The sequence below is a fragment of the Mesoplodon bidens genome, assembly GCF_964165515.1.
Source record: "Mesoplodon bidens genome assembly, chromosome: 2".
Taxonomy (NCBI): domain Eukaryota; kingdom Metazoa; phylum Chordata; class Mammalia; order Artiodactyla; family Ziphiidae; genus Mesoplodon; species Mesoplodon bidens.
Genome location: NC_138177.1, coordinates 164409160 through 164521777, shown reverse-complemented (window position 1 = coordinate 164521777; position 112618 = coordinate 164409160). Strand labels below are relative to the sequence as shown.

General features: G+C 42.9%; 2 protein-coding genes and 1 pseudogene across 10 annotated transcripts; 2 read left to right on the top strand and 1 right to left on the bottom strand.

Annotated features, from left to right (window-relative positions):
* Positions 1-11358: 11358 nt before the first annotated feature.
* On the top strand, positions 11359-41842 carry GMEB1 (glucocorticoid modulatory element binding protein 1). 8 transcript variants are annotated; one of them, XM_081224772.1, is made up of 11 exons: positions 11425-11440; positions 17623-17765; positions 17955-18112; positions 25444-25556; positions 26366-26490; positions 27554-27657; positions 29786-29943; positions 31572-31703; positions 33058-33195; positions 36497-36619; positions 39535-41842. In XM_081224772.1, exons 3-11 carry the CDS (start codon positions 17985-17987, stop codon positions 40233-40235), a joined length of 1722 nt encoding a protein of 573 aa, XP_081080898.1. In that variant the 5' UTR covers positions 11425-11440; positions 17623-17765; positions 17955-17984; the 3' UTR covers positions 40236-41842. The 8 variants fall into 8 exon arrangements, with proteins under 8 accessions (XP_081080900.1, XP_081080902.1, XP_081080896.1 ...); XM_081224774.1 differs by lacking the exon at positions 17623-17765 and having other exon boundaries at positions 11359-11440; positions 17958-18112; XM_081224776.1 differs by lacking the exon at positions 17623-17765 and having other exon boundaries at positions 11394-11440; positions 25474-25556.
* A 12049-nt stretch (positions 41843-53891) lies between these two features.
* Positions 53892-86154, top strand: YTHDF2 (YTH N6-methyladenosine RNA binding protein F2). The gene is made up of 5 exons (XM_081226039.1): positions 53892-54233; positions 54729-54753; positions 55325-55404; positions 58283-59869; positions 85306-86154. Exons 1-5 carry the CDS (start codon positions 54207-54209, stop codon positions 85327-85329), a joined length of 1743 nt encoding a protein of 580 aa, XP_081082165.1. The 5' UTR covers positions 53892-54206; the 3' UTR covers positions 85330-86154.
* LOC308613077 (large ribosomal subunit protein eL6-like) lies at positions 64555-65459 on the bottom strand (annotated as a pseudogene). The gene has a single exon. The product of its transcript is annotated as a large ribosomal subunit protein eL6-like (transcript).
* Positions 86155-112618: the final 26464 nt, after the last annotated feature.

Sequence of the window (112618 nt, the reverse complement as noted above, 5' to 3'; positions counted from 1 at the left end):
GAAGATTTCACCACTTCAAGAAAGTAGCAGACCCTTCTGAAATTAAAATAGAATTACTTCAAATAATATCAGAGACTCCCAACTGGATAGATTTACTGCAGGCGGGTGGAGGAAGGGGAGGTGGTTCAGGGAGATGGATTTTGAGAAGCTATGAAGCTTTGGTATTTTGAAGGATGGAGGGGAAGAGGGTGTCAATTTGTCAGAAGAGAAGAGGAAGTTTCCATCCTTCAGATGGGCAGATGCCAGCATGGCTCCTCTCTTGAAACCAACCAAATCTGGTTCCTGAGATCCCCTATCGGTCCATATCTCGGATGTTGGGATCAGCGACCACTGATAAGAAATGAAGGTCACACAAAAATTGTAGTCTATACACTAACTGAAAAGGAAATTAAGAAAATAATTCCATTTACAATAATATCAAAAAGAATAAAATACTTAGGAATAAATTTAACCAAGGAGGTGAAATGTAGCCAAGGAGGAGTGTAACTTGTACATTAAAACTACAAAACATTGCTGAAAGAAATTCAAGGAGGCAGAAACAAATGGAAAGACATTCCATGTTCACAGGTTGAAAGACTTAATCTTGTTAAGATGCCATTACTAGCCAAGACAAACTGTGGATTCAATGCAATCCCTATAAAAATCCCAATGACATTTTTTACAGAAATATTTAGAAAAACCCATCCTAAAATTCATTTGGATTCTCAAGGGACCCTGAATACCCAAAACACTCTTAAAAAAGAACAAAGTTGGAGGACTAAACTTCCCGATTTCAAAACTTACTACAAAGCAAACTAAGTAAAAATTTTGTGGTATTGGTATAAAAACAGACACAAGACCAATGGAATACAATAGAGAGTCCAGAAATAAATTGTGGCATCAAATGATTTTTGATAAAAGTGCCAAGACCATTCAATGGGGAAAGGACAGTTTTTTCAGCAAATAGTGTTGGGAAAACTGGATATCCACATGCAAAAGAATGAAGTTGAAATTTTACCTTAAACCACATACAAAAAATAACTCAGGGCTTCCCTGGTGGCGCAGTGGTTGAGAGTCTGCCTGCCAATGCAGGGGACACAGGTTCGAGCCTTTGTCTGGGAAGATCCCACATGCCGCGGAGCAACTAGCCCCGTGAGCCACAATTACTGAGCCTGCGCGTCTGGAGCCTGTGCTCCGCAACAAGAGAGGCCGCGATAGTGAGAGGCCGGCGCACCGCGATGAGGAGTGGCCCCCGCTTGCCGCAACTACAGAAAGCCTTGGCACAGAAACGAAGAGCCAACACAGCCATAAATAAATAAATAAATAAATAAATAAAATTTAAAAAAATAATAATAATAAATAAATAACTCAGATCAAAGATCTAAACTTAAGAGCTAAAACTATAAGGTGCTTAGAAGAAAACAGGGGGAAAGTTTTATGACATTGGGTTTCATTATGATTTCTTAAATAAGACACCAAAAGCACAGGCAACAAAAGAAAACATAAGTAAATTGGACTTCATCAGAATTTACAACTTTTGTGTATCAATAACTGCTAACAATAACCACTACAGAATGGGAGAAATTATTTTTTCTGTCCCAGACCAACTTTTTCCTCTTCTATGGTATCACCTCCTGCCCATGGCAGAGGATGAAACTCTAGGGCTGCCAGGACCAGGCTTTGAGTGGAATCTGCAGCAGGCCTGCTGTGGTGGGACCAACTGAAGAATTCATGCCTGATCTGGAGGAGCAGTGGGCTCCCCTACCAGCATGCTGTGGCCTTCCCAGTACGTGGGCCCAGGGCCCAGTGTGACCAGAACAGCCAATTTGGAAGAGGAGGCAGAAATCCTTTTGTTTGATATCTCTGGAGTTGTAAATGTTGATAACCAATTAAAAACAAAAACAAATAAAACAACAACAACAAAAACTTCAGGCATCCTCTGGACTCTACATTATCCATCTGTGAAGAGGTATGGCCTATGGGTCCCCAGAGTGGGCAGCCTCTGGTCTCTCTTCCCAGGTATCTACTTCCAGCCCGGAACACTGTCTCTAGCTGCCTGGCCAGCTACTAACTATGCAATTTCAACATGTCCACAACTGAATTCATAATTTTTATCCCTACTTCCCCTTAGATTCCCATCCCCCCATCAAACCTGCTTCCCCTCTTGTTTCCTCCACCTCAGTGAATGGCACCTCCATCACTTAGCCACCTCCAAAAGACCCCTCTAAGACCACCTCCTGAATCCCCACCGTCATCACCTGTTCTGTTATATTACAGCCAGAACCTCCTACTTGGCCTTTTGACTTTCTGTCATGCTGCCTTCTTCTTTTTTTTTTTTTTTAATATTTATTTATTTTGGCTGCGCCAGGTCTTAGTTGCGGCATGCGGGATCTTCGTTGCAGCATGCGGGGTCTTTTAGTTGCAGCATGTGGGCTTTCTTAGTTGTGGCATTCAGACTCCTAGTTGCAGCATGCATGCAGGATCTAGTTCCCCGACCAGGGATCGAACCCTGGCCCCCTGCATTGGGAGCGCAGACTCTTACCCACTGGACCACCGGGGAAGTCCCCTGTCATGATGCCTTCTCGTCTTCATTCTTTATTTATTTATTTATTTTATTTTTATTTTTGGCTGCGTTGGGTCTTTGTTGCTGCGTGGGCTTTCTCTAGTTGCGGCGAGCGGGGGTTACTCTTCGTTGCGGTGCGCGGGCTTCTCACTGCGGTGGCTTCTCTTGTTGCGGAGCATGGGCTCTAGGTGAGCGGGCTTCAGTAGTTGTGGCACGTGGGCTCAGTAGTTGTGGCTCGCAGGGTCTAGAGCTCAGGCTCAGTAGTTGTGGCGCATGGGCTTAGTTGCTCCAAGGCATGTGGGAATCTTCCTGAACCAGGGTTCGAACCCATGTCCCCTTCATTGGCAGGCAGATTCTTAACTGCTGCACCACCAGGGAAGCCCTCATCTTCATTCTTAACTCCTCCAATGGCCTTCCTTTCCCTTAGAATTAACCTTGTGCTCCTCATCGTGGTCTACAAGACCCTGTATGAGCTGGCACTGGGATCTTCTTTTTACTCCTTTTCTTTCTGTCACTCTGCTCCAGCCTGACTGGCCTTCTCCAAGTTTCTCCAACACATAGATTTCACAGCCTTTGCCTGTGCTGTTTCCCCATAGAATCCTGGAATGTTCTACTTCCAGATCTTCAGCTGGCTCCTTCTCATCCTCCATGCCTTAGCTCCTGAGCCAGGCCTTTCCTGTTCTCACTGTGTCTAGTTAGGTCCCCTTCCCAGTCACTGTCTCTCTTGCATCTCCTTTATAGCCCTTACAGACACCTGGCATATCCTGTCCTTGTCTACATCCACTCCCCTCCTCTCTCCCCCACTTCCCCTCTCTTTCTACCCACCCTCCCAATGTATACACTCTGCAATAGAATTTCTATGAGAACAGAGACAAAATCTATTTTATTCACACAGGACTCCCAGCCCCTGGAACATTGCCTGGTACATAGAGAGCACTCAAAAATCTGTGTTTACTAAAAACTGCCTGCACTTTTGTGTCTACCTCCCCACCCCTCACAGCTCACCCCACCCTCTGTATCACATTCTCGGAAGCCAGAAGCCACTAATAGATGGGGACTGAATCTGGAAAGGAGGAAGTTCCACCCGTGGGTGCAAAAAAAAAAAAATCTGGGATGAATCCAGATACAGTCAAGTGAATCACCTCCTCCGCACACCAGCCCCACCCACCCCTACTGTCCTCCACCACCACCAAAGCAAAAGGCTGACTTGCTGGTTTTGGAGCCAGAGAGGATAAGATTCAAGTCCTGCTGGCTCTGTGACCATGAATCAGTCTCTGTCTTGGCCTCAGTTTCCTCATCTGTAAAAGGAACACGATAATGGTACCTCATTCATAGGGAGGTTGGGAAGAGTAAATGTGGTAATCCACACTCACAGAGGGACTGGGAATCATATCTGGAATGTAATAAGCACTCAAGAAATGCCAGCTGGTATTATTATTAATACTCCAACTGGTACCACCCACCTGCCTTTTAGAACAGAGCCCAGTTAGCTGCCTCCATTGGCTACAGGACCTTAGTTAAGGCCCTCTCTGGGCCTCAGTCTCCCCATCTGTGACAGGGACTATTAGTAGCTACACTTATGAGTACATGCTCTCTACCAGGCGCTTGGCATATGCACTGTTATGCCCACTAGAGTGTAAGCTCCCTCAGCTCATGACCAGCTTCCTGCCCAGTGCCAGGGACATCATAGGCATGCCCAAAACCTCGCTCTTCACCGTCTCTTATTTTCTTTAAATTATCTTATTTTATTTTATTCATTTTTAATTTTTAAAATTGTGGTTAAAACATACTTAACATAAAATTTATCATTTTAACCATTTTTAAGTGTACAGTTCAGCAGCATTAAGTACATTCACATTGTTGTGCAATCATCACCACCATCCATTTCTAGAACTTTTTCATCATCCTCAGTTGAAACTCCCATTAAACACTAACTTCCCCAACCCCCCTTCCCTCGGCCCCTGGTAACCACTATTTTACTTTCTATCTCTATGAATTTGACTATTTTAGTTACTTCAAATAAGTGGACAGAGCCTGGAATTTGGAAGGATCCATTGGGAGTGGCAGCTCTGCAACTTCTCAGACTTATAACCTGAAGCTGTGCCACTTAATTTCACTGAGCCTGTTTTGCCTCTTCTGAGAAATGGGGATAATACTCCCTACCTGGAAAGGAAATTCCCTGCCTGGAATTTTATCTATGGAAAAGCTCCTAGCACACTGCAGACACAGAGAAAGGGCTTAAGCAATGTTAATTTCTTTCCCTTTCAATCCTATGAGCAGCTAGTCTCAGGAAATCATAATGGTTAGGCCATAGCGTAGACTGAGGTCAAGAGCTCAGATTCTGGTTCTACCACATACCAACTATGTCACCTCAGTTTTCCTATCTGTAAAATGGGGACACTGCTAGTACTTACCTTGTGGGGATTCCATAAGTTAATAACAAGTGTTTAAAATGGCCTGGGGGTCTTCCCTGGTGGCTGGTGGTTAAGAATCCGCCTGCCGGGCTTCCCTGGTGGCACAGTGGTTGAGAGTCCGCCTGCCGATGCAGGGGACACGGGTTCGTGCCCTGGTCCGGGAAGATCCCACATGCCGCGGAGAGGCTGGGCCCGTGAGCCATGGCCGCTGAGCCTGCGCATCCAGAGCCTGTGCTCTGCAACGGGAGAGGCCACAACAGTGAGAGGCCCGCGTACCGCAAAAAAAAAAAAAAAAAAAAAAGAATCCGCCTGCCAGACATAGAGAATGGACTTGAGGACACGGGGAGGGGGAAGGGTAAGCCTGGGACGAAGTAAGAGAGTGGCATGGACATATATACACTACCAAATGTAAAATAGATAGCTAGTGGGAAGCAGCCGCATAGCACAGTGAGATCAGCTTGGTGATTTGTGACCACCTAGAGGTGTGGGATAGGGAGGGTGGGAGGTAGACACAAGAGGGAGGGGATATAGGGATATATGTATACATATAGCTGACTCACTTTGTTATACAGCAGAAACTAACACACCATTGTAAAGCAATTATACTCCAATAAAGATATTAAAAAAATAATAATAATGAACATTGCTTTGCAATCAAATCTCAAAAAAAAAAAAAAAAAAAAAGAATCCGCCTGCCAGTGCAGGGGACACAGGTTCAAGCCCTGGTCCGGGAATATCCTACATGCCACGGAGCAACTAAGCCCCTGTGCCACAACAACTGAGGCTGCGTGCCACAACTACTGAAGCCCATATACCTAGAGCCCGTGCTCTGCAATGAGAAGCCACTACAGTGAGAAGCCCGTGCACTACAAAGAAGAGTAGCCCCTGCTTGCTGCAACTAGAGAAAGCCTGCGCACAGCAATGAAAACCCGACACAGCCAAAAATAAAATAAGTTAAATAAATTAAAATAAATAAATTAATTAAATGGCCTGGAACTTAGTAAGCTTTAGCTGTTATTATTCATGCTGCTGTTGTTGTTACTTGGCTTGAAATAAACATAGTCAAGAGCCAGCAGAGCTGTGGTTCTTCCACCTGGCTGTCCATTAGAGTCAGCAAGGGACATTTTAGAAAATTTTCATGGCCAGGCTCTAGCCTCACAGATTCCACTTGAATTTATCTGAGGTGGGACTCTGGTATGAGTATTTTATAAGATCTCCCCAAGTGATTCTATGTGCAACCAGGGATAGAAGGGCCACAATGGTGGGGTAACTAGGAGCATGGGCTCTGGAGTGCAACTGCCTAAGTTCAAATACAACACAGCCAACAAATAGATATATGAATGTGGGAAAGTTTTTTTTTTTTCTTTATTGGCTGCGTAGCTTGCACAGGATCTTAGTTTCCTGACCAGGGATTGAAGCTGGGCCCTCGGCAGTGAAAGCACAGAGTCCTAACCACTGGACTGCCAGGGAATTCTCTGAATGTAGGAATGTTCTTTTTTTTTTTTTTTTTTTTTTTTGCAGTACGCGGTCCTGTCACTGTTGTGGCCTCTCCCATTGCGGAGCACAGGCTCCGGACACGCAGGCCCAGCGGCCATGGCTCACGGGCCCAGCCTCTCCGCGGCATGTGGGATCTTCCCGGACCGGGGCACGAACCCGTGTCCCCTGCATCGGCAGGAGGACTCTCAACCACTGCGCCACCAGGGAAGCCCTGTGGGAATGTTTTTAATCTCTCACGTTACACTGGGTTAATAACAGGACCTGGGAGGTTATATAGATCTAATGTGCTTAGAGCAAGCTCTCAGCAGATCTGGGTACCACTGTCCCTCAGTTTCCCTGCTGTTTTCAAACTGATTGCAGCCACTGTGGGCCTTGTTCAGTTCATACCCACAGTCTCCCCAAGGGGGCCTGGAAGCCTTGAACATCCCACACGGGGGCCTCTCCTAACCCTGCCAGCTACCCCCAAAGTTATTTTTGGCCCTTCCACTGTTCAGCTTTTTTAGTCACCCAAAATGAACAGAATTATCTCCCAAACAAAATTGTCTGCTCAGAAATCAGAGAGACCCCAAGAATGCTAGAGGGGAGGATAGAGCCAGACTGGCCATTCAAGTATGTCTCATATTGAAAAGAAGGAAAAGGGAATTCCCTGGTGGTCCAGTGGTTAGAACTCTGCACTCTCATGCTCTCACTGCCAAGGGAGGGTGTGGGTTCAATCCCCATCAGGGAACTAAGACTCTGCAAGCTGCTCAGCCCAGCCAAAAAAAAGGGAGAGGGAGGGGGATGCAGTGGGGTGAGGGTGAGGTGGGGTGTGGGAAGAGGAGAAGAAAAATTATTCTCTTCAATGTTTAGGAAACAGTGTTTAAGGGGAAAAGAAGAATAACATGGATTGCACATTCAAGACAATTCTTCAAGCTAAAGGAAAAAAATGCATAGAAAAAAGATTGGAAGGAAATATACCACATGTTAAATACGTGGGGTTCTTTTTCCTGCTTCTCCATCCTTTTATTCATTTTACAATTTTCTGCAGTGAACAGGTAATTACAGGAAAAACAGTTAAGTGAAAAAATAAAAAAGGAAAGCCTTCACATGACTTTTTTGCCTCTTAAAATAATCATCTTTTTGCCTTATGTCTTAGTTCCTTCTTTTTGTCAAAAAATTTTAAAGAATTTTCTCCACTCACTGTTTCTGCTACTTCTCCCACTTACCATTTGATTCACTCCAATCTGGCCTCCTCCCTAACCTCAGAGGTGACCCACCCTGGAAGGATCTGCAATATCCTCTTAGCTGCTAAGTCCAATGACTTCTCCTTTTTCCTTGCCTGATCTATCTGGCATTGTTGGTGCCATCTTCTTCTTCTTTTTATTTTTTTTGCGGTACGCGGGCCTCCCACCGTCGCGGCCTCTCCCGTTGCTGAGCATAGGCTCCGGACGCGCAGGCCCAGCGGCCATGGCTCACGGGCCCAGCCACTCCGCGGCATGTGGGATCTTCCCATACCGGGGCACGAACCCGTGTCCCCTGCATCGGCAGGAGGACTCTCAACCACTGCGCCACCAGGGAAGCCCTTCTTCTTCTTTTTTTAAAAAAAAATTTATTTATTTATTTAGGCTGCTCCAGGTCTTAGTTGCGGCATGCAGGATCTTTAGTTGCGGAGTGTGGGCTCTTTTAGTTGCAGCATGGGACTTAGTTGCAGCATGCAGACCCTTAGTCGTGGCATGAGGACTTCTTAGTTGCGGCACACATGCGGGATCTTGTTCTCCGATCAGGGATCAAACGTTGGCCCCCTGCACTAGGAACCCGGAGCCTTACCCACTGGACCACCAGAGAAGTCCTGCCATCCATCCCCTTCTGGAAGCGCCCTGCCTGCTCTTGGGCTTCTTTTCTCTTCTCTGTCCAGGGAGCTAAGCATTCTTACCACTTCAGGTTGGTTCCTTCAGTTTCCTCAAGGCTTAATGTTCCCCAGGTTTGGGCCCCGCATTCCCTGCACACTCTTCCTGGGTGACCCATCCACTCTTGGCCTCTGTGGCCCATCTACATTGACAGGTGCCAAAATCCAGTCCTGGACTCTTGCCTCAGACCAGTCAATCCAACTTCCTCTGGATGCCTTCATTTAGATGTCCCTCAAACACCACAGACTCAACAAGTCCAAATGGACTCATTATTTTTACTTTCCCTCAATCCCCAACAAACTCTTCCTGCTTTGTTCCTTCACTTGGGGTCATCCTTGTCCCTTTCTCTCACTCTCCTCATTTGCTTGGTCACTAAGACCTGTTGGTTCCAATTTGGAACTGTGTCTGGAGCACAGCCATGAACTCTGCCCTGCACGAGCCCCTCTCTCTCTTGTGGGGATGATCCTAGCAAGATGATCCTAGTCTCCCTCACATAGTTTCCTTTTCCTGGTCTTTCTCCTCTCCAGTCCGTATCTCATAATTTTTCTGATCATTCATTCATTCGATCAACAAACATTTGCTGTGCACCAAACTCTACAGGTTGACACAAAATAGATAAATAAATAATCCAGGGGATTTCACATTGTGGGGATTGCTATGAAGGTAAGCTGGGGGGTTGAGAGAAAATGACTAGGACATGGATGGGAGTTCTCTCAGACACGGTGCCCTGAATAGTCCCCCAAATGAACCTGACAAGTGTCCTGGTGGAACTGGGAGCAACAATGATAGGGAAGAAGGTGGCTGGGGACCCCACTTTAAGGTTGGGAGCCAGTGAAGGTCTGTGAGGAAGGATAGATGACAGTGAGCTCTGAAGACTTGAGGGAGGAGCTTCACAGCTAGGGGGAAGAGCCAGTGACAAGGCCCTGAGAAGAGTTCCAGGCACAAAGAGAGGATCCAGAGCACAGTGAGTGAGGGGCAGAGGAGGGCAGGAAGGAGATCACACATGGTGGCCCTAGTGAGAGGTCTGGATTTTATTGTAAGTGCAATAGGAAGCTACTGAAGGGTTTTTAACAGGGAATTCACATAGTTTGACGTTATTTCTTTAAAGGGTTACTCCCTTTGGGTGCCTAGGGCGGATAACATTTGCAGGTGGGTGGATAGGGTTGCTGAGTACTAGAAAATTACTTCAGTGGTCCAGGTAAGTCCTGTGGGCTGGGGCTGGGTGTTAGCACTATAGCTGAAGAGGACTTAAACCTCCCTTGGGTCCCCACTCCTTGTAGGATATCTCCTTACCCCTTATGAGAACCATCTGGTTCCAGCCTCCCTCTTCAGCCCCATTTCCCTGTATTTCTTTGTACGTGTTCTTTTTGGAATGCTCTTCCCCACTTTTCCCTTCGATGAACTCCTACTCACTGTTTGAGAGCAGGCATAAATGCCCCCTCCTCTGTGAAGCCTTTCAGGAATCCTCCAGGGAGAGTCTTTTGCAATTTTTCTGTGCTTTGTTTATATCTCTATGATAACACCTATCACACTGTACTGTCTTGTATGTTTACAATTCTGTCTCTGAAGAAGGTAGACCGAGAACTTCTGGAAGGCAGGGATAGGGTTTTGGTCAATGTTCAATGAGTGCATGATGCACAATCAAAAGATATAGATGATCTTGCTATGAAATAGTTCACAAAGGTCAGGAGTCCACTCATGACCAACCCCTATTATATTCAAAATCACCTACTAATGTGTAAGTTCTTGATCATAAGAACAGATATGAACATGGATACTAAGTCTCCTTATTTGATCCTGGAAACAGCCCTCAGAGGTGGGCACAGTGGGAAAATCATCTCTATTTTACAGATGAGGAAATCAAGGCTTAAGGGAGTTGTGACTTGGCCGAGATCCCTGGGCTGCGATAACCAAGCCTAGAATCCAGGTTGTCTGACCCCCAAGTCCTATTCTATTGTTTGACTCCTGGGCTGCCTACCTGTTCTTGAATCAAGAACCTGTAAAACTTCCTGTCACCTCGTCATGACAGAGGGGACAGAGATCAGAGATGTGACTTGTAGGAAGGGCAAGATGGGGAAGCAATTCTCTGTCCCCTTCCAAAACAGTGCCTGCATGCCACTTCCTCATTCGTTCTTAATAACGGTAGCAACCATATGAGTGGTTATAACCATGTACTCTGCAAAAAGAAGGGCCTGAGTTTACATCCCGGCTATACCATTTACAAGTTTTGTGACCTTGAGGGATTAGTTAACTTCTCTTGGCCTCCTGTATTTTATCTGTAAAACGGGAGTGAAAAGAAGCTATTTAGTAGAGCTGCCAAGAAGATTACATGAGACAAAGGCATCTTCCCTAAGGCCTGGCCATAGAAAGGTTTTAATACTTGCTAATTACTATTACTGGCCCCAGGAACTTTGCTAAGCATTTTCAAGGATCATTTCTTTTAACACTTAACAACAACCTACTTCCTAGGCGAAATAGGGGCTTAGAGCTGTTCAGTAACCCCCAAAGAATTTATGACTTGAACCCAGAACAAACCTCACAACCAGAAAAGGCTTGACAAACATACATGGGTGAGAACGCAAAGGAGTTTGCTTACTGGCTCTATACTGAACCACATCTTTGATTCCAAAATGATAGTTGTATCATCACTTCTGAAAGTCTGATGAACGTAAGCTTCATAACCGGATTTGAGGAAGTAAGAGGGGCAGAGTCGTCCAAGGAGAGTCCTGCCTTTGAGAGACATGCCTTTGCCCCCGATTGCAAATGAGGTGAGTCTTTAATTTAGGCCTCGTTTTCCTCACCCATAAAGTGGGGTTAGAAGAGTTATCAGGGTCCCTGGCGTCCCTCCCAACACTAATTTTCCAGGGCAGGAGATTCTTGCTCTGATAAAGGCCCCAAACCCTCCGGCTGAAGTTCATCCTCCGCGGGGCCGGCAATAGGGACGCGTCCCCTTTAAGGAGCCAACTCGCCGGCGGCGGCGGCCGGAAGTGTTGAAGCCGGGCCTGGCGGCGGCGGTGGCGGTAGCGGCCGTGGCGGCGTCTGCGCATGCTCCGTCGCCCGCCCGCCCTGGCCGCTCGCCGCCCGCCCGCCCGACGGAGACGGTGAGGAGGGGGAGGGGTGGGCGCGCGGGCGCGGGCGCGGGGTGGGGTGGGGGCGGGGGGGCGGGCGCGGGGGCCGCGCGGCGGCCGGCGAGGGCGGGCGGGCGCGCAGGGGGCGGGGGGCTCCTGCCTCCGCGGGCGCCTCCCCACGCCCTGTGCGTGCCGCCGCCGCCGCCGGGGAGCGAGCGGACGTCGCGGCGCCGCGGGGGGGTGGGGGGACGCTGCCGCTGGGTCCGCCCGAGCAGCCGGGCCGCCCCCAGCGCGGCCGGCCGCGGCGCCCGGGTCCGGACCCCGGCTGAGAGCGGCCGGGGGCCGGCGAGCCTGGCATTGGGGCGCCCCGGAGCCCCGGACCGAGGGGCCCGGAAGTCCTCGGCCGAGGGAACAGGAGGGGCCGGAGCGACTCCGGACTGAGAGGCCCGGACGCCCAGGACCCTGGGGAGGGGTCCGGGTATCCAGGGGTATCCCCAAAGGCGGGATCCGGGGAGCACCAGGCCCTTCGATGCGGAGCTGGGGAGAGGCCTGGGTCGAGCTGGGGAGAGGCCTGGGTCTCGCTCAGGCTAGGGGATAGTGGTGAAAGTGGGGCGAAGGGTGAAAGAAGCCCGCTGCCCGCCCGGGAGTATCCCTGGGAGCCTTGGGGTGGGGAGCAAGAGCACAGAGTGGGTTGCTGAAGAAAGGGTCCACGTTTCACTCGGGGGCGCGTTAGAGGCCTCGGCCACTCAGTCCAGGGGGAAAGAAGCAGGTGCTTCCCCGAAGGCGTGTTGACAGGTCCGGCAATGGGAGCAGGGGACAAGGAAGAAGAGCTCCAAGGAGAAGTGAGCAGGCCCCTACCGTCCCCTAGATGAGGGGGCGGTAGGAAGACACCTCAGAGCCTCCAGAGGAAGGAATGAGAAGGGTCCAGATCTGTGAGGGAATAACAGAGAGCTGGGAGTACCTCCTGATATTATAGGTGGAGAGCAGGGTGATCTGGGCTGTCGGGGGTGGGGAAACCCGTGTTTTTGAGAGAAGATAATCGGTGGGAAGAAGGCTGGAGTACCCTTGCTTTCTAAAATGATAGGGGAATTGGCCTGCTGTCTTCTAATTGAGGGGCAGGAGAGGTGAGGGCAGACTTGCTCGAAGGTCCTGGAGTGTGATCCACCCAGACTAAGGCACGTCAAGTCTTGACCTAGGGATCAAGGGAAGGCTTGGCCGTCTAAGGAGCTGGAGGAGGCCTGCGTTCTCCTCTCAAGATGCGAGAAATTCAAAAACACTTCCTAACAGACACAGCAGGGGCCTTAACTGGTGTCTGTTTAGGAGAACCAAGAAGTGGCATTTTCCTCCTTAACCTGGAGGATTAGGGAAAGGGAGGATCAGATAATTTCGAGTCTCACAGAGGATTCTTTTCTCTGGGGGGCTTCTTTTTTTTTTTTTTTTTGCGGTATGCGGGCCTCTCACTGTTGCGGCCTCTCCCGTTGCGGAGCACAGGCTCCGGATGCGCAGGCTCAGCGGCCACGGCTCACGGGACCAGCCGCTCCGCGGCATGTGGGATCTTCCCAGACCAGGGCACGAACCCGTGTCCCCTGCATTGGCAGGCGGACTCTCCACCACTGCGCCACCAGGGAAGCCCTCTGGGGGACTTCTTCATTAAATGGACTGACTCCCCTAATTTGTCAGCCTTTTATCAATTATGTGTATTTAAATTAGTCTACTGACGATGACTTTCGTCATTAGTTGTTAGTCAACCACTTATTCATATTTACTTCAACAAACATATTGAATAACCAACTTGTACTCAACTCCATTGGGTTACTTTGGGCTGTATTTTGGTCTTATCCTAAGCAGAAGTCTCCTCAACTATAGTACGGTGACCCTTCAAAAAACCCTTTTACTGGTCAAGCAGATTTGGAAAAGAATACAATAAAATTTCTAGTAATGAAAACTGAAATGATTGTAATTTAAAACTTAATTTAAAAAAAGAATAAACAATAGATTTGACACACTTGAAGAGAAAAATCATGAAAGGGAAGATAGACGTGAAAAAACAAAACATTCACACACCCACAAAAAACTCTTTTATGCTATTGCTTCCCTAAACACCTATGTAGTGGTCACCAATATGTGACTTATCCCAAACTTCATTTGCCCTGGCTCTTTTCCTCACAGTGGTCCTATGTAGTGATCTTATTGGCTTCATTACATCTGGTAGCACCCTGGATCACCTACTAAATATGTGAGGAGGAATAAAGGAAAAAAAAAATCCAGGAGTTTTGGCCTCATGTAATAACAAAGTTTTAACTTGGAAATTTTCTTAAGAATAGACCACACAATCTACAAAAATTACAATGAAGTATGGAATAAATACATTTTGGAGTTAGAAAATTAAAGGATATCTAGTATTTCTGTTAGTCCATTTCAACTACCAACTCTGATGTTCCTATGATCATGTGACACTTATGCTTACATCTTGCCATGTTTTAAACAATTTTCAGGACACAAAGTGAATTTAATCCAGAGTAAGTCAGATTATCATTTGTTTAGTTTTTTGATAGTTTATGTGAGTAGTCGTGCTTACTTTCAAGGTGTCTTATTTGTCTTTGAAAATGGCTACAAATAATTCTTCCTTTTCATATAAGTTTGACGTATTTCCTTCACGTGTGCTCCTAGAATTACAGAGTGTTGTGCGATTCCACAATGAATACTCTAAGGCCCCTTCCATGAAATACACAAAGGAGCAACTCACTCATCTTGCCTTAGGAGTTTTGGTTACTATAAACAAGAGCTACTTTTCAGTTTACACTCAGCTCGAAGAGATGACCTTGCAATTAGCCAGTGTAGTCTGTAGAGCTGGTTCGGGTTACTTGCTAGGAATATGGTATTTAGGATAATAAGAGATATTCAACCCAAACTTGCTTCTCTAAAGAATGTAAGAATTGCCATGTTGGATCAGACCTGTGTCTCTGACTGACACTGAGAGATGTACCGTGGATGATTATAATTATCTTCTCTGATAAACTCTCAGAAGGTTAGAGAAGCAGCCAGAACCTTCCTCTTGAGTTCCGAGGTGTGTGGGGGGTAAGGAGTAAACTATGAGTTCTTATTGAGGAAAGTAGTAATCAAGAAGTTAGTCTACCACTTATTCAGCCACTTATTCAGAGTATTGTAGAGAGGACTCAGCCTTAGGGTAGAAGGTTGAACTAGAAGCATCCTAATTCTGCTTCTCTAACCCATTAATTTACCTATGCTATTAATTTTTTAACATTTAAACCATTTTTTTGAAATAATAAATTCCCTACAATTGTTACATGCTAAAGTATTACATCTTTTAAATTCATTAAATATGTAACAGAATAGTGTTTGACAACAAACAAGTGTCCGACAGATGTTAGCTGTGATTATTTTAATTCACCCTACATTTTTATGGTTCAAACTTTGACGATATCTATTGGTTCAATTATTCTAGGATTTGATGGCATTTTATACTTCATCATATCCCTTTTGGCTTTTTCTAGACTCAAGGGTCCTAATCATTTAGGTTCTATTGCTGGCAGCCAGCCACACCAGTCCACCGATTCTCTAATCCCCACCCCCGCCAGTTTTAAACCTTCAATTTACATAAGTTTAGATTGTATATTGTAGTATCTTGCAATTACTTTTTTCCTGTACTATGTGACAGTGTCACACATCTCTTTCCCTTCTGTAGCTCCTTAAGAGCAGATAACATCCCTTTTCATATCCAGGGAGCCTAAGTCTGTGTCCGATGTGGAGTAGGGACTCAGTACATATTGAACTGGTCATAATGATGGGCAGTAAGCAAGGCAGCTTAGCCTGAGCTGTCTAAGCAAATATCCCCTCAGTTAAAGATGAGAAAATTCTAGAAGTCTTTTAGGGTAAAGTGAGTTACTCATTGCACAAAAATTTATTACATACATGCTATGTGCCAGATTTTCTTAGGAAGTTTTAGGTAGGCAGTTTTGTAAATAGAAGTCTGATATTTGAAAACTACTTATTACACTCGAGAGTCCTGGGCACTGAGCTAGCACAGGGGAGCCTGTTGAAAAAGAAAAGCTATCCTTTCTCTGCCAGGATGTAGTCTGAGGGGGAGAGGCTGACAAAGGGGGTTGATGGTTGTGACAGGGATGCTGCAGGCGCTGAGGAAGCAAGAAGACCCTCTCAAATCTAGTCGGGGATGTCACAGATGGCCTCTCTGAGGAAGCGATGTTTTAAATAAGTCATAAAAGTTTAGCAGTGACTTGCCAAAGAGGAAAGAGAAGAGAATTCCCGGTAGAGCAAACAAGTGTGAAGGCTCAGGTGAGGAAATATGGCGTAGTTGAGAAATTGGAAAAAATGCAATGGCAGGAGCCCACAATGTGAGAGGAAGAACTGTGAGAAATGAGGCTAGCAGGGTGGGCAGGGGACAGATTTGGTGGGTTTTGAAAGCCATGTTAGGGTCTTTGCACCTTAATAGCAGCAAAGGGGATGCACTGAAGGATTTTTAAGTGGGGGAAAATGGCCTTTAGTAAGATGACTTTGTCCGCTCTGTAGATAATGAATTGGAGATCAAGACCAGAGATTAGGGTACTGATGAGAAGCAGCTGGAAAAATCCAGGTAACAGTGTGGTGGCTCAGAATATGATGATGGCAGCACAGATGGAGAGTGGGGGTTGGTTAAAAGAGATATATAGGTGATAGAATGGATAGGATTTGGTGGTTGGTTGGATTTAGAAAGAGAAGAAAGAGGAGTCAAAAATAGCTCCTTAGTTTCTGGCTTGAGAAAATGGGTGGAGGGTAGCACCATTTATTGAGGCAGGAAACATAGGAGCAGGCTTGAGTGGGAACAGGCTTTCAGTTTAAGGTGCCTACAAGATATTTTAAGAGGCTTTTAGATACAGGAGGTGTTGAATCCAGGAAAAAAGTTTGAATGTGAGAATCATAAAGGGCAGAAGTCTAAGTCATATATGAGGAATTTTAACTAGGTCAAACACGAACAAAAATTGATTGAACCAATGTATGTCAGTGCCTATGATGAGCAAGGCTGTGGGAGACAAGATTTTTATTTTTATTTATTTATTTATTTTTTAATTAAAAAAAATTTTTTTGGCTGTGCCACGGCATGAAAGAAGCAAGATTTTTAGATAAGCGGCACCTGTCCTCACAGAGAGTATAGTGTAGTCATGGAGGTAGATGTCTCTTCAGTTAACTGCAGTGCAAGGCACAGTGTGATAAACACTAGAGGAGAGCTGCAAGCAAGTATTGGGGGACCTCAGAAAAGAAAGTGGTTTGGCAGTGGCTTTGTGGAGGAGTGAGCTTTGAGCTGGACCTTGAAGGGAGAAGGAGATGAGGGAGAAAGGAGTTTTGGACTTACGGAATAACAAAGGTAGAGAAACCTGAAAGTACATATTACGCGTTCAGAAATCTGTGGGAGGTTGGTGTGGCTGGATCTTAAGATTCTTGGGATACTGTAGTTGCAGATGAAACTGGGAAAATTTGGGGGCCAAATGAGGGAGATTTTGAGTGCCACATTAAATGTGTGTATTATAGGCAAACAATTGCTGTGGCAGAGCTGAAATGTGGATTCGGTCATCTGAGTACTAGTTACATATTCACACTTGCATCCATTGTCTGTCTAAGCACAGTTCAGCACAGTCCTAATCGTCTTCAAGTACTCACATATCTAAGTAAATAGAATGTTCTTATCCATATTCTCTTATGTGACTCTCTTATCAGCTGTGAAGACTAACAGCTGCAGAATAACTTGGGACCCTCTGAGCTTTCATTAAGATTGAGATAATGCTCTGAGTTACTTTAGAGTCAAGGAGTTTGTGGTACTGGACAGTGGTTTTCCCAACAGCTCTGCAGGGGAGATGTCAGGCAAGACCCTACCTCCATTCAATATGAGGCAAAGAGGTATTAAGACCTTCCTGGAGGTCATACAATTGGATTCAGCATTTATTAAAAAACCACACTATGCGAACCATCTTTCTTTTTCCCATACAACTTAGTTTAGTTAGCAGATACTTATTAGTATCTACTCACAAAGGACAGAGCATTTGATGAGGTATAATGGCTGGTTGCAAAGAAAACAGCTGATTCTTACTTCCTAGGAGCTTAGTTTGGGATGGAACTAGTGGTGTGCTGTAAACCAGCTCTCTAGAAGAAAAAATACCCTGATTTGTAATGTTTGTCAATTTCTGTGGTGTATATTCTCCCAGCAACTGATTTCAAGCTACCAACTTGATGTCACTAAACTTGGAGTTGGGAAGAGATGTGCACAGTTGGTTCTCAGGAGCTGGTAGAGCTGGCTCCAGCACACCACGGGGTGAGTCACACATACTAAGAAAACCTACAATAACAAGTGAGTACTAAGGCATTTCTGGAAAGATCAGAGCCTATGTCAGCCCCTTCTCACAGTTCCCATCTTTTTCAGAGGACCATGATCTGCAGGGTGCCCTGGGAATTAATAGTTATTATCTTGGTGTTCCTTTCCTATGGTTGCCATCTTTTCAAACCAGACAAAGTTACTGGTGCTTCTTGTTTCTGACAGCAGCTCCAGCTATCTGACTTCATGTGAAAGATGGCTAATGCAGAAGTGAGTGTCCCAGTGGGGGATGTGGTTGTGGTACCCACTGAAGGAAATGAAGGGGAGAACGCTGAAGATACCAAAACCCAAGTGATCTTGCAGTTACAGCCTGTGCAACAAGGGTAAGTGACTAGAGATTTGAATATTTTGAAAAATTTGGGAGGTTCAAAGAGTGAGGAAATTATAACTTTAAGGTGATTTAGCACAATGGAACATTCAACATCAAACTCTCAGAGCTAAGTTTTCATCTCTATAATGTATTGTGTGCTATATTTGTCATTCAGTACTTATTACAACAGTTTGCTGTTTCCTTGTCTCTCTCCGTCTTCTCTACTGTGAGTTCCTTGGGGGTAAGTTACATGGTTCCATCATCTTACTTATCCACACTGTTTAGCACAAGGCCTTGGTACATGTTTACCAAAAGACAGAGTAGTTAGAGTCAGAGGAGAATAGGCAACTGTAAAAGTATTCCTACCAGAAGTTCTCTGGACCCTTGTGGATGGGCAAATTACTAAGCTTAATCTATCAAAAAAATATTTATCAACCACCTACCATTAAACAACGTATTTCAAAGGCGTTGAAAGAAATATAGCACATGGTTCCAACCATAATGGAGCTTGTAGTCTAGTTGTGCAAGGCAAAAATACATGTTTTGTAAATAAAGAGATCACTTACATGGCAAAACCTAAGAAGTGCAGAGTGGCATGGTTAGGACGTGCTTTTGAATTCAGAGGATCACTATGAATTTGAAAGAAGATATAAGATTTTTCAGTGGTCTTGAAAGTTAAATGGGAACTAGATCTGCAGAGAGAAGCCGGGGGTAGTTATTTAAAATAATTTTTTTTTATTTTTAAAGTTTTTTTTTTCATTTTGTCAAATATAGTTTTTTTTGTTTTTTGGGTTTTTTTGGCTTTGCTGCGTGGCTCGTGGGATCTTAGTTCCCTGACTAGAGGTGGAACCTGTGCCCCCTGCATTAGAAGCATGGAGTCTTAACCACTGGACTGCCAGGGAAGTCCCAGGGGGGTAGTTATTTTATTTTGGGGAATGTATAAAAGATTCTTCACGGATCAGAAATGTTCTTGGGCAAACATATACAGTTGGCCCTCTGTATCTGTAGGTTCCGCATCCACAGATTCAACCAACCTTGGATAAAAAATATTAAAAAAAGAAAATCCAGAAAGTTTGAAAAAGCAAAATTGAATTTGCCACATGAAAGCAACTATTTACATAACATTTACATTGTATTAGATATTGTAAGTAATCTAGAGATGATTTAAAGTATATGGGAGGGACTTCCCTGGTGGCTCAGTGATTAAGAATCTACCTGCCAATGCAGAGGACACAGGTTCGCTCCCTGGTCTGGGAAAGTCCCACATGCTGTGGAGCAACTAAGCCCGTACGCCACAACTACTGAGCCTGCACTCTAGAGGCTGTGAGCCACAATTACTGAAGCCCATGTGCCCTAGATCCCACGTGCTGCAACTACTTAGCCTGTGCTATAGAGCTCGCGAGCCACAACTACTGAGCCCATGCGCCACAACTACTGAAGCCTGCTTGCTCTAGGGCCTGCGTGCCATAGCTACCTAGCCTGTGTGTTGCAAATACTGAAGCCCACGTGCCTAGAGCCCGTGCTTCACAACAAGAGAAGCAACCGCAATGAGAAGCCTGTGCACCTCAATGAAGAGTAGCCCCTGCTCACCACAACTAGAGAAAGCCCGTGCACAGCAATGAAGACCTGACACAGCCAAAAATTAAAAAAAAATTTTTTTAATAAAATAAAATGAAGTATATGGGAGGATGTGTGTAGGTTATAGTCAAATATTCAGTACTATGCCATTTTATAAGGGACTTGAACATCTGTAGATTTTGGTATTTGCAGGGGTGTCCTAGAAGCAATCCCCCACTTATACCAAGGGACGGCTGTAATCCAATTCCAGTCTACTAAGTAATGTACCTTGCCTTAAAAATTTCTGGAGAAAAACAGTTAACCTATCTTGGTAATTTAAAAAGCTTTTTAGTATAGGAAATTTCAAATATACCCCCAAATAAAGAAAATATAATGAACCCCCATGTAAGCATCCATCACCCAGCTTCAACAGTTATCAACACATGGCCAGTCCTTTTTTTTTTTTTTTTTTTTTTTTTAAATTTATTTATTTTATTATTTTTTATTTTGGGCTGTGTTGGGTCTTCGTTTCTGTGCGAGGGCTTTCTCTAGTTGTGGCAAGCGGGGGCCACTCTTCATCGCGGTGCGCAGGCCTCTCACTATCGCGGCCTCTCTTTTTGCGGAGCACAGGCTCCAGACGCGCAGGCTCAGTAGTTGTGGCTCACGGGCCTAGTTGCTCTGCGGCATGTGGGATCTTCCCAGACCAGGGCTCGAACCCGTGTCCCCTGCATTAGCAGGCAGATTCTCAACCACTGCGCCACCAGGGAAGCCCCTTTTTTTTTTTCTTTTTTTCACATGGCCAGTCTTATTTCATCTCTATATCCACCCACTCCTGAATTTTTTTGAAGCAAATCCCAGACATTAGTATGTATCTGTAAAAGATAAGGACTTTTTCATTTTAGTTTTTAAAATATAAACATAGTTTGCTGACATTTCTGAATATTGTTGAGCATAAAGGAAATATTCTAAGGTCTATAAGGGAAAGTTGATATAAATAATGCCTAACATATAGCCTACAGAGTGGTTTAAATTTTTATTGGCACCAACAGATTATGCATGCTTATTCAAACTCATTTGTTTGGGAATTTTGTTTGATACACATACACATACTTGTAGTTGTTACCTTTTTTTTTTTTTTTTTTTGCGGTACGCGGGCCTCTCACTGTTGTGGCCTCTCCCGTTGCGGAGCACAGGCTCCGGATGCGCAGGCTCAGCGGCCATGGATCACGGGCCCAGCCGCTCCGCAGCATGTGGGATCCTCCCGGACCGGGGCACGAACCCGCGTCCCCTGCATCGGCAGGCGGACTCTCAACCACTGCGCCACCAGGGAAGCCCAGTTGTTACCTTTTGAGGTAGGGTAACATCAGGAAGAATTAAAGGGCAGGTTCTTTAGCTCTCCGCAGCTTTATTTTATTTTATTTTATTTTTAGAATTTATTTTCTTATGGAGTCATCATTTCTTCTGTCTTTCCTAAAGTACTCCAGTTGTCATTTGTCCTATCCCCAGTAGAGACAGAAAAAACTTCTCTGCTACTTAGAGACTTAATTCTTTTGAAGATTTGGTTCCACTTATTTTTCTGTTTGTCTTTTTTATTTTCCAAATGATATTGCCTTTTCTGGAAACCTCTCATTGCTTGCTTAGGTAGAGGATCTTTGTACAACATATATTGACTCCCCACTCCACTGTTTACACTGAATTTTAGTGCATGAGCTAGTGAATAAACATTTTGAGGTATTGCATTCTTTTTTTTTTTGAGGTATTGCATTTTGAGATGCCTGTCGGTTGCTTTTTCTAGTTGTATTATTTTATTATTTGAATATTTTATTGCATTTTAGCCTCATTTTATAAAAATGAGCAGGGTACAAAAGCAGTGATCCTAGTTATAAGAAATACTGGTCTCATAATTTTAATACACTTGAGACAAAGATGGAAATCATCAGGTGTCAGTCTTCAGCCTCATCACACTTAACCTGCTTGGCTACAGTTCAAGTATGAAGGAGAGAAACAATCAAAGAGTATATATGAATTGCTGGGAATAAATTGGTAAAGATTATATTTAAAAGGCAAGAAATAATTAGGGATTTTATATAAGTATTTTTAGATTTCAATATATAATTCCTCTTGCCCATCTTTTTAGCTTTTACATATATGACATTTAATACTTTCTCAAATATTCATCATATACACATTTTCAGGAATACATTGTGAAGCAAAAGTAGAGAGTCTGGTAACAGTCTCTTAATATGAATACATAGAACCTGACGCATCGTTTAAGATGATACTTTCTTTTTTTTTTTTTTTTTTTTTGCGGTATGCGGGCCTCTCACTGTTGTGGACTCTCCCGTTGCGGAGCACAGGCTCCAGACGCACAGGCTCAGCAGCCATGGCTCACGGGCCCAGCCGCTCCGCGGCATGTGGGATCTTCCCAGACCGGGGCATGAACCCATGTCCCCTGCATCGGCAGGCGGACTCTCAACCACTGCACCACCAGGGAAGCCCTAAGATGATACTTTCATAATAATACTAGATTGGTTTTTTTCTTTTTATAAATTTATTTATTTTTGGCTGTGTTGGGTCTTCATTACTGTGTGTGGGCTTTCTCTAGTTGTGGCGAGCGGGGGCTACTCTTTGTTTTGGTACGTGGGCTTCTCATTGCAGTGGCTTCTCTTGTTGTGGAGCACGGGCTCTAGGCGCGTGGGCTTCAGTAGTTGTGGCACGTAGGCTCAGTAGTTGCACGGGCTTAGTTGCTTCGCGGCATGTAGGATCTTCCTGGACCAGGGATCGAACCCGTGTCCCCTGTATTGGAAGGTGGATTCTTAACCACTGTGCCACCAGGGAAGTCCCTAGATTGGTTTTAAAATATGTCCACATTCAACTTTTTTTAAAAAAAGATAGATACTGAGGTACTCAGGTACTAAGATACTAAGAAGACTTAATTCTGGGAGTTTTTCAACAAAGAAGGCTTGTTCAGCCTATGCTTTCTCTTTAAAAACAAAAAAAGATGGTTATTAACTTTTTCAAATAAAACCTTTAAAACATACTTAAAAAGTCCTCAGGAGGAGTGAAGGTACTAAGATTCCATCACCATTCTTGGCTTTCTAATTCATTTTGGAGTCATAACAGAGTTTTTAACAATGAGATCAGGGACTGGTGATTTTGGTATTACATAAATTTACTCAGTGTGCTGAGTAGAATAGTTCAATTTGAGGAGTAGTGACCTTACTTTCCTTATCATGCTCATATCCCTCCCTAGTAGTAAGTTTAAGGCCTTAGGAAGCTGTATAAACTCTTTCAGATCAGTAGGGTACCCCTTAGTTTATGTAACGATCCCACATTCAATTAATCAGAATATCTTTCCTTATCATTCAAGATAAAAGGAACTTAACTCTGTGGATTTTCAGTTTTCAGTGAATTAGAATACAGTGATGTAGACTTAACTTTAAAACTCCAGTAAACATAATTTTACCTCACTTCAACGATTCATAAGGCATGTCGGTATCTCATAATGCCTTAACATTTTAAACATATTTTATGATTTTTTACCATAATCATAGTAGGTATAGAGAATTAGGCTAAATCCATCACTATCCTGAGTTGCTTTAGAAAGATTTTCCCTGATAAAATCTTGTTTGCCCATAAAAAATATAGACTATTCCCTGACTTCCCACCCCAGGTGCAATTTTCCGGTTGTTGAAATTGTGTATAGACAAGAATTTATTCTTTTAAAGAATTTTGCACATACTGGTCAAGTTAGAATGAACTTATCAAATTTACTTGAAGCAGTGGTTTTTTTTTTTTTTTTTGGCCACGCTGCAGCTTGCCAGATCTTAGTTCCCTGACCAGGGATTGAACCTGGGCCCCTGGCAGTGAGAGTGCCGTGTCCTAACCACTGGACTACCACGGAATTCCAGAAGCAGCAGTTTCTCATGTGTTTCACATTCCTCATTCATTTACTGGTCATTTATTGTGTGCTGTGCCATGTTCCAGTTAGCACACGACATGCCAGGTATACAAAATGAATAAAATGTAACCTCTGCTCTCAGGGACATTTTTTTGTTTTTTGTTTTTTTTGTTTTTGCATGTGGCTTGCGGGATCTCAGCTCCCTGACCAGGGATTGAACCCGGGCCATGGTAGTGAAAGCCTGGAATCCTAACCACTAGGCCACCAGGGAACTCCCTCTCAGGCGCCTTTTAGACTATGCCCAAGGAGAGAGAGAGACGTAAACAAGTGTATAGTATGCAGTGTTATAGTTGTTGTGACAAAAGCCTAAAGTACAGTTGCATCACAAAGGAGGAAGTGGATGATTGTACTGGAGGATTGAGATGGAAGGAAAAGCATCATACAGGCTACTCATTAAAAAACAAAAGATGGGGAAGGATGTTCTGGGAAGAGGGAGAAGAGCAAAAATAGACGGTGTAAAAGAAGATGGCAATTTTGGGAACTACAAATAGTTTGGTATGATTGGGGCTTGGATTGTCTGGTGGGATTTGGTGAGAGATGAAACCAGGGGCCAGATCTTGGAGGGACTTAAATATCATATTAAGGATTTGGGTCTTTATTTTAGCAGCAAGGAGAGGATTCTTGAAGGGTTTTGAGGAGGGTGTTACATGATCACTCTGGAAGGAATATAGAAGATCAGGTAGATGCAAGGAGACCAGTTCAGACTAGAGATGATGCAGCCTGAATTAAGGCGGTAGTGGTGGAAATAGACAGGGAGGATGGCTGGTGTTAAGGAGATGCATCTGGCAAGACTTGGTGACTATGTGGGAGTTGAGGAGGAGGAAAAGGGAGAAATTCAGTGTAATTCCCAGGCTTCTGTTTTAGGCTACTGTGTGCTGGGTGGTGCCATTACAAGGATGGGGAATATAGGAAGAAGAGTAGTTTGGGAGGTGGGAGAGGAAAGAAAACTTGGTTATTTTAGACGTAATGAATTCCATAAAGTCCTATGGGATATCCAAATGTATTTATTTATTTAGCAGTTAATTGTGTCCTGGTGTGGAATTCAGAAGGGAGGTCTGTGCTAGAGGTGTCACCATGCGGGTGGCTAATCACTGATGCAAAGGAGATTATTCAGGCAGTGCTTTAGGGTAACAAGTGCAATAATTAACATGTTAGGTTTATCATGGAAATTGAACAAAGGATGTCAGTGTATCATGTTAGGTATTCTGAGCCCATTTCTTAGGAGGTAGAAACGTTTTGGAGAGAGATTTTCCTTAAGTGGTACCTCTAGTTACTGCTAGTTACTTTGGGCATAATGGCTCTCTTACTTTTTTTTTTTTTAAACTAGGTTCTGCTCATGTCTATAGTTTGATTATGGTGACTTAAAAAAACGCTAAAGTATAAAAATGACTAAAGTTCCTAGATTCCAACAAGGGACACCAACTTCTGTGGTCAGCAGGTTCTTCCTGGTTTGAACTAACAGTATTACTTTTTTAGTCTTATTTGGATAAATCTATAATGTGACTTAATCTTATACTTGAAGCAGCACTTTATGTCATGAGCTTTTAAAGTTAGGAAGGAAAAGTCTGGTGTAAAAGAGTAGCAAGTGGCGGTGTAAATACAGTAGCAAGAGGAACTTTCCTTTGGGGTGAGGAAAGTTGTTGATTCATTTCCATGGTAGTAGCTGCTAAGCAGTCCCAGGCAGCTTAGAATTTAAATACATTGGGGCACTAGTCAAAGCACTAACATTGAGTTGTAAAGTATATTATTTTATTCCTTTTGAGGTAGATTAAAACAAATTTCTTAACCCCATGCTGTGAATATTAATTTTTTCATGATTTATGTAGTTTGTTTATCGATGGACACTTTTACAACAGGATTTATGAAGCCGGATCCGAGAACAACACGGCAGTTGTGGCAGTAGAAACTCACACGATACACAAAATTGAAGAAGGGATTGGTAAGTCTTTTTGTTGTTCTAGTACTTTTTTTTTTTGGCCGTACCTCGAGGTATGCAGAACCCATGCCCCCTGCAGTGGAAGCGGGGAGTCTTAACCACTGGACCACCAGGGAAACCCTGTTCTAGTACTTTTGACCTTAGCTTCCTTGGTTGAGATTTCTTGCCTTTTGTGCCTTATTTTTCCTCCCTACCCAGTGTGCCCTACCAGTGCTGTAGCCATCAATTTAATGATGGCACATCTAGAGACACTGCTGCCTAAGATGCTAGGGCTGTCCGTTGATGTTTAATGTGAATTTGCTAGGGTTGCTGAAAAGATTTTTCATCAATAGAAATCCCTCAAAGAAATTGGAGCCTCAAGGTTGAACTCTGTCATTAGGGAAGTTGCTGATGAGGTGTTGATTGAAAGGCAGTCAGTGGAAAGAAACTGAAGTTAGACAAACCTGAGTTTGTCTGAAATTAGAGAAACCTGAGTTTGAATCCCACGTTCTCACTTCTTAGCTGTGTGTCCTTGGGAAAGTCCCTTCACCTTTCTGAGTCCTACACAGGGACATAGGAAACAATCACTGCCTCACAGGATTGTTTTAAGAACTAAAAAAGATTAAACCTATAAAAGCACACAGCACAGCGTTTGGCACATAGTGGGAGCTTGGTAAGAGAGCTGTTATGCCAAACTTCTTCCAGAAGATTCCTAAACAGTACCAACCAGTGTGAACTGTTAGCCCCTCAGAGGAACCAGGAGACTAGAGATTCTGAATTAAGCTTTGGGGAAGAGTGTTTGATAAATAAATGATATTTTTTCCATTTTCAAGATGCAAGCACTATAGAAGCAAATGAGGATATGGAAATTGCTTACCCCATAACTTGTGGGGAGAGCAAAGCCATTCTCCTTTGGAAGAAGTTTGTATGCCCAGGAATAAATGTAAAGTGTGTCAAGGTAATTGTCTTTTCTCCTTGCTGGGGCCTATTTTGGGTCTCCTTGTTTTCAAAGGGTATGGTTTTAGTGCCTCTTCTCTCTCTTCCACCATGTCAATGTTTTTAATTTTGTGGTGTTCCTTTGTGTCACAGTAACAACAACAACAAAAAAATAGGGACTTGGGAGTGAAATTGACCTGGATTCAAGTCCCACCAGAATATAAGTCCTTTGAGAGCTGAGAATTTGTCTATCTTGTTCACCATTGTATCCCCAGCACCTAGAATAGGGCTTGGCATATTTATCAGTAAATATTTGTTGAATGAATGGAGTCCCATCTCTATCACTGACTAGCTAGGTGACCTTGATCAAGTTACTTAATATTTCAGAGCCTCCTATGTTAAAATACAAATAATTATACACACATACGCACACAGTAAGGTTGCTAGAAGATGAAGTGAGATCATATATGTAAAATGCCTTACACTGGTGTGTAATTTGGTAGAGTTTATTAAAAATTATTACTGATAAAAATAAGTAATCTTCATGAGAGCACAATGTGGAAATAATTGCTTATTCTGTCTCCACTGGCAGCCACAGCTGACCTATGTAGATAGTAGTCACCATCAGTGGCATCATCCTAGAATCATTAAGAATTACAGAGCTTCGAGGCTTTGTTGCTGTTGCAACAGCTTCGAGTGCTGTTGGTTTCTACCATCCTTATTCTTTCTACCAGATCCTGAATCTTGTCATTAGGGCTGGATAGATTACCTCAGTTTAAATAGCCTTTGCAACATTAGACCCATCTGCTTGATTCAGGGCATAAATGGATTTTAGATCCTAATCAGTATATTAATCTCTGACCCTCCTCATGTCTTCTGTAGCTTCGTACCAGGACAAGGCACTGTGTCCAGAGAAGGATCATCTTCTCTAGCACAATAGGGTGGGAGGATGGAGAATACAAGGCTATGACTAAAGATGTCATTTGGATATTTTTTGTACATAACAAGTAGAGTTACGTCTTTCTTTCCCTCTTGGCCTGCCTAAATTAACATTGGATTGTTTTGGACTTTACTTTTTACATTAGTTTAATGATCAGTTGATCAGCCCCAAGCATTTTGTTCATCTGGCTGGCAAGTCCACCCTGAAGGACTGGAAGAGAGCTATTCGTCTGGGTGGAATCATGCTCAGGTGAGCTCTAATAGCAAGTTCACACCTTTCAACTGACTGTGGGGCACTTAATCATGGTGGAATCCAGAGAATCCAGTCTTCTTAATTTGAATTTTTATTCTGTCTGAAGGATTGGCTTAAACAATCCATGTATTATTTGACCTTCATCAACTTGTTCTTAAAATCCCTGTAAGAGAAGAAAAATTGAATTAAATTGTCTCTTCCCAGCATCTAGGACAAATTCTTCTGATGTCAGAATGTTGAGCAGGATCTTCTCTGGGCAGAGAAGCTCAGGAGTAGATGACAATCCAGCTTGAGATCACTCAGCATAGGCAGAGCTAAGCCTGGTGCTAAGAAAGCTTGACAACAACGGAGATGTGGGCTGATGGACAAATCCTGGGATAATCTGGTAGAGTAGAAGGGTGCTGTTCATAAGTAACAATTATGCACAGCGAATGCAATCCTTGCCGTCACTGTACCATAGAAATAAACTTTGTTTTTTAAAAAATATTTATTTATTTATTTAGGCTGCGCCTGGTCTTAGTTGCGGCATGCATATGGGATCTAGTTCCCCAACCAGGGATCGAACCCGGGCCCCCTGCATTGGCAGCATGGAGTCTTACCCACTGCACCACCAGGGAAGTCCCAGAAATAAACTTTAGAATGTATAGTATCCCCACTCCCATCTCTTTATGCAGCAAGTTTATCATTGTAATCCACCCCACTCCTCGGTGAAATTAACATTAGTTGGTGTTTCTTGAGCACTCAACTATTGATAGAAAATTTTAAAATGTGGTTAAGAATTAAAAGTTCCCCACAGAACATGTATCATGAGCCTTAAAAACCTCTTACCTTTTGTCTTTAATTTTTTTAAGGAATCTGTCTTAAGAGAAATCTATAGTGCTTGTAGAGATTCAAGTATAAAAGTGTTCATTGCAACATAATTTATGATGGTGAAAATTACAGTCTGCTTTAATATTACAATCAAGGTGTATCTAAAGTAAATTATGGCTCATCTAAATATATATGAGTTTATACTATGGGGTATTATGAGGTCATTAAAATATTTCTAAAGAGTTTTTACATGGAAAATGCTTATGATGTAATTTAAGGAAGAAAACAAAATGTAATATTAATTAATTTAGTTGTTTTAAAAAACACACATATGTAAGTAAATTTTGTAGAAGAAAATATGCTGAAACGTTGATATTATCTCTGTGTTGGATATTTTTTTAAAGAGCAGTTGTTTTCTTTATAGTTTTCTGTATTTTCCACAGAAAATGTTTTTTTCTTTATGTATGATTTTTATAGTCAGAGGCATAATTAAAAAAAATTCATTCCAGATGATTTGTGTGCATTAATCAGTAGTTGAATGAAATTGGGGGTGAATACCTTTAACTTTCTTTATTTTTTTTTGTCCTTGGCTTGTTTTATTCGCCCAGAAAAACAGTGTATGCCAACTTTCCCCAAATGTAAAAGACTCAGAGTGTCTAAAAAATCTTTAGTGAAAGCCAAGTAACATTATAACATAGAGTTTACTGTAATTAAAATACCTCATGGCTTTGCTCATGGCCTATAATAACGTCTTGTGAATCTAGTTATAAGGACATTTTATAGTGGGGGTTTAGTATAATCAACTTTGCTCTGTATTTATAGGAGAGTTATCTCTTTTTTTTTTTTTAAAGGAAAGAAATGTGCTGAAGTTTTATGTCTCCAGAAGTGGCAACAGATCTTGCTGGTCTACAAGTACTAATACATCAGAATCTAATCACAAAATTCTAATCCCCCTGTGGCATTTCTCATTTGTGCTGGGATATGAGTTAGGCTTTTCCCCTTTTGGGCTTTGTTTCACTGAGATTCTATGGGGACATTTAGCTACTGTCAGGAGTATATGTCTAAAACTTAGTGATAATGGGAAATACAAGAGAGTACTCATAATGAGTAGACTAAGGAGGGAAGAGGAGTACTTGTAAATGTGGGCAGGACCAATGAACATTTTATAGCCCCAATTAGAATTTCTGCAACCTAATGACTTTTAATACTATTAGGTTTCATTAACATATAGAAGGGACTCAGCAACTTTGTCTCTATTTGTCCCTTCAAGATGAAGTGCAGGCTGAATTGGTACTTCTTGTTTCTCTTTGCACAGGAAAATGATGGACTCCGGACAGATTGATTTTTACCAACATGACAAGGTTTGCTCCAATACCTGCAGAAGCACCAAATTTGATCTTCTGATCAGCAGTGCAAGAGCTCCAGTGCCAGGACAGCAGACAAATGTGGTGCAGACACCCACTTCGGCTGATGGTAGGGGGTAGGAAACCACCTGAAAACCCACTGTGTTTTTCAGTAGCACTTTTCCTCTCATTTCTTCTTTGTGTTTCTTTTTTCAATTCTCGAGAGCGTTAATGTAAGGTATGGTAATCTTGGGTGGGAGTCCATACTTTAGAAAGAACTCTCTTTGTTTTCTCCCAAATGATTCCTATTGGCCAGACCTCCTTCCTTGTTTCTTTATTACAGTGCATGGTAAACGTTAGAAAGGTGATCCATATAATGCTTATTTAACAGCCTCACTTTGGTGCCACTTGACATATCTTTGAAATCAGATTGTTTTAAAAATCCTTTGCTCTTCTAGTGGCAAGGCAGGCGGGTGGATTAGAACGGAGAACGGTTTTCAGCTGTTGAACTGAGATGTATCAAAGACAGTGTGTCATTGGCTGGGCTGGACTCTGGAGACTGCTGTACGGATCAAGGAGCTCTGTCTGTAAGGAATTCAGATAAGCAGGCTGAGGCTTCTTCACAAATGAGATAGGATGGGCACACACTTAACTTCAGTATTGTTGAGCTTGGGACAAGGGCTCTCTAGGAAAGATATAGCCATATGAGGTTATTATTAAGGATTTAGTTCAGCTGGAGACTTAGCACAGCTAAAATTCTTAGATAGAATATGTCTAAACTACTTCCAGGAGACTTATAAATATGCCTGACAGAGACACAAGAATGCTAAAGGATGTAAGGGAAGTATTGTGCTTTAAAAATGACTTCTCAGGGTTTCTTTTGGTCAGTCCTAATGTTCTATGAGTAACCACTGGGTGAGTAGAAGCCAAATTTCTTGGAACCTAAGTTCCTTTCAGGAAAGTGTAAAATATCTAGCAGTTTAAATATTTGGTGGTGTGACACTTTCACTTGAAAAGTGAAAAATGCTGTGAAATTATCTGCTTCCTTTTCATTTTGCCGAAACTTCTTTACTTGATCATCCATATTTATATTACTTGTTGGCTTGACTATCGATATCTTCCAGTGTGGAGAGTCCACACTTGTCTATATTTCTGTCTGGATCAGTTTGATTTTTCTCAATTCTCTTTGTTTAAAACCTTAATATAAAATTGATAGCAGTAGTTTTTTCCTCTGTGAATCTGCTATTCATGGATCTCTTATCTGATTTATTTTGGTCTCATTTCTCTTGCTTTCTCTTACATAGCCTGATAAATAAGTTACAGCAACTTCATGTATTCTATATGGTTAGTATCAAACATGCTTGTAGTAGGGCTCTTGACTATAATTTTCTTTTAAATTATTTCAAGTCCTCCTCATCCTCAGCAAGTCTGGGGCCTGCAGCCTGGCAATCGTGCCCACCTCTGTCTCTTTTGAAAACATAACTGCTCAGAAAGCAGATTGCTCTTTTGTGATTTTGTAAGTTATCTTTCACTTTCTATTCAGAGCAAGAAGAAAGCATTTTCTTTTGCAAGGCAGGCTTTATTTAGGAAATCCAATATTCATCCTGGATTACCTAGGATTCTAGTTTTTAATACAGGGACATACAGCCAAAAGGTTAGAAAGTTAAATAACAGGATCTCTTTGGCTGTCTGAGATAGAGGATAGTTGTGACTTTTTCATAAACTTCACGGGCCTTCCCTCTAATGGACTGCTTTTAGGTAGCATCACACAGATTGCCATCTCAGAAGAGAGCATGGACGAGGCAGGGCTGGAATGGAACTCGGCTCTCACTGCTGCTGTCACCATGGCCACAGAGGAGGGCGTGAGGAAAGACTCAGAGGAAATTTCAGGTACTTTCTATGGGGCTCAGATTTCTTGTAACGTTTTGTGACTCTTATCACCATTATGATTATGGACACAGAAGGCCTCTTCATTACTTGTGCTGGTTTTTCTTATGCATATTAATACTAATTACAGCTGCAAACATCTTATTTTAATCCAAGCAGTAGCCCTGTAAAGTCAGATTTTATGAAGAAATTGAGACTCAGAAAGGGTCAGCACCCTGCCTAAGACCAGTCACACAACTAGTAATTCAGCTGTTTAACTGAATGCATCTGTTTAACTCTGAAGTCCATGCTTTTTATCCTGTCACACTGACTCCAACTTTGGCGCATTTGTTAGAGAAACCAAGCTGCAAGATGTTAGAAGAAAAAATTAGGTAGCAGGTGGTGTAGAGGATGGTGATTAATGATGATTCACTTAGAGGAGACAGGAGAAACTTCACATCATCCTTCATTCATTAATTTATTTAACAAATATTTATTGCTGACTGTTTTTAGCTGGTACTGTTGCTAGATCTAGATAGATGAAAAGACATAGCTTCTGCCCTCAGGGAGCTTATAACCCTACCTATTCAACTGTTTTATTGTGTTTTTTGTTTTAATATTTATTTATTTATTTATTTTGGCTGCCTCGGGTCTTAATTGCGGCACGTGGGATCTTCGTTGCGGCATGTGGACTTCTTAGTTGCAGCATGCGAACTCTCAGTTGCGGCATGCATGCGGGATCTAGCTCCCCAACCAGGATTAAACCCAGGCTCCCCTGCATTGGGAGCATGGAGTCTTACCCACTGGACCACCAGGGAAGTCCCTTTATTTAGGTTTTTTTAAGTATAGGATTAGAGGGAGTGTATCTTTAACTTAATTTAATTTCTTTATTACTTAACATTTAAAATATTATGTATTATTTAATTTTAAATTAAATTATTTAAATAAATGCTTTAGTATTTATTAAATATTTAATTTAATATTTTTATTGGAGGGAGATACCCGTTCCCTGTAGCCAGAGGCATGACAAATTGAGGCAATTATCACAAGTCCCTGTTTTGCTGCAGAGTTCAAATAATTAAATACCAACTCAGGGAGGCAGCTAGTGTTCCAAAGGCTTCTTTTCTTTTCCCAGAAATAACCCAATAAGAAATCATTTTGCGGGGGGTTCCCTGGTGGCCTAGTGGTTAGGATTCTGGGCTTTCACTGCTGTGGCCCGGTTTCAATCTCTGGTCAGGGAACTGAGATCCTACAAGCTGCACAGCACGGAAAAAAAATCATTTTGAATCGAAATAATTTTGAATTTAACATTGTAGAGATATGCCTAAGTATATGTAGCGTCCCTTGTTTACCCTCTGTCTTATCTCTCTTTTGCCAGAGGACACTTTGATGTTCTGGAAAGGAATAGCTGATGTAGGACTGATGGAAGAGGTTGTCTGCAATATACAGAAGGAAATAGAGGAGCTACTCAGGGGAGTTCAGCAGCGGCTTATCCAGGCTCCCTTCCAGGTCACAGGTAAACACACTAATCCTAACAATAGCGGTCATTGTAGGCAGATCATGTTAGCCTCATGAAACACTGAGGTATAGGTATTATTATCCTCATTTTACAGATTAGGAAACTAAGGCTCATAAAAAGTTACTATCCAAAGTTCGTAACTAGGGCTTTTTTTTTTTTTGAATTGTAAAAAAATTTTTTTTTATTGAGGTATAGTTGATTTACAATATTGTGTTAGTTTCAGGTGTACAGTGAAGTGATACAGTTATATATATATGTGTGTGTGTGTGTGTGTGTTTAAATTTATTTTTATTTAATTTATTTTATTTTTGGCTGTGTTGGGTCTTCGTTGCTGCGCGCGGGTGTTCTCTAGTTGTGGCGAGTGGGGGCTACTCTTCGTTGCGGTGCGTGGGCTTCTCATTGTGGTGGCTTCTCTTGTTGTGGAGCACGGGCTGTAGGCGTGTGGGCTTCAGTAGTTGTGGCACGTGGGCTTCAGTAGTTGTGGCTTGCGGGCTCTAGAGCGCAGGCTCAGTAGTCATGGCTCGTGGGCTTAGTTGCTCCGCAGCATGTGGGATCTTCCCGGACCAGGGCTTGAACCTGTGTCGCCTGCATTGACAGGCGGATTCTTAACTACTGTGCCACCAGGGAAGCCCCTATGTGTATTTTTTCAAATTATTTTCCATTATAGGTTATTAGAAGATATTGAATATGGTGCCCTGTGCTATATAGTAGATCCTTGTTGCTTATGTATTTTATACATAGTAGTGTGTCTCTGTTAATCCCATACTCCTAATTTATCCCTTCCTCACTTCCCCTTTGGTAACCATAGGTTTTTTTTCTATGTCTGTGAGTCTGTTTCTGTTTTGTAAATAAATTCATTTGTATTATTTTTTGCTTCCACATGTAAGTGTAATTTGTCTTTCTCTTACTTAGTATGTTATTCTCTAGGTCCATCCACCTTGCTGCAAATGGCAATATTTCATTCTGTTTTTATAGCTAAGTAATATTCCTTTGGATATGTATACCACATCTTCTCTGTGCATTCATCTGTTGATGGACACTTAGGTTGCTTCCATGTCTTGGTTACTGTAAATTGTAAATTGCTGCTATGAACACTGGAGTGTGTGTATCTTTTCAAATTAGAGTTTTCATCTTTTCTGGATATATGCCCAGGAGTGGGATTACTGGATCATATATGGTAGCTCTATTTTTAGCATAACTAGGTTTTGAACTCAGGTCTGGCATTGCTTTTTCCACAGGTAATTTTTGCCTTGTAAATGGTGCCAGAAAGCAATCTCTCTCTCTCTCTTGATATAGATACAAAGTAGATATATAGAGTCTGAAAATTGGAGAAATCCACCTGGTTTTAGACAGTTCTCATATTCTGTTAGTTTAAGGCCTCCAGAACGATTGTCTGCATTGCAGGCAGAGGGAACAAAGATCTTGAAGTTACAATGAACCTGGTGGGTTCAAAGAATTAGAGAAGCACTGACGTGGCTCCAGTGGACTAATTAATGGAGAGGGTGGTAGGTGATGTGGTTGGACAGGAGCAGAGGGGACAGTTTAGATAAGCTTTGGTCAGAGCTTTGGGTTTTATTTTAAGGTGATGGTAAGCCATCATAGTGATTTTGAGCAGGGGAGTGAAGTCATCAGATATATTTATATTTTTTTAACATGGTTTTTAAATTTTTATATCTTTAATGGAAGCAAACTCATTAATATTTTCAAGATTATTTCTTCACTTGTTTGTAATTGAGGGAATTATCACGTTTGACCATTTCTAATGACCCCATGACAGTCTTAACTAATTTTTAAAATTTTCGTTTTATTTATTTATTTATTCATGGCTGCGTTAGGTCTTCATTGCTGCGCACGGGGTTTCTCTAGTTGCGGCGAGCAGGGGCTACTCTTCGTTGCAGTGTGTCGGCTTCTCATTGTGGTGGCTTCTCGTTGCGGAGCGCAGGCTCTAGGTGCACGGGCTTAGTTGCTCCACAGCGTGTGGGATCTTCCCAGAGCAGGAATCAAACCTGTGTCCCCTGCATTGGCAGGCGGATTCTTAACCACTGCACCACCAGGGAAGTCCCTCAGATTTATTTATATTTTTAAAAGATCACTGTGGTTGCTGTGGGGAGAATAGACTATATGGGGCAAGAGTAGAAACAAGAAGACCAGTTGGGAAACTCTTGAAGGAATTAGTCCAGGCAAGAGATGATGGTAGCATGGATTAGAGTGGGTAGTGGTAGACCTGGGAAGAAGGGATCATATTGGGCTTGTATTTTGAATGTGGAACTGACAAGTCTTGCTGATGGATTGGATGTAGGGTGAAAAAGAAAGAAATCCAGGATGACTCATATATTTTTGGTCTGAGCTGTGAGCGGTGGTAAAATTTCCTGAGATGAAGACCACTGGAAGAAGAAATCAGAATTGGTTTTTGACTTGTTTAATTGAGATGCTTATGAGGGCTTCAAATGGAGAAGTCATTTGGCTCAACAGAAGTATTAATCTGTAATGCAGGAAAGAGGTCTGGGCTGGAGATCTACATGTGGAAATTCTTAGCATGTCCATGATATTCAAAACCATGGAACTGGATGAGACAACTGTGGAAGAGAGTTGTAGGTGGAAAAGTGGTCTGAGTTAAGGAAGTAATGACCAGTTACTGACAGCTCTTTCAAGAAGTTTTGTTTAAAGGGGAACAGAGGGACTTCCCCTGGAGGTCCAAGGGTTAGGGCTCTGTGCTTCCACTGCAGGGGGCACGGGTTCAATCCCTGGTCAGAGAAATAAGATCCTACATGCCGCGCGGCACGGCCAAAAAAAAAAATAATAATAATAATAAAGGGGAACAGAGATAATACTATTAATAATATTGCATGTCATTTCCCATGTTTGGCACTTAAAATATGATGTTTCTAATCTTCATATCTATCTTGCAGAGTAAGTATTATTAGTCGCATTTGTTTCAGATGAGAAAACCGAGGACGGAAATGACTTACCCAAGGTCACACAGATAGGCAACATCAAAACCAAGGTTCAAACTTAGCTCTGTCTAGTAGAATGACCATATTTTCTAAACCAAGTCAGAACCTATAACCAGATGCAAGATTTTTTCCTTATTTTTGTATTTATTTATATGGAAACATGTATAAAGATATAACAATTAAATAATAATTAGTTACACATGTGATAAATCTTTGTTAAAATATTTTGAAAATGCTATTAGTATTCTAATTTCTGGATTGTTTTATATTTATAAGCAGCATAATAGGGAGTTGGTGGAACATTTCTGTTTTAACTGGACAGACATATCTTTTGTTTTAAATAGATGCTGCTGTTCTCAACAATGTAGCACATACATTTGGCCTAATGGACACAGTCAAGAAGGTTTTGGACAACAGAAGGAACCAAATAGAGCAGGGAGAAGAGCAGTTTCTTTATACTCTGACAGGTATGTATAACTTCTCTCTTTTCTTAGGTGATACTATACTAATATCCTTGAGTCTTGCCATTTCTTTGTTGACTTCTGTTGGGACTGGATTGGCTTGCTTCTTCTTTCCTTCCTTCCTTCCTCCCTTCCTCCCTCCTTCCGTCCCTTCCCTCCCTCCCTCCTTCCCTCTGTCCTTTCTTCCTTCTCTCTCTGTCTCTCTTTCTGTCTCTCTGTCTCCTTCTGTCTCTCTCTTTCTTTCTTTCAACTCACATAGTATCAGATTTGGCTTTTTCTTTGTACATAGTCCTAGGTGAGGTGGAGTGGTGGGAAGCAGAGGAAGCACAAAGGAAAAGAAAAGAAAGCCAGCAACATGATCCTCCTTCTATATCTTTGGAGGATTAAGATGTCTGGTAGATCGCTCCATTAGTCCAGTAATATAGCAGAAGAAAAAAATCGGCCTTTGTCTTTCTTACATTATTAATACTGAGTCTTTTGATATACATTTAGCACTTTCATTATTTCTGGTAATCAGAAATTACGAGCACATGGATAATTTAACTCTTTTTAATAAGTACTTTGTGCTGGTCTCCAAGCTAGGTTTTAGAAATAAAATGTTGAATAAGGTAGCCTCAGTCTCCTGAGGGCTTTCAAGGAACTCAAGGGAAAGCAGACTTAGAAATAAGTGTAAAAAGTAGTCAGTTTTGTAACAGAGGCATATGGCAGGTATAGTGGTGGAACAAAGGGAGTTATCATTTATACCCAGAAAAGAATCAAGAGAAGCTTTTGGAGGAGGTAAGGCAGCGAAAGATGCAAAACAGCCCCTTTTAAAAGCACTCAGTGGGCCTTTTGCTAATGACCCACTGAGCCATCAAGAAAGGGCAGAGTGAAAACACCGCTTTTGTGTGAAGTGGCAACATGTTGTGTTGTTTTGCTTCAATCGGTGGTGTGACAGGGTGTTCCGCGTGGGGGAGGACTAACTGCTTGGGAGTGTGTGTGGAGGGGGAGGCCTTGGAGGTGTTGGGGAAATGTAGAACTGCCTAACAGGCCCTCAAAAAAAACTTTTTTTGGTTTTGTTTACTTCCTTTTATAGAAAAAAAAAAGAAAGATGCAAAACAAGTTGGAGGTATGGATTATCAGTCTTAAATGACGTAGAATATATTATAATAGTCGGTCATGAAGACAAGAGGCAAGAAAGATCATTTGGTAATAGAAGAACAATTTAGGTTGTTTTAAACTTATTTTTATGCCCAGTTTATATTTTAAATTCGGTTAACCAGGTATTCTCAGAGATGCCCTTTTTCATTTGATCTTTCTAGGAATATTATAGGCTGTTTCCTTATTTTACAGATAACCCAGTAGAGGCACAGAGAGGATAAATGATTTGCCTGGGACCACATCACTTCTTGACAGTGAAGCCCAGAGTAGAACTCTGTCTTCTTATTCATAGTCCAATGCTGTCTTCCACCTTGAAACTTTACACCATCTGAAAAATGGTTTTTGTTAGAAATGTAGGCTTCTGGTCCCTTGTCCATATCATTTTAGTTATAACCACAGTATACATAAAGTTGTGTTTTCTGCTTTTTTCACTGTGATGTACTAACATTTTTCCAAGTTGCTACACAGTATTTTACCTAGACATTCTTCTAGGGATGAATTTAAATTTTCAAAATTTTCTTCAGTAGCTTATTTTGTTGCAGTGAACTTGTATGAATATAACTTTTCTTCTTACGTTCTTTTAAACTACTTCACAATATCAATACCATTTAAGTTTGAGGTTAAATGGTATTGATAATTTGTTTATGGAGTCTTGTGACCTATTGTCAAATTTCCAAGAAGATTATACCAATTTACATCACAAGTTTGAGCTCACCAACAATGGGCGTTGTTTTTTATAATACACCCTGATTTAACTTTTTAAAAATTACAGATTTGGTATCTTGTTTAGGTTCACATTTCTTTGATTACTACTAAAGTTGGAAAAAATACATTATCTTACAACCGTAAAAGGCAATGTTTTAAAATTTTTGAATGTGTTCTTTATCACTCCCTACTCCTTTTATTCCAAACAAGGAGTTGACTTGCTCTGGGTGTTCCACAGTGAGCAAGGTGCTCTACAGGTGTGACTGGTTATTTATTGGATGCTTATCATGTGCTAAGCAATAGAGAAGTTCTGGTGTAGAACCAGACTCACCAGTGGTCATCAAGGTTGGATTGGACCCTTGGGAGAGGGATAGTGATAGGTGTATTGGGGTGGAAAAGCCACCAAGTTAACTATCAGAAGCCTTTTGTTTTGGCCCATGCTCTGTAACCGTAAGGAAGTCACTTTATCTCTCTGGATCTATGTCAAAATGAATGTGTTAGAACTCTTAAGACCTCCTTCAGTTCTGTAATTCTTAGGGACTTCCTCTGTAACTTTCTGTAGACTTCCTTGGGGGCTAATGGTAGACTAAAGCCATCTGGGTCACCAGCAAGTGATCCTGCCTTGAAGGACAGTTTGGGAATCACTGCTTTTCAGAGTGGCCATTGTAGCTCCTTTGTGGGTCCATGGCAGTTGCAAAGGGATTATGCAGATGTTATTTTCATCTGTAGACCCAGGCAGGGCATATATAAGCTGGTAGACCAATTGGAGACTCCTTTGGTTTGCATTTTGGTGACAGGTGACAAAATGCCACAGGAGCTTCTAGAGTTGAGTTATAGTAGGGTCACAGCACGAAAAGATTCTGAATTATTGACCTGCCTATAATCACACAATGACATGTAGTAACTGGAGGGATTTTAAAGACCATCCGGTCTAGTTTCTTCTTGAAAACAATGAAATGACTTGCCTGAGGCTACATAGTAGCAAAACCAGGGCAAGACCCCAGGTCTCCTCACTCCCTGTTTACTGTTTCCAAGATTATACTTCTCTCCACACAAAGTCTGTCTTTTTTCCATAGACTTGGAACGCCAGTTGGAAGAGCAGAAGAAGCAAGCTCAGGATCACAGGCTGAAATCCCAGACGGTTCAAAATGTGGTATTGATGCCTGTGAGCACTCCTAAGCCTCCCAAAAGGCCCCGGCTCCAGCGGCCAGCCTCTACCACCGTCCTGAGCCCTTCTCCTCCTGTCCAGCAGCCTCAGTTCACAGTCATCTCACCCATCACCATCACCCCCGTGGGTCAGTCATTTTCCATGGGCAATATTCCAGTGGCCACCCTTAGCCAGGGCTCCAGTCCTGTGACTGTCCACACACTGCCTTCTGGCCCTCAGCTCTTCCGTTATGCCACAGTGGTCTCATCTGCCAAGAGCAGCTCACCAGACACAGTGACCATCCACCCTTCATCTAGCCTGGCGCTGCTAAGCTCCACCGCCATGCAGGATGGGAGTACCCTGGGCAACATGACCACCATGGTGAGCCCTGTGGAGTTGGTGGCCATGGAGTCTGGCCTGACCTCAGCCATCCAGGCTGTTGAAAGCACCTCAGAGGATGGGCAGACCATCATTGAGATTGACCCAGCCCCAGACCCAGAGGCTGAGGATACTGAGGGCAAAGCAGTCATTTTGGAGACAGAACTGAGGACTGAGGAGAAAGTCGTGGCTGAGATGGAAGAACACCAGCATCAAGTCCACAATGTGGAGATTGTGGTCTTAGAGGATTAACTGGGGGTCTTGGGGCCAGGAGATGTGTTTTGGTTTGGAATTTTAATTATTTGTTTATTTTTATCATTGTCCCACTCATTTCCACATAGGATCCTTTTTTTTAAAAACAAAATCTTGTTGTTGTAACTGAACAGGTTGGGTCCCTTCCACCCCCTCATTGAAAAATGGACAAAACAAGCTGCCCTTCCGGAAGTTGAGAGTAGGTCACTCAATGTCCTAATCCTTTTACACCAAGAAAGTTATTTCTTTTAGGGGAGGCATCAAGATAACCGGAAACCCTATCCAGAAAGCCCTTTCCAGGCTAGTCTGTCTGTGTACTCATGTGGTTTTATTCTCATAAAGGTGCATTGACCAAACCAGGGAACACAAATCTGACCCTGGAAGGCAACCCACTCACACGTGGATGCAGAAGGATACTTTACTTTGTATCCTGGAAGGGGCCCTCAGAGGCCAATGCAAAAGTCTGAAACAAAAGTAAGTTGCACTCTGCTTGGAGGGGAGGGTAGCATACCAGCAGCGGCTTAAAAAGGGAAGTGCTTTGGCCGGGATGGGACAAGGAAATTATCTTACTTCCAGAAGAGCAACTGATGCCTCTTAATATCTCTGAGGGTTACTACCATGGCTGCCATTTTGAGGCAAGGCCAGTGTTAAGAAGAAGGGTACATTTCCACCGAGCAAGTGGCGTCAGAGGCCTGTGGCTTGACAGAAATAGAAATCCAGAGACGTCACAGCTGTGCTTTGGCGTTCAGGTTCACCTTGCCCCACACTTTGTCAAAACACTTACCCTCCTAGTCCATTCATTTGCAAACTGTGTGATGTGATGTAAATTGCTCTGGTTCTTGGACTGTGGCTGTTCTCGGGGTGGGGCTCCAGGGCCATCATTTTCATTGCATGACTCCAGGAGCAGGAGAGTTCCTCATCCAGACCAGCTGCCCTTTTTTGTGGGGCCCTTTTTTGGCTTTGGAACCAAAAGCAGCCACTCATTTGGTGCTTCCTCTGTTCTACCCTCCGTTCCTCAGTGGTTAATGGCATCTGTCTCCTGGATCCCACGCTCTTCAGATTTTTGGCTGATTCAGAGAACAGTGACAGGTGCCTGCCTGCCTTCATCCCCTTTTAGATTCATATATACCATTTATACCACAGATGTTTCTGTGAGATATTGAGCTCATAAAAAGAACTTAGGTTTGGCAGGGAAGACTCAACACCCCACCCTATCCTGAGGCACCGAGTAGATGTCTCCTCCTGAGCGAGCTGGACTCCCTGGGAAAGAAGCATTGTCCACAACATTATATTATAGGAAATGTACCAGGAATGTAATAATAATATCTTTGGTGGGGTTATTTTGTTTTCTTCTTTTTTTTTTTTAATGTTTTTGTATATTTAGAGATGGGCCCATTTTCCATGCTGTGATTCCTTCTCTTTGACCATCTTCAGTGTCCGGGGCAAGAGTGGAGTCTGTTTTTTGTTTCTTTGATTGCATTGTTTACTGCACTAGGAAAAATATAGGGAAACTGCAGACAATTTAAAAGAAAAATAGGTCAAAAAAGAAAGCATACACTTTAGGAGTGGGAGAGTCTTTTTTTTTTTAATTAAATACAAAACTTTGACTTGTAGTTTCCTTTTTTTTTTTTGAAGGCACCCACCTGAAGCTATGTTTCTTCCAACAGATGTTGGAAACCCTGTTGTTAAGCAAGTGAAAACTGCATCCTGCCATCCCTCAGATAGCTGTGTATAGCTAGAGAAGCCCTCTAACTTGAAAGGGTCAATCTTAAAAGCTTTATGGGTGAGATTTCTGAACCCCATACAGTTGTGGTTTTCAGCTTTAAAATTGGGGTTTTATTTTTCTTTTCAAAATATTTAGTAGACATAGCAATCAGTTTAGAACAAACCTTTGGCCCTTTATATATCTTTAGTGAGGGAAGTGGCTTTTATTTCTTGCTTCTTTAGGTTGTCTGTTGGTACATAAACAAAAACAAAATTTCTGCCTAAGCCTAAAACTACTACTTGAACCTAGAAAGGCACATGTCATCCCTATTGCGGTTTTTAGGGACACTTTTATCTTTCCCAGAGACAAGAGGCTCAAATCAGGGCAGAGGAGGAGCCCTGGAGAACACCTACCCGCTAGCTCAGGTTCCTTTCTTTCCTCTGTCAGAGCTGTTGGTAGTGTTTTAAAGTAGTGTGAGTGTCATGCTTCCAAAGTCAAGAGATCACCTCCTAAAGACAGAGCCTGTTTACTTTCACTATCTGAATATTCCAGCTGGTGGAAATACATGAGCTTTGTTGTTTTCCTGGTCTTCCAGTAGCCTGCCATTATTGCTAGATGCTATGCACCCATTCTTGAGTGTGGGTTTCCTCACAGCCCTGGTCTAGATCTCAGACGGGGCGAGGCACATGCAAGACACTGGTATGTACACAAGCAGTTGCAATGAATCATTCCTCAGGCTGAGCTGGCAGTAGCCATCTAATTTTTCTGTTCATTCATTAAATAAACATTTGTAAGTACCATCTATGTGCCAGGCTTTGTGCTAGGCACTGGCAGTACAGAGATGAAGGCTCAGTCCATGCACTCAAGGGATTCATTCTCCAGAGGCCTGGAGTTAAGAACTATATTTCTATATAATAATTGGTTTCCTTTGTAATGCAATGTATTTTATTTCATGCATTGATAAACATTGTTCGGAGAGTTGGTCTGTAGGTTTCAGAAGGCTACTAAAGTTACAAAATGGTTAAGCCTTTCTCTAGTGAGACACTGAAACAAATCATCATATTGGGGTAAGTGCTGTGATGGAGCTATTGGCTGGGAGAAGAGAGAACAAGGGGTCAAGCATCTAACCCAGCTTGGAGGCAGGGGTCAGCAAATATGGGAGTACTTCCTGGAGAAGATGTATATATACCTAACCTGATTTAGGAGAGACCATTTTTGGCTACTTTTTTTGCATTCCATTTACAAGTAGTTGGACTTATTTATACAAGAGGGGAAAAAAAATCCTATGTCTCTTGTTGCTTCTGTCTCCAGAGCTAGGCAGAGTCGTCATCAGCTCAGGCAGTCTCTTCTGAGAGCACCGCACTGGTGAAAGCCCAGTCATGTGTCAGTTTCCCTGAACTTCCATCAGATGAACCCAGGGCAGGACTGGAGTTTAGCTGGTAGAAGGTAAATGCCCGAAACCTTCCTGTCATGTGGTTTCCACAAAGGCTTCAGAGTCAACTCTTGCCTTGGCCATGTCCCTGTCTGACCCCCGCCTTCGTGTTCTCTTCCCCTTTTCAATTTCCAGGTTCCATCCCTGCCCCCCTCCCCAAATTAAAACAAAAACTCCCTGGCGTTCCGAAGTGAAAAAGGGACAATAGATTTGAATAGTTAAGATTTAAAGCTACTTCATGTGAAGTTTCTTTCATGCTTCTGTCCATATTTGGGAAGGAGGACCAGAGTTAATCCAAATACCTTGGAAATTAACATTCAGTTTAGGTGGTCTGAGACACCCTTTAGTGGTGGCATTTTAATCCATTTCATGAAAGCATTAAAGGTAAGTCTGTATGGTGGGAAGTACTGGTAATACTTGTTGATAAAGATAGTAAAATCAAGCATGAAATATGGAACTACTAGTTCATTGAGTTATAACTGGTCCACCACTATCAAGGAGGTAGCAAGGACAAAGAAAAGGTAGAATTCTCAAAATACGCACGAGGTTGTGATTCACTTTGGGTAATACTCCTGAGGAAATAGTCCTGTCTGAGACAAAAAATCAGATTCTAGGCCAGCCCCTGCATTTTCAGTCAACTTAACCTAGTACCATTGATCACAGATCCCTCACACCTTGAATGCCTCCACCCTGGGACATTCTTGTGTAATCTGTAATGTACTACAATAACAACCAAGGTTGTTGAACTAAACAAGGGATCAGTTCTGCTAGATTGGAACTCTCTGCCCCTGGAATTTCTCTTCTTAGCCTTTATTCAGTCATTTCTAGGTTTTCTTCCCAATCCTGGAACACCTTTCTTAGTCCTGAGCTATGCAATTTCACTTCCCCTAGAAGGTTCTACTTTCCTTGAACATTCTTATCGTACTCCTGCTTCTCTAGCCCTTGCTTTGGGGAACCAAATGTGACTTAGTTCCCAAATTCTGCCATGTTAGTAACTGCCTTTCTGCTATGTCAGTGACTCAACTCTTGAGACAATCATTTCTTCCCAAGAAACCCCCAAGACCCAAACCTCAGCATACATCCATAGACTGCAGTCTTCACTGCCTAGAACAGCCTTCTTAACTTCATCCATTGCCTGAATTGAAGTACCTTTGAGATGTGCTTGTAAGTTCCCCAGAACACACAGATTCTAAAACCTATCTTTTACACCTGACTGATTCTCTACCTGTGGTCCATGGCCCAGGCTAAGACATGCCTGTTTCCTGGATAAATTATTTCAGCCCAGTATGATTCCTACTACCTCTTCTGTTATGTCTCATGAGCCTCCCAACCTGAAGACTCCTGGTGTTCTCTCAACCTAAAGTAGGCCACACCCTACTTTGAAATTGCCTCTGGGTTCTCTTCCTGCATCTATAGTTTCCAGTTCTGTACCTTTACTAGTAGTTGGCTTATAATATGGTATATATGGGTTGATTTTTCTAGTTTGAGAAAAAGAGTGGACATTAGTATTGGAGCACATATAAAGGAAAATGTGAAGCTGGGTAATGACCCAGAAGGAAAGATGGGTTCCTCATTGGGCTTTGTAGGAGCTTCTGTAAGAGGGGGTGTGGGGGATGTTACCTGCATTTCAAAGTATAAGGTTTTTTTAAAAAAATAATTAATTAATTTAGGCTGCACTAGGTCTGATGCGGCACGTGGGCTTCTAGTTGTGGTACGTGGGATCTTAGTTCCCCGACCAGGGGTCGAACCCGGGCCCACTGCATTGGGAGCATGGAGTCTTAACCACTGGACCACCAGGGTAGTCCCCTCAAAGTATAAGTTTTATTTTTAAAAAAACTTCTTTGCTGTTTTCCTCTAAAGAAATCTATGTATTGTAGAGCAAATTGGAAGCCCACAGCTCTGATTCAGCCTTAAGATTTACTTTGTTTGGCCCACATTTTAGTTTTTTTTTTTTTTTTTTTTTTCCCCAGTACGCGGGCCTCTCACTGCCGTGGCCTCTCCTGTTGTGGAGCACAGGCTCTGGACGCGCAGGCTCAGCAGCCATGGCTCACGGGCCCAGCTGCTCCGCAACATGTGGGATCTTCCGGGACTGGGGTACGAACCTGCGTCCCCTGCATCGGCAGGTGGACTCTCAACCACTGCGCCACCAGGGAAGCCCTCAAATTTTAGTTTTATTTTAACTTTTTATTGAAGTATAAATGCATACAGGAAAGTGCACAAATCACTGTACAATTCGATAAACTGAACATACCCATGAAATCAGCTTTCAGATCAAGGGGGAAAAAAAAAAAAGTCACCAGCACCTCACCCAGACAGGGTAACTTCTATCTAGCTCTCTAACATCATATCTTAGTTTTACCTATTTTGAACTCTTTAGGGACTGGCTTTTTTCCTCTCAACATTACGTTGTAAGATTCACCCATAATGTTGTGTGAAGTGTAGTTGATTGCTTCCCATTGCTGTGTAGAGACTTTTATTATTTAGTATGCCACAGCTGATCCATTCTAATAATGGGCACTTGGGTAGCTTACAGTTTGGGGCTATTATAAATAATGCCTCTGAACTTTCTTTTTTTTTTTTTTTTTTGGGCCACGCCGTGCAGCTTGCAGGATCTTAGTTCCCCGACCAGGGGTTGAACCTGGGCCCTTGGCAGTGAAAACAACAAACCCTAACCACTGGACCGCCAGGGAATGCCCACCTCTGAACATTCTTTTTTTTCTTTTCTTTTCTTTTTTATAATAGTGTTTATTTTTACTTGTTGACAGTTTGCTTTATTTATTTATTTATTTTTGGCTGTGTTGGGTCTTCATTTCTGTGCGAGGGCTTTCTCTAGTTGTGGCGAGCGGGGGCCACTCTTCATCGCGGTGCGAGGGCCTCTCGCTCTCGCGGCCTCTCTTGTTGCGGAGCACAGGCTCCAGACGCGCAGGCTCAGCGGCCACGGCTCACGGGCCCAGTTGCTCCGCGGCATGTGGGATCTTCCCGGACCGGGGCACGAACCCGTGTCCCCTGCATCGGCAGGCAGGCTCTCAACTGCTGCGCCACCAGGGAAGCCCCTACCTCTGAACATTCTTGTACATGTCTTTCGACGAACATGTATATGCATTATGCCTACGACAGTTCACATAAACATTCAAGATAAAGTTTTTCTTAAAACAACAACAACAACAAAACGCCCCACAAAGCCCAGAAGATCTGACAACACTGGGTCCACATTTGCTCACGGCAACGCCTGACTGGAACTGAGGCTGTTTTAGGTGGGCCATGGCTCCTTCATGTGCAGTCACTCCCCATTACAAACCCAGATCTACTTAGTTTTGGTAGCTTATTCTTTTTTCATTCAGTAATCTCAAGCACACTCTTCCCCCCAGGTAACGGCAAAGCTTATTACCTCACTTCCTTCAAGTCTCTATCCACATGTTAGCTTATCAGAGAGGACCTCCCTGACCAGCTACCCTATGAAAAGTGGCAACTTCCTCCTGCACTATGCTTCCTTTTTTCCTTTACCCTGCTTTATTTTTTCTTTCTTTTACTTATCACCTGACATACATGTATTTTTTTTTCTCCCCCAAGTAGAATTGAAGCTCCATGAGAGCAGGGACCATTCTCGTCTCTTAGTCACTGCTGTTTCTACAGTCCCTGGAACAGTGCCTGGCATGTAGCGGAAACTGGATAGATATTTGATGCATGAATAATAAGAAGAACAGTAATGACCAATATTTATTGAAGGGTAACTATGTACCAAGCATTTTTCTAAGCACTTTACATATGTTAATCCATTTGATCCTCAGGACAATCCTATGTGGTGAAGAGCATTATTTACTTCATTTTACAGTGAGGAAACTAACACTTATATTCTACTCTAAACAATAGATACATTTGAAACGTTGTATAGGAATCAAATTTATTAAACAGAGTCTTTAAATGTACTAGAGAAGCTTAATACCTAAAAGGAAACTTTCAACAAACCATTTTATTATGATGATGTTTTGCTGATAACATGTTTAGTCGCTACTTAGGTTGTTTTTTTTTACAGTCCAGTTCACCATCTCTCCACGGTACTGCAGAGGGAGTGGTGGAGGGAGGGAACTTCCAGTTACCCGAGAAAGGATTTTAGAACCCAGATCATCTGTCCTGTCCATCAGTCACAGGAAGTACTGATTTATCACTTTGTTAAAAGTGGTCTTGTCTTGTTTGAGATGATGTTGAGGTCAGGGTCCCTGGTTAGAACTCCTTCATTTGTTTGCTAAGCTCCTACTGTGTAGAGCCCAACCCCACGTGCTTTGTTACACAGGGAACCTATTCCATAGAACATTGATAATATTGTAAAACCTTTGCCCACTGAGCAAAAAGATATTCCCCTGCTCCAGGAACAAAAATGGAACCACCATGCCTCAGAAATGCTAAGTTAACATTTCCATGACTGAGACATTCTGGTTAGCCTTTCTGGGCAAACTGGACAGGGCTTCTCATATTCTTGCCTCTCATATTCTGTAGCTGCCACCCAAGGACCAAAAGAGAAGGATTTATCTGTAAAACATTGTCACAAATAGTTTAGATGCACATTCACTGGTTTAACTATTTTTTCTTGGCACAGACTTAAAATTGAACCAGTGCTTTCTGGGGCTCCCTGGCTTCATTTCCCCTCGGCACTATCTCCAGAAATCCTGTTTACACTCCATTTTTCTCTCTGGCCTATTGTCTTAGATTGAGACGGTAAGCTGTTTCCTAGCACAGTGCTGCTCAGACTTTTAGATCCCATGGATCAATAAAAGAGATTAAAAAAAAAAAAAAGGTCTTAGGAACCAACATGGGGTTCTCTACATTATATTTTACCAAATAAGGATATTTTAAAAAATGGCTACTTTTTACTGGCATCATTTGGGAAGAAAGGGCATTTTCACATCAAAATGTTGGGAGGGAAATAATCTCAGAATAAAGAATAGTCTTCTGCATTGAGTAAATTTAGCTTTATGAAAAGCTCATTACATTATCATTACCTTTCTTATTTCTTAGGGGACTGGTGAAAATTTCAGCTTTCACCTCTAGACTCTGAGTTGAAACTTCAAGGCTCCTTTCCTGCTGGCTCTTTCTTGGTTCTTGTTCTTTTCTGCCCTTAACGACATCTCCAACAGGGTCCCTTGTATATACACAGCTGCGGATTCCTAGTGTCCTTAGGCCACCGGGCCCAGCTGTAGGTCTTTTCTTCCTTTAGCTTTGTTCTCACGTTGCTCTTTTCAAAACTCCATTCAGCAAGTCATAAAACACACCTGCAAGTTAAAAGCCAACCATCAGTTTATCTTGGGATTTCCACAGTGCCTTTCCTTTAACGTTCAATTAAGCTAGTTAAATCTGCACATTTGACTTTTTAACCCCACCAGGTTTTCATTAATAAAATGGGGATTGACATTACTAGGGAGAATTTTGAAAATGAATGAGATAAATTAATTTACTTACATTTAATTTACTTACTTAAATTTAATTAATTTACAACAAACATTTACTTAGAGTTGGATTATAAAGATTAATAATAAAAAAGTTCTTTGTCCTCTAAGCAGTCACAGATTTATTAAAGAGGCAATATATAAGCTGAGAGTTGGTTCTCTTAATCTGGGGTCCATGGGATGGATGGGCTTGGGGAAGGGAGTGCTTAATGAGATTGTAGGCAAAAATTTGGGTGTATGTTCCTTTTTCTGAGAAGTTTCATTATTCTCATTAGATTTTCAACTGAGTCCAAGACTTCTAAAAGGAAAATATTGATGTAAACCGATAGTTTTTTTAATATAAATTTATTTTTGGCTGTGTTGGGTCTTCGTTGCTGCATGCGGGCTTTCTCTAGTTGCAGCAAGCAGGTGCTACTCTTCGTTGTGGTGCGCAGGCTTCTCACTCCGGTGGCTTCTCTTGTTGTGGAGCACGGTCTCTAGGCACGTGGCTTTCAGTAGTTGTGGCACATGGGTCTAGTTTAGTTGCTCTGTGGCATGTGGGATCTTCCCACACCAGGGCTCGAACCCGTGTCCCCTGCATCGGCAGGCGGACTCTCAACCACTGTGCCACCAGGGAAGCCCCAAACAGATAGTTTTAATACACTAAGTTACCATAAGGAAATGTGACCAATATTATGGGTGAACAAAGAATACAACACCTTCTTTCTGCTCGAGGGAAAAAAATATGGTTTCATTGATCAGGGTCTTGAAGGACAGATAGATAGGAATTGGGGAGGGGAGATGGCAAGGACATCTGAGGCAGAAAGAACTGCATGTGCAAAGTCATGGGTTCCAGAACAAAATGTGTATTTGAGAAAAATGCAATGTGGCTGGAGCATGGAGTGCATGGTGAGAAATATACAGGGCTAGGGAGTGACAAGCTTTGAAAACTGTGTGGACTACAGAGAACCAGCAGAAATCTTTAAAAATAGGTTTTTACACTGTCAGTTGTGTGAAGTATATAAACATTTCTCAAAGGAGGTCCCTTCTACTCCTGCCTTACTAAGGGAGTGACTTGGGCAGCGAGGTCTGCTGTTCCTGAAGGCTGGAAAAGTTTGAGAACCAGAGCTCTAGGGCCCAGCCCAGGCCATAGCAAAACTCTGAAGAGTATGTGAAATCTGTCCTCCTTTCCTGCTTCTTTTCACTCTCTTATCCCCACTGCCCCCTTCATATACCCAGAAGGATCTCCTTGGTTTCTACCTTCCAGAGGTCTCAAATGGTTGAACTAGAAGGAACCTCAGAAGTTATTTTAGTCCAACTTCCCTATTTTACAGTCTTGGAAATAGACTCTGGGTAGGAAGTGATTTACCCTCCGTGTCTCCCCTTCCATCTCTGGTTTGGTGCTGGGCCTGTTGCTCTCCTCCTTCTCTTCTTTTTGTTTTGTTTTTTTTTTTGCTTGGCTGCGTCACTAACCAGGGATCAAACCTGTGCCCCCCCCCACAGTGGAATGGAAGCGTGGAGTCTTAACCACTGGACCGCCAGGGAAGTCCCATCTTCCTTCTCTTCTGAGGAAATCCCAGGGACTCCTTTGGCTTCAACTAACATCCCCATACCAGAGACTCCAAGGTTTGTATTTCCAGCTTGATTTTACTCTCTAAGACCAAACCTTTTAATTGTCTACAGAACATTCCTATCTGATGTTTTATGTTCTTCTGAAACCCAACATGTCCAAAGATAAATTGATGATCACAAAATCTCCTCTAGGAGTCCCCATATTAGAAAATGGCACCTCACCCACCGAATCGCTCAAATCAAACTACTAGATATTATGTTGATATCTCCTCCTTTAATGCCCTCCCCACAATCCAATCAATCACTAAGACCTCTCATTTTGCCTCCTAAAATGTCCATTTTGTCCACTTCACTCTGTCTTTATCATCACTATATTAGACCATTATCTTTTGCCTGGACTCGCTGCAATATTCTTCTAACTCCTAGTCTACTCTTTTCTCCCTGAATCTACTTCCCACACTGCAATCAGAGTGAACCTAAACCATAAATCTGAGAATGCTATGCCTCTATTAACCCTTTACTAACTGATCATCGTTTGTTGCTAACAACTAAAGGCCCTATTTTTCTCTTTTCTGCCCATTTCTTGAGTCTCATCTGGTGCCACACTCTCTCTCATTATGCACCAATCACGTTGGCCTTTTTTTCAGTTCTTCACCAGTACCAAGATTCTTCCCCGCCTGGGGCCTTTGCACATATTGTCTCTCACATCCCTTCCCTCCTTGTCTGGTCAATTTCTGGTCATCTTTCAGGTTCTAGCTGAAGCTCAGGACTTCAGGGAAAACTTCTTGGTCCTCTGACTAAGTGAGGTCCGTCTGTGCTTCCTCATTGCACTCTAACAACTGTGAGTGAGCAACTTAAAAAAAAATAAATAAATAATAAATAAATAAATTTTTGGCTGCATTGGGTCTTCATTGCTGTGTGCCAGCTTTCTCTAGTTGCAGCGAGCGGGGGCTACTCTTCATTGCAGTGTGCGGACTTATTGCAGTGGATTCTCTTGTTGTGGAGCATGGGCTCTAGGTGCACAGGCTTCAGTAGTTGTGGCATGTGGGCTCAGTAGTTGTGGCACACGGGCTTAGTTGCTCCATGGCATGTGGGATCTTCCTGGACCAGGGCTCGAACCCGTGTCCCCTGCATTGGCAGGCAGATTCTTAACCATTGCACCACCAGGGAAGCCCAGAAGTGAACTCTTAAGACTTTCTCAAAAACAAAACAAAACAAAACAAAAAAACATTGTTTAGTACCAGGCAGTACATTTGGGCTTCCCTGGTGGCGCAGTGGTTGAGAGTCCGCCTGCCGATGCAGGGGGCGTGGGTTCGTGCCCCGGTCCGGGAAGATCCCACATGCCGCAGAGCGGCTGGGCCCATGAGCCATGGCCGCTGAGCCTGTGCATCGGAGCCTATACTCCGCAACGGGAGAGGCCACAGCAGTGAGAGGCCCGCGTACCGCAAAAAAAAAAAAAAAAGACTTTCTCTCCAGCACATTGCATGGCCTTCAATAAACACTTGTTAGAAGAGGGACTGAGTGCTTTATGCACCTAGTGGCAGAGGTGAAACTAGAATCTAAACTCATTTCTGATACAGTAGTCTTTTCTCAAACCATGAGCAGTTTGCCCCCTAAGATGATATCCCACACTCCAGACTTCCTCTCCCTCTTCCCAGTGATTAAATGTATCAGTCTTGTGTGTTCTGTTCAGGGGCCTATTAAAGCCAATCTGGTGAACTAATCCAGGTTTAGAGACTACCCTTCCCCCAGGATGTCTGTGTTTTAACTGGGAAATCCTGGAGGACAGAAAGTAATCCCAAAGGGACTGATCAAAATTTCAGGCACTATAAAAATATTATTGGAAGGAGGGAATTTTCACTATCATCCCTTAATGGGATTATAGGAAAGAAGTTTACAATGTACCAGATTAACTTTAATGTTTGTGTTTTTTTATTTTTTTGAACTTTATCTTTGTAGCAAACCTGTTAGGTAGATTTTATTATCCCCTTTATCAAATGAGGGAATCTCTGAAAGGTTTAGTAATTTACCTAATGTCGCCAATCTGTTGGGGAGGCCAGTGTTTAGTCACTCCCCCTCCTTGATTATGACTCCTGGTCTAATCCTCTTTTCACCATACCACTGCTGCCTTCAAGGGTAAGTGTAGGCAAGTGCTTACAGTTTACACATAAATCTGGGCCATGGGGTTAACTGGTTAACTTATATTAAAAAAAAAAAAAAAGGATTACTATGTTTCTTCTCTTCCCTTGGTGGGATCTATGCTCTGAACCTGGACTCTGCCAGAAGTCTATCACATTTGGTGCCTGACCTTATTCATTCCAACCATAAATGTGATTATGGGCAGAAAAAATGCGTTGAGCACTTTAAGCAAAATTATGATGCAAAATCCAAGATGCTGTGTTATCATTTATTTTACTACTGAGTCCACCCAAGCCTCCTGTATCCAGGGAGGGGATGGTATCAGGTTGACACTTGAGTGCATTATTTATCTGTTTACTACTATTTGCAATAACAAAAGCTATTAGGAGATGGACTGTCCTGGGATCAAATATCCCTGCAGGAGTCAGGTTTGCCTCTGATTAAAAATGCTTCTGCCCATCCATCTTTTAGATCGCCTCAGGATTCTGGTTCCTGAATACAGGATTTCTCTTGGGGGTGGAGGGACACCATTATGTTCCTCTCAGTGTCAGGCAAACCTTACTATTTAATAGCTTTGTGACCTTGGGCACATGACTTAACCTCTCTGTTTCCTCAGTTATAAAACGGATTGCCTGACAGCTACTTTGAAGATGCTGAAAGCCTTTAATATGTTTGAAAGCACCTAACAACAAAGCCTAGTCTACAGCAGGTATTCAAATAGCATTTATTTCCTTTCTTCCCCAGGTAAGGACTCGTTGAAGGAACGTGTAAAATTTTGTGTGGATGTGTGAAGTGTGTTTTTCTTGGAAATGAAGTCCACAGTTTCACAGATTATCATGGGGGCCAGCGACATCCCTAAAAAAGAATTGTGGATTCTCCTCCCTGAAACGCCAAAGGGTGAATCTCTTTCTCAGGGGACCGAATGTTTTCTGGATATTTTTGTTCTCTGGGCCCTCTTTCTGTAGCCTGCTAACAGAGGAGGATAACCAGGTGAGGGGGCGTCTTTCTCAGGGCAGGGCACCCTTGAACTCTCCCTGAGGGCTCTGTGACTCCTGTTCGTGTTCCCCCCCATATGGGGGTGGGGTGCCATCTGCAACTGGGAAGCAGGTTTATTTTAAGGCCTCTCAGCCTTCGGGGTTCGCTTCTTCAGTGAAAACCCAGCTTTTGTAGGTTCCCCCAAGCTAGAGCTACTCCCCTTCCCTCCAGCTATTAGTCAAAACCTCGTGGTGCGACCCTGGCCGCCCCCACTCTTCTAGGCCCCAATCCCGAAGCGGTGGGGGCGGGGAAGCCGCGCGCGCCGCTTCCGCTCCTCCAGCCCACCAGAGGGCGCTGCGGCCCCACCTCTGCCTTCCCGGAGTGCTTCGCGCCGGGCCCCTTCAGCGTGGGTGAGCGAATGTGAGAGTCAGCGTCGCGCCGTGCGCGCCGTCCGCCTCCGCTGCTCGGCGCCCTTATTTCGGCTGCGAGGGGCGGGCGCGCGCGTAAAGGCATAGAGACGGGCGTTGAGTTGTCGGGCTAGAGCGTCGCCGAGTCGGAGCCGGAGCCCGAGCCGCGCGCCGTGTCTCCGCTGCGTCCGCCAAGGCCCCCGAGTGTCAGGGACAAAAGCCGCCGCCGCGCCGCCTGCTCCCGTCGCCGGGGCTCATCCGCTGCCGCCGCCACCCTGAGGAGAGTCCGCCGCCGTCGCCACCCGTGAGGATCCGAGAGCCATGTCGGCCAGCAGCCTCTTGGAGCAGGTACAGGCCCGGCCCGCATGCCTCGGCCATTGTGTGTGGCGAGAGGGAGCCCGACTAGGCCCGGGCCCGCCGCCCCCGGTCGGGCCGAGCCGAGGCGGCGCCTTTAGCGGGCCTCATTTTGAGGCTCTCAGGCCGGCCGCGCCCAGCGCCTCGCCCTCGGCCCGCTCTCCCCGCTCCTCACTGGGCCTCGGAGACCGCCGGCCGCGCCGCGTCCCCTCCTCTCAGCGGGCCTCGTTTTTCTCTTGTTTCCTTCCCCTTCTTTGAAGCCCTGGTCCCCTCGCGTTGTTTGTGGCGCGGCCCCCCTCCTCCCCCTGGGCCCCGCCAGCGTCGCGCTTCCCCCGCCTCCCATCTTCAGCCTCCCCCTCACCCCATTCCTGACGCCTCTCCTTAGGCCTGCGCCTTTATTCCCGTATCGGTCCCGGCTTTAATTTGTCTCTCCTTTTCCGTTTTTTCTTCGGACGATGTGCTGCTCGGCGACGTTTCCTTCCCCCGCAGAGACCAAAAGGTCAAGGAAACAAAGGTGAGCCCAGCTCCGCCGTTGGCCCCTGGCGGGCGGGGGACCCCGCGTGGGGGGGGCGGGGTCTCCGGGAAGCGCCCCGGGGAGAGGACCTTTCGGAAGCCGCTTAGTTTGCAGGTGCCTCACAGTTAAGTGTTTGACCCTTTCGGTGTGTTCCTGCAGCTGGCGAACAGCTTTGTAGTGAACAAGGAGTAATTCATTAGGGGTGGGGGTGGATTCGGTTTTGAAATGTCCCAGGTCCTTAGTTTCCTGTAGGTCTTAGAAGGCCTTTGTTTTTCATCCTCGTGGATCGCACTCTGGAAGTGCTCACATGTGATGGGGGAGGGGAAGCGGGAGGGAATAGAAATCTAGAGGAGCCAATAAAATGACCTTTTTAGATCAACTTGCTCTGGGTGGAGGGAGACATTTTTACTGACGAACGTTGCTCAGCATTCACTCTCATCTTTATCCTTTCAAAACCCGAACTTATTTGCTCTGTGTAGTATGGTTTTTCTCTGGTTAGGAGGTATTTGATTAATTTGGGAGGTGGATTGTACGATTGAGACACTCCTAATTTGAATTTTTTCTCTTTTAGTACAAAATGGATCTGTACATCAAAAGGATGGATTAAATGATGATGATTTTGAACCTTACTTGAGTCCACAGGCAAGGCCCGTGAGTAGTTAGCCATTTTCATGCTTGATCAGAGGATGCAGTATACCATTATTCTTTCTTTGCTCTATCAGTAAATCTCATTTTCAGGGGATGACTTTCTTAATATCAGTCAATATGTTATAAAACCAGTTGCTACAAATGTCATAGGCTGTTAAGGTTCTTATCTCTGTTGTGAGCAACCATACCATTTTCTGAGGCTAGTACTGATAACATTTTACAGTGTACTAACAGCAACACTTGTTTGAGTATTTCTTCCTCCTTAGCAAGAATGTTAACAGTGCAAAACTTAAGAATACTTTCCGGTGTTAAATGTTTTCACCCCCCAGACATTTTTCTGTTAGGAAAATTGGATTCATACGTGATGGGAAAAACTAACATAAAATCACCTGAACTTTATTCAGTGCTGCAGAACTGAGTATCTTCGTTTTGTCTAGTCACTAGTTAGTGGGTTCTTAGGTTATCAGAACTATTTTGGAGCTGGGTACTCTTTCAAGTTGAGCTCCATCTACATCTGTAAAGAGCAATTTTGTATATATCTGGCTTCTTAGGGGAGCTGTAGTATTTACAAAATGGAGTTGAAGGAAAATAAAATACTGTTGAGAACAGAGATCAAGAATGATGGAATTCCAGTTTTTGCAGTGTAATCTGTCTTCTGATATGAAGGTTAGTTGCATGTAGGTCCATATATGAACATGAACTGTGTACAGAGACTTCTTTGATTTAGCAGTTCTTTTGTGTTACTATCTTGGATCCCAAACACAGTCACAAAGTTGTAACTCACCAGACTAATAAACCAAAAGGAAAATTGACAACACATTCAGAATATCCTAAAAGATGAAAAAGTTTGTGGAACATTTATATAAATTCTGAACAGATGGTGTATGATACGCATAACAGTCTTGAATAACTTGACATTAGTGCGTGCGCATGTTTGGGCCTAATGCTTACATAAAACTTTTTGATGCCTTGTGTAGAATTTTCTGAATTGAAAGTGTAGAAACCGCTTAAGCAAGTGATTAGAAAAAAGTTTTTGCAGAAGACAACTAGTTAATCAGGAAAAGTAGGGAAGGAAGTAGAGGAATGAACTATTAATGGGTTCTTGCTCTTGAGGTAGTTTGCTTACATAATCATTATAACAAGGAGAGTGGGAGCATTTGGAAACATAATTCTAGGTAGTTCTTGTGAAACATTGTGTAATTCAGATTTTTGAGCTCAGGGGCATGTGGGAACCTGCCAGTTCAGGTGTAGGCATTTAGTTCTATAGTGGCATAACCTGTGATATTAAGTGTGTTTGTTTTTTATTTGTTAAGTAAGCTAAAGCTTAAAATATTTTTGAAAAATTTGGGGGGGAAATATAAATTTTGGTTGAATAGACATAATCTGAGACTGTAGTCTGTCAAGGCTATTTCATCTACTTTTTAACCAGTTTTTTTTTTTAATTTTTGGATTTTATTTACTTTTTTATTCAGCAGGTTCTTATTAGTTTAACCAGTTTTTCATCACCTTATATTGGAATAATTCTTCAGCCTTAATCTATTAAGGCTGGACTGAATTTCTTATTCATAATGGATTTGGGGCTGTTAAAATTATAACACTGTCTTCGAGAAATAGACTTCTCTTAAACTTGAGGGTATATGTGAAAGACTTAGGTTTTTAAAAGAAAATTTAGAATTGGCAGAGAGAAGCACCACCATTTTATCAAACTATATTAGTTGAAATATTTAATCTTCAGGAGATGTGTTTTAGTGGCTAGGAAGAAGTACTATTGGCTTTGGTAATACACGCTTAAGGCCTGACATAGTTACGGTCATCCGGGTCTCTTAAGAACAAAACTCCCTATTGACTAGTTAGTGGATTCTTAGATACCAGAGCTGTTTTGAAGTTAAAGTAGCCTATTTTTGAGTTGAGCTGAGTCTATATCTATAGAAACCAATTCTGTGTATCTCTGGCTTCTCATTTAAGGGAGTACTTTGTGAGTTATAGGATTTATAAAAAAGAACTGTCAGTATAAATGAAAGTAAGAATGTTTCTGCAATGTAATCTATCTTCTAACGTGAAGACTAGTTGCGTATAACTATTTCTGGTTGTCATTCTGAAGGATGATTCCTTTTTTAAAGACGTGGACTGTACTGTGTCTTTAGAATTATATTCCTGTTTTTAATGAAAAAGTTAGGTGTGCATTTTAGCTTACGGCCTTAACTTTTATAGGTGAAGCAAAACAGGTAGCAGCATTTTTTTGGTTTTGAATCCTCTGGGAGCCAGTGTGCATTTTCTTTCCGGGTTATACTTAAATAGTGGCATCTCTTGATGTTCCCAGATGGTTTGCCGGGAGGCTTTACTATAGAGTAGGTGTACTGAACCTTGATTTTTGGTTTATGGTTGAGGAATGGCTGCACAGATTTTTGGGATAGAACTTGAAATTTCCAGTTATTTTTGTTTTATCTATTATATGGTAAGTTTTAATAGGAAACTCTTGTGAATATTTTTTTTCTGCCAATATTCCCACTCTTTCAGTCCAGAGATAGTGGTTTTAATGAAGGCATCATCTCAGTACATCTATAGAGGAAGACTTAAACTTAGTGAGATGACGGGTTTTCCTTTTTCTGAATTGTAGCACTAAAAGGTAAGGCTGGTATTTAGTGTATGTCAGTTTAATTTTAAATGTTTAAGCAGTTCAATTATTAAATCAAAGTATTATCTAAGTCTATAAAAATAGCAGCAATTTTATGGGAAGAGACCATCTGAAAAGGTCACTTTCCTTTTTTATGGTGACGACTGAAATATTTGAATTGTGTGACTAATTGGGAGAGGAAGTGTCCTGGTCGTTTTATGTATTTTTGTGTTTAGTTTTAATTAACCCTTTTTTCTTCTTCCACAGAATAATGCATATACTGCCATGTCAGATTCCTACTTACCCAGTTACTACAGTCCCTCCATTGGCTTCTCCTATTCTTTGGGTGAAGCTGCTTGGTCTACTGGGGGTGACACAGCCATGCCCTATCTAACTTCTTATGGACAGCTGAGCAACGGAGAGCCTCACTTCCTACCAGATGCAATGTTCGGACAACCAGGAGCCCTGGGTAGCACTCCATTTCTTGGTCAGCATGGTTTTAATTTCTTTCCCAGTGGGATTGACTTCTCAGCTTGGGGAAATAACAGTTCTCAGGGACAGTCTACTCAGAGCTCTGGATATAGTAGCAATTATGCTTATGCACCTAGCTCCTTAGGTGGAGCCATGATTGATGGACAGTCAGCTTTTGCCAGCGAGACCCTCAATAAGGCTCCTGGCATGAATACTATAGACCAGGGGATGGCAGCCCTGAAGTTGGGTAGCACAGAAGTTGCAAGCAATGTTCCAAAAGTTGTAGGCTCTGCTGTTGGTAGCGGGTCCATTACTAGTAACATCGTGACTTCCAATAGTTTGCCTCCAGCTACCATTGCTCCTCCAAAACCAGCATCTTGGGCTGATATTGCTAGCAAGCCTGCAAAACAGCAACCCAAGTTGAAGACCAAGAATGGCATTGCAGGGTCAAGTCTTCCACCACCTCCAATAAAACATAACATGGATATTGGAACTTGGGATAACAAGGGTCCTGTGGCAAAAACCCCCTCACAGGCCTTGGTTCAGAACATAGGTCAGCAGCCAACCCAGGGGTCTCCCCAGCCTGTAGGTCAGCAGGCTAACAGTAGCCCACCAGTGGCTCAGGCATCAGTAGGGCAACAGACACAGCCATTGCCACCACCACCACCACAGCCTGCCCAGCTCTCAGTGCAGCAACAGGCAGCTCAGCCAACCCGCTGGGTAGCACCTCGGAACCGTGGCAGTGGGTTCGGTCATAATGGGGTGGATGGTAATGGAGTAGGACAGTCTCAGGCTGGATCTGGATCTACTCCTTCAGAACCTCACCCAGTGTTGGAGAAGCTGCGGTCCATTAATAACTATAACCCCAAGGATTTTGACTGGAATCTGAAACATGGCCGGGTTTTCATCATTAAGAGCTACTCTGAGGACGATATCCACCGTTCCATTAAATATAACATCTGGTGCAGCACAGAGCATGGTAACAAGAGACTGGATGCTGCTTATCGCTCCATGAACGGGAAGGGCCCCGTTTACTTACTTTTCAGTGTCAACGGCAGTGGACACTTCTGTGGCGTTGCAGAAATGAAATCTGCTGTGGACTACAACACATGTGCAGGTGTGTGGTCCCAGGACAAATGGAAGGGTCGTTTTGATGTCAGGTGGATTTTTGTGAAGGACGTTCCCAATAGCCAGTTGCGACACATTCGCCTAGAGAACAACGAGAATAAACCAGTGACCAACTCCAGGGACACTCAGGAAGTGCCTCTGGAAAAGGCTAAGCAGGTGTTGAAAATCATAGCCAGCTACAAGCACACCACTTCCATTTTTGATGACTTCTCACACTATGAGAAACGCCAAGAGGAAGAAGAAAGTGTTAAAAAGGTAACCAGCTTACCCTTCTTAAGACGTTAAAGGAAGGAGAAGGAACTAGAGAGAACAGGAGAGGTATTATACCGAACCATTAATAAAAGCTTTGAAAATAACACAAGTATCACTTAACAGTTCAAGCCTTAATGGAGAATAATTGGTCTTATTATTTGAACCTTAGTGTGAAAGAATATGGGAACATTAATGGAGGACAGAAATGTGGGCTTAAGTTAACGGAAAGCAGAAACAACCATAGAGAAACTGGCTTTACACGATGCAGAAAGAGGTGAAGAATGAGTCTGAAAAAAACACAAAGGGAATAATTGAAGTGATAGAAACATAGAAATGAAAGTAGGAGAAGATAGAGGCTGTAATGTGGCAGAGAAAAAGATAATTCTGTCGGAATTAACTTTTGGCCTTGCTGGGGTACTGTGGTTATTTTCAAGAGTTGGTGTGTCACCAAGCCCTGACATTTCTGCCTGCCTGCTGACAACTGGCAGCGTTAAGAGGATGTTTTTCAGACCTTTCTTCCTTCTGTCTTTTGTAGTATTCTGCTTAATCACTTTTTTTTTCAAAATCTTTTTCCCATTAGAAAAGGTAATTATATAAAACTTGGAAAGCAGATCATCCGAAAAAGCTGGCCTCTTGCTCTTAACATTTGGTTGTATCCCTAAAGATTCACTTTCTCTTTTCCTCTGTAACAAGTGGGAATCTTGGACAGAGAGCTAGGGAATAGTTCCAAAGTAAAGAGTTGAATTTACTTGAAAGGGTTGGTAATGCTTGATCCCAAGTATTGAGTGTAAACTCTAGGACCATAAGAAAATGATAAAATACTGGTTGGGGCAGATCATATTATCCAGAAGTTAGACATGTTGAAGTATAGGAAGTAGGTGAAAAGATAATGGCAAGGAGAAAATGTTTTTAAAACATATGTATATATTAATGATAGAATCCTGAGTGGTTAGCTTCAGATGTAAAATAAACAAAACCTAACAGACTTAATGTAAATACATTTTCCTTGAATTTGTCATTAATTCATAGGGATCTTATGTAATTGATCTAGGACCTGAGGCACTTGTTATGCCTCTATAAGGACTTATTCCTTTGAGCAGTGGGAGGAGGACTGCTCAAAGAAGTAAGTTTGCTCTGGTAGATTCTTGACCTCCATAACACAGAATCAGAGGTCCATAGTTGTCTAACTAAAAGCAGGATGGTTGACTGTTTTATTTTTGGCTGCATTGGGTCTTCGTTGCTGCTTGCGGGCTTCCTCTAGTTGCGGTGAGCGGGCTTCTCATTGCACTGGCTTCTCTTGTTGTGGAGCATGGGCTCTAGGCGTGCGGGCTCTAGGGCACAGGCTCAGTAGTTGTGGCACACGGGCTTAGTTGCTCTGCGGCATGTGGAATCTTCCCGGACAAGGGCTCGAACCCGTGTCCCTTCCATTGGCAGGTGGATTCTCTTAACCCCTGAGCCACCAGGGCAGCCCAGGATGGTTGACTCTTTGTCTTCCAGTGTGTACAGACAAATAAGAAATAGAGGTATACTTGTCAGTGATGCTGAAAGTATTGGGGAGATAGAGCCAGGTTACTGGAAAGTTGGCTGTCAGAAAAAACTTGGTACTTTTTAGTTCTTTAAACTCTTCCCCTTTCCTAGAGTTTAACAGTTTAACTTAAAATCCTCCAGAATCTATAGAAAAGAGATATTTGATTATTTCTGCCAAACATCTGAAAGGCTCTAAAGATGTCTTAACAGGCTTCTGTTTCTAGAGGAACAAGGAAGGAAGCTGTGGCCTTCTAGGCATCATGTAGTGGCATAGCAGATTATGAACGTGTGTGGGGGCATCCAGGTACTTGGTTTAACTACTTGAAATATGCATAGTATTTGTCACATATTAAGAATCTGCTTACTTTCATCTGCAAAGTTCTGTCCTACATCTTGTGATTTAAAAGCAAGAAGGCAAAGATAGGAATATTTTTTGGAATGTGCAGCATACCCGCTAAAATAAATTTGTATTTGTTAGAACTAGTGGGAAAGCTTGTGTTTAAAAGTGAAGTAGCAAGTCTGAGGATTGTTAATTTGTGTGCACTTTTAATCAAGTATACATCTGTGTTAAATTCACTTGAGTGGTTCAGTGAATGATAAAACTTCATAAGTAGGTGTAAGATTCATTGACTAGCCTTGTGTTTTCAGTGAGTGTAATAATAATCAAGGTTTAGGGTCTTTGTTAAGCTAACTAATGGTTCTTAAAACCGTTCTGTAAAGACTTTTGATGAATGAGTATCCTAATTGTTCTGAGGCTGGTGAACAAACCACCAAAAGTAAAAACTTAAAAGCTTCAATTGTACTTGTGTCAGATTACTTTTTTTTTTTTTTTTTTTAATTTATTTTTGGCTGCGTTGGGTCTTCATTGCTGCGCGGGGGTTTTATCTATTTGCGGTGAGCCGGGGCTACTCTTCTTTGTGGTGCGCAGGCTTCTCACTGTGGTGGCTTCTCTTGTTGTGGAGCACGGGCTCTAGGCGCGTGGGCTTCAGTAGTTGTGGCTCGCGGGCTCTAGAGCTCAGGCTCAGTAGTTGTGACACTCGGGCTTAGTTGCTCTGCGGCATGTGGGATCTTCCCGGACCAGGGCTCGAACCTGTGTCCCTGGCATTGGCAGGCTGACTCCTAACCACTGCGCCACCAGGGAAGTCCCTGTCAGATTACTTTTTAGTTTATTTTCTTTAAGAAGAGCTTGCTGGGGTTTCAGGAAGGTCCCTGTGATTGCTTCCAAACCCAGCTACCTTTTCAGTCAGTATTGCCTTACTCCTGTGTTGCCCACTGTTACCCTTTAACATCCTTACATAACTGACTGTAAACTGTTCTTCCCGTTTTTATTAGGCTTCCAAGACAAAACAAGTTTCATGATAATGGGACTGATAGCTCATTGAAGCATTGACTCCCTTAAGTGGGGTGTTTGTATGTGTGCCTTGGTATTATTTACAAGACTGAAAAAAATCTTCCAGCCAAATGGAAACTCAGTAGGGAAATACTTAAAACTTCATCCTGAAAATGATGTCACAGCTGTTCTAAAGTTCCGTGATTGGGCGTGTTTCTTGGCAGAACACACTGAAGCAGAACTACAGCCATTTTTGCCTTGTTCTGTCACACGATCTAATTCAATACCATAGAACCTTCAAGATCTGTCTGGCTTGGATATTTTGGATCTGTCTGGCGTGACACTTGCAGCAAATTTTAGTGACTTCGTTTACTTTGTTGTATACTTCAGATACTATTTTGTAAACTGCTTTCTGCATTTATTTAGAACTTTCCTCTAATTGTTATTTCTTCTGTGACATCACTTTTTAAAAATTTATTTTATTTTTGTTTGCGTTGGGTCTGCGTTGCTGCGTGTGGGCTTTTCTCTGGTTGCGGCGAGCGGGGGCTGCTCTTCCTCGCGGTGCGCAGGATTCTCGTTGCAGTGGCTTCTCTTGTTGAGGAGCATGGGCTCTAGGTGCGTGGGCTTCAGTAGTTGTGGCTCACGGGCTCTAGAGCGCAGCCTCAGTAGTTGTGGTGCACGGACTTAGTTGCTCCGTGGCATGTGGGATCTTCCCAGACCAGGGCTGAAACCCGTGTCCCCTGCATTGGCAGGTGGATTCTTAACCACTGAGCCACCAGGGAAGCCCTGTGACATTACTTTTTTTTTTAATTTTTTAATTTTATTTAATTTATTCTTTTATACAGCAGGTTTTTATTATCTATTTTATACATATCAGTGTATATAGGTGTGACATCACTTTTGATGGCTTCATAGTATTCTATCAAAAATTTATTGTAGTTTACCAGTCCCCATTACTGAATATGTCAGCTTCTTTATAATTTTTTTCCAGCTAAAATAACACTTGTAAACATCCTAAGATATAAATATTGATTCATACCTATCCTTAAGTGCTGTGTCAAAGGATATATGCTTTTTGAAGGTCTTGCCTGTGCTATATATTGCCATATGAGCTTTTCTCTTAAAATTTTGTTGTTGTTGAGTATTACTGTCAGCTATTCAGAAGATGATGGCAGTCAGTTAATCTTTTTCTCTGTCTCAACTTTGGAATAGTGGGGCATAAAGGGAGAGGTACTCCCTGCAATAGTGATTTTTTTTTTTAAAGAAACCTCGTAAAATAGTTGGTTTAGTTTTTTTTTTCCCCCCCAATATTTATTTATTTGGTTGTACCCGGTCTTAGTTGCAGCAGGCAGGCTCCTTAGTTGTGGCTTCAGGGCTCCTTAGTTTGCCACACGCGGGCTCCTCATTTGTGGCATGTGAACTCTTAGTTGCAGCATGCACGTGGGTCTAGTTCCCTGACCAGCGATTGAACCCGGGCCCCTGCATTAGGAGTGCGGAGTCCTATCCACTGTGCCACCAGGGAAGTCCCTAGTTGGTTTAGTTTTGTCTTATCTTTCTAGCTTTTTAACTTTAGTTAAAAATAAGATAGTCTAGTAGGGGAGACTAAGGGCTGTGTAATTCTCTTAAAGTCTAGCCCAACATTAGACTCAGTCAGGCACTTGGGTAAAGATTTTTCTGAATAACTGGAAAGCTAAGGGGAGATTTAGGAGAGACAGATCTAGAGTAAATATTACTATAGTGACAACAGCTTAAGGTGTATATTTTTAAAAATTTCATTGCTATTAAGTGAGAATAGCAGGATTTTTTTTTTGGACCGAATTATTTAATTTGGTTCTTTGTAAGAAGTTTAGAACACTACTTTGTGAGGATAAATTCCGTTTGTAGGAGCGAACACAGAGCGTAGGTAACCCTGGAGTTGAGGAACAGCTTTGATTCTTCGCAGAATTTGTGAGTCCACAGCTTTCTGATCAACCTTCCGCTGCTCTGTAATCTCGTATTTCTCTCTGTGTCGAAGATCTCACCTTCCTGGTGCCTGGGCTTACGCAGTTTCTTCTTCTTGAAGTAAGCATCAGTGAGATGTTCTGGGATTTTCACACCACTGACATCAATTTTGGTGGAAGTGGCAATGACAGATTTCTGGTGTGTTCTCCACAGAGGAACTCGATTGAGGGACAGAGGCCCAGACATAAGTAGCAAGCCACTGCTCAACTGCTTCAGGAAAATGACCCTTTTGCTTCTGTGGCACCCAGTGAGGATAATCAGAACGGTCCCAGGAGGGATGCTAGCGTGCAGTTTTCTCACATGCTTACTGAAGGGTTTTTTGCCGTGACTCAACAGCTTTAGAGGCACATCTTCAGTAGAATAATACCTAGGCATTTTGTGAAGTGTAACCACCCAGGTACCACCATTCTTGTCACCACCAACTGGTTTTGTGACAGTAGCAAGAACCTTCACCTTCTTTTTCTTTTCAACCTTGGATTTAGCTGCTGAATACTTCCTCTTGTACAAGGCCTTTCTGCAATACATAGCCGATCGGGAATATCTGCCAATTCCTCTGACCAGGACAGGGTTTTGGCTGCAATGGGGCTTCCCCTTCTTAACCTGCTTCACCTTTTTAACCTTGCCACCAGCATCAGCCTTCTTGGCTTCAGGTTTTTTCTCCTTAGTATCTGGCTTCTCAGCCTTTTCACCCGCCATCTTGCAAGATGAGAACTCAGGATTTCTTTACCTTTAGGATTATTCTGATTTTCAAGCAGAAGACCTAAAAATGGTGACTTGGAGTGTGTTTGGACATACTGAAAATTATTATGGTGTTTAAGAATTGAGATGAAGCTATCTATCTTTTCTTCGAACAACTTTACTGTGTGCTAGACACTACAGAGAAACCATGTATGTATTGTCACGGAGCCTTATATTAGTGACAAGAAACAATACAAAATGAAAAGTGTTTTCTCAAGGTATGCACAAGGTGCCAGTTTGGAAGCTTGAAGATTGCCTAACCCAGCTTGGGGTGTGGGTTGATTGATCATAGAAGGATCTTGCAAGAAGTGATCTCTGAGCTGAGCCTCGGAAGATGTATAGAAGATAGCCAAAGGTGTTTTGAGAAGAGTGAACATGGTTCAGAACAGCCTAAATCTGTATAGATAATAACACTGTAGAGATAATAAGTTGGAATAGGAATTCCTGTACAGTTCAAGAACAAGTCTAATTGGAGTTTGTGGAGTGGGTTTCCAGGAAGGGAAGTTTGGAGATGAGATTAGGAAAAGGGAGTTAAATGAAATGTTTATGCAGTTAGTTGGATATAGAAGGAATCTACTGAGAGAGAGACAAAGTTGGCTTAAAAAAAGGTACTAGAGTTTAAGAGAATGAGGAGTAAGGTCTAATTTGAGCTAGGATGGCGGAGGTCCTTGATGTAAGTAAGCTTCAGTGAAAGGCATTGGGAAACTTGGAGAAGTAAAGGTGAACCTGTACTTCGTAATAATATGTATCATTACTGTATATTTTTATTTTTTTTTTTTTGCGGTAGGCGGGCCTCTCACTGTTGTGGCCTCTCCCCTTGCAGAGCACAGGCTCCGGATGCGCAGGCTCAGCAGCCATGGCTCACGGGCCTAGCCGCTCTGCGGCATGTGGGATCTTCCCAGACCGGGGCACGAACCCGTGTCCCCTGCATCGGCAGGCGGACTCTCAACCACTGCGCCACCAGGGAAGCCCATCATTACTGTATATATATAGCTCACTTCTTCCTGCAATGTGCTTTATACATGTTATCTTATTTCTCATCGTAGTGTTTAGCTTAGTAGAGATGATTTATATGGGGAATATGATAGCTGTTACCAAATGATCCTTCATGCTAGTGACAGCACTGGAACCAATAGGTAAAGGTTAAAGGGAGGGAGATTTTTGTAAATAAAGGGGGAACTTTCTAAAAATGGAGTCTTAGTCACAGGAGGGTTTCAAGAAGAGACTAAAAGAACTTTTATTAGGTAAATTGTAGAGAAGAGTCACACGTGGGGTAGTTTAGATCAGAGAAACCGCGGAGTAGAAGAGGATTAGGTGGCCCAAGATAACATTTGAGGTTCATGGAGAGGAATTGATGGTACAAAACAGGTCCTTTTAGTAAGACCTTATTTTTGTTTGTGTTCTATAATTTCTGACCTAAATACTAATTACATATAAAACATAAGAAAGGACTTGAGAACAGAAGGAGATAGATGACAGATAGGATTTGTGGATTCTCATTGAATCTTAGTATAGATTAGGTGTTTGGGTAGTTATTCATTAATATATTTACTGTGTAATAATGAAAAAAATTATTACCTAAAATGTAATAAAGACTTAGCAAAGGAACATAGAAGTGATTACTTGAGAAATGTTTCCTTCAAAAAAAAAAATCTAGTTTTCCTGTAGTGTTGGCACAAGTAATATTTCTCTTTATATAAGGAAGTTTTTTTTTTCCTTACAGCCATCTTTTTCCTCCTAACCCTTTAACTTGGGCATTTAGTCCCTTGTTTACAAATGTTTGAGGTAATCATCTTGGCTCCATTTTCAACTTTAGAAAAAAATTTAAAATATCCAAGTTTTAGTGATACAAAAATCAGAAAAGAAAGAAACATCACTTTAGCCAAATATATTGTTTTCTTACTATTAAATCTTTAGGAAATAAACGACCATGCAGTATTGTTCTTTCCATTTAACAGTACTCCACTCCACCACTGTTTTAAATTGCTTCTTCAGAGCTAGTGAGTGGGCATCCTGTTTTAATCAGGATGGCAAACCTGAACGTTTTGTAAAATTCTAAGGCCGTCTGTGTCTTCTTCTGTCTTGCAGATAAATTTACTTGGTTTTTCTGCCAGTAGGGTTGAGGGGTTGAAGGAATTCTATTTGTATTACTCACCACCTTCCTTGCCTTGTGGATAAAATGCTTTTCTGTAGCCTTGTTAAAGGAGGACCAAAAGAGAATAGGTGATACTGAATTTGGATCTCTTTGAAGCATGCCCTTTGTATCCATCTTTCAACAAATGTTTTGTGGTTTTTTAAAAAAATTTATTTTATTTTATTTTTGGCTGCATTGGGTCTTCGTTGCTGCACGCGGACTTTTCTCTGGTTGTGGCGAGCGGGGGCTACTCTTCATTGTGGTGCGAAGGCTTCTCATTGTGGTGGCTTCTCTTGTTGGGAGTCCGTGCTCTAGGCATGCAGGCTTCAGTAGTTGTGGCCTACGGGCTCAGTAGTTGTGGCTCGTGGGCTCTAGAGCACGGGCTTAGTAGTTGTGGCCCACAGGCTTTAGTTGCTCTGCAGCGTGTGGGATCTTCCCGGACCAGGGCTTGAACCCGTGTTTCCTGCATTGGCAGGCGGACCACCAGGGAAGCCCCCAAATGTTTGTGTTAATTGCTAGGATAGAACAGATAAACAAGGCACCATCACACCATCTTTGGCTTAGGACCAGACAGTGTTGTTAGGCGGACAACAAAATAGATAAAATATGAAGAGCTGTAATAGAGGGATGAAGAAATATTTTGGCTTTCTGGAGAAGTGATAAATTTGGGGAAATTAAAGTCTTCATGGGGGAAACAACATTTGATCTATAGCAAATAGAATGAGTTATTGGGTAGTCAGCACTTAAATGATAGCACAGTGCTTGGCACATGGTATACATAAAAGTTTAGCTATCTCATCTAATGTATCATTCTCATATTTTAGATGAGGAAGCAGGCTCAAAGAGGTTATTTATACAAGGTCTCATAGCTAACAAGTGGTGGAGTTGGTACTTCAAATGTCCAAGTCCAATAATGTGCTAGAGCTAGCTAATTGTGAGCCAGTTGTTCAGCTTTCAAGAATTTTAGCAAGCTAGTTGTTAAACACAGTCATTATTAAACAAATTGCATAAACTTAAAAATTAAATACGGGCTTCCCTGGTGGCGCAGTGGTTGAGAGTCTGCCTGCCGATGCAGGGGACACGGGTTCGTGCCCCGGTCCGGGAAGATCCCACATGCCGCTGAGCGGCTAGGCCTGTGAGCCATGGTCACTGAGCCTGTGCGTCCGGAGCCTGTGCTCCGCAACGGGAGAGGCCACAGCAGTGAGAGGCCTGTGTAGTGCAAAAAAAAAAAAAAAAAAATTAAATACATTGTATTAAAAGGTGTTTTAAATGCCTTTCTATTTACATTGAATTACATTGTAAACTACAGTTAGTAATATGTTACAGTTAAACTGCATAAACTTAGAATACCATTATGATTACCATTAAACCGTAATATTTAAATTCATCACTCTTAAAGTTATTATGTCTGTATCAGTATATAATGTGCTTTTGCACATGTCTTCTCAGCCCCACTGTATTCCTGTATTCCATTGGTAGTTTGAGGTCAGCCATGTTATTGACACCATGGAAATTGACAAATGCTATATACAAATCAGGACTTGATTTTTGTTGATTGTCTAGACTAAAAAGGATGGAGAAAATATTAATACAGATTTGCCACAAGGCATGTGGGATCTTAGTTCCCCGACCAGGGATTGAACCCATGCCCCCTGCAGTGGTAGAGCGGAGTTCTAACCACTCAGGGAATTCCCTTAATGCAGATTAAACTTAAGTGTGTCATGTCTCTATCCCTGACATATTTTGAATAAAACAAAATTTGAGGAATTAGTCTTCCAGAATTTGAAAATTATTATCCAGTTTAGCAAGGAAGTTGCTCAAATTGACAAGCCAGTGAAGTTCTGACATATGTCTTTGTTATTTCACTTTTGTCTTTAAGTCATTAGTATCAATAAATGAAAATATGTTGGAACTCCACCCAAAGCACAGTCTCTCTCTACTCCCAAAGCCCATGGACCACTGTGTGATATGTGGAGTTTGCCAGATAGACTGGGTCTTGTGAAATGAGTTTAATATGGAAAGAAAAAGTGATAAATCTGGAGAGGTTGGTTGGGCCTAGTATAAGAAGGGCTTTGGATTTTTATCCTGTACTTATGTTTTTAGATTGTAAGGGAGGATAGTCAGTGTAGAGTGACAGTTTAGAGGATGGGAAGGATGAAATACTTACTGAGCACTGACTTTGTTAGGTACTTTCATAGTTTTAGTTTTACTTTAATCCCCACACCAACTCCGGGAGGCAGTATCCCATATTTATAGGTAGGAAAATGGAAACTCAGGTTAGCAACTTACCTAAAGTCATCTATTAAATGAGGAGAGAGAAGGGTAGGTGACTCAAATACCAAATGAGAGTCTTTTACAATAGTTGGGAGAAAGACAGTGAGAGCCTGTATCAAGATAGTGGGAATGGGGAAGTTACAGTTGAAAAATGTGGTAGAAATATTTGCTGATTAGTTATTTAAAAAAAAACTTAGAGAATATGGGATGAGCAGCAGGTTAGGGTTTGGAGATGTGTTGGCTTTTGGAAATAGTATTTGGGGTGCTTGTAGGACAGAAAGGTGATAGTAGGATCTGGAGCTCAGGAGAAGATCTGTTGATAGAAATTTGGGAGTTTCCAGCTCAGTATAGGTAAAGGCATGGACGAGTTTAAGATCCTTCAAGAATATTGTTAATAAAAATAATGGCTGAAATTATTGCTTATTCTGTAGTGTCTAATATGCACCTGTCCTGAATACATTAAAAAAAATAAATTTATTTATTTTATTTGTTTTTGGCTGCATGTGGGCTTTCTCTAGTTGTGGTGAGCGGGGCCTACTCCTTGTTGTGCTGCGCGGGCTTCTCATTGTGGTGGCTTTTCTTGTTGCGGAGCATGGGCTCTAGGCTCGCGGGCTTTAGTAGTTGTGGCACGTGGGCTCAGTAGTTGTGGCTCGCAGGCTCAGTAGTTGTGGCTCACGGGCTTTAGTTGCTCTGCGGCATGTGGGATCTTTGCGGGACAGGGATCGAACCCATGTTCCCTGCATCGGCAGGCAGACTCTCAACCACTGCGCTACCAGGGAAGTCCCTGAATACATATTTTTATGTAAGTTTTCATTTAATTCTATCATTGTGAGGTATGTACAGCCATCTCAGTTTTACAGATGAAGGCACTGAAGCACAGAAGAGAGTACATTCTTTTGCACAGTTGCCCAAACTAAGAAAGCAGAGCTGATGTTCTACTTCAGTGCGGTTCCAGAGCCAACACGCATTAAGAGGGCCAAAGAAAGAACCCCCAGCAATAACACAATTTAAAGGATGGATTAAAGAGGGACCAAGTGAAAGGGTTTGAGAGGGAGTAGTTGGAGCTTTAGAAAGAGAACAAGGAAAGGGCTATATCTTGAGTAGAATTTCAAGCAGTGGGGTATAATCAACTTATTCAGAGACTGTAGAGAGGTAGCAGATGACTGCAAATGCCAACAACTATCTGAATAAAAGTAACATGAGAGTGCTTTGTTAGGGGTTTGAAGGTTTTGGTCTCCATACATCATTCAGCAGACTGTGCATTTGTTGTTTCTATAGTGTTCCAGCCCTTCACAACCTGTGAAGTTTTCTAAGCTGTCTGTTCCAAGTCTTTAAGGGATTTAATGAAGTAAGACCAGCTTCTGTTTAGTTAGTACGGGCTGTTTTGGTGAATTAGACCATATAACAATGTCTGAAATGCCATTGGGTATTAAAAATGTCAGTATTCTGTTTTTGCTATAGCTAAAGATCTATCCAGAGGGGACTGCTGTTTTTCCAAACTTAAACATTTTGGGACAAGGGGTAGTTAGCGATTCTAGAATCATTTAGTATTTACTCTGAATAGTTTAAATCAAGAATTACTCAGATGTGAACCATTCTGCTTACGTGCCAGAAGTAAAGATTAGTCCTATGACAGTTTTCAGACTTTTTAAAAGTGGAATTTTTTTTTTCTCCTCCAAACAAAACTTTACCCAGAACCCCATGAATGGCTAATTAATTTCACATGCTCAGCTCTCTTTTTTTCCCTGGGTGATCTTCAGAGCATCTCCTCTGTGAAGCATAATTTGGAACCCACTGGATGACAGTGCAAAAAATGGTGCATGGAGGTGGAGTTGGGGGTGGGGGGATCTATTTTGAAATTGAAGAAATGTAAGGAATCTGCAGCTTCAGCATGTCATTTAGGTGTATTGGTTATTTAGTCTTGGAGGAAGGGAGGGATTAGAGAAACATCTCACAATAGCTGGGGATGCTACAGCATTGGCTTTGACTGCCTTAGTTTAAGGAACTGTATGATGAAGGACTGACACCTGCACTATATAGGAATTTCATGTAGAGGAGGAAAAACTCTGTTCCCTGAATTAGGGAAAACAAAAGATCTCTTTCTTCACCATTGAAATCTCCAAGTCTGCAAATGAGGAAGGAGAGTGTGGTAGGCTCAGATCATCCTTTCTGCCTTTCTCCACAGAAGCAGGTAATTTAACTTAAATTTGCATCCTGCTGCCACCACCTCCAGAGCAAAGTTTTCTAGTTATAACAACTAGACTGTATAGACTAACAACTAGCTCAATAGTGTGCCCTAATGCTTTTCATCCCTTGCTGAAATGAGCGATTCCTAATTGAACTGATTTAACTCCAGTTAGCCATAGGGAGGAGATGTAAGTGAAACAGTATAGTATAGTGGGTATTAAAGTGCTCATTTTACAGGATGAGACCAAGTACAGAAGCAAAGAATAACAAGACCAGAGTTGAGTCATTTTTATGGAAGACTGGCTTTGAGTTGGGTCTAGAAGGATGTATATAGGAAAAGATTGTGGAAAGAAAGATGAAGGAAGAAAATGGCTAAACCTTCAAGTTTAAGCTGTTGGGTATGTGGGGAGCGGGAAGAGGCAGGCAGTTGCTCTTTCCAACTCATTTGCATTTACTGCTGTTGTAATACCTGGTGGTTCTTATGAGGTATTTAATACTCTGCTACATGTGTCAAAGCTAAAAATGTGGACAGATCACTTGTGTAATATGTGAAGCCATTTAGAAAGGTAGACTTATATGTAAGCTTTTGACTTCATATGGACCTTTTGCACATTCAGGGTATAGATAGCATATAGAGCTTTTAAACTGTTTGCATGTTAAAAAAAATTTGCAACGTGCAAATTTTATATTAGCATTTGCAAATTTTCCGTGTGCATTTGTTTTTCATTGTAATAACCAAATTATAAAATGTGTAGAAAATAAAAGAAAACTCACTCATAGTTCCTCTACCCTGACAAAACCGCTCATCATTTTTTGGCTTATTTTCCAACACAAGTTAGTGGTTTATACAGTTATAATCATAGTTTATGTAGTATTTTATCCTGCTTTTCCCCCTTAATACTTCAGGTATTTACCCATATTTAGCCATTTTTTGCATTTGTACGTAAGGCACTTTCCATATCTTATCTCTGATCCCTTGTAACAATCCTGTAGAATAAGATTAGCTTCTTTTTTCTTTTCTTTTTTTTTTTTTTTTGTCTCCGCTGCTTGGCTTGCGGGATCTTAGTTCCCTGAAGAACTTGGGCCCCCTGCAGTGGAAGCTTCCAAGTCCTAACCACGGGACCGCCAGGGAGTCCCCAAGATTATCTTCATTTTACAGTTAGGGAACTGAGATTCAGAAAGGAATAATTTTGTTAAGATCACTAGCTAGGTAGTAGAACAGCTGGAATTCGTTTTGCCCCAAAGCTTTTCTGTTCTTTTCTGTTCTTTCTGCATCTTTACATTTATCATTTAAAATAACTAACTGCAATGTTCTATTATCTACTAATGCCTGTAGTCAGTCAACTCTTCGTTGGCTATATGAGGAGAGCATAATTGGTTGAAACTTAAACCTTTATTTAAGCACTTAGGTTTAAAACTCCCTCATCACAAGCATCAAAAGGGAGCAGATTAGATCTACTCTACCTAACCTTGTGAGAGAGTTGCTGCTAATGACAGGCAGCAAGAGTAAGGGAGAACACAAATGGTTCTGAATAATTACTCTGGAAGGTTAAGGTTATAAAATTGAATGGGAAGGTTTTAGGCTACCTCTTCTTGTACACAGACTGCAAGATTACCTCATTTTAGTGGCAGAACTAGAACCCTAGACAAGTTCTTGGGTAATTCAAAATCATTTATGACAAATGTTACCTTACTTGCAGTCCATAAGCCGGCAAAGGGGTGGCGAGGGGAGCAGGGTGGACGTGGTGTGAGAGCTTCAGAGTATAAATTCCAAAAAAATGGTAACAACAATTTAAAGCAAACTTTGAGTCACCTGGAAAGTATTTACAAAAATACTGATAACTAGGTTTACCCCAGATTTACTAAACTGAAATTTTATTTAGTAAGCTCCCTACGTATTTCTTAAAAGGATTAGAAGCAGTTGAAGAGAAGTTTTCCAGTTTGTACAGGTTACCATCTGAGAGTTACTTACATTGCAGATTCTTGTGCTTCCTCACCTACTGAGTGGGCACCTTTGGAATTGAGGCTTTGGAATCTGCATTTTATCAGCCCTGTAGGTGATTCTCTTGTATTTAAATTATAAATGTCATTAGGTAGTGTTTTGTATGTCCCCCACCTCAAATTCCTCATGCTTATTTTTCCTGTAAGTTTCTTCCTTTGCTCTGTAGTCCTTCCAGTCTCTGCCTGCTAGTCTCAAGACTTCATCTTTTTTTTTTTTTTGAGATGTTGAGTTCATTTTTATTAAATATTAATCAGAACCATATGAAACTGCCATATTTCTGGGTCAAAAAAGACTTCATCTTTAGAAGCAATGTTAGAATTCACATGTGTCTGATAAGTCTGGCTGTACCTTTTTACACTGTGGCCTACATTAAGGCTGAGAGGGTCTTTTGAGTAGTATTTTTCATCAGCTATCAATATTATGAGCCTCTAGTGAATTGCCTGTATTGTTTGTTCATTAAGAGGTGTAGATGTCTTTGGCTGAATATCCTCCATGTTACTTGTTATAATCTGCTCCTCAGAGACATTATGGCTACTTCTAAGAGGCTTTAATGTTTTAAGTTTTACATTATTTTATTGTATCTTCCTTTTTGTGAGCACATTAATTGTTTAGAGTTGTTAGATAATTTTAAGCAATAAGATTTAGTGGCCACTATCCATCCTGAAGTTGCCCGAAGATGTTAACTGAGTTTTTAAAAAATTTTATATATTTTATTTTATTTATTTTTGGCTGCATTGGATCTCTGTTGCGGTGTGCGGGTTTTCTCTAGTTGCGGCGAGTGGGGGCTACTCTTCGTTGCGGTGCGCGGGCCTCTCATTGCAGTGGCTTCTCTTGTGGAGCACGGGCTCTAGGCGCGTGGGCTTCAGCTGTTGTGGCGTGCGAGCTCTAGAGTGCAGGCTCAGTAGTTGCGGCTCACGGGCTTAGTTGCTCCGTGGCATGTGGGATCTTCCGGGATTAGGGCTCGAACCCGTGTCCCCTGCATTGGCACGTGGATTTTTAACCACTGTGCCACCAGGGAAGCCTGTTAACTGATTTTTAAAGGTGATCAGTTTTTTTGGCATGTGGGAAGAGATTCTATTATTCTATTAAGTATATTACGTATGATGGGCCTTTAAAAAAATTTAGGTATATATACATTAGGTAGATATTATTAAGCATGAATCCTAGATTGTGTTTTCTTGTTAGCATAGTATTGAAAAGGCTAGGAGCTCAGAAGATGGTGTCATATCTGCCACTATCAGTGATTTGAGCAAGTAAACTTCTGAGCCTCAGTATTTTATGATTATTGTGATCCATAATCTCAGGCATATAAATGTATATATGCACATAAATACACCTTCATTTATTTTAGATCAGTCATCACATTCTTCAGTAACTTTTGGCATGGTACTTAATAATGCTACTGAGTTTCCATTTTGGGGTCCCACCCTTGGAATAGACTGAGGAGGGCACAAGACTGAAAGGGAGATCAGTTAAAAGGAATCTGTGGCAAAGTCCTATTGAGAGGGTACAGTAGCTTGGACTAGAGAGGTATTAATGGAGGTGTTGAGGATGGTTCGACTGGAAATTTTTGAAGGTGGAACTGGAGGTTGTATCATTTATCAGATAGCTGGAAAGCATATTCAGTGATTGCTTCATTCTTTCTGAACTTACTGTCAAATGCTGGGAGTGGGGGGGGATTTGACTGATAAGCTATTAAAAAACCTTATTTGTTTAATTGTATTCTGAAGTGTTTTCAGAATTGATTTTATTGTGAAATCAGTTTTTGTTCAAATGTAGTTCTTCCTGGAGAGCCAAGGAGTGATTCAAAGAATAACTGAAAAAATAACTGAAAAAATTTTAATGTATCTGTCTTACCGTTTGCTCTGTTACTAGTTAAGACTTACGATTCAGGGCCTGAAAACAGTAGATTATCCAGGCTTTTACTTCTGACCTTGTTAGTGAAATGTATATAGGAGTTCAGCTACTAAATAACAATCTTGGAAAAGAATTTGATGTTAGGAAAGGTTATTAGTTAAATGCATTTACTTCATCCTGGTGCTCCTATGCCAGTTCCCAGAAATTTATTTCAAGTAAATGTCCATTTCTGCACCTAGAAAATCTTAAAAGGGAGGGAGAGAGAGTGAGTGAGAGAGAGAGAGAGAGAGAGAGAGAGAGTGAGAGAGAGAGAGAGAGAGTGTGTGTGTGTGTGTGTGTGTGTGTGTGAGAGTGAGAGAGAGAGAGTGAGTGTGTGTGTGTGTGTGTGTGTGTGTGTGTGTAACTCATATATTCATAGCATCAGAGACTATTATGATTGATCCGGGAGTTCCCTGGCAGTTCAGTGGTTAGGACTCCGCGCTTTCACTGACGTGGCTCCGGGTTCAATCCTTGGTCAGGGAACTAAGATCTCACAGGCCTCGCAGCACAGCCCCCCCCACCCAAAAGACTGATTTCATAAGCCATATAAAGCATTGAAAGTCATATTAGTATAATCCTATTTTTTCATGTTAACCTATGTAAGCATTGTCTTATTTTCAGCCAGGGACCCTGAAATTTGTGTTCTTTTCTATCAGGGACCATGGGGATATAAGAAAGCTTTCTTTGAGGGCTATTATTAAGTGAATTTTATTTGAGGGGTAGACATCAGATTTTAAAGTTAATATATATCCGACAAATAAATATATGTGTGCCTCTTGTGTTTTATGGCCCACTTCAAAGTGGGGAGAGGGGTGGTAGTAGAAATGAGAAAGGATATTAAGCTAAATAGAGGAAAAATTAAGCAGATTTATAATATCGTAGGAAGAGATTTCAAATGTGCAGACTTTAAGTAATATTGCCACCTTGTGGCTTTTAGAATATTTCCTCTAGAGATGAACTTTTGCATAGATGTAAGGTGAGGAGGGACTAAGATGTGATGGGTGAATGGTGTGAGTATTAACCTCCAGTTGTTTAAGTGACAGACCAGATATTGGGGCCTAGAAACTTCTTCCCCTGGTTTATACATTCTTAGTTAATATCTTTAAATTTATTTTTATTTTGTAAAAAATTTTTTTAGTCTCTTCATTGAACAATGAACAATGAGATTGTGAACTGATTTAAAGATTAGGATGAATGTCCTAGTGAGAATTTTGTGATGAGGTATGAATTCAGTAAAATCTTGCTCTGCTATTTTCCTTTTTTTCTTTATTACCATCACAGTATCCTCAAGCTTTAGGAATCCTTCTTCCCTTCCTTTTAGCATTTGGTCTGTTTTTTGGTTAACTGGGACTTTATGATTAACTGTGTGTTTGTGCTTGAGGATCTTATGCAGGAGCTTAACCTAGACTAGCCAGTCCAGCCTGTTCCTACCACAGATCTCAATGTAGCTGCCTTGCACATGGCACTAGGTTAAAAAAGGTAGTAGGTAGGCTGCAACATGACACCACCACCACGGGGAAAGCCAGTTTGCTGTACCACTTCCCCTGCTACGGGGGGTTAGTAGCATCTTCGTGTATAAAAGCTGGAGTGTCCAACAAGACACAAATGCATGTTGTGTTTATGGCAGTTCCAGCTGGGACTTGGACCCATTGGAGGTCCCAGCTTGCTTTTATGCGTTCTGCTGCTCTTTCCTTTTATTGTTTATCTTGTCATCATTCTTCTGTCCCCCACCCTCCCAACCCCAGCTTTTTTTTAATTAAATATTACCAAGGTAGGACTGGTTAATTAGAAATGTTAATAAATACATCCGACAAGTGAAAGTCTTTCGACCATAAATTGTCAAAGCAGTTTAGTGGAATTCCCAGTGGTAATAGGAAATAGTCACAAAAGTGAAAGAAAAGACCTGCTGTAAGAGAAGTCTTTTATGGAAACTTAAAACGTTTTAATGTCCCAAAGTGGTTAAAATAACGGTCCTTGTGTTAGAATCTTCTGTGTCATTTTTTTTTCTCATTTTAAAAGACTTGTAAAAAGCTGATAGGCAGATTTTTTCTTTTGCTAGAATACCCTCATGTTTGATGATTTTAGTGTAGGTATGAGGAAATTAAACACATTTCAAAGTTTCATGAGTTGTTAAACAAAACTTTTTATTTTTATTTTTGGCTGCGTTGGGTCTTCGTTGCTGCAAGCGGGCTTTCTCTAGTTGTGGCAAGCAGGGGCTACTCTTTGTTGTGGTGTGCGGGCTTCTCATTGCGGTGGCTTCTCTTCTTGTGGAGCATGGGCTCTAGGCACGTGGGCTTCGGTGGTTGCAGCATGCAGGCTTAGTAGTTACAGCACACGGGCCTTAGAGCGCTTGGGCTTCAGTAGTTGTGGTGTGCGGGCTCAGTAGTTCTGGCTTGTGAGTTCTAGAGCGCAGGCTCAGTAGTTGTGGCACATGGGCTTAGTTGCTCCATGGCATGTGGGATCTTCCCGAACCAGGGATCGAACCTGTGTCTTCTGCATTGGCAGGCGGATTCTTAACCATTGCGCCACCAGGGAAGTCCCAAATATAATGCAGCCAATTTTTGCAGAAGAATTAAATGAATTATCCTCCAATTTATTAACTTTTTACTTTGAAATAATTTCAAACTTGGAGAAATTTAAAGAATAGTGCAAAGGACTCCCACATACTCTTCACCCAGATTTACCAGTGTAATATTTTGCTACGTTTGCTGTATCTTCTCTTTGGAGATGTGTGTGAAATTTTTTTCTGAACCATTTGAGAGTAAGTTCCAAGACATCATGACCTTTTCTCCTAAATATTTTTCTGTGTAGTTCCTAAGAACAAGAACATGCATTTATGAGCATGATGCAGTTTTCAAAATCAGGAAATTTAACATTGACACAATACGATTATCTGATCTACAGATCTTATTCATATTTATGCCAGTTGTCTTAATGTCCTTGGTAGCAATTTTGGGGGGACGGGGGGGTCCAGGGTCCACTCCAGGATCTTTCAGTTTTATGTCTTTTTAGTCTCTTAATCTGCAGTTATACACACATACTCACGCACCAACATCCCACCCATTCACCCGTTTTGTTTGTTTATGATATGACATTTCTGAAGAGTATATGCTATTTATTTTTGTAGATGTCGCTGTTTGAGGTTTCCTTTCCTCGTTGTGTACATTCAGATTATGCCTTTCTGGCAGGAATACTACATAAGTGACTTTGTGTCCTCAGTGCATCACAGTAGGAAGTATAAGATGGTCTGTTTATGCTGTTATTAGTAATGTTTACTTTGATCACTTATTTAAGGTATCCTGCTTCTCAGCTTAAAGGTACTATTTTCCTTTTAATAAGTGGGAAAATAGTTTGAGACTCTATATAAATATCTTGTTCCTCATCACATTTTTTAAACATCTTTATCGCAGTATAATTGCTTTACAATGGTGTGTTAGTTTCTGCTTTATAACAAAGTGAATCAGTTATCCTCATCAAATTTTCACCCTTTAGATTTAGCATCCATTGCCAGTTCTTGCCCAATTAAGATACTACTGTGATAGTTGTTTACTTATCATTAAGGCTGTGTAATGCTCAAATTGGGCAATGGCAGGCCCTTCAATCAGGATCCTCTGATTCATTCCCATTTTCAACCTTTTTTTTTTTTTTTTTTTTTTGGCTGTGCTGCGTGGCTTTTGGGATCTTAGTTCCCTGACCAGGGGTTGAACTTGTACCCCCTGCAGTGGAAGCTCAGAGTCATAACCACTGGACCTCTGGAGAATTCCCCCAAGTGTTTTTTTTGTTTGGTTTTTATTTATTTTTTTTAATATTTATTTATTTGGTTGTGCCGGGTCTTAGTTTTGGCACGTGGGCTCCTTAGTTGCAGCTCGCTGGCTCCTTAGTTGAGGCTTGTGGGTTCCTTAGTTGTGGCATGCATGTGGGATTTAGTTCTTGACCAGGGATCGAACCTGGGCCCCCTGCATTGGGAGCGTGGAGTCTTATCTACTGCATCACCAGGGAAGTCCCTTTTTTTTTTTCTTTCCTTTTTTAATAAAAATGTTTAAAATAGCTAGTATTTAAAATCTTGTGAATCGTTTACAGTTTTATTATTGGTGCCAAATTCATTTTACTTTTCAAGATGGTATGATGTGAATGCTTAAGTATCTTTATAATCTCTGAGAAGATGGATATTATCGTTATTATTTATAAATATATAAACTTATTTTTTGTGTACACATCAAAATTGTATCTGGAAATAGAAGAGCAGTTTATTTTTTATTGTTTGTTTATTTATTTTTACATCTTTATTGGAGTATAATTGCTTTACAATGGTGTGTTAGTTTCTGCTTTATAACAAGGTGAATCAGTTATACATATACATATGTTCCCATATCTCTTCCCTCTTGCATCTCCCTCCCTCCCACCCTCCCTATCCCACCCCTCCAGGTGGTCACAAAGCACCGAGCTGATCTCCCTGTGCTATGCGGCTGCTTCCCACTAGCTATCTACCTTACGTTTGGTAGTGTATATATGTCCAAGCCTCTCTCTCGCTTTGCCACAGCTTACCCTTTCCCCCTCCCCATATCCTCAAGTCCATTCTCCAGTTAGAAGAGCAATTTAATCAGCTTGCTGAATTGTATCAATGTGGTATTTTCTTGATGTTGATCAGGAGATTAAGGCAGCTAATGCCATTTGTTGTTTGCATGTAATTTCCATAAATTAAGCTTCTGTCACACAGGTTTACATTAGGGCACAGGTGGTACTTGCCCTCTTGGTATAATTGTGTAGTTAAGATTCAGGAATAGTTTTTTTATGAATTTATTCATTTATTTAAATTTTGGCTGCATTGGGTCTTCGCTGCTGCGCGAGGGCTTTCTCTAGTTGCGGCGAGCGGGGGCTACTCTTCGTTGTGGTGCACGGGCTTCTCATTGAGGTGTCTTCTCTTGTTGCGGAGCACAGGCTCTAGGCGCGTGGGCTTCGGTAGTTGTGGCTCGGGGGCTCTAGAGCGCAGGCTCAGTAGCCGTGATGCACCAGCTTAGTTGCTCCGCGGCATGTGGGATCTTCCCAGACCAGGGCCCAAACCTGTGTCCCCTGCACTGGCAGGTGGATTCTTAACCACTCGCCACCAGGGAAGCCCCAGGAATAGTTTTATGTTACGTTTGAGGCAAAATTGAACACAGGTGGATTTAGTATCACATTATAGAGGAACAGACTGTGTTTAAAAAATGAGATGACTTAAGTGCAATTTCACAGTGCTGTTTTGAATTTCTTTTGACTAAATATTTTAAATGCTGTTATTAAGCATTGTGATGAACTTACAAGTGTGCATTTGTTTGTTTGTTTTGACGAGCTGTGTGGCATGTGGGGAACTAAGGTCCCCTGATCAGGAATAGAACCAGTGCCCCCCTGCAGTGGAAGCGTGGAGTCCTAACCACCGGACCGCCAGGGAATTCCCTTAAGTGTGTTTCTTAGGGAAAAATGGATTTGGCAAAGTCTAGATTTTCTAATTTAATGGTACAGTTTGGAGCATGTAGGTTTACTTGTATTCCTGGGGTTACATTACATTAAAATGAGATAATAGGCAGAATTTTTTCTCCATTTTTTTTTTTCTGCCAGTCTGTTTTTTTTTTGATGTATTTCAAAGAAATTGTCATTATCAGTATACTTCACCCCTAAACATTTCAGCATGCGTATCATTAACTAGAGCTTAGTATTTGTTTTGCATATTTTTTGAGTTAAATAAAATGCACAAATTTTAAGTGTATATTTGCTGAGTGCTGACAAATGTACCCATCTGTGTAACCCAAACCCCAATGAAGATATAGAACATTACCATCCTAGAAATTTCCACCCCCACCCCACCCCACCACAGACAACTACTGTTCTAATTTTGTCCCCACCGTAGATTCATTTTCCCTGTTATAAGACTTCACATAATTGGAATCATACAGTGTGTATTCTTTTGTCTAAGGCTTCTTTCATTCATCATAATGTCTTTGAGAACTGCTTCTCTTTTAGATCTTCAATTCCTTCCTTCCTTCCTTCCATCTGTCCGTCCGTCTTTGTTGCTGCACCTGGGCTTTCTTTTTTTTTTTTTTTTTGCGGTACACGGGCCTCTCACTGTTGTGGCCTCTCCCTTTGCGGAGCACAGGCTCTGGACGCGCAGGCTCAGCGGCCATGGCTCACGGGCCCAGCCGCTCTGTGGCATGTGGGGTCTTCCCAGACTGGGGCATGAACCCATGTCCCCTGCATCGGCAGGCGGACTCTCAACCACTGCGCCACCAGGGAAGCCCCACATGGGCTTTCTCTAGTCTGGCAGGCGGGGGCTACTCTTCATTGCGGTGCGTGGGCTTCTCATTTCGGTGGTTTCTCTTGTTGCGGAGCACGGGCTCTAGGCTCACGAGCTTCAGTAGTTGTGGCGCACGGGCTTAGTTGCTCCACGGCATGTGGGATCTTCCCGGACCAGGGCTCGAACCTGCGTCCCCTGCATTGACAGGCGGATTCTTAACCACTTAGCCACCAGGGAAGCCCTAGATCTTCAATTCTTGAATTCAGAGCAAGGAGGGTTCTCCCAGACCCATGAAAAAACCAGATCTATATGTGCTAGAATTTAATAATCTGCAAGACGTATTAAGTGAGGGGGAAAAAAAGCAAAGTGAAGTGTGTTTTGTATGCTACTTGTGAAAAGAAAAAACAAAAGATGTAATAAGCTTTTATATGCTTAAAATAACTCAAGAAGGACGTAAGAAACTGGTAACAGAAGTTGCCTCTAGGGATTTCTCCCATTTTTATTGAGATATAATTGGCATACAACATTGTTAAAGGTGTACTAAAACAATGATTTGATATATGTGTTTATTGAGAAATGCTTATTACCACAATAAGTTTAGTTAACATCCATCACCATTTTTTTTCTTGTGATGAGAACCAGAATTTTACATAAAAGTCAACTGTAGCCTGTTATCCACTGCTAAACTCATAAATAAGTTTGTGAGTGAGCTTAGCTAAAGAACTGTTCTTTGCTTTCTAGGAGCTTTTGGTTGAGTTGGGACTAATTTTATATGAAATAAGTCAATACAATTTGATTTTCAATTGTGGATGCAGATTTAGAAGCACATTGAAAACGGCAGTGGTTGAGGAAGTCTCAGAGAAGGAAGGGGTTTTGAACTGTACCCCAGGGCCAGCAGGCCAGGCATTCTTGGCTTTTAAAAGCATAGGAATGAGATTTAATCAAGAAACACGAAGAAAAGAGTCCATATTTCCTGAAACTAAAGGTAGATTTTGATTAGCAGTAGAAGAGAGGTTAAATAAATAGTATCCATCCAAATTAAGAAAGACTGAATGAGGTAGATGAGTTTATGATTGATAGGAGAACCTACTCCTATCACAGCACAGGGGGAACTGTATATTCAGTGTCTTGTAATAACCTATAATGGAAAGGAATCTGAAAAAGAATATGTATATGTATGTATAACTGAATCACTTTGCTGTGTACCTGAAACTAACACAACATTGTAAATCAACTATACTTCAATTAAAAAAAAAGATTGGGCTTCCCTGGTGGCGCAGTGGTTGAGAGTCCGCCTGCCGATGCAGGGGACACGGGTTCGTGCCCCGGTCCGGGAAGATCCCACATGCCGCGGAGCGGCTGGGCCCGTGAGCCATGGCCGCTGAGCCTGCTCGTCCGGAGTCTGTGCTCCGCAACGGGAGGGGCCACAGCAGTGAGAGGCCCGCGTACCGCAAAAACAAAACAAAACAAAACAAAAGATTGATATGAGAATGTAGGTGCTTTTGAAAGTTTCATTTTGGTCAATGCCAGAGGGTTTTGGGGGTTTTTTTTAGTTGTGATTTTCCTATTATAAACAATATATTAATTATCAAAACTTTGGGAGAGTTATAGAAAGGGAGGGTCAGTACTGCAGCCCAGGAACATCAAAACTTTTGAGGTCCCTTTTATGTTGGATTGAATTTCTTTTTCTTATTCTTGAATTGAGTTTGATTTCCAGAAACAGTGTGTGGGTGAATTGTTTTATTAAATTAATTTTATAAAGGTTGAAGTTTCAAAATGACTTATTTTGAAAATATCCCAGATCCTTGTATGTTGGTGAGTTTATCTCTGAATTCCAGATATGTGAAGTGGGACATCACAAAAAGATAACTGTTCCTTCTGAATAATTTACTGTTTTTATATCCTTGGAGTAGTTTAGTGGTGGTAGTCAGTTCATCACAAAGCCTCACTTAACTTTGTTGACTTTTACGTAAATATTTGTAACGACATGGTGTAGGTAAAGAGCCATATAGCCATAGATTTGAATCTTGGTTCTTAGGTAACCTTGGTCAGGTAACTTTTTTGAGCTTTAGTTTTCTTATCTCTAAAGCAGGAATAGTATAGTCCTTGTAGGGTGGTTATGAAGATCATTATGTACAGTGCCTGGAACATGGAAGCCCATAAGTAGTAGTTGCTGTTCTTTTTTAATAGGAATCATGTTTAACTTCAGAACTGTGGTTACCGTAACGTGAATGGGAGCAAATGACTCTACTCATCTAGCTTGATGAATCGAGTCTAAGTTCAGGTCTGTGTGCTTGCTCCTGACCACTTAATGCTTTTGCTTTTTTTGTTTTTGCTTTTGCTTTTAAAAGGCATGTGGATTGAGTCATATTTTTTAAAATCCCAATAAGTGAGGTAGTGTGTGAAATGGAATGCTGTTTGGGGTACATTTAGGAAAGGCTCATAAAGAATGATTCTTAATAAGGAAGGAGCATTTAGATCTATTTCAGGGAAAATGTAAGTATTGCATTCAGTTTTCAAAATCCACTTCTGAGTGGATTTTAAACTCTCCCTAGGCGAAAAGGATGATTTTTCTTGCCTGCTATGGACTAAGAGCTTTCTATATGTCGACTCATTAATTCTCCCACAGCCCAGATACATATCCTCACTTTATTTAAAAAAAAAGGAAATTAAGGCCTATGAATATGTTTAAGGCCTTGGGACTAATATGGGATGACTCTAGTACTGTTAGGGCTTATGCTGCTTCCCTGATGCAGGCCATTGATAGATACATGTCTGAGTCACTTAGGCCCATATTTTGGGGGGACTGACACATATTAGCGTAAACCAACTATAATAGGAAAACAAATGTGTTTGGTCAGTTAAGAATTTTAAAGTGAAAGAAAAATAATTTTGTATTAATTGGGGTGCTTGAGTGCAAGTACTTCGGTTTAAAATATAAGAAGTAAAAGTCAGTTTTTATTTGTGGGGAATATTCTATTTAGCACAAATAAATTTCTGTTGAGTTATTCTATGAAGTTGTAATTCTTAAACATGTTCAGATAAGTTTTAACTAACCATTTCATTTTTTTTTAACTTACAGGAACGTCAAGGTCGTGGGAAATAAGAGGCAGTTCTGCACAGACTGCAGCAACGGTTGCATCTGCATATCCTAAGAGGAAAAAAATTGACCTTCAAGAGAATTAGGACTTTTTTCTTAATTTCATTGACTTCAGAGACGATTGCAGACTTGCAGTTTAAGTATTGGAATTTCACAAAAGACATAGGACTTAACTGGAAAATGAAAAAAAAAAGAAAAAGAAAAAACTAAACAAAAAATCCCTCTAGGTAGTTTAGGTGAAAAATGTCCCTTTTATTTTGGCTTTGGTTGTGATTTCAGAGCATAATGCTTTGTTTTTTTGTCTTTTTACTATGTTTTCCGGATTTTAAAGTCCGTAAGTGCATACAGTTTTCTCTAATTTTTAAACCCTTTCCTCCCCCCATTTTGACATTTGCACTTGGAGAACACTTGAGTTTTGAAGGTTTTGGGCATCCACCCCAGAAAGTGGGAATTTGTTTTTTCCCTTCCGAACTGGAAGAACATTTTTATGAAGAATTTTTGTCTTGGAGAATTTAACAGTGTTACCCAAGGTTGTGTCTTTAAGGGTGGTTCATTTTCTCTGACCCTTTGTTATTCAAAGTAAAATACTAGGAGTCCTAAGAAATGTTCTGTTCTTGTACATTATACTGATTAAGTCAGGATTAATTTGATTTCAAAGCTAAGAACAGTGGTAAAAACTTGTTTACAGAAATGCATTTTGGAAGAGAAAAATATTGTAAAACGTGTAGTGAATGTTTCTTCAGTTTCTTGTTCAGCCAATGAGGAAAGGGCATTGCCTTTCTTTTTACCATTAATCACTTCTCAATAAACGTGAGATCCTGTTGAGCATCACTTCTAGTACCATTTATTAGTATTATTTGAATCTGCTATATTTTATGAAAGCTTTGGAGTATAAGGAGTTTTAAGAGGTGAGACAGCAACCATTTTTAGAAAGTTCACTGAGATGGAATAGTTCAGGCTTGCTTTTGTACCCAGGGTTGGATAACCATGACCTCTGCAAAGCAAGATGGGCCAATATTCATAATGCTTTATTTCTGGATATTTCCCTGAGAAGGTGGAGCCACTGCTATGCTAAATTGTTCAACAAATACTTGATGGTGAGTGCTTATTAGGTGCCAGGCACTGTGCTAGTAACCTTGAGGAAACCTGGCCACATATCTTATGTGCCGAGTAGGTAGAGCCCAGTATCAAGGTTTTAAGTGTTTAATCTGAAATACGACTTATTTAGGCAGGATTCCATGTGGTCCAAGAGCAAGAAATTCCAATGGGCTTGAATCTTTGTGAACCATATAACCATAATGGTAATTGATTCATCCTTGTTTATTTCCTAAGGTTTGGAGCTTCTCTGCCTTAAAGATTTTTAGCCCTTAAAATGTCCCAATTTTGGAGATTTAGTTAAATGTGTAAAACCTTCTGTAGTAAGAAAGGGTTCTGAAAATTGATTATAATACTGTTGGACCCTGTTTTGCCCACAGATTACTTATTCATCCTATTCTACACAGCCCAGGCTACTAAATCAAGGGTGCGATAAAATTAATATATGTTGATTTTGTAATTAGCATTATTGTTGACACTGAGCTGAGAACTTTTCTCTGCCTATCTGAAGCACCACACAATATACCTAGATATTCCTATTTGCTAAGCTTTTTGAAGTATATTCCCCCCAGATTGGGGAGTCCTTTGTGCTTTCATCGGTTTGAAGATGCCCAATTTTGGATTGGAAATGTAGCATTTATTGCTTTTAATTTTAGCTGAAACTTCTGTGATTTCTACAGGACTCCCATGGGCTTAATGGAGGTTTAGTATTTCACCTTTGAAAGAGAAAAAAATACCCGGAGAGAAGCAAATTCAAAATCAGTTTTACCTAGATTTTCCTACCTTGTATTCAAGTTGGATATGAGATTATTCAATATGCTTTTTTACAGTTTGAAATGTTAGTGCCTCAGTATTTAAGCCAGTCCTTCCCAGTCTTTATTTTTACATCACATAGAAAATACTGGTATGGCTTTGAGGACAAGCTGAAAGGAATTTGGAGCCCTTAACAAGGCCGCTCACCCAGCTGTCTCTGAGTGAGTGTTGAGGGAGGCAGGGTGTTGAATTTGTGTATTTTTTAAAAAACCATATTGGCCTTGTAATGTAGTACAAAAAATTAGATTATATTCACTCTTAAAGAGTTGGTCCAGAAGTTGGTTTGGTGAAGATCCCAAAATGCAACTCAACTACTTCTCTTATTTGCTAACAACAACTTTGCCAGTGGAAATTGTTGACTTTTGACTATTTGCCCTTAATGCTTTGTTCTGTCATTTGTGAATGTAAGACTTTGGATAGCCATGCTTGTTTACTGTTCTCCTTTATTGAATATGAGGGGAAACTGAACAATCTCACAACGTGCCATCAGTGTTAAATTCAAAGCATTTTTTAAACCTTTAATATCAACAAAATGTATAAGTCTCATATTCACTAGATTTAATCTTAGTTACACTTGATTGGCTACCTTCCCCCAACATGTTCCATTTAAAAAAAAACTTATTTTGCAGAAATGGTGTGAAGAGTTCTCACACACCGTTCACTCAGCTTCCCCCAAATGTTAACATTTTACATACCATGGAGTGATTTTCTAAAACAGTAAATATTGATACAGTACTATTAACTAATCTATAGACCATATTTGGATTGTGCCGGTTGTTCAAGGAATGTCTCTTTTCTAGCTCAGCATCCAGTCCAGGATCCCACAGTATGGTTAGTTGTCTCTAGTCTGTAAACTGCAAGTTCTTCAGTCTTCATCTTTTATGATTTTGACACTTCTGGAGAGTACTGACCAGTTGTTTATGGAGTGCCCCTTGAGTTGAATTTGTCTATTACTTTCTCACTATTAGATTGAAATTATTTTTTTGTAAGAATACTGCAAAAATCTTATGGCCTTCTTAGTGCATTATATCAGGGTACATGATGTCCATATGTATTATTACTGGTGATGTTAACTTGGATCACATTAAGGTAGTATTTGCTGTATTTCTCCACTGTAAAGTTATTGTTTCCCTTTGTAATGAATAAGTAACTTGTGGAGGGATATAATTTTAAACTATCAATCTTTGGTTCACTAATTTTGATGTCTTTGCATTGTTATTCCCCGGAACAAGTACTGCTGTGGCGTTTGCCTAATGTTAATTCATTATGTCTATTATTTCTTCTACTTTCATACTAATTAGAATTCTGCTATAAGGAGGAGCTGTCCCTTCTCCCCATTTTATTTATTCAGTAATATCAGTATGGACTTTGTATTTTATTCCATAGGTCAATGCTGTCATTTAATTTCTTGCTCAGATTGTCCCAGCTTTGACCATTGGGACCTCCTTCAAGTTGGCTCCTGTGTCTTTTTGACATGCCCCCAATGTTTTTTGGAGCCCTTCTTCTATAAGATGTTCTTGGCTAGTCTTGTATTTTCAGTGCCCCAGCCCCATTTTTCCAAAGGAACAGAGGTTCCTTTTATTGGAGACTATTTAGAAACCAATCGTTGATTTTTTTTAAAGCAACATTTTAAATTGCAACAGATTATTAAAGTGGAGTTTTTATTACTCCTGTAGGTGAAGAATTATTTAGCCTAATCAAAACACCTAACCACTTCATCTCTTCCTCCACTTTTGTAGAGCTTTTATACCAGTCTTCTGGAGTTGTGGAGAGGGCTTTTCACCTGGCATAATACTTCACCTAGAGTGAGGTCCAATGAATGTAGGTTGGTTTGCACCCTTCCATAATTTCTATCTTTAGCCTTGTAAATAGAGACCCAAAATGTTGCAAGTCCTGGTTTCCAACGCATCTAAACTGTTTTAGGGGTTCAGAGCTTTTTCTACCTGTGAAAAAATCAATGGTCATATACTGAAGTTTTCTGTTTTTCATGCGGGAGCAGATAGCACTTGAGTATTGCCGCTTATATTCGAAAAACATTTTTTTTGGAGAAGTAATCTCGTGTCATGAATGTAGGACCCTTCCCTCTGAAAATGAAAGTGAGACTAAAAGTGTCCCTAGGATTCAGATATGATAAAGCCAGTTTACAATCATTTTTGGTTTTTTGCCTTGGGTAGTATTGCTACTTAACGACTGTATCACTCACTGCTAGTGGTTTCTGGGCAGCTGGTGGAACTCCTTACCCCTGAGAAGCCATTCTTTGAAACTAATACTTATTTCAGCTGCAGGGTTTTTTGCACGTGGAAAGCTGACATGGCTGTGGGGTAAGCCATCCATAGCGAGACTAAGTGGGTTGGAGAAGGTCCCACAAACCTGCTTCCAGGTTTCCTGATCTGGCTCGTAGCCCCGCCTACTGGAGAGTTTAGGGCGGCCCCGCCTGCCCTGCTCCGTCCAGCAGCTGGGCTCGGTGACTGGACGGCCCAACCAAGCACGTCGGCGGCCATGCATGGTGGCCACTGCATCGTGACCCGCAGGGATGCAAACCTCTCCTGCTAACCTGATTCCATACTCCCGCGACCCCGCCAACTCTAGCCCGCTGTAGCCTGGGGGGGCCGCTCAGTATACCCGTTCATTTTGTGTGCTTTTCCCCTGCCCTATTTTACCGCGAGAAATGTGGGTTTAAGACGGTGTCGCCAGTGCCTTTGCACCTGCGCAAAAGCCTCTCCCAGTGCCAAACCCTTTACCTGCATAGGTGAGCTAGGTCTCCTAAGGGACGAGGAACTGGAATTTCACGCTATCCTGCTCGCAGGGCAAAGATGACATTAGTGCCATGCATGGCTTGTTGCTTGCTTCTACCTTTTAAAGTAATGATCGACCGCGTGGTTGGCTAAAGTTTGTAAAACTGTTACTGTGGCCCCACCTGCTGGCCATAGGCAACGTTCACGTGCTCAAAAAAGAAAGTTACTTTGGAGTTGCCTTTTAAGGGGAAGCTCCCTGAAGAAACGCCCAATTTTGCTGCTTTGTCCAGTTTTTCGTGGTAGTGTATTCATCTGCTTTTCCCATCTATTCATTCAGTCTGTATTTTGTGAGCCCCTGTTGGTGCTATTGGGCACTGGGGGAAAGGGAAATGAATAATATTCTTGTCCTCAGAATTTAGTTTAAGGATTACACTGTAATACGGTTTAGAGTTGGGGAAATACAGGGTAGAAAGAGAAGAGGGGCATCTCCCCAGCAGATTGCTATTTCACTATTGGATCTTCCTTCCTAGCTTTTTCTTACTCAGTGGACACCACAAGCTCCTTTTGCCTCTTTATCTTCCTTCGCAGTTTCCGCTCTCACTCCTAGGTATTCTGCTCCATCACTGAGATGTCTGATTGGGCAAGTCAGGGAATTACTCTGTGCACATACTTCCTCATTGGAAAGAGGAAATGACCTCTGAAGCCACTTGACGTATGATTTTTGCAGGGATTTAAATTCACTTTAACTACTAGTGCTTTTCTAATTAAAACAAAACCACCAGTCCAAACGGTTACATGTAGAATAAAACAATATATATATCTTGGTATAACACTTTGCTATATATCCTTCTAAACCTTTTAAAAAATTGCTTTATGATACATGTAAATTCAGTATATAGTATATAGCATGTGTGTATTCCTGAATGTAGCCCATATAATTTTAAGTTATTTTACAAAAATGGAATAATACAAGACCATCTACAGTGTCCCCTCCTCCCCCCATCACAATTCCATGAATTTCTATTTTGGTCTGCTTGAGAAGGACCCAGGTCTTCTCTAACAACTTAACATGGCTGGCCTTCTAGGATCCTGGAGTGAGCAGTGCCCCAAGGGCCTAGGTCTCTGTCATCAACAGCTACCTGGCAGAACCCTGACCTTTTCATCTTGTTCTTCTTAAGCACTGGGACCCAAACTTTTCCAGACTTCTGTTTCCCCAAAGCCTTTCAATGTGAAGCGTTAGGCACTCTGTTTTTAGAGGCATGTCATTCCAAATCAAGGCATTTTGCTGCAGAAGTATAGGACATGTCCTGGGCGTGCGGGAAGAGTAAGTTGGCCAGGAGTGGATAGGGAGCGCTGCTAAATGCCAGGCAGAATTCTAGGCACTGCGGCGATAGCAGAAAGCTAAGAGCTCCTGCCTTCAATGGGACTTGAATTCTGGTGGAGAGACAGACACATTTGTCAGGTGTGATGAGTACTATAGAGAAAAGTAACACGATAAATGAGGCTGGAAGAGTCACGCTAACAAATTCAGAGAGGTGAGTGATGAAGACAAGCTGGGTAAGGCTTTGAGAGGGAAGCACTCACTTCTGAGAAAAGTGTATCATCACCTTTTCATTTTACCTCACCTTACCGCACCTGTCTTCTTTCCCAGATTAAATCCATAGTCCATCATAATCCCCCTCCCACCTTGTCTTCACCATCATCCCCTTGCCCCTTTCTCTTGCTTCATCTATTTTAATTGACAAACCACAATCCTGGTTACATATAACTCCGCACCTACCCGCACCTCTGCAGTTTAGAGTGGTTGGAGAAAACATTCAACCAGTGTCCTAAATTCATGATCAGCAACCTCAGGAGGGGGATCATCAACATTTGCCCCATTTGTTCACTTTCCTCCTCACAAGACAACCATTTCATACCTCCTTTCCTCAAACCTCCAGCGCCTTGTATTCCACCTTTACTCTCAATGACTTTACTTGACTGAGAAAAAATAAAGCAATCAGAACGAGACATCACCTACTCCTTCCACATTACATGTACTTACCTCACATAATTGTAGATCGATGTTCCTTAAAGCCTGGTCTCTGGGCCAGCTGTATCAGCACCACCGGAGAACTTGTCAGAAATGCAAATTCTTGGGTCCCACTTAAGACCTACTGAATCAAATTCTGAGGGTGGGGCCCAGCAATCTGTGCTTTAATAAGTGCTCCAGGTGATTCTGATGAAGCTTAGTTTGCGAACTAATGCCCTTGGGACCATGCATGTTTCTGTCTAGAAAGTCCCTTCATTTGTGCACCAGACCTTCGTCTCTCAGCAACTCAGGAACATGGCTCCATCAAATCTCCCTCTTCCACATCCCAATTTTACCTCTATTGGATCATTCCCATCAGCGTAAAAATGTGCTGCTGTTTCTCCCATTTCTTCTTTCAGTTACCACCCATTTCTCTATTCCTCTTTGCAGCAAGACCCCAAAGAGGAAGCTGTTACTGGCTCCATTTCTTCTTTCTCTCTAAACCACTCCAAGCAGGCTTTCATCCTCTGCATTCCGGTGGAACTGATCTTGTCAAGGTCACTAGTGACCTCACATTGCTAATTCTCAGCCTTTATTTAACCTATAAATGGCATGTGATCTCCTTGATATACTTTCTTCACTTGGATTCAAGCACAGCATACTTCCTGATTTTCCTCCTGTTTTACTGGTTGTTCCTGCTTAGTCTCCTTGGTTGGTTCCTCCTCTGCTTTTTGTCCTCTTGATGCCAGAGTGATCCAGGGCTTAGTCCTCGACCCTCTACACTCACTAAATTTCATCCAGTCCTGTGGCTTTTTTTTTTTTTTTTTTTTTTTTTTTTTTTTTTTTTTTGTGGTACGCGGGCCTCTCACTGTTGTGGCCTCTCCCGTTGCAGAGCACAGGCTCCGGACGCACAGGCCCAGTGGCCATGGCTCATGGGCCCAGCCACTCCGCGGCATGTGGGATCTTCCTGGACCGGGGCACGAACCCACGTCCCCTGCATCGGCAGGCGGACTCCCAACCACTGCGCCACCAGGGAAGCCCAGTCCTGTGGCTTTAAACACCATCCATGTGCCAACAACTCCCAAATGTAGAGTCAGTCCAGGTCTGTCTCCTGAACTCTGGTATATTCAGCTGCCAGCTCAGCCTCTCCACTAATGGCTCACCAACATCTCAAACCCAACACTTACAAACCTAACTAAACTCCCTTCCTTTCCCCATCTCATGTAATAAATTCATCTCTCCCATTTCTCAGGCCAAATCCTGAGAGTAATGTTTGATTCCCTATCTCATATCATATTTGGCAACAAATCTTACTGGTTGACCACTTCTCACCGTATCTATGGTCAAGTCACCATCCTTTCTCACCTAGATGACTGCACCAATCTCTTAGCGGGTCTCTACTTGCACTTTTGCTTCTTACGGTCAATCCTCCACACAGCAATAAAGGGATCCTGGGAAATGTACATCAGATCATGTCATTTCTGAGCTCAGACTTTCTCCTGGCTCCCATCTCACTCAGAGTAAAGGCCACACCAATCATTATGCCATCTGACCCTCCCATTTCCACTTTCATCTCACTGTTCTTATCTGCTCCACTCACCTTGTCCTCCTTACTACCCTTCAAATGAGCCAGGCTCCTGTCAGAGGGTCTGCACCCTAGCTGGCTCTTCCACCTGGAACACCCTTCCCTCATATGTCTGCAAGGCCCGCTCACACCTGTTTCAGCAGGGGTTACCTTAACAGTGGTCTCCCCTGACTCTCCTATTCCCATTCGTTCTCCCATCTCCTGCGCTGCCTGCCTCCCTTGCTCTTGGAGTAGGCAGCGGTGGACCTGAGATTCCACTCACCGCACATCTGTCTCTCTCTACTCTGAGGTGGGCAGTCAAGAAAGCTAATAAAAAGCTGGCACACAATTTTAAAAAATTGAATGAATTGGCAATTCGTGGTTAACAGAATTTTAAAGATATAGTTTCTATTCTCCAATTCCAACTCCTGCTTCCCTAGAGTGATAGAACACTGACCTGGGAGTCAGAAGCCTTGGATCAATCCTAGGCCTGGCTCTGTCACTAAGGAGCTCTGTGACCTGTGGCAAGCAAGTCATTAGGCTTGCTCAGCCCAGGAAGTGAGGGAACTGGGACTAAATGATCTATGAGGTTGACCCTCCAATCCTGTCAACCCTACTTCCAAAATACATCCCAACACTGTCAGTGTTTCTCATCCCCACTGCCACCACCTCCTCTCCATGCTGTTTTTATTTCCTGCCTGGGCTACTGCATCAGCCTCCTTTCTCATCTCCTCCTTTCACTCTTGTCCTTTAATCCACCTTCCACATAGCTGCCTAAGTGAATGTACAAGTATGAATCAGGGCATGCCCATTTCTCTCTTGAGCCCTCCAGCAGCTTCCTGCTGCACTTAGAATCACCCCTGTGCTCCTTACCCTGGCCTACAGGGCCCCTCGCCATCGGGCTCTGTGCTCCCTCCACCTCACCTGGTTTCATCCACAGTGGTTTCCAACCCCTCAAATATGCCAAGCTCATTCCTGCCTTGGCACTCCTTTGTTTTGCTTGCACGTTCTTCCTCCTGTGTTCTCCTGGTGGATTTCCTCTCATTTTTTTAGGACTCAGCTTCAGTGTCATTTCCTGAGTGTGAGCTTCCTTTCCTGATCACCTTATCTAAAGCCAGTTCTGGGCTTCCCTGGTGGCGCAGTGGTTGAGAGTCCGCCTGCCAATGCAGGGGACACGGGTTCGTGCCCTGGTCCGGGAGGATCCCACATGCTGCGGAGCGGCTGGGTCCGTGAGCCATGGCCGCTGGGCCTGCGCGTCCGGAGCCTGTGCTCCGCAACGGGAGAGGCCACAACAGTGAGAGGCCCACGTACCACAAAAAAAAAAATAAAAATAAAGCCAGTTCTCCCTTGTTATTTTAAAATTCAGCTCCCTACTTATTTTCTGTTTTCATCATAACATTTATTACAATATAACATTATTTTAAACCATGCAATATTCACACAATGGAATACCATACAACTGTAAAAAAAGATAGAAATCTATGTATTGATATAGAACGATTTCTTAAGATATATTGTTAAGTGAAAAAAGATCCCAAGGTGCAGTGCAGAGTGTATAGAATACCACCATCTGTATAATAAGGCTGGGGGGTGGGCAGGAGAATATATTTGCTTGTATATTCGTATGTTATCTCTGGATGGGTACAGAAGAAACCGATAACATTGCTGGCCTCTATGGAGGGGACTAGGGGGCTAGGGGCAGGAGTGGGGGGCTTTTCACTGTGCACCTTTTTGTATTTTGAATCATATAGTGTACCACCAATTAAAAATAAATAAGTAAATATTAAAAGTTGTGTACTTGCTTTGTTTCCTATCTCCTCAAAGGGAACATAAACATCATGAGAGTGTATACCATGTCCTTTCTTGTTCCCTATTATGTCCTCAGCACTTAACACAATGCCTGGCACCTAATAGTGCTCAATAAGTAATTATGGGATGAATGAATGAAGGCCTCTTCCTGCTCTAACACTGTGATTCTAATCTTAGGGCCTCAAGAATATAAGACATGATATGGGGATGTAGGTATATGTATAGCTGATTCACTTTGTTATAAAACAGAAACTAACACACCATTGTAAAGCAATTATACTCCAATAAAGATGTTTAGAAAATAAATAAAATTTAAAAAAAAGAGAGAGAGATTCTAGGACTGGCCATTTAGAGGCACCAGAAGAGAACTGTTTTGCAGTGTGGTATACTGTTTTTCTTTGTTGTTATCAATAAGCTTTAAAAAAAAAAAAACGTGAGGGGTAGTGTGTGGCGGGTGAAATATGGAGGACCTGCCTGCCACAGACATGCTTCCCAAGCGAGAGCCCAAGTGCCAGAAGAGGGCAATGTCCTGCTTAGACCATGACCCAATCTTGGCCTCTGTGGATGGCAGCCTGAGGGACAGGCAAAGAAGGCCCCTTTCCTGAGTCCTCAAAACGTTCAGGATGACAGCTCCTACCACATTCTATTTCTAAGATTGTCTTCTTCACTAGATTGTAAATTTTTTGAGGCCAGGAACTGCATCTGTCTTGTCTTACTTAGAGCCTGGCATAGAAGTGACAAAAAAATGAACTGAAAGACAAAATTTGAGTTGAAAGCCTGAAATCAGGCACTGTCATACCCCATCTAGCCAGGAGGTGGCACCAAAGGAGCATTTTCTGAGATGTTAGTTCTGCCCCAGTCTACAGTCTGGCGGGCAGAGCCCTATTTTGACCAGGGGAGGGGGTAGCTGATTTTTGACAAATTTACTAAGCAGCTCTACTAGGCACTAAGGGTTTTAAGAAGAGATATAGCTGGGCCAGGGAGACAGAAGCCTCACACAGAGATCAACACTGTACAGGAAGACAAGTGCTATTCTGGCTCTTAGGAGCCCTGAGAAGGGAGGATTAAGTTTGAGTCATTTAGGAAAAGTTCACGGAGGAAGTGACATCTGAACTGGGCCTTGAGAATGAGGAGGATTTATGCAGTTGGAGGACATTCTAGGTAGAGGGAATGGATTCATGGGAAATTGGGAGACTGGTGAATTGCCAAGAATGGCTGGGTTATCCCAGTTCGGTGGGAGATAAAGGGGTAAAGAAAACATTCTGCTCTGAGAGTTTACATTTTTGGTGAAAGGACAAAAGACTTATGGAATTAATGCAATGCATAGCAGCTCAAGAAATAGTCAATGGATTGAGATTTATGTGTCAGGTAAGTAGTAGAGGCTCAATAAATATGTTGTTGAATGAATGAATCATGGGACTGTGGTGATTTCTTTGCTAAATCACATGTCCTTGCTGATGCTTTAAGACTGTGTTTGCTAAGATTCTTTCCTCCTGTGTCTGAAGCTCTTCACAGACAGCTTTTCTTTCCCTCAAAGACAAGAAAAGCCTGACCCGAAAGGGGAAAGGATTGCAATTAACCTGTGAGGTCCCCGGTGTCCAGAGCCTTCCTTATTAGAGGATTCCCAAATCTTGTCCCTGGAACATAGTCTCCTTCCTTAGGGATGAGAAAGTAGTAATCATCACTTATATTTTTATAGCAGCTGATGTCATCCATCGCATCCATATTGATAAACCCACTGAATTTCAATCCTCATTCTTAGTTCAGAGGACTTCTCTCTCGAAACAGTCTCCTTCCTACTTGTGTGACCCCATCCTCTCCAGTTTACCACGTGCCTCTCACCTCTTCTTGGTTTCTTCTGCCGGCTTCTTCCATTCCTCTCTGTGGCCATTTAAGGTTGAGTTCTAGGCCCTAGCCTCCTCTTGCTTTATCCTCTCCCTGCGTGATCTCATTCTTCCCCGTGGTTTCAACTACCACCTAGATGTCAACCGGCCTCGGAGTTGTCGTCGTAGCCCTCCTCTGAGCTCTAGCCCACACATCCAACAGCCTACTTGCCTTTTTCGTTTGGATGTTTCTTGGGCATCTTAATCTCAGCATGTATAAAAACTCCTCATCTTCCCCACCTATTCCTCTATCATGGTGAATGGCCGCATCACCCAGCCTGTCGAGTCAGCCAGAAGCCTGTGTGTGTGTGAGTCATCCTTGACTCAAGTCCTGATCATTCCGCCCCCTCACTTTCTCCTGAATCTTTCCACTGCCTTCCATTCACATCACTACCGTCACCTCCAGCTGTCCCCTCTGCAGGCCATTCTCTCCTCAGTAGCCAAAGTGACATTTTAAAAATGCAAATAGGGCTTCCCTGGTGGCGCAGTGGTTAAGAGTCCGCCTGCTGATGCAGGGGACATGGGTTCGTGCCCCGGTCCGGGAAGATCCCACATGCCACGGAGTGGATGGGCCCGTGAGCCATGACCCCTGAGCCTGCCCCTCCGGGAGAGGCCACAACAGTGAGAGGCCCTCCTACCGCGAAAAAAAAAATGCAAATAGATCATGCCACGACTCAACATTCTTCAAACCCTTGCATTTCTTTGCTGTCCTTATTGTTGCTGTTTTTCCTCCATTTCCTTCATATAAAATCCTTGCCCTTTAACCATGACCTTCAAGACCCTGCATGCTCTGGCTGATGCCCACCTCTCAGGCTCCATCTCTTGCTGGACTTTCCTCCACTCTACTTCAGCCAGTAGGAATTTCATTTAAGCATTCATTCAATCATTCATTCAGGCAACCAACCAGGTATTTATAGAGTGTCTCACTGGTGCTAGGAGTGGTACTAGGAGACTGGGTGTGAACAAGGTGAATGTCTCTGCCCTCATGACTCCTCCCGAGTTTCCTCTTCCTGCTTCAGGCTCTTTTCACACGCTGCTCCCTCTGCCACGACTCTCCCCTCACACTGCTCCCCTCAACTGCTAACCCTGGTTCATCATTCAGGTCAAAATTAAACATCATTTCCTCTCTGAAGCTCTCCTGGGGCTTCCAGGATCAGTTAGGACCCCTGTTAATAGACCCCAGGGTTCTGACCTTGCCTTCTTTATGCACGCCTGTTTCCCCTGCTAGACCAGAGGCTCCATGAGAATAAAAACCAGGTCTGCTGTGTTCACCAGTGCCTGGCACTATGCCTGGCTCATGTCATGATCTCAACATGTATGAAGAAAAGGCCACGGCCATTTCGTTTGGATCTGCTCTTTTATTATTTATTTATTTACTTATTTATTGGCTGCACAGCTTGTGGAATCTTAGTTCCCCGACCAGGGATCACACCTGAGCCCTCGGCAGTGAGAGTACGGAGCCCTAACCACTGGACCACCAGGGAATGCCCTGGGTCTGCTCTTTTAGAGTATTTGAGGATGACATCTTAAATGTTCACAGACCGGGCCACCCTAGTTGCAGCCTTGCACAATCCAGTCTACCAGGCTGCAATGCTATACTTTAAAAGAGGCCACTGACCCCGACATCACCCTGGTTCAAGAAAGCAAACACCCAGGCTGCACAGAGATTTGCTGCTATAGCGTTTCATGCAGTCAGCTTGTCCTACAGAAAGGTGGTCGGGGTTATCAGACAAAGAACAAGGGCTTTCCATTGGGATTCTAGCTTCCAGTCTTGGCCACTTGCTAGTTGTGTGAACACGTCATTCAACATTTCTGCCCCTCAGCTTTCCCACCTGCGGGAAAGATGGGCATAATCATACGTGCACTTCTGGGCTGATGGGAGGAGTTCATGAGCTGTCACAGAGGACCTCCAGGCAATTAATGTCAGCTTCCTTCCTAACCGTGAGGCAGTGCAAGTTAGTGGTTAGCAGTCTGGGTTCTGGGTCAGATAGACCAGAGTCTGAGTCCTGGCTTTGTCACTTCTTAGTAAGCTGAATTGGGGAAGTCACGTGACATCTCTGAGTCTCAGTGTGCTTACGCGGAAAATGGGGACAAGTCATACCTGCATCCAGGGTTGTTGTAAGCACTTATGTGAAGCTCGTGTGTATAAAGGGCTCAGCCTGGTATGTCATAGGTGCTCAATAGATGTGCACAGCATCATGATGGAGACGGTCAAGGGGACAGAGAAAGTGGGTCCACAATTCTGATCCTCATTGGTGAGGTCATTTGGGAACTATTTATTGAGCATCTAATTTGTGGAGCGTCCTATGTGGGGAACCATTTGAAATGGACCCCCCACCCCAAGTCTAGAATAGGACAGAAAACATAAATAAGAAAGCTTTCATGGGACTTCCCTGGTGGTCCAGTGGTTAAGACTTTGCCTTCCAGGGACTTCCCTGGTGGCGCAGTGGTTAAAAATCCACCTGCCAATGCAGGGGACATGGGTTCGATCCCTGGTCCGGGAAGATCCCACAAGCAGAGCCCATGCACCACAACTACTGAGCCTGCGCTCTGGAGCCCATGCTCTCCAACAAGAGAAGCCACTGCAATGAGAAGCCCGTGCACTGCAATGAAGTGTAGCCTCTGCTCTCCGCAACTAGAGAAAGCCCGTGTGCAGCAATGAAGACCCAAAGCAGCCAAAAATAAGATAAACGCATACATACATACATACATACATACATACTAAAAAAAAAAAAAAAAGACTTCGCCTTCCAATGCAGAGGGTGCGGGTTCAATCTCTGGTCGGGGAGCTAAGATCCCACGTATGCCTCATGGCCAGAAAACCAAAACATAAAACAGAAGCATTATTGTAACAAATTCAATAAAGACTTTAAAAATGGTCCATGTCAAAAAAATCTTAAAAAATGAAGGAAAGCTTTCATGTGCAAAGTGATAAAGGTTATTAAAAAAAAATCGAGACTCAAAAACTTGTTGAATGAAAGAAGCTAGGAGCAAAAGAGTCCATACCACATGATTCTATTTTTGTGAAGTTCTAGAACTGGTGATGGAGAGCAGAAGCATGATTCCCACTGGGGTACTGGCTGGGAGGGAGCTTTTTGGAAATGTTCGGTCTTGATCTGGGTAGTGGATGCCTGGGCGTATGCAAAATATGTAAAAATTCATCCAACAGTACACTTAAGATTTGTGGAAATCTCTTTTTTAAAAAAATTTTATTTATTTAATTTATTTATTTGGCTGCCCCGGGTCTTAGCTGAGGCACGCGGGCTCTTCGTTGCCGTGTACGGGATCTTCAGCTGCGGCATGCGGGATCTAGTTCCCTGACCAGGGATCGAACCCGGGCCTGCTGCCCTGAGAGCGTGGAGTCTTAACCACTGGACCACCAGGGAAGTCCCAAGATTTGTGGAAATCTTACATACAGTAAACTGTATGTAAATTATATTTTAAAAAATTGCACCAGAGGAGTTTAGAGAAGAGAGCGATTTCTTCCAGCTAAGTGGACAAGGCAGGCTGCATGGCCTGGAGAAGGAACTGCAAGGGGGGAAACGGCCACTTTCTCTCTCGGTGGCTCAATAACAGAGCATCTAAACAAAGCACTTGGGCCTCCCTGGTGGCGCAGTGGTTGAGAGTCCGCCTGCCGATGCAGGGGACACGGGTTCGTGCCCTGATCCAGGAGGATCCCACATGCCGCGGAGCGGCTGGGCCCGTGAGCCATGGCCGCTGAGCCTGTGCGTCCGGAGCCTGTTCTCTGCAACGGGAGAGGCCACAACAGTGAGAGGCCTGCGTACCACAAAAAAAAAAAAAAAGCACTTAAATGGAGTCAGGAATCGTCAGTAAGTGGTTTTGGAGATTATCTACTCTCTGTTTACATTGAAAAGAAAAGTTTGGGATTATATACTGCAAAAGTCATAGTCGGGGAGGTCATTATCAAGTGTAACATGAGTGTTCTATCTATTTTTGGCCTCTTGCTAGCTCTCCGGGCCCTTCATTCCCTTTGGCTAATGTGATTGAGAGTTGTTTTGCTGGTTCTCTTCTATCAGAGGCGGCTGGAGGATGGGAGGGAGCAGATAGGGGAACACGGAGGAGAATGATAAATCACATCTCTGCTGGGCTTCCCTGTTCACAAAGCACGTGTGTGCACAGCGTCTCACTTGATGACAGCAATCTAGGAGGGAGGTAGGGTATCAGTCACGGTTATTGATTGCAACCACCAGAAACCAATTCTGGGCAGCTTAAGCAGAGGACCAGTGTATTGGAAGGTTATCAAATAGCTCACAGAATCAAAGGAAAACTGGAGAACGAGGGTCAGAAAACAGGTGGGAATCCAGGGAAGCTCATTCAAGCCTGTGTATTTGAGGGTGTCTGTGTTTCAGCAGCTTAACGATCACAGTTACATTTGGGAATGATTGAGACAGATTTTCATGGAAGCGGTAGCATGGACATGGTAAGTAATTTGACCAGCAGAGAAGGGAGTTTCCAGGAGGGAATCACTGGACGAGCAAAGGCAGGGTACTAGGAAAGAACGGTGAAGGCGTGCTTGGGGGACACAGTTTGTTGCAAGGGAGCAGTGAGTTAAAGCTGGGAAGGGAGGTGGAAGCTGTGCCATGGAGGGCCTTGCATGTCTGGGAGGTGAGCTGGTACTTGAACCAGCGGACAGTAGGGATCCTTGGAGGTTTTTGAGCAAGGGAGCAAGAGTTTCTATTTCCACTTTAGGAAGAATAACCCAGTACCCACAAGAGGACTGTGTGAAGCAGGAAGTCTGGACCTAGGCCAGCTGACACAGTAAGTAACACTGCCACCTCCTCCCAAGAGACAGAGGATGAGGACCCAGAGAGGGCTTTGGTACCTGGGTCACTGGGAACCACGGAGAAGGCAGTTTCAGGAGTGCGGTCAGGCCAGTATTAGGGACTGAGTGAGCGTGAGGATGTGGGCTTTCAGGCGGATGAGAACACAGGCCCCAAGTCCAAGCTCTCTACCACCTTCCCCAGCCCACCACTGCCCTCGGCTCCGCTAGGCTTCCCACCCCTCCTAACTTCCCCTGCCTCAGAGCTGAGTCCTTCTGGATTTTGCTCTTCCCTTCTGTTCCCCCAGCTTGACAGAGAATCTTAGCATCCGAAGAGACCTTAGATGGACAAGCTGAGGCTTGGGGAAGGGAAGGGAAGGACTAGCCAAGCAAGACATGGCCAGGAACAGGCAGAGCCAAGAGTGAAACTCCATCTCCTCTGCCCTGTGCAGGGCCCTGACTAGACCCGTCTCTACTGAGATGCCGTCCCTGACTGAGCCCTGTCGTTCGGTTATTTCATAGCCTCGTGGTGGCATGTATTCAGTTTGCATTGCGTATTCCGTGGGTGATTTAAAACTCCTCATTTCGTGTGTCTTCCAGTGAGAACCTACGGAGGCCTATTACCTCGTCCTTGACATCTCCTCCAGAACAAGTCCAGGACTCTTCATGAGGGGCTCCTGGGCCCTGGGGTTGAGGCCTTCTCTGCCTCTCAAGCTGGGGAGATTGCTGAGCACAGACCCTGCAGCCCTCGGTCTGAGCCCCAAAGACGGTGCCCAGTGTGAGATCATTAAACTAGCAGGAGGCCCTGACGGAAGGCTTGAGCCATCCTGCTGCTCCTTGGAAGTCCCTCTAGAGACCCCTTCACCCTCCAGGGGAAGTCTAGCACTGCCCCCAGGCTGTACAGGCCTGGGATGAAGGAGTGTCCCTCCCCAGTATCCTTAGGGGCCCAGGACACATTTTATGTTAATTCTTCAGCTTGTGATTCCAAGATCATGTGAGTAGTGTAAAGTCAAACTATAAACATGAGTTTGGGGAATTCCCTGGCGGTCTAGTGATTAGGACTCTGCGCTTTCACTGCCGAGGGCCCAGGTTCAATCCCTCATTGGGGAGCTAAGGTCCCACAAGTTGCGTGGTGTGTCCAAAAAAACCAAAAACCAAACAAACAAACCTGAGCTTGAATTATAAATTACCAGGGAAATACCCACCTTCCCACTCTAACGCAGGCCAAGACATACACATTTCCCTGTTTTCCTGTGCCAGAGGAGAGATTTTTCCTCATCTCCTCTTCCACCGAGGGCGTAGTCCTTGGAGGGTCCTCCTTATCCTGTATCATTAGAACCTGGACCCAGCTATCCCTTGCTATCTCTTAACTCATCTCCCCACCCTGGGAATCTTTTTTTATTTTTTCCTAATATTTATTTGGCTGCTCCAGGTCTTAGTTGTGGCACGGAGGATCTTCATTGAGGCATGCATGCTCCTTTAGTTGCAGCATGCAGGATCTAGTTCCCTGACCAGGGATCAAACCTGGGCCCCCTGCACTGGGAATGTGCAGTCTTAACCACTGGACCACCAGGGAAGTCATCTTACCCTGGGAATCTTGCCCTGCTATTCTTCAACTTCGCCCTGAATGAATCTTAGTAAAGCATGGCTCTGATCACGCTCAAGAACCTTCAGTGGCTCCCCATGGATTAGAAATGTTACACATCATTAACTAAGTAGCATTTCAGGCCTCGATAGCAGGGCCTCAACCCACCTTCACAGTCTCATCCCCTGTTACTCCCAGCAGAGAGGCCACCAGGCAGGCAGAGCAGTAACTCAGGGGGCACCAGGGAAAAGTGCCTGCCACTTGTGGCTGGGCACTTGGGGCCACTTGCCTGGCAAAACGATGCCCCCTTCCCACCCTCTGTCACTCACATTCTCCTCAGACTTTGCCCATTTTATTCATAACATAGCAGGGATGGGGAAAATTGCTATTTTTAAAAAGCTGCCTGAAATGGTAAATTTTATGTTATGTATATTCAACGAGAAAAAAAAAGCTGCCAGATTTCATGTCTTCTTGGTGGAAGACTGCCTTATTTATTTATTCATTTATTTAACGTTTTACTCACATTTACTTTTCGCTTTTAGTGTGCTCACAGAAAATTAGGATACCTTAAGCAGTTTAACAGCAATTTTTGTAAGCAAAGTTACATTCCATCTCTAAGTCAAATTGGTCAAAGCTCCAGTATTTACAAAACATGACAGACAAGATGCTACACAAAACCATTGCATCTGAAGATCTTTTCTTTTGTTCTCAAAGATCACTGGAAAAGAAATCACGGTCTGCTGAAGACTACCTCTTCTGGGACAATATTCCTACTTGGCCTCCCATGGTGCCAAGCAAGTCTCAGGATGAATGGGGAGAGAGAGAAGCTGAGACCAAAAGGGCTAAATACTTTGCACCAGGAGATAAAGGGTGAGTCTTCTGGCTGGTTGTTTTGTTGTTGCTGTTGTTTGCTTTTGTTTGGTTATAGATGCTGTTCTGGTTCTTTCTCTGGAGGACCCAAGAAATGGGTGTGGGGCACAGTTTGGACACAGAAAAGAAAGGGCAGGGGCGGAAGGGCTTAATCTGAGCAGGGAAGGCCCCACTAACGTGGCAGGGGCTGGAGGGGAGGCTGAGGGACCAGAGGGGCATGGCTGAGAAGCCTGAAGATGCCCCTCATTTGAGTTTTCTGGTAGGACATCAGTTTCCAGTTTTCATTGACCGAATTGCTATTTCCTCATGACTTACACAAGCTGTCAGCAAGGCTTGTTAGCGCTGCAACTAGCCTGGGGCTGGTGTTGCCTTGTGGGATGAAGGGAAGAACAGAGCCTCTCTCTGGGTGGAGGCGATTGGGAGGGTGGCAGCGGCCTGAAAAAGTGATTACAAGGCAGCCTGGAATGATCAGGAAGCAACCAGAGCAGCTGTGCTGATTACACGGAAACAAGACATGTGACTATGGTTTGGTTTCAGAGAGCCCGGTTTTGATTCCTGGGTGTACCTTACAAGCTGTGTGACCTTGAGCAATTGAACTAACCTCCTTGAGCCTCCATTTTACTCTTTGTTAAATAAGAATAACAGTCCCTACCTCACAGGGCTGTCATGGGGATTAAATGAGATACAGCAGTCCCCCCTCAACCGTGGTTTCATTTTCTGAGCTTTCAGTTACCCATGGTCAATCATGGTCTGAAAATATTAAATGGAAAATTCCAGAAATAAACAATTCATAAGTCGTAATTTGGGCACTCTTTTGAGTTGCATGATGAAATCTCGTGCAGTCTAGCTCCCTCCTACCCGTGACTCATCCCTTTGTCCAGCGCATCCTGCCCGTTACTCACTCAGTAGCTGCCTCGGTTATCAGATTGACTGTGGAGGTGTCCCGGCGCTTGTGTTACGTAACCCTTATTTTACTTAATAATGGCCCCAAAGCTCAAGAGTAGTGACGCTGGCAATTCGGATATGCTGAAGAGAAGCCATAAAGTGCTTCTTTTAAGTGAAAGTCGAAAGTTCTAAACTTAAGAAAAAAAAAATCGTATGCTGAGGTTGCTAAGACCTACAGTAAGAACAAATCTTCTATCCATTAAATTGTGAAGGAAGAAAAAGAAATTTGTGCTATCTTTTTAAAAATATTTATTTATTTATTTATTTATTTGGCTGAGCCGGGTTAGCTGCGGCACGCGGGATCTTCATTGCCGCATGTGACATGCTGGCTCTTTTAGTTGCGGCATGCTTGCGGGCTCTAGTTCCCTGACCAGGGATCATATCTGGCCCCCCTGCATTGGGAGCATGGAGTCTTAACCACTGGACCACCAGGGAAGTCCCCAAATTTGTGCTACCTTTGCTGCTGCACCTCAAACTGCAAAAGTTGTGGTCACAATGCATGATAAGTGTTTAGTTAAGATGAAGAAAAGCATTAAACTTGTACAATAAGATATTTTGAGAGAGATAGACCACATTCACCTAACTTTTATTACAAAATATCATTATAATTGTTCTATTATTGTTGTTAATTTTTTGTTGGTTTTTTTTTTTTGAATTTTATTATTTTATACAGCAGGTTCTTATTAGTCATCAATTTTATACACATCAGTGTATACATGTCAATCCCAGTCTCCCAATTCATCACACCACCAACCCCTCCCCGCCCGCCCCGCGGCATTCCCCCCTTGGTGTCCATACGTTTGTTCTCTATATCTGTGTCTCAATTTCTGCCCTGCAAACCGGTTCATCTGTACCATTTTTTTAGGTTCTACATACATGCGTTAATGTTGTTAAATTTTTTTAAATATTTATTTATTTAATTTATTTTCCTTATTTTTTTTTGGCTGCGTCGGGACTTAGCTGCGGCACACAGGATCTTTGTTGAGGCATGCGGGATCTTTTTTTCCTTATGGCACACAGTCTCTTTGCGGCGTGCTGGCTTCCCTCTAGTTGCAGTGCTTGGGCTTCTCTCTAGCTGTGGCGTGCGGGTTTTCTCTCTCTAGCTGTGGCGTGCAGGCACCAGGGCATGTGGGCTCTGTAGTTTGCGGCACGCGGGCTCTAGCTGAGGTGTGCGAGCTCAGTAGTTGTGGCATGCGGGCTTAGTTGCCCCGCAGTGTGTGGGCTCTTAGTTCCCTGACCAGGGATTGAACCTGCGTCCCTTGCATTGGAAGGTGGATTCTTTACCACTAGACAACTAGGGAAGTCCCTGTTGTTGTTAATTTCTTACTATGCCTAATTTGTTTACTTTTTTGTTTGTTTGTTTTGGCTGCACGGGCTCTTTTTTGCGGGCTTCTCTCTAATTGCAGTGGGCGGGCTTCTCTAGTTATGGCCCAAGGGTTTCTCTGTAGTTGCGGCAGGCGGGTTTAGTTGCCCCGCGGCATGTGGGATCTTAGTTCCCTGACCCGGGATTGAATCTGCGTCCCCTGCACTGGAAGGCGGACTCTTAACCACTGGACCACCAGGGAAGTCCCATTATGCCTAATTCATAAATTAAACTTTATCATAAGTATGTATATATAAGAAAAAACATAGTATATATCTGCTTTGGTACTATCCTCAGTTTCAAGCATCCACTGGGGTATTGGAACGTACCTCCCAAGGACAAGCGGGGACTGCTGTGCCGTATATATAATGCGTGTCACGTAGACTTCAATTCAACCATATGAAATTGCTGTTTTGTGTTCAGATATGGTTAAGAGAGGTAAATTCGTATGGTTTGACCTAATAAGGACCCAACAAACACAGGACATTATTTTTATTTTTGTTGGTATTGTTATTATTATTAAGTACCTTTTCTACAGAAATATTGGCTTCTTGACTGGAGTTCCTGCAGTTGTTCAGAAGGAGAGATGGAACAATTTGGATGTGATATTAAAGGGAAGGGGAGGGCTTCCCTGCTGGCGCAGTGGTTAAGAATCCACCTGCCAATGCAGGGGACATGGGTTCGAGCCCTGCTCCGGGAAGATCCCACATGCCGTGGAGCAGCTAAGCCCGTGCACCACAACTACTGAGCCTGCACTCTAGAGCCCACGAGCCACAACTACTGAGCCCATGTGCCACAACTACTGAAGCCCGTGCGCCTACAGCCCCCACTCCGCAGCAAGAGAAGCCCCCACAATGAGAAACCTGCCCACCAAAATGAAGAGTAGCCCCTGCTCGCTGCAACTAGAGAAAGCCCGCGTGCAGCAACAAAGACCCAACACAGCCAGAAATAAATAAAATATATCAAAAAATAAAAAAGGTGAAGGGGATCCAGGCAGATCGGAAAACGGGACTCTCAGGTGACAACTGTCACCAGCTTGATAACAACTTCTCTCACCTGGACCATTCACTAAATGTACCTTGGCCTTTAACTCTAGGTTCTTCTAACCTGTGTTTCCCTTTCAAACCCCCAGCCCCTCTGCAGATTCTACCTGGACCATAATCTGACGAGGGGGCTAGTGGAAGCAGGTGAGGAGGAGTCTGGGCTGCGGAGAGGAACCAGGGCGGGGTCCGGGTGGGGTCTCCAGGAGCCAGGCGGGAGAGGCCTGGCTTCCTCTGGCCGCAGCTCTCCCTGACAGCAGGGCCGGTCGGCATAAAGGGCTGGGGGCTTCAGGAGGGCACTGGAGGCCGCAGAGAGAGGAGGCCTTTTCTGGGATGCAGGCAAAGGGCCAGGAGCCGGCCCTCCAGAGAGAGCAGCACAGTCGGGTCCCTCTCACTCTCACCGTGGAAAGAGAGAAGGGAAAGATGGGCAACTTGAGAGGCTCCTTGGGGGCTCTGTGTTCGTTTTCGCAGACACTTGAAGAGCAAGATGAGTCTTGTTTCCAAGTGCAGTGGAGGAAGGGCACCGAGCGTACGTCCTCCCGGCCCCTCTCCACGTCCCCTACTGGTGTCTCGGCCACTTCAGCAGGACTGGCAGCAGGAGTTGTACTGATTTCTAAGAAAAGGAAAATAGCTTTTTTGGATTTTTTCTGCTTATTATAAAAGATTTAGACAGCTGGATAAACATTATCTATCTATCATCATTTATCTATAAAGTAAACAAGATCATGGCATCATTCCATCATCCAGATATAGCCCCTGTTAGCATTTTGGGGGCAAGCTTTTCACACTTTGTTTTCTTATGCTTTCATATCCAGGTGACCCAGAAGTCAGCTGGGGTCTTAAGATGGAGATAAGGCGGGCTTGGTGGGCTTGAACCCTTCCTCCCATGCCCATTAGAAATTCCAATTCTCTCCTCAGAACTGAGTTACCCCAGGGAGCCTACATGAGCCCAGTCACATCTGGTTTCTACCTTGCCAACTCCACCAAAATTCTTCTTTTTTTTTTTAATGTATTTATTTATTTTTGGCTGTGTTGGGTCTTCGTTGTTGCACCCAGGCTTTCTCTAGTTGCGGCGAGCGGGAGCTATTCTTTGTTGCAGTGTGTGGGCTTTTCACTGCGGTGGCTTCTCTTGTTGCGGAGCACGGGCTCTAGGCGCACTGGCTCAGTAGTTGTGGCTTGTTGGCTTAGTTGCTCCCCCGCATGTGGGATCTTTCTGGACCAGGGCTTGAACCCGTGTCCCCTGCATTGGCAGGTGGATCCTTAACCACTGCGCCACCAGGGAAGCCCTCCACCGGAATTCTTAGGCTCTGCTCTGTATCCTTTTGGCTGTTCTCATGTGTAACTGCTGGGGCAACAGGACCAGATGATGACTGAGACCTGGAATTTAGCTCCTTTCCTCCATTTCCAGAAACACTCCCTTCATAAGAAGCCAGGTACATACATATTGCAAACATTACTAAGGTAAGGAGGGACAATGATGGGGAATACACCCATTTAAAATTGAATGTTGGGAACTTCCCTGGTGTCCAGTGGCTAGGACTCTGTGCTCCCAACGCAGGGGGTCTGGGTTCAATCCCTGGTCAGGGAACTAGATCCCACATGCATGCTGCAACTAAGAGTTCACATGTCGCAACTTAAGATCCTGCATGCTGCAACCAAAGATTCCGCATAGATCCCACACGCCGCAATGAAGATCCCACACGTGGTAACAAAGATCCTGCGTGCTGCAGCTAAGACCCGGTGCAGCCAAATAAATAAATAAATAAATATTTAAAAAAATACAAATAAAATTGAATGTTGACAAGCTGTTAAGAAAAGTCCTTGGATTCTCTGTCAGGGCGCCGATCCCACCCTCCTTCCTTTCCTTGTTCCCCAGTTCATGTTGTTCTTTTTTTTTTTTTTTTAATAAATTTGTTTTATTTATTTATTTATTTTTGGCTGCGTTGGGTCTTCGTTGCTGCGCGTGGGCTTTCTCTAGCTGTGGCGAATGGGGGCTACTCTTCGTTGCGGTGCACGGTTTTCTCATTGTGGTGGCTTCTTGTTGCGGAGCATGGGCTCGAGGTGCGCGGGCTCAGTAGTTGCAGCATGCGGGCTCAGTAGTTGTGGCTCACGGGCTCTAGAGCACAGGCTCAGGAGTTGTGGTGCACAGGCTTAGTTGTTCCGCGACATGTGGGATCTTCCCAGACCAGGGCTTGAACCCATGTCTCCTGCAGTGTCAGGTGGATTCTTAATCACTGCGCCACCAGGGAACTCCCTCCCTCATGTTGTTCTTAATGCATCTCTCTCACAGGCTGGTCTGAGAGTTAATGCCCTTGGGTGCACGCTTTCCCCCTCAGGTGGTTTATCAAAGTGTGATCTTAAAGAGAGACAATTCTCTCCCCAAGGAACCTGCTGCCATCTGTTAAGTTGACAATTCTTTCCATCCTGCTAGACACATCTCTTTTTTGTTTTTAAACAAAAATGAGCTCATTCTATAAATCCTCTGTGACAACAGACCTGATAGTTTTTCCTCCATTTTACAAATAGGAAACCGAAATGAGTCTTGGCTCTTGGCTAAAAGCTGCTTTGCCCAGCTCTTCACCTGGCCTGGACTTCAGGGCAGGGAGAGCTATGCCCTGGGGTTGTACACACTTGTAAACATCTCTAATTAATGTGCTTAATATTGTGTTTCTTTTTTAAAAATATTTATTTATTTATATTTGGTTGCACTGGGTCCTAGTTGCGGCAGGCGGGCTCATTAGTTGCGGCTCGTGGGCTCCTTAGTTGTGGTATGTGAACTCTTAGTTGTGGCATGCATGTGGGATCTAGTTCCCTGACCAGGGATTGAACCCAGGCCCCCTGCATTGGGAGTGTGGAGTCTTAACCACTGTGCCACCAGGGAAGTCCCTTTTGTTTATTAGTTTCATCTTCCCTCCAGAATGTAAACTCAGTGAGGCCACAGGCTGTCCATTTTGTTCACTGCTCTATCTTCAGAACTAAGAACAGAATAGGCTGTTTCTTCAGAGAAATGGAGTCAATAGGATGTGTATATGTAGAGAGAAATAGTTATTTTAAGGAATTAGCTCAGGTGATTATGAGGGCTGGCAAGTCGAAACCCTTGTGTTGGGTTGGCAGGCTGGAGACCCAGGGAAGAGCAGTTCAAGTCTGAAGTCTGTCAAGCTGGAGAATTCCTTTTTGCTTGGGGGAGGTTAGTTTTTTGTTCAATTCAGTCCTTCAACTGATTGGATGAGACCCACTCACATTATGGAGGGCAATCTACTTTACCCAAAGTCTACCAACTTAAATGTTAATCTCATCCAAAAACACCCTCAGAGAAACATCTGGAATAAAGTTTGACCAAATATCTTTTAACTGTGCCCAGCCTAGTTGACACATAAAATTAACCATCACGATAGACACATGATAACTATCTGTTGAATGAGTGGCAGAGTGAATGAATGAATGAACGAATGAACTTCAGGAGGGTGAGAGTCTTGCCAGGGTCACACAGCTGGCAAAAAGAAGGCCCAGGTCTTCAGAACTCAATGCAGGCAGCTGTTCCTTCCACCCAACCACAAGGCGTCTTGGAATGGTGACCAGAGCCAGCCTTGTGTGGTTCCTAGGGCTGTTGTCAGAGCACAGAAGACATTCTCCTGCAAGCATTTTACATTCCACAAAGGTCTTTGCTCATGTCTGGCATCATTACAAAATGTCTCTTTTGATAGAAATTGTCACTACCTATGTGACCTGAAGCAACCAAGAACTTATTCTTTTACAAAAAGGAGAGCCTCACCTAAAATCTTCTCCTGCAGGCATGAACAAGCTAAGAGCTGAACACTCTGGTGTGAAGATCTGACCCTAACCCACTAACCTACTCATCAAATCCTTGCCTGCTTCCCTTTGTGCTCCCTACTCTCCAGCCAAACTAAGCTACTTCCTGTTCAAGGTACAGACCCTGCAGTTAATTCCCTCTGCTGTGTTTCACCTGGTGCTCTTATCACACCTGGAATGTACCTCCCCTTCCTCTACATTTTATCCATCTATTTATTCAACAAAAATTTCTTAAGCACCTACAACAGGGCATGTAGTGGGACTTAGACCGGGGACACAGTGATGAACAGAGAGATAAGGTGTCTGCCCTTCTGGAGTGCACATGCTAGTATTGGAAAAACAGACACAACTCCAGCCAGCAAATTGAAGAAGATAGTTTCAGGTGGTGATAAGCGCTGGGAAGAAAACCAGGAAGTAATAACTGTTTGCAAGAGGCTGACGTGAAAGAAGTGATGTGGGGGAGGAATGTAATTTAGATTGGAGCTCAGGGCTGGTGTTTGAGGTGAGACCCCAGCCACGTGGGGAGTGGGGGAAGAATATTCTAGGTAGAAGGAACAGTGAGTGTAAAGAAAAATCTTGTACCTATTATGTAGTTTCTGTCAGACATGTGCTAGGCTCTGGGAATACAAAGATAAATAGGGCATGGTCCTTTTCCCTAAAGAGTTCCTTATTTGGAGGGAAGACAGAAATGACAGCTGACACTCTTCGGGAGATCTATGCAGACCAGCAACCAATGACCTCACCCCTGGCAGCCATATTTATACTCTGCGGCCATGGATGATTGGTTGGAGGGGGAGGTCACCTGACTTAAGCAGGACCAATCAGATTTACTTCCCTCAGGACCACTGAATAGGGTTCAGACACTACCCTTGCTTGTAGCTGGCACTAGAACCTTTATGAACTCAGTATGTCTTGAGCAGCTATCGTCAGGGTGACTAACCCTCCCGATTTTCCCAGGACTGAGAGGTTGCCATGGAAAAACTAAGAGAGTC

Coding starts and splice junctions, on each gene's coding strand:
- GMEB1 (XM_081224774.1), top strand. CDS start 17,985: ATGGCTAATGCAGAAGTGAGTGTCCCAGTGGGGGATGTGGTTGTGGTA. Junction 25,557..26,365: donor CAAAATTGAAGAAGGGATTG/GTAAGTCTTTTT, acceptor TCCATTTTCAAG/ATGCAAGCACTATAGAAGCA. Junction 29,944..31,571: donor GACACCCACTTCGGCTGATG/GTAGGGGGTAGG, acceptor GACTGCTTTTAG/GTAGCATCACACAGATTGCC.
- YTHDF2 (XM_081226039.1), top strand. CDS start 54,207: ATGTCGGCCAGCAGCCTCTTGGAGCAG. Junction 54,754..55,324: donor AAAAGGTCAAGGAAACAAAG/GTGAGCCCAGCT, acceptor TTTCTCTTTTAG/TACAAAATGGATCTGTACAT. Junction 55,405..58,282: donor TGAGTCCACAGGCAAGGCCC/GTGAGTAGTTAG, acceptor CTTCTTCCACAG/AATAATGCATATACTGCCAT.